Raw genomic sequence first — 143,490 nt, forward strand, 5'->3', positions numbered from 1 at the left:
ATTCCCTACACCCTTGACTACAACCTCTGCTGGACAAGGAGGCTTACTTGGAAGGATGATCCAGATCCTCACCTCTGAGGATTTTGAACACCTGGTCAACATGCCCTTTTCAGGATATAGCTGCTACATTTATCAACAAAATTGGGGAGAGAGACATCCCAAAGGATTACCTGAGTGCCAAATGTCTTCTCTGCCCTCACTGTAGAACAGAAACCCCACATCCTCTGGCACAGGACCACCTGTGCAGAAGCTAGGGTGAATTTTTTCCTCAGGTGCTGGTCTCATAGCAATCACAAGGCTCAATGGGACCCTTACTTTGCTGGGAAAAGTGTTCCCTCTCTGGAAACTAGGGCTTTTAGGTGATTTTTGTGCTTTCCTTCCAAGAGCCCACAACCCATCTTATATGAACACTTGTGAAGGCGACTGTTCTAGACGATAGGTGGGAGCATCAGTGCTTTGACAATGTCCAAGACAGTATGGTAGCTGACAGAATTCAGAGATAAGAACTTTCTGCCCAGATGACTGACAAAAGTAGACTGAGAAGCAGAAGGGGTGAACAGTTCTGGATAGCTTCCATTTGCCCCAATGGACCCACTTTCTCTACCTTGCTCAACCTAGTAACGTTAATCAATATGAGCTGCATCAATGGGCTTCCTCGCCTTAGGTCTCTGGCTGGGTTTGGTCAATGGGGAGCCTGGGCATGAAATCAGAAGGATGAAAGAAGGTGAAGTCACACAAGATCATGACTCACCTTCTCAACTCATTAGGGTCTCTGCTCAAGCGTCCTTTAACTAAGAGGTTTTCCCTTTCTATGCCTATACAATGGAAAGATCCCAATCCCCTTTAACTATTTTATAATGCTTTGTTTTTCTGCTCAACACTCAAAATAGCACGTTTTGATTTTTTCATAATCTGTCTTTCCCCCATTAGAATGTAAGTGCTTCAATAGCAAAACTTGAGTTTCACATATTGCTATGAACACCAGTGTCTTAAACAGTACCTGACATATACATTATACTCAATAGATAGACTAGTGGTTAAGAACATGGACTGTCTGGGTTCAAATCCAGGCTCTACCATTTACTAGCCAGGGAGCTCAGGCAAGTAACAGGCAAACTACCATGTTAGTTTTCTCTACTGTAAAATGAGGACAGTAACAGTACATATTTCCTTAAGCTTACATTGAGTACTCAGTAATATCCTCAGAAGAGTGCCTCATCTATAGGAAGGGCTATGTAAGTGTTCAGTCATTTATTAATGTACTGAAATAATCCAGTATAAAAAAATGATCCCAACATAAGGAACAATTCACAAGAAAAAACCTAATCCTGAATGTGCTTGTACATCAAAATACATTAAAAAAAATGACAGAAATGACAAAAAAGTGTTAATCCATACCCACAGCACAAGACTTTAATACATATCTATCACTAAATAAATTTGAGGACAGAAATCTCAAAGTACATACTATATCTGAAAACACAATTAGCTTGAGTTTATGGGTACATACTCTACACCTAAAACTTAAGAGAATAAACATTATTTTCAAAGAAACATGAAACACTAATAAAATGTGACCAACTAATAGGCTTACCAGTTAGATATTGCATTTAGCTGGACAGGAACAGAACATCACTTCAAAAACAAACTAAAAAAAGGACTTTGGCTTCAACCAGTTAGAGGTTACTTTTAATCATATAAGGACAAGTCTGGGAACAAGCAGTCCAGAGCAGATACTGCCAATCAGAAGTTCTGGAGATGCCCATATCATTGTAATTTTGTGCTGCACTGTGGTTTTTGTAATTATGATAAAAATATAGCTCTTCCAACTCTTGGCCTTGAGTCCATTTCCAAGAGAAAGAACGGGCAAGATGAACAGGATATAGATGAGGCAAACAAGCCAAATGATGTTCTCCCCAGTGACTTCTACCTACTTCTATATGGTCAGGAGAGTAAGGCAATACCCCTCTGGGCTTCAAAGAAGCCTTATAGATTATTTTCAATCCTGCTCATTGATAACTTGAACAACAATAAAAACATTTTTTAAAGTAAATAAGCAGGGGACAATGGACATTGGGAAAGAAGCTAAACAAAATGCCATACTAGGGTAAAAAGGTAAAAAAAGAATCAGCATCATCAACTCCACTTACTTACTTGACAATAATGCCTTTAAACTATGAAAAGTACACAGTAAATATAGTTTAATTTCCACTACGAGAAAAGAATTTACTCAGGAGATACCCAGAAATGCCTTTCTGGATATGCTCTGTACTAATATTTTTAAAGAGTAAATTATAGCAAACATATTACATACAAAACTATGGGACATAACTTAAGGTTTATTTTAGGGTACAGCTATAGATATATGTTTATACTAAAACAAAAGACTAAAAACTAATGAATTAGTGGCCCAGTCTTAGGATGAGACACTGATAGAGGCAATCCCATACTCACTATTCTTTCCATTCCCAGTTGATTTTGTGGCCCCTCAGTAAAGAGCTGAGGCATCCTCCTACTGATTACTTTTCTAGGGTTTGCCTCCAATGTAGGTTCTCACAAATCAACAAAGAATCACTAAAAGATTTTTCAAAATTAATACACTCACAACTTCTGCATCCAGAGAAAACTTGGTATTTTTCCTAATGTAGGAGGTATTAGTCAAGGCATTCCCTTGGTCTTTATATGCACAAGTGTCTGCAGGGAATTCTGAGCTTCCTAAGGAATGTGGAAAAATGACTTTGCAGGACTGATGACATTCAACAGGACTCTCTCTCCGGGATAAATCCTCATGCTTCTTAGAAACTGAGAGGACATTCAAGGCTTTCCCACAGTAACTGTGTTCAGAATCTCTCCCCATCTTTTGCTCGGTAATGCGAACACTTGTGCTGAAGGGTTTTCCACATTCTTTCTATGAATATTCCTCAGTAGTGATTTCTCACATGTGCTCTCAGTGATGGGAGTCCATGAAGGTTTCTGCATTCTGATGATATTCGTAAGGTTTTCTCCTTAGTCTGAACTGTTGCATGACTCCCTAGAAATAGCACGAAGGCTTTCCTACAGCTACGGTCTTCTTCAGGTTTCTCCCCGCAAGTAATCTTTTGTGGACGTTGGGGTGAGTCTGAGTTGCAAGCTTACCACAAAGATTGCACGCATGACGTTTCTCTCCAGAGTGAATTAACATGACTTATTAAAGGCTACTTCATATAGACTAGGTTAAAAGCACGAGAATCCGCTAAAGGCTTTTCCTCACTGATTTCATGGCAAGCTTCTCAGATGGTTCCTTATGATCTGTCTGCTACTATACATAACCTGTGTAGTTTCTTCCCACACTGTGTGAGCAATACAGTCTGGAAGAAGTGATAACAGATTCTTCGGAGGCTAGGTCGAAAAAGACAATGTGGCTTCTGCATTAGCACTCCCATAGATCAAATGCTTTGGGAGGAACCTGCTGCTGCATCATGAAGATACTTATAGCCCTGTGGAGAGTGAGGTAATGAAGGTTCCCTGCCAACAACTGGCATTAATGTGCCAGACATGTGAGCTAGCCATTTTGGAAGAAGATTCTTCAGCAGTAAAGACTCAGATGAGCATTGCTCCAGCTCACATCTTGGCCTCACCTCATGATAGATCCTGAGCCAGAACTACATAGCTAAGCCGTTTCCAAATCCCTGACCTACAGAAACTGAGATAATTAACGTACGTTGTCTGAAGCCACTGTGCTTCGGAGGGAAATTTGTTACGCAGCAACAGCTAACTCATACATCTAGTGAGTTCCCATCAGTTGTCTGAGAATTAAGAAATCAATGAATGCTTTCCTAGTTATTGTATTCATATCCACCTATTATGTATTCTCTTGTGCACGGAAAGGTAAGAGTTAGTGGTGAAAGATTTTCCACAATGATTACATTCGTAGGGTTTTTCTCCAGTGTGAGTTCTCACGTGTTTCTTAACAGCTGAGAGATTATTAAATGCTTTCCCACAGTTACTGCATTCATAGGGTTTCTCCCCAGTATGGATTCTCTTGTGCACAGTAAGAGAAAAGCTACTGCTGAAGGATTTTCCACACTGATTACACTCATAGGGTTTTTCTCCAGTATGAGTTCTCATATGCTGTGTCAGATATGAGCTCTTCCTAAAGGTCTTCCCACAATCGTGGCACTCATAAGGTTTCTCCCCTGTATGAATACTATTGTGTCCAGTAAGGGAGGACCTTGTGCTGAAGGCCTTGCCACACTGATTACATTCATGGTGATTCTCTCTTGTATGAATTCTCTTGTGGCTTTTGAGGTTGCAACTAGTGCGAAAAACATGAAAACACTGATTACATTCATAGGGTTTTTCTCCAGTGTGAATTCTCACGTGCAGTCTAAGGGAAGAGGGATCATTGAAGGCTTTCCCACAGTCATTGCATTCATAGGGTTTCTCTCCATTATGTATTCTCTTATGAATAGTAAGGTAAGATCTACTGCTGAAGGATTTGCCACACTGATTACAGTCATAGGGTTTTTCTCCAGTATGAATTCTCTTGTGCTGAGTGAGGTTAGATTTTGTGCTGAAGACTTTAAAGCACTGGTTACATTCGTTGAGTTTCACTCCAAGGTGATTTCTTTCCTGTTAATTGAGAGATGAATCATAACTGTAATTTATAGTATTTTTAATGTTCAATGAATTTTTATGCATATGAACTCTCTTTCCCAGGAATTCTGATATATTATTACAATTGATGTTTTGGCTATTTTTCATGCTTATATATGGCTTCTGCCTGGTCTGAGCTTTTAAAAATTACAAAAGATGGATGCTTTGCCACAATTCCTTATCATTATTCACAGAGCATCTTCTGATAAACTCTGATAAACCACTTTGTATTTCTTTTTTCTTTTTTAAAGATTTTATTTATTTATTTGACAGGCAGAGATCACAAGCAGGCAGAGAGACAGGCAAATAGAGAGAGAGGTGGAAGCAGGCTCCCTGCTGAGTAGAGAGCCCGATGCGGGGCTCGATCCCAGGACCCTGGGATCATGACCTGAGCCGAAGGCAGAGACTTTAACCCACTGAGCCACCCAGGCGCCTGAACCACTTTGTATTTCAACAGCCAATATTCTGGTCACATTTAAGAAAATATTTACTTGTAGAAACTCCCAGTGAAGAAACAAGTTTGGAGCTAACTTACAGTTTTCCCCAAATTCACAGCTTTTCACAGAAATCTCTCCCGAGACACAATTTCCCATGATGTAAATGACTTTCTTTTAATGACTCTGTTTACTTTGCGACTTTTCTAACTTACTCTCCTACTGTGCAAAAAAAAAAAAAACAACCCAGAAATCAGCCATATTAGTCTTACCGCTTTTATACCACTGGAATGTTCTTTTCTAAAATCATGTTTCTTGGGAGTTAACCATTTGGCTTTAAGTACTGTGTCCAAATCTGGGGGAAAAAAAATGAAAAGAAATTTAAGTTGATGGAGAAAAGAAATAGTAAAGTGCACATATGAGTAAATGCAGACTCTGAGGGATCAGCATTTTGCCATGAAAGGGCAAGGAGTATGAAAATTGTAGGTATTCAAAAAATGATTCTAAAAGGACTAAGACTGATCAGAGATTTAAGAAGAAGGGATTATCAGGAATGCAAAGTAGAAGGCATTGAAGAAAGTGCTCATATGCGATTTATTTAAAAAGGAAAAGGACTATTATAGCATTGTATGGTGACAGATGGTAGCTATACCTGTGGTAAGCATAGTACATCTTAAGAAACTTGTCAAATCATGACACTGTACATCTGAAACTAATGTAACATTGTATGTAATTACACTTTAATTAAAAAAAAAAATGAAAATGTGTCTTTTTTCCCCCCTCCGACTCCAAGGTAATAATGTATGGGATACTTAACAAAAGGCAAAAAGGAAAGAAAGAATGTATACAAGGAAGCTCATACCAAATGTTCTTGACCATCTTTGTCAGAGAAAAAGACATTGTATAAACTTCCCTGTTTGACATTTCCTAAATGTAATACTCCCATGCCCCAAATCACCGACCAGAGCTATTCCTCAAAATGACTCGTCTCCACCCTTCCACCTGATGCTCACCTGGACAGGAGCCTGGGAGGATTCCCCGCTCCTCCGTCACCACCTTGTCTTCTTGTTCCAACTGGGAGATCAGACTGGGTTTATCAACGTGATACCCTATTCACAGAGAAAAGACAGAAGATGTTGGGTGACTGTACAGGTGACAAGCAACCTCATGAAACTGGAGCCGACAATTCTGAAGATGATCAAGTATGGCTTTTGCAGCAGTGGAATAACTACACATAAATTGTAATGAATATAGTTACTCCCAAGAAACAAAAATTCAAGCACACCCAATACCCAAGTGACAGGACATACACTGTCCCAAAGTCCATGTCCAAGTTTACATACATACTTTAGAAGCTCTAAAGCTTTTAACCATGGAGAATGTAAAGTCAGGGTAAGGAACAGCTATTCAGTTCACAGGGAAGGCATCAGACAGAAAGTTCCATGAGGGTGGGGACCACATCTGTCTCATTCATCACTGTATTCCTAAACCCATCACAGACCCAGGGACACAGAAGTGCTTCAGAAAGACTGGTGAGAAGAGACAATAGTGAAAACTGAGGGATATTGAACCAAAAGCCCATAACTCTAAAAAAACAGTGAATAAACTGGGGAAAACCATCAGAATCAACTTTATCAGAACTTTGGAAACTTATCAAAAGTTCATAGCAACTTGGAAATTGTTTATTCAAGGACAACAACCAGCTGACATTTTCACTGACTCTTGTCTCATCCTCTATCCTCTGCTTTGGCTGTGACCTTGAAGATGAGAGCCCACATTCCTAGTACCAGAGTGAGCAGGATGGACCTTATTCTCAAAGTTCTGTGGTTGTTTTGATCTTTCTGAAGGTTTGGCTCCAAGGGCTTGCCTTTATTTATCTAATCTCAAATTCTCCAAGGGCTGAGCTGGGTACTCAGTGGGGATGTACTGAATACATTTCAAGGAAAATATATTAGCCACCACTGCCTGAGGCCTATGAAATATTACAGGAAAACAAAAGACTGCCCAAGAAACTTGGGAAGAAAAGTATGGAATAAGATGTTTGGGGGAATTTTTAAAAGTTGCCCCCCCACCCCAAAAAGTTGCCCTCCCATTTCTTTGAATCTAGAAGGCTAGGATTGGGCACATGCTCAGAAAAGACCTGAAATAGCACTAAGTCCTCAGCTTTGGCTGACCTTTAAGTTCTGCACAAGCAGAAAGTGAAGATTAATGGCAGAGTTGTAAAGTGCCTGCTGATTTGAAGGTATGTTCCTATACACACACACGGAACACATCTGCAGAGACAACAGGTTTTTACTTTTTGTTCCAAGCCTTTAAAAAAATCTTTAACCATGAAGTTTATGTAATAGTCTTCTGGGACCACACATGACAAGTACGGACATTACAAAATTAGTTCAGGAGTATCACTAAACATACATACAACAAGCAACAACAACAAATTTTAGTGATGGGGAAAAACCTGATTCCAGAATTGCCATACAATAATGTTCCAAATGTCCATTTTGCAACAACAATATTTTGAGGCAGGAAAAGAAATAAATATGTGGCCCATTACAGGAAAAAAAAAAAAAATTCCTCTCTGAGGAAGCCCGGCTGTTAGACTTAGTAGTCAAGGAATTTAAATCAACTATTTTAAAGTATGCTCAAAGACGAAAAGAAAACTGTGTACAAAGAATAAAGGAAACCATAAGGATGAATTCTCATGAAATAGAACACATGTTAAAAAAACAGAAATTACAAAAAGAACCTACATAGAAATTTTGGAGTTGGAAAGTACAAAAACCGAAATGAAAAAAAGTCAGAAGAGCTGTCGAATGGCAGATATTGGCAGGAAGAAGAAAGAATCAATAAGCATGAAGACAGGACAATTTCTACTACCTCACTGGAAGAAGAGAAAGAAAAAAAAATGAAAAACAAACAAACAAACAAAAAAACACACACACAAAAAAACCATGAACAGAGCCCTAAAGACCTGTGGGATACCATCAAACACACCAAGAGACACATCATGGGAGTTCCTTAAGTGGAGAAGAGAATGAGGTAGAAAGAATATTTGAAGAAATAATGGCCAAAAACTTCCAAAAAAACTGATGAAAAACACAAATGGACACAACCAAGAAGTTTAAGAAACCTCAAGTAGGCTAAACTGAGATACAGAGATCACTAGCACATCTATCCTACAAGAAATGCTAATGGGAGGCTTTCAGGCTGAAATGAAAGGATAATGGATATTAACTCAAATCACACAAAGAAACAGAGAATCAGATAAATGAAAATACATAAACCAAGAATAATTATATTTTTGGTTTGAAATTCTCTTCTTTTTCTTACATGACTTACAAGAGAAATGCCTAAGCCCATAATTATGAATCTATGTTAATGGGCACAGAAGGCACAAACATGCAATTTGTGACAAAGCAATATAAAGGGAGTGTGTGTGTGCACACACCCACACAAGTGCAAAAATTTTGTATGCTGTTGACACAAAGTTGATACTAAACTGAAACAGACTGCTATAAGTTAAAATGTTAATTGCAGTTCTCCAAGACAACCATGAAAAAAAATAACTAAAACACAAAAAGAAATGACAGGGAATCCAAATGGTCCCCTAGAAAACATCTAACACAAAAATAATAATGAAAGAACTAAGGAACAAAAATGGTATAAGACATGTAGAAAATAACAAAATGGCGTACGTGGGTCTTTATCAGTAATTACCTTAAATGTAGATGGATTAATCTGTCCAAATAAAAGGCAGATTTTGGCAGAATAGATAAGAAATATCCAATTATATGCTATCCATGAAAGACTCAATTTACATCCAAACACACTAAGAGGCTGAAAGTCAACAGATGGAAAGATATATTCCATGCAGAGAGCAACCAAAAGATAATGTAGCTACATTAATTTCAGGGAAAACAGACGTTAAGATAAAAACTGTTACGAGACACAAAGATATTCTTTAATGACAAAAAGGTAATTCATCCAGAAAATGTAACAATTACAGACCAATAAAAACAAAATTCTACAATACTAGATTTCAAACTGACAGAATTGAAGGGAGAAAGAAATGGAGAGTTCTGTAATAGTCGCAGACTTGAACATCCTACTTTGAACAATGCGTAGAACAACTAGTTAGAAGGTTAATAAGGAAAAGGAGGACTTAAATAATCCTACAAACTCACCAGACCTAACAGACATATAAAATACTCCGCTCCACCACAGAACACACATTCATCCATACACATATGGGACGTTCTCCAGATCAGACAGACCCTATGTTAGGCCGTAAAATGAGTTTGAATAAATTTAAAAGCAGTGAAATCATAGAAAGTATTTTCTCTGAATATAATAGAATCAAAAAAAAAATTAGTGACCGAAAGATGTGTCTTGGAAAACTTGATATTGTTAAGGTGACAATACTAACCAAAGTGATATACTGATTCAGCGCAATCAGCACCAAAACTCCAACAGCTCTTACTTGCATAAATGGACAAACTTGACCCTAAAATTCATGTGGATTTGCCAAGGATCTCAAACAGAGGAGTCTTGAAAAGGAATAAAATAGGAATTCTCACAATTCCTGACATCCAAACTTAGGTCAATCGGGCTCCTTGCTTGTCAGGGAGCCTGCTTCTCCCTCTGCCTCTGCCTGCCATTCTGTCTGCCTGTGCTCACTCTCTCCCTCTCTCTCTCTCTGACAGATAAATAAATAAAATATTTAAAAAACAAACACAAACAAACAAAAACTTAGGTCAAAGCTGGAGTACTAGATGCCGCAGCACCAGCACAAGAAGTGACACAGCGATCAATGGAACAGGACTGAGTGAGTGTAAACCCATACATCTGTGGTCAATTTCTGACAAGGGAATAAAAAACAATTCAATGGGGAAAGAACAGTCTCCTACAGAAGTGGACATTGCTGCTATCAGCACTGGGGTGCAGGTGTCCCTCTGAAGCAGAAATTTTGTAACCTCTGGATAAATACTGTTGAGTCATAGGGTAGAGGAATCTCCATCCTGTTTTCCAGAGTGGGTATACCAGTTTGCCTTCCCACCAACAGAGCAAGATGGTTCCCCTTTCTCCACGTCCTCACAAACACCTGATTCTTGTGTTGTTGATTTTAGCCCTTCTGACAGGTGTGTGGTCGTACCTCACTGTGGTTTTGATGTGTGTTTCCCTGATGATAAGTGATGCTGAGCACTTTTTCATGGGTCTGTTGGCCATCTGGATGTCTTCTTTGGAAAAATATGATTTCACTCATATGTGGAATTTAAGAAACAAAACAAACAAGCAAAGGCGGGGGTGGGGTGGGTGGGAAAGACACATAAATCCAGAAACAGACTTTTAACTATAAAGAACTCTGGTGTGTCAAAGGACACTATCAAGAAAATCAAAATATACCACCACATGGGAGAAATTATTTTTAAGTCATATTTTGGATAAAGAATCAGTGTTCACGATATATGACCAATCTTTATAGTCCAAGAACAAAAGATAAACAACCGAATTTCAAATGGGCTTGAACAGACACTTCTCCACAGAAGATTTACAAACCGCCGACTACTTCGTGAAAAAGTGCTCAACGTCATTAGTGATGAGGGAAATGCAAATCAAAACAACCACGGAATCCCCCTTCGTAACCATGGGGATGGCTACACCCAGAAAAACAAATGTTGGGGGGGATGCGGGGAAAAGAGAGCCCTCACACCTCCGTGCAGCTGCCGTGGAAAATGGTGCGCAGCTCCCCAAAAGGCTAAACGTGGTAACACGTGACTCAGCCTTCTCCTCCCAGACACATCCCCAGCAAAAGCAGAAACACGTGGAAAGGACAGCCTGGACACAAATACTCACAGCAGCACTGTTTGCAATAGCTGGTCAGTGCGAAACCACCAAATGTTTATCAACCAATGAATGAATTTTAAAAATGTGCATGTGATTCAGTCACGACGAGGAATAACGAGCTGGTAGAGGCCACGCCATAGCTGGACCTTTAACGACTGTGCTGCCCGAAAGCAAGAAGCCAGACAAAAGAGATCAGATCTTGGGGAACGCCGATGATGTGAACCGTTCTCAACAGGCACGGCCACAGAAACAGGAGGCAAACTAGTGGCTGCTGGCGGGGGGCAGGGAGAAAGGCACCGGGTACTGAGCACTTCCGGGGGCGGGGCTGAGAGGGGATGACACTGTTCCCCATTTGGACAGTGTTCTAGCTGCAGGGCAACGCCAATGTAGCAAAAGCTGCTGCGCTGTACGCTTTAGAATAGTTACAATGGCGAATTTTATGGTATGGGAATGTTATGACAATTAAAAAAAAAAAAAGGACAAAAGGAAGTCTTGTCACCTCAGTCATTTAATAAATGCAGGGCTGAGGCGGGGCTTACCCAGGGAGGCCAGGTTCCTGCAGGTCTCCCGCATCACGTCTCTGTACAGTGTTCTCTGAGAGGGGTCCAGCAGCTCCCACTCCTCCTGCGTGAACTCCACGGCCACATCCTCGAAGGTCACCAAGTCCTGAGCCGTCATAAGAATCAAGGCTTAGCCAAGGACTACCCCCACCAAGCGATAAGGCGACAGGAACAGAAACCGGGAACCCCAAGCTTAAGATAGACGGGCAGGGTTCCGAGCTGTGCTCTCCACTGCTTCTGGGCTCAGCCTGCAGTGCTCCTCCCCTGTCTACTGACGCCCACTGCCAAGGTGAAATGTACTTCTAATTCCCTTATTCCAGGGAGACTGTGAAATCCTGCAGTCTTATCTCCCTCTGTCTCGGGGTTGAGCACAGGCCCGGGACATGGCAGATACCAGAGAAATACCTGGTAAATGAATGAGTGATTTCCTCACAGCCCCCATCAATCACTTGAGTCTAGGACACTTGAGTTTACCTTCCCCTTAAAATTCTCAGTGGAACATGACGTAGCCAGTGACCCTGGAGGAAGCTTTGCTGCGTAGAAAATGTTGACAAACACGGCCGCTGGCTGGGCAGCCCCTCACCCCCATCAGATGCCCGGAGACCCTGCGCCGTCCGAGGCCTGGTTTGGCTGTGGGGCTCCAGGTCACTGAGAGATAATCCGACTGCTGATCAAGGGAATAGTGATTTGGAAAAAGGGGTGTCTGACTCACCGGTAACCAGCTTGTCGGGAAGCCATGCACCGACCCTTCCTCCTCTGTGCATCCTTTTTGAGGAGAGGCTGAGAACAGGGAAGGCTGAGCTGGAGAAGAAGAAGTGAGTCCGAGGAGGTAGGGATGGCTCTGTATTCTAGCACTCACCAGTGTGGGGGCTTCATACACCTACCTGTAACTGACCATACCCCAACGCGCGCGCACACGCACACACACACGTGCATACACAGCTTTCACAGGAGGCCAGAGCAGAGCCCTGTCTCACCAAGGCCAAGACTCTTACTGCACTGGAGGGAAAGGTGATAGTTCTCCTTTCACAGTGGAGGAAACTGAAGTTCAAGGGCTAGCACTATTGTTTTATCAAGTTTACAGAAAGAATTTGAGGCATAATTCAAAAACTCTCCCATATTCACCACACAGGTGACATCACCACAGTCGCCCAAACCAGTAACACCCCAAATCCCAAGAACCACATGGGGTCCCTGTGACTCCCGCTCTGTGGTGCAGGGGCCTTTAATGCTTCGACTCTGGGGACCCCCCAACTTACCGCAGGTGGGGGAGAGAACCATGGCTGCCATCCTGGGACTCAGACAGAGAACCCGGACGCTCCTCCTCCCGTCCCCACTGCGTACGCAGGCCAGGTTCTGGAAGAAACGGGGAAACAGGAGCATTCACAGCCTCTCTCCCTCCCCAGGCTACTGAGGACGGACCTGTCGCAGCCTGCCCACCGTGTCCTCCTTCGAAGCGCACGTGGGGTCTCTAGTCCTGGGTCTTTACTTTGCTCAGAAGGTGATGAATGAACGCAGGGCATGTGAAGGCAAAACTTGTCCTCTTCTGTCCTAACCGGTACGACCAGCACGGGCCTGCGCCGCCCCCACTGGAATCCTCAGGCTCACCGAGTCTCAGGGCACGTTCTCCCCATCCAAGTGCTTGTCACACACACAGTCCCAGCTACGACCCTTTACCAGCTGGACACGCTGGCACCTGCCTCCCATCAGTCCTTCCCCCGCCAGTCCCACCACTGTCAGATGATGTCAGAGGGCGTGCGGATGACCCTCACCGTGTTGCGAGTTTGCCTCCATCCACGTTGGCCGCACCTTCCATCGGCACCACCCTAGACCCTGTCTTCACCAACCCTGTTCCACCATCTAGAACAGCAGCTCAGAAATGTCTCTCTGAACCCAGCCTCCCAGACGGCGCCCTCGTGCACTCCGTGTCTCTCTACCACACAAAGGACTCGGTCCAGCCGCTCTCCTGCTTCCTCAGGCAAGCCCTGTCCTCACGTCCCGCTTCCCCAGCTTGGATTTCACGAGCCCTCGCTTTCGCACGTCCTCATCTCTCCACCCCCCCTCACGCCTGCCCAGCAGCGCTCCCACCAGGCGTGATTCCAAACCTCTGCCTGCGCCGTGATGCCGCCACCTCTAGGGCAACACGGTCACGAGCATGCAGAGCCCTTGACCCTGCGCGGCACCCTGCAGGTCAGTGCAGCTCCCCACCCGCCCACCTGCTCCCATCTCTTTACACCCCACACGCCCTCCTCTCTTTCCCTCCAGAGGAACCAGCTTCCTAGATGGTCCTCAGTGACCCAAGCCTCCTGGTGTCCATACCCACCTGCATCAGGCTGATCCACGTGACAAGAGTACCCTGGAGGTGACTCGGAGAGGAACTGAGGCCTCCGTCCAACAGCAGGACCCGCGTGCCGGCCTGGAAGCCAACCGCCTTGGCAGTGAACCCTCAGCGCCCAGCAAGACTTTGGATCGCTGCAGCCCCAGCGGACATCCCGCCGGCAACTCATCAAAGTCCCTGAGCTAGAACCTTCTAGTTGAGCTGCTCTGAGTTCCCCAACCACAAAAACCATGAAAGATGACACATGATCATTACTGTCTTCAGTCAATGAGGTTTGGGACAATCTGTCGGGGACAACAGGTAACAAACACACCCTCGCTTGCAGCAGCTGGTCCTGCCTCCTACTTCTCAGAGTAACCTTCACGGGAGGAACTCTACCTGCTCGCGTAGGCCCCCCTCCGCAGCGGCCGCATGCACCACAGTTCCTGCCCTCCCTCCTGTTACAGACTTGGAGCTGACCCCGTTCTGTATCAGGCCAGCATCTGCTGCTCTGTTCTGGGCTCTGTCCTGCCTGATGTTTGAGGAGCTGCGCACAACGGACTGTCTCATGCCTGCCCTGCCCTTCCAGCTCGACCACGCTATGGATGCTTTCTTACACTATGGAAACCCGATGCAGTGTTTTTCAGTAGTGAAACAAATCTATCTTCCGTTTTCTCTCTTTTACTACCCAGCCCCTCGCTCTCTGATCACAGGCACAGGGTCTCGCTCTGACTCATTTCCTCCTCAGCCCAGGACCCTCTGGTTTTCTCCACGACCATTTCAAGGACACAACCCTTGGTGGAACCTCCTGTGATCTTATATCTTATTCATAATAACAGAGATGCACCAGGCAACTACACAGATAACCTTTTTTTTTTTTTTTTTTTTAAACCTGTCAGATCAACAGACCTAGTGGACCACATCTCCTCTTGGCAAGCCTGTCTGGAAAGGCACGCTCATACACTGCTGGGACCTAATTCCTAAGGAAGGAAAATTGCCAGCTGCAGGCAAAATGCAGCAACATTTACACCCTCCCTGCCAACCACAATCTAGGAACCTATCTCCAGGATACACAAATACTAAAGGACAAGGACACAAATACTAAAGGTCAAGGGTGTGATGATTCACCCCAGCCTTACTTAGAATATCAAAGGACCATCAATAGGGAATCAGCTCAATGAACTAGGGACTACCCACAGAATGAAGAAACTCTCCCAGCCAAAAAAGAAACAGATGATCTCTAGGTATTGATAGACATTCTTATCGCCAATAAATTTAAGTGAAAAAAAAATTAAATTAAAATTAAGTGAATTAAAAAATTTTTTTTTTAAATTTTTATTTATTTATTTGACAGAGATCACAAGTAGGCAGAGAGGCAGGCAGAGAGAGGACGAAGCAGGCTCCCCGCTGAGCAGAGAGCCCGACACGGGGCTTGATCAGAGGAACCTAAGATCACTACCTGAGCCGAAGGCAGAGGCTTAACCCACTGAGCCACCCAGGTGCCCCAGTGAATTTAAAAATTTTAAACTTAATTAAAATTAAATTAAAATTAAGTGAAAAAAAAAGTTTCAAAGCAGTGTCATCCCTATAAAAAGGGATGTTTCCTTTTTATAAAAAGGGAACGAATGCCTCCTTTCCCTGGAGTTCGGGAATCAAATGTAACTACATACAACCCAGCTTCTTGAGGTCTCTCTGTGTGTCCTCCCTGCACCCAACAGATCAACGCAATAAAGGCTGTTGAGTGTGAGCAGGGAGGGGAACCTGGGACACTAAGAGTTTGGGCCGGGTGGAGAGAGAGTTCAGGGCCTCTTTGCCTCCTGGGCCTCTGTGCCAAAGGTGTCCAGACTCCACTCCTCAGAATCTGTGAAAGTGTGAGCTTCCATAGACAAGGGATTGTGGAGCTGTGATTAAGGTAAGGCTCCCGAGATGCGGACAGTATCCAGAATTATCCGGGTGAGCCCAAGGTCATCACAAGAGGTCTTACAAGAGGGAGGTAAGATGGTAAGGTCAGAGAAGGAGCTGGGATGATGGAAGTAGGAGTCAGAGAAAGAGACTGGAAGCTGCTACCTACCTCCCCCTGCCCCGCCCTGAAGACAGAGGCAGGAGCCCTGAGCCAAGGCCCGCAGGCGGCCTCTGTGAGAGTGTGAGGGCCTACTTAGCCAGAGCGATTCCATCCAGTTAATCAGTGATTTTGTTGTTGATGCAGAAAAACTTAAACTGACCCTGCTCCCCTCCTCCCCCAGGGGACTGACTTAAAAAGCAAGTCCGGGAAACCAGTCCCAGGTAACAACCCCCAAATACAAGGGCGGGTCAGGCCAGGTGGAGACATCCAACCAGTGGGGGGCGCATACTGTCTCCCTAGCTACCAAGGAGTGTGGGCCCCGCCTTTTGGGTGCCAATTCTGACCAAGGTGATAGGCTCATTCAAATATCTACTATAGGGTAAATTGTGATTCAACTGGTCACTTGTGTGTGACCTAGCATGACTATGCAGCTTTCTCTGTGTGTTAAAATCCCATCGGTCACCTGTGTGTGGCCAGGCTCAACCACATGACCCTTGCCCTTTAAAAGTTAGTAAGGCCAGGAGGGGTCGCCCTCTCTTTAAGAGGCGGCTCCGACCAGTTGCTTTGATTCTCCATGCTTGGCGCGAAATAAAGCTTTGCTTGAATTTCGCTTTGTATCAGTCTTGACCCTTTGATTACGGACCCATCAAGATGGAAAAGACACAGAAAAGGAGTCTCCCCTAGAGCCTCTGGAAGGAATGCAGCCCTGCTGACCACTGAGGATTTCTGCCTTCCAGAACGGGAGAAGAAATCCGTGTTGCTGTCCAAGTCTCCGGTCATTTGTTAGGGCAGCCACAGACAACTGCTGTGGAGCCTCCTTCCCTTCCGCAGGGGCAGGATGTCTCCTTTCTCCCCAACAGGGACCCAATCTGCACTTTGGAAGAGCCCCGTCACTGAGCTGAGCCATGAGAGGGCCGGGATCCTTCCCGGAGCCCCCAAGGAAAAGCAGGCTAAGCAGGTTACCTGGGGCACTTTCAGGCTCCGAGGACCCCATCAGGGTCTTCTGGCAGGTGACATGTCACAGGAGGGCAGAGGGGGTCTGTGCTCAGTTTAGAGATTCAGTGACGCCTGCAGATGGATGCATGTCTGTGCCAGAAGAAGGTCGGAGAGGGTGGGCCACCTGGAGCCAGTGCTGCCCAGCAGAACTTTCTGGGATGCCAGAGATGTCCTCTAACTCTGCTCTGTCCAGCTGGTAGCCACAGCCACATGTGGATACTGAGCCCTTGAAATGTGGCCAGGACAAATGAAAAAAAAAAAAAAAATGAAATTTTGATCGTGTTTCTCATTGGTTTCATTGAAATAGCTACAGGTGACTCATGGTTCCTGCAGTAGACAGGGCAGCTGTGGACTACTCAGGCCTGACTTCTTCCAGGATGCGGAGGGGGGTGCCTATGAGTGGCAAAGCAGGATGAAAGCATGGGCCTGGGTGAGGGGGGAGGCCTGCAGGTTCGCATGGACAGGAGCTGGGGGCAGAGGAAGGACCCGGTACCATCTAACAAACACAAGCACGAATGAAAGCATCGTTGCATTTTCTCAGTTCTGAACTCCCGGGTCTCCTCTTCCCACTTCTTTCCTACTCCACAACCACCACTGGGGCTTAGGGAACCATCACCTTGTCCCTTAACTTCCTCTTACCATGCCCGGTCTTGCCTCTGAAGTCTTCCTTCTGAATCCTGAAGTCCATTTTAATCCACATGCACTGACCAAAGGTGAATCACATCCTCCCGGTGCTCACATCGCTACCATCTCTCTCTACTGGTCCCAGAGCAGAGTCCAATCTAAGACCTGACCCAGTCCAGCCTGCCCTGCTCTGTGCTCCCCACTTTGCTGTCTCGGCTCAGCCATTCTGGTCTTCCCAGCTCATGGAGGACACAAGGCTCTCTCCTGCTTTGGGGTTGTCTTTATGCCACTCCCTTCGCCTGAAATGCTCTCTTGAAAATACTCCCTTGCTCCAAAAACTCTACAGCTAGCTAAATGTGACCCCAACCTCAGCTCTGAAGGTAAATGTCAGCCCTTCTCAAGGCCTCCCTGTTCCCTCGACTGAGTTCTCTGTGCCAAGCTCCCACATCACTCCTGTCATGAGTTGTTTAAAATCACAATTCCTGGGGCGCCTGGGTGGCTCAGTGGGTTAAAGCCTCTGCCTTCGGCTCAGGTCATGATGCCAGGGTCCTGGGATCGAGCCCCACATCAGGCTCTCTGCTCAGCAGGGAGCCTGCTTCCCTTCCTCTCTCTGCCTGCCTCTCTGCCTACCTATGATCTCTGTCTGTCAAATAAATAAATAAAAAATCTTAAAAAAAAAAAATCACAATTCCTGGGGGCCTGGGTGGCTCAGTAGGTTAAGGGTCCGCCTTCGGCTCAAGTCATGATCCTGGAGTTCCAGGATCGAGCCCCACACTGGGCTTCCTGCTCAGTGGGGAGTCTGCTTCTCCCTCTGCCTGTCACCCTGCTTGTGCTCTCTCTAATAAATAAATAAAATCTTAAAAAAAAACAAGTAAAATTAAAAAATGTGGACTTTTGGAACTCCATCAGGATCAAAAGCTTCTGCACAGCAAAAGAAACAGTTAAGAAAACAAAGAGGCAACCCACGGAATGGAAGAAGATATTTGCAAATGATACTACAGACAAAGGGCTGATTTCCAAGATCTATTAAGAACTCTTCAAACTCAACACCCCAAAACAAATAATCATGTAAAAAAAAACGGGCATAAGACATGAACAGACACTTCTCCAAAGACATACAAATGTCTAACACATGAAAAAATGTTCAGCATCATTAGCCATCAGAGAAATTCAAATCAAAACCACAGTGAAATATCACCTTACACCAGTTAGAAGGGCCAAAATCAACAAGCCAGTAAACAATAAGTGTTGGAGAGGATGTGGAGAAAGGGGACCCCTCTTACACTGTTGGTGGGAATGCAAGTTGGTGTAGCCACTTTGGAAAAGTGTGGAGATTCCTCAAAAAATTAAAAATAGAGCTATCCTCTGACCTGGCAATTGCACTACTGGGAATTTACCCCAAAGATACAGATGGAGTGAAAAGAAGGGCCATCTGGACCCCAATGTTCACAGCAGCAATGGCCACAATCGCCAAACTGTGGAAAGAACCAAGATGCCCTTCAACAGACAAATGGATAAAGAAGTTATGGTCCATATACACAACTGAGTATTATGCTTTGTTATCAACATGGACGGGACTGGAGGAGATTGTGCTGAGTGAAATAAGTCAAGCAGAGAGAGTTAATTATCCTATGGTTTCACTTACTCATGGAGCATAAGGAATAACATGAAGGACATTAGGAGAAGGAAAGGAAAAGTGAATTGGGGGAAATCGGAGGGGGAGATGAACCATGAGAGACTGTGGACTCTGAGAAACAAACTGATTGAGAGTTTTGGGGGGGTAAGGGGATGGGTGAGCCTGGTGGTGGGTATTAAGGAGGGCATGGATTGCATGGAGCACTGGGAGTGGTGCATAAACAATGAATCTTGGAATACTAAAAAAAACACAGAATTAAATTTAAAAAGTTAAGTAATTTTATTCCCTATTTAATTCTAATTCCCTATTAGAATCTAAGTTCCATGAAGGCAGAACAAGGTCAGTTTGGCTCTCCCAGGTCTCTGTTATTCGGCCCAGGGCCTGGCTCACAGAGAGCATGAGCCATGCTGGTTTGTCTAGAACTGTCCTGGTTTGAACACTAAAAGTCCTGTGTCCTGGTAAGCCTCGCAGTTTCAAATAAACAAGGAGGGTTGCTCGCCATAAACTGTGCTCTCAAAGAATATCTATTGCATGACAAATAAACACTCTCTTCCAAAACATTACAGGAAATCTAGAATGAAATTGGGACACACGTGCACCCATACATGGAATTAGTAAAAGCCAACAACAGAAGACTACTTAACAGGATCCTCTGTAACATGAATCACCAGACTGTTATTTCAGAAAAGTTTTTTTTCTTTTGAAGATTTCATTTATTTATTTGAGAGAGAGCACAAGTGAGAGAGATCACAGAGGGAAAGGGAGAAGCAGACTCCCACCTGAGCAGAGAGCCGATGTGGGGCTCAATCCCAGGACCCTGTGATCATGACCCGAGCCGAAGGCAGATGCTTAACCCACTGAGGCACCCAGGCGCCCCTATCTCAGAAAAGTTTTAAGAAATAAAGTTAATTCCTGCCAGAAGACAAGGTAGAGAGGACAGTCTTTGTGGAAACAAGTGCCCTACCTTCAACACACAAGTTGTTGGGTATTCCTCTAAATAATGTTAAATCTCATTATGAAAAAAAAAAAATCCACTGCTGGTCAATTCAATTTTAAATTTCTGTTACTAACAGAAAGAAGTTCAAAGAATTTTCCCCCCAGATGTCCATATATTTTTAATCCTTGTGGAGCATTGATAGGGCTTTAGATTTCAAACTGAATGGGTCTAGGGAACGCTGCTGAGAAGTCCTGCTAATCTTTAGTGGGATGACTTGTAATATCACATATACATGTAAAAGTTTTATGCATTTATCCTTACATATAAAATCCTGAAATTTTTAGTAGGACAGAATGCAAGAAAATCTGTATTTCTCTACCATTACACACATTTAGTGATTTACATATTTGTTTACTGTGTCCTTGTTTGCATATAAATGTATTTATTGCCTTATTTCCACACACATAACCACACTCACCTTAGTATCTTTCCTTTGAACATAATCCATCAAACATACAAATAATTTTTCTTAAGATACCCTCACTCGGGCGCCTGGTGGCTCAGCGGGTTAAAGCCCCTGCCTTCGGTTCAGGTCGGCTCAGGTCGTGATCCCAGGGTCCTGGGATCGAGCCCTGCATCTGCATCGGGCTCTCTGCTCAGCGGGGAGCCTGCTTCCCCCTCTCTCTCTCTGCCTGCCTCTCTGCCTACTTGTGATCTCCGTCTGGCAAATAAATAAATAAAATCTTTAAAGAAAAAAAAAAAAAACCCTCACTCTTGCTCATCTGCACAGTGGAGGCTTTTGGAACCTGTTACAAGTTCCTCATGGTCCTCACCTGGTCACAGAAATCCACAGATCAGTGAGGCTGGTGGACCTTGAAGCTGGTTTTAAACACAAACGAGTTCAAGAGATGCTTTTCTTCTCTGGGGGGAAAAAAAAAAGACACAAAGATCGTTTTTGAGGCCTTTTTATAGGGAGTAATTGTTCATGGATAAATGGACCACCCATCCGTCTTTTTATTTTCATTTATTTAGAGTGTAAATGTTGGCAGTGACTGGATTCACCTGATTCCCCACCAGCCATCTGCACCCCAAGTGGAAGAAAGCAGCATCATGCTGTGTGTGCATTTGACTTGCTCAACTCATCTGGCTGGATCAAGATTTTGTGGGGACTATATATACTTTATCTTTTTTTAATTTTTTAAAAAAGATTTTATTTATTTATTTATTTGAGAGAGAGGAGGGGAGGAGGAGAGGAAGGGGAGGGCGAGGGAGGGAGAAGGAATCTCAGGCAGATTCCACGCTGAGCAAGGAGCCCAGAGGGTTGCTGGATCCCAGGACCCTGAGATCCTGTGACCGAGTGAAAACCGGGAGTCTGATGCTTAACCGACTGAGCCACCCAGGCGCTCAATGATTCCGGACACTTTAAACCGGGCTTGTCACTTAGGGGGCGGTAAGTGACTCAGCTGACTTTGAAACAATTTCCACGGTTGACCCAGGACTTCAGAGATTTTGGGGCCCTACAGCACGAAGTCCCGAGCCCGGCACTACAGATTATGCATCGTTTTTTGGGGGAGGGGTGCTGTTCCGTGCACTGTAAGATGCTGAGCTGCATCCCCGGCCTCCACCCGCTAGAAGCTAGTTGCGCCTCCCCACACCCGCATTAGTACAACCAAAACAATGCCTCCAGACATTGCTCAAAGTCCCCTGCGGGGGCAAAACCACCCCTCAAAGGTGGGGGGGGGCGACGGTGCCCGGAGTTGGGAGGAACACCAGCTTGGGACCGACCTGAGGAAACAGCCCAGGGGAGGAAATGGGACTCTGGCTGGGGACAGAGGGACGCGGGGACGCCAGACCCCGTGCCTGGGAATGCGCGCGGCCCGTGCCCCTCCCTAGGCGCCTACCGGAAGCCCCGGACTGCCCGCCGCGCTCCGAGTCCGGACCCTCGCCCCGAGGCCAAACATACCACGTGAAGCTGGTCCCCCGGTGAAGAGCGCACACCCCACGCAGCAACCACCCGAGGCTCCTTCCACGGCACCGCCCCACGCTTCCGCTTCCGGTCTCGGGCGGGCCGCCTCGCGCCCCAGTTCCGGTCTCTGTGGAGCCGCCGCGGAGAAGGAAGTTTAGGGGCTCTGAGTTGGGTCGGGCGGGGTCGACCGCCGCGTATCGCAGCCTCCGGCCAGGATTTCTGTTCAATGAGGGAGGGACCCACCGCTTCGGGCAGGGTCAGCACCAGGAACGGAGACCAGCCCTAAGGGGCGGGGCTGTGGGCAGTGCCAGGCATCTTGGCGGAGACCAGGTCTGGGGGTGGGGCTGTGGGCGAGAACAGCGAGAGGGCGGGCGGGCAGGTGGGCGGTGACAAGCTCTGGGGCGTGGCAATGGGCGGGGTCGTAGTCGAGGGGAGGTATGGCGGGCGGAGACTAATTCCAGGGGCAAGAATGTGGCCCGAATAAGCTTGGCGGGCAGGACTGTGGGAGGAAATCAGCTCCGGGGGCGGGGCTGGAGGCGGGGCTTCAGTGTACTTCTGGACTGCACTAGCAACAGGATGCACAAGAAAATTTTCTGCAATCTTTTCTCCACGTTTACACAGCCTCACACAACCCTAAAGAAGGACGTGTACGTAGTTAGGGCTTTTAATTTTTTGTGCATGTTTGCTGTCTTAATTTCTTTAAAAATGGATTATATAATCATATAGCTCTACAACTTGCCTTAGAGATCTAATGCTCTTTTAAAAATTTTGGTGGGACAGAGAGGGTACTAGTTCATAGATACACATACAGGAAAACTTTAAAAAACGATAGAGAGGAGCGCCTGGGTGGTTCAGTCAGTTAAGTGTCTGCCTTCGGCTCAGGTCATGATCGAGGGTCCTGGGATGGAGCCCCAGGTTGAGTTCCCTGCTCAGCAGGGGGTCTGCTTCTCCCTCTCCCTCTGCCTGCCACTCCCCCTGCTTGTGCTCTCTCTCTCTGTCAAATAAATAAATAAAATCTTTTTTAAAAGATGCAAAGTCAGTAAAATATTCTCACTCCCAGTACTGTTTCCCAGTCCTTTGCCCAGAGATAAACATCCTTTCCTCCTCTATCCTTTTAGATATAGGTGTATATGTATGCGTATGTTTATGCTCAATCTCAAAAGGGATGTCGGCAAGCAAAAACTGGAGCTGATAAACTGTGCCATGCACCTGAATCTACAGAAAAGAGATTTAAATTTCTGGTGGAGAGGGATAAACCAGAGATGAACTGATAGAAAAAAAGAAAGAAAGAAAATTTCACCATTTAAAAGGTTAAGAGAAAAAATGAGAAAGAATGTTTTCATAATATCCTATCTGGCGTATCAACAGATAAGATTCATATGTCATAAGGTGCTAAATATTTATGTAATAAGACAATAGACATCAAATTTTGGTTTCTCCTAATTAATTATATTGGGTAAGGGAAATTATGTTTTAAGATATGAAAGAGAACTACATGCATTTTTTTTCAGAAAAGTTATTAGAAAAAGTCAAAAGCTGAAAAACGAAAACACTGTATAAGGGGCTGATTTAGAAATACAGAGTTACAATTTACAATGAAGAAGTTGTCTCTGAGAGTCAGAAGTGAGGAGGATAGCTTTTCATTATAAGGCTCTAAGTATTTTTTAAGATATAGTTATATAGACAGACAGACACACACGCATACATGCACAGAAGCCTGAATTTGTATTCCAAAGGGATCATCAAACTGTAAGAAGAATTTATAAAAGTGATTCACTTTGCAACAACAGAATATATTTTGAAAATTTTAGTCTTCAAGCATAAAAAAAGCTATAATCATCCTGTGGAAAAATGAATACAGCATTACTTTCCAATGCACATGATGATAAGCATTTTATGCATATCACTACAGAGTGTTTTCACAGGAAATCTATAAGGAAGATGCTATTATCTACCTACATTTTACAGATGAGGGAATTGATAGCAGCATATTGCTAAAATTTTCATATTTCATAGAAATCTAATAGATATTGTCTAATTTTAAAATTGTTTATTGAATTCTTTTTTCATTAATAAAACAATATGTGCTATTCTAACAAGCAAAGGGTATGTAAAAATGACAATAAAACTACAGTTTTCTTTGGATATAGCTAAATATAGCAATCACTTTATTATTTTTCTGCTCTCTGCCTCACATCTAGGAAGATACTTCCTATCCTAAAGATTTACTAGAAAACTACTAAATAAGAATTAGGAAGCCCTCATATCATATGCAAACTTCCTGAACCCCACAAAGAGCCATTATGGAAAAATATTTGATGAAAAAATCTTAAATTATTAATGAACTGATATTGACATAAATCACAATGAGGCAAGATTTATTTAGAGAGTAGCAAATATTTAAACTTTAGAAATTTAGAAAGGTAATTTGTTACATTAGCTGATGTATATAAGAATTTTTTTTTTTTCAATCTCACTGAGTGCCAGGAAAACATTTGAGAAAATGCACTGCAGCAGTATTTATAATATCCAAGAGATGGAAATGACCTAAATGTACATTGCTGGATGAAAGAATAAAGAAAATGTGATGTGTTCATACAATGGAATATTATTTGTCTTAAAAGAGAAGGAAATCCCGTCATATGCTACGACATGTGTGAACCTTGAGAGCACCATGCTAAATGAAATGAACCAGTTACAAAATGACAAAGACTACATGATTCCACTTATATGAGAACCCTAAAGTAGTCAAACTCATAGGAACAAAGATAAATGGTGGGGGTCAAGGCTGGGGGTAGGGATTGATGGGGAATTGTTTGGTGTGTATAGAAGCTTCAGTCATGTGGGCTGATTGGGGGTGATTCCAAGGCTCTGTTGCAGGACAACGTGCATGTGATTAATAATCTTGTAATATACACTTGGCAATTGTTGTCAGGATGAGTTTTATGTGATGGGTCTTTTTTTCCATGATAGAAATATTTTGAGAAACGCAATATCCATGTCTAATACAGAACTCACAGAATGGAAAGACCTTCCTTGATTTGGAAAACACTAAAAGGGCATTAAGACCTGTAGGAGTTTCCTGGGGCTGTCAAAGCAGTCTTGCAGACTGGGTGGCTTGAACAACAGAAATTTATTTTCTCACAGTTTGGAGGCTTGTATTCTGAGGTCAGTGTGTCACCAGAGTTGGTCCCTTTTCAGGATCATGAGGGAAAACTCTATTTCAGGCCTCTCTCCTCAGCTTGTAGATAGTTGTCTTCTCCCTCTGTCTTCACATGGCCTTCCTGCGGTCCACAACTTTGTCCAAATTTCCTCTTCTTGTAAAGATACCAGTCACTTGGATTGGGTCTGTTCTGTTGACCCTATTTTAACTTAATTAACTCTATAAAGACTTTATCTTCAAATGCATTCTGAGATAAGGGAGTTAGGGCTTCAACGTAGGAATTGTCGGGGGAGGGGATGGTGCACACTTTAGCCCAAAGCCATCACTAATGGTTAAGGAGTGGAACAACTCCCAATCTGTATGAGGCCAGGACAAGGATATCTGCAGCATCATTAATGTTCCTAATGACAAAATAATCTTCCCAGGAAAACCTGGAGGTTCTACTCACAATTTGGTTTCTATTTTATTTATTTTTTTAGAAAGAGTTCACAAGCCGGGGAGGGGCAGAGAGAGGGGGAGAGAGAATCTCAAGCAGACTCCCTGCTGAGCACTGAGTGCTACATAGGGCTCAATGTCACGACCCTGAGATCATGACCTAAGCCAAAATCAAGAATCAGACACTTAATGGACTAAGCTACCCAAGCATCCCGTCACAATTTGATTTATAATTGATAAGCTCATCACGGTGACTGCATACAAGACCAATACATAAATAGCTTTTTATACTCGAGGATAACATATTGTGTTCTAATAGAGAAAAACAACTCCTTTATTAGATCAACAAAAACATGAAAACTATGAAGCAAAAACTTAGGAAAAAAAAAAAGAAATACTCAAGTAGTAAAGAAAAAAATGTGGCTCCAGTTTTGGGACAAGATGATAGAGACTCACTTTCCCCTGTTTCTCTCCCTGCTAAACATAACCTAAAGCCTTGGAAAAAATTCAGCAAATAACTGTGTGAAGACCAAAAAATGGGAAGAGGAAGGTGGACTGGCTAAGGACCTCAGCACTTGAGGAATGACACAGTGACAAGTTCCTTACATTTTTTTAGAATTTTCCATTTACCCAATTCTGATCACCAGAGATGCCTGCATCTTGGAATCACCAACAGACCCAGGCAAAATAAAAGCCCTTAGACAAGCACGTTCTTTTTGACTACAGGGTCAGGTCATGGAAAACTCAGCAGAGCAGGAACACTTTTGTTACCATACCCACTACCCCACCAAGAGTCTGTGCTGTCAGCGGGAACTGAGTGGGGAGTATAGACACCTATCTCCTACCATCAGTATCAGGCAGTCCAGGCAGGTACTTTCTTAACCTGGTGACTTAGTCTCTACTGACTCCCTGATTCAGCAGCAACAAATGCCCCAGGAAGACACTTTTGCGCCACCAGCAGCAACAACAAAGAGCAAGTCAGACACTTGGACTCTTTTTTTTTTTTTTTAAAGATTTATTTATTTGACAGACAGAAATCACAAGGAGGCAGAGAGGCAGGCAGAGAGAGAGGAGGAAGCAGGCTCCCTGCTGATCAGAGAGCCCGATGCGGGGCTTGATCCCAGGACCCTGGGATCATGACCTGAGCTGAAGGCAGAGGCTTTAATCCACTGAGCCACCCAGGCGCCCCGACACTTGGACTCTTGCCACCCATTGGGCAACAGCAGGCATCCCAGGTGGGTGCTTTCCTATTCCACTGGCAACATCAGTGGACACAGAGTTGGGAGTCTTTTCTATTGTCTCCCACTGGTGCAGTAGAAGATAGCTTGCTGGATCAGTGTCAGGGGAAAATGAGTAGGAAGTCTGGTCACTCACTACCCATCCCCCCTAAGTGGCATCAGCAGGCAACCCAAGGTTTCACTCCCTTTCCCAGCTAGCATATTGTCAGTGGAGATGGAGTCTGAACTTCCATTCCCTTCCAGGGGTGGCACGTGGCATCCGTTATTCACTGAATTAAAGACAGAGAGAGGATCTTGGAGAGGAAGGAACTGGAGAAAGAACATGCCAACAGTTGATTTCAGATCAAAGAAAATTACTAGGGACAAGGGAATTACTTGAAGATAAAAGAATCAGTCCACCAAAAAGACAGTGACTACAACAGAGAATCAAAATATATGAATCAAAAACTGATATATCAACAGTTGTACACCATAAAAAAAGATACCACACTGTACAACGTAAATATATACAAATTTTGTTTGTCAATCATATCTTAATAAAGCTGGAAAGAAGAGAAAATGTATGGTTTTATTGATGATAGATGATGGCTATATGCTAAAACAAACAAGTATAGCAAAATATTATAACGGTAAAATCTGTGTGGTAAGTATACAGGCATTCACTGTAAAGTTCTTTCAATTGCTGTATTCTTGAAAATGTTCATAATAAAATCAAAATCTAAAATAAAGTATTAATATAACTGGAAGGAAAAAATAGAAGGATCCAAAATTATAACTGGGGACTTCAAAAGCCCCCTCAGAAATTTATGGCACTACTAGACAAGAAGTCAACAAAGATATAGAGGAACTGAACAATGTCATTAAATATCAGTATCCAATTAAGATTTGCAGAGCACTCAATTGAGATTTTATAAGACACTACATCCAACAACAGTCAATACACATCCTTATCAAGTCCCCATGGAACATTCACCAAGATAGAACACATACTGGGTCATAAAACAAATGTCAACAAATTGAAATAAGCTGAAATCATACAGAGTATATTCTCTGACCATAAGAGAACCATCCTTAAATCAACAACATAAAGGTAACAAGAGAGTCTCCAAAGTAACTGGAAATTAATCAGCTCACTTATAAATAATTTATAGTTCAATAAGCACTCTCAAATGAAATTCTAAAAAAAGGTGAAATTACATCAACATGGATGGAATAAGTCAATCAGAGAAACACAATTATATGGTTTCGCTCATATGTGGAACATAAGGAATAGTGCCGAGGACAATAGGGAAAGGGAGGGAAAACAGAATGGGAAGAATCATTGAGGGAGACAAACCATATGAGAGACTCTTGATTCTGGGAAACAAACTGAGGGTTGCGGAAAGGGAGGTGGGTGGGGGGCTGGGAAAACTGGGTGATGGGAATTAAAAAGGACATGTGATATAATGAGCACAGTGTGTTATATTTAACTAATGAATCATTGAATATTATGTCAAAAACTAAAATGTACTGTACCTTGGCTAATCAAATTTAAGTTAAAAAAGATGAAAATAATACAACATATCAAAATTTGTGACATGCAGATAATGCAGTGCCTAGAAGAGAAATTTATAAATGCTAAATGCTTACATTAGAAAAAGGGAAATGTCTGAAATTGTTAATCTAACCTCCTACCTCAAGAAGTTTTAAAAAGAGGAAAATACACTCAGCAATCAGAAGTAAGGTAATAATGACAAAAATAACATCAATAAATTCTAAAACAAATACAATAGATAATATGAAAAATGATAAAACTTTAAAAAGGAAATAAAATCCATGATTAAATGAAATAAGCTGTATTTATCAATGGTTTATAATAAAGAATTTATTTTCACCCCAAATATTTGATTCGATGTAATAAAGTTAGAATAGAACCATAATTTTTAAAAAGATTTTATTTATTTATTTGACAGACAGAGATCACAAGTAGGCAGAGAGGCAGGCAGAGAGAGAGGGAAGCAGGCTTCCTGCTGAACAGAGAGCCCCATGTGGGGCTTGATCCCAGGACCCCAAGATTATGACCTGAGCCAAAGGCAGAAGCTTTAACCCAATGAGCCACCCAGGCGCCCCAAACCATAATTTAAGATGAAGATGTTGATTCTCAAATTCACAAGGAAGTGAAGTTTTTCTTAAAGATTTATTTATTCATTTTTGAGACACAGAGAGAGAAGGTGCATGCACATGGGATGGGGAGGGGCAGAGGGAAAGAAGCTTCAAGAAGACTCCCCACTGAACTCGGAGTCCCACACAGGGTTTGGGTCAGAGCTCTATCTCAGGACCCCAAGATCATGACCTGAGCCAAAATCAAGAGTTGGATGCTTAACCGACTGAGCCAGGTGCCCTGGAAGTGAAATTTTTCAAAGGGAAATAAGAACTCTCTCTCTCTCTTTTTTTTTTTTTTTTGCAGGAAGAAATGAACAAGGGAAGATATGGAAAAAGTAATATACCACGACATTGTCTAAAGTTTGTTAAGGGAGGAAAAATCCAAACAAATTGAAGAGGGATATGGAGGTTCCAGAAGCAACCCCTTGTATATATGGAAGTTTAGTATTTGATAAATTTAGCATTTCAAGTAAGTTGGAAAGTGATTATTTAAAATTGAGGAGAATATATTGCATCTTTTAAAAATTGACTAATGTCTGCATTCAGAAAAAGTTTTATTTTATTTATTTTTATTTTTTAAAAAGATTTTATTTATTTATTTAATAGAGAGAGAGACAGCGAGAGAAGGAATACAAGCAGGGGGAATGGGAGAGGGAGAAGCAGTCTTCCGGTTGAGCCGGGAGCCTGATTGGGGGCTGGACCCCAGGACTCCGGGATCATGACCTGAGCTGAAGGCAGACGTTTAATGACTGAGCCACCCAGGCGCCCCCAGAAAAAGTTTTAAAACTAAAATTTAAATTTAACAACTTTACTAAAATAGTTCAAATACAACATGGAAAAATCATGTATAAGTTAGATTTTTTTCACCCAAATGTGAATCTTTATACTGTCAGTTGATCAGGCAAAACATAGAAGGTACATAAAGGGTGGTCTGAAAAGTTCTTAGTTAGGAAATGAGTTTTCCAGGGTAGAGGAGTGGCTGAAGCAATAGGGTACATACTTACTGTGTATTCAGTGGTGGAAGACATAGCTAGCTATAGCAGCAAATCCTCAAGGATAGCGTTAATAGGAGATGGAACAGCAACCATGAGTCTTGATCTTTGAGGGTAGGTGTAGACAGGGACTCTTAAAAAGGGAGGGGATAATCTGTTGATAGAGGCAAAATAGTTTTGATTGCTTCTTAATATCTGAATGAAAAAACATATAATGTTATATATCTGAGTGGTTTATTGTTCAAAAGCCTAAAAATGTGTTGGAGACTTAAGAGAGAAACCCTGAATGCCTATTTCCCCTGGGGCCCATTTTAATCCATAAAGCTCTTAAAGAGTAACTGGGGTGGAGGCTTCAGGGGCCTTCTTGGACAACACCACCAGAGGGAATGCGGACCCCCAGTTCTGCTCTCAAGATCCAGCACAGGGGAGCATCTGCATAGACCTTCAGCCAGGGAGGGAACAAGATGACACCTTGAGGGGTGGGATGTGGGTAGAGGTGCTTGGTACCAGGAACTCACCTTTCCATCCTGCCAGCCATGACCTGGGGTATGGACGTGACAGATTGCTAGGTTTCCTACACCTAACAACCTGTTCCTGCCCAGGAAGGTACCCCTCCTCGTTTCCTGCCTTCCCCCACCTTCTCCCCACCCCACATAGGAAGGGGTAAGGGGTGTGGGACTGCCCTGGTGGGATCACAGTTGTGGCTTGGCCTGGACTGACCTGTCCTGGGCTGGCCTGTGTTACCTTAGGGTACCCTGTGGTGAATGGCCAGAGGTGTTAGAAATAAGGGTTGAGCCAATGTTGACGGCGACTGATAAGGCTCTCACTCTTGGGTCTCCTGAGGCCAGAGCCTCGGAAAATAGGGATACAATAGGATCGAATATTGCTCTGTTGAGCATCTCTGGTCAAGTGAGTTGGATGAGGGGCTGTCTCTAGAATGTGGGTGCCTGATGATCAGAATTCTGTTGGATTCTGTCACCAATGAAGTTAGGTCACTTTTTCAAAGCTCCATTTCCTGAACCCCCTCTGTCATTGACACCACCCAAATTCTCCACTAGACTGTTGACTGTTCCCCCTCCTTGGCCATGTCATCTCCATAACTACACAAATGTCCACCCCACCACTGACTGGGAATGTAACCAGGGTCCCAGCTTGGAGGAGTCAGAGCTGAGTTCAGTCATCTTTTTTCTCTCTCAGTTCCCTGTTCTGGAAAAGCCTTTGTGCCACTGAGGTCTCTCCAGTCTCCCAACTTGCACAATGGGGTATGAACTTGTATGAACATACTTTGAACTAGTATGAACTAGTAACTACTTCCCTCTGACATCACCAGGTGATGAGATTATATCTGCAACACCGGTGGGGTGGTGACACATGTATCTGATGAAGAAACTAAGAGGTGAGAATTACAAGAAGGGGATATAGCACAGGATACCACTCAAAACAGGCTTGGGGTCCAGCTCTATCATTTACTAGGTGTTAGACTTTGGACAAATTACTTACCTTGTCTGTGCCTCAGTTTCTCTGTCTGTCATTGGCAATAACAAGTGTACCTACTTTGTAAGGTCATGGAGAGTTATTAAAGGAGTTAGTGTTTGAAAATGCTTGGAACATCTAACGTATTTCAAGTGTTGTATCTGTATATTATAAACAAAATTTACAAATTCTTCTGGCAGAAGCAGCTCCAGAGGGCAAGAACTAGTGCCTTGATGTAAATAGAAATTACTCCACAACAGAGGGTAGATATATGAATGAATAATGTTTATGAATGCATTACCTGTGTCACACATCCTCTTACTGATATTCCCAAGCAAAATCATATCCAAACATACCTGCTCTGTCTGGCATCCTTTTCTTTGATTCTATCCAGGAATCACTGGGGTTTCTTGGACCTTGTTAACCTTGCACACTATAGATTTTCTTCTCTGTGTCAGCAGATCCTAGTCCATGTCCAATCCCTGCAGCTCCCAGAGCCTGCACCCTGATCTTTCTCTTAATCTGGGAGAGAAGGGTCACCCCCAGAGCTTGGCACATGGAGCATGAACCTTGGAGAAAATGGTTCCTTACCCTGTAGCAGATAGGAGAATGTAGTGACGGGGTGGGTTGTTGGCAAAAATCCTCCAGCTGTTGTCAGAGGGATGGAGCCAGGGGATTTGCCAGCAACAGCTGGTCTGGTTGACGGGCCTTGGTGGTTAAATAGTTGGGAGGGCTGGCATGTTTCAGAAGGCCTAAGGTAATAGGATCAATATCATGGACATGCAATCAGAATCAGCCAATGAGGCCATGTTAATCCAATCTCTTCTGTTCCCTGACTGACTCACAAATCCCGTAGTGATTTGATAATAATGATATTTGTGTTCTATCCTCTTATTTTCATTTATTGGGCAGAGTGATTATTAGTTACATTTCCTGTGTATTTTTAAAATGACTTTCCCTGAAGTTGTTTCCAAAACAAATTGAATTTATAATAGAACCCAAGGATGGGCAACTCACAAAAAAAATCTTGATGCATAATCTCTGGTTTGGCTCTTTCTAACTGGTAAATTTTATGGACTTCCGAATTCTCTCTTGAGATCAAGTCTAGTTTGGACTCTGTGGGAGTGTGACCTCACGGCATTTGAGAAGTAATGGTGGTACTCTGGGATGACGTGTACTTGACTGTGTGTGTGTGCTGAATCTGCTGTGGTGTTGAAGTAGACTCTTGTCCTTGGGAGAATTTCCCCAGACATTTTGCTTTGGGCTTTATTTTTATACACGGCTTTATCAGTGCTGTCAATAGGACCACTAAATGCTCTATAACATGGATTTTTTTTTTTAATTTAGTAGCCACCTTTAAAGAGATTTTTAAAAGGTATAAAATGAATTTTAATAGTATATTTTAAAAAATTATAACCAAGATATTTTTACCGGTGCTTGCAATCAATGTAAAAATTAATAGAGATAGTTTATGTTTTTCATGTGTGCTGAATATCAGAAATTCAGCATTTTCCATTGATAACGCAGTCTCATTTTTTAAGTTGAATCTTGTCGGATGTATCTGCTTTGTATTTAGATTGTATAGAAGTTTTCAACTTAAAGATCTTGTCATGTGAATACTGAAAAGTTCCTCCTGGGTCTAGTAACAAAGGAGTCATTGTGACCTTAACAGGGAAGAACCCACAGAATGGTGACAGCAGATGGAAGAGTCGGGTCGTCTGAGGAGGTGCTTGAAGATGAGGCCCCAGAGGCACAGGATAGAGATGATCTTTTCTCCATGACTCACAATGAAAGGGAAGGAGTAGAAAGAGCCATTTCTCTGTGAAGTATCAGGCAAGTTAAGGGAACTTGGATAGGTATGAGGTAAAAAGAAAAGTAGGGAATGTTTGAAGCAAGTTTTGTGAAAAGCCAAGGAGTAAATATGCTGACACATAAAAAACAGAGTAAAATTCCAGGCATTATGGATGCTTTGCAGTGGAAGCGGTTGATTCTGGATTTATAGTGATTACCAAAGTATGTGTGCTCTCCTCACCAGTTATCCTAAGACTAGCAATAGCTATGGCATGGTGGATAACCAGGGTCTTCCAGATTTGAAATTTTACAAGGCAGATATGATACGTGTTAAGGAATTCTGGATTATTCCAAGGGAATTATTGAGATCATAGACTATGGAATCCAGAATTGATAGGAATAGGAGAGAAAGTAAGGTGAGGATATGGTGATCTGGCATCACTTCCAATCTTGAGGGACAGGTAACATTGTATAAGGTAATTATTGTAGAAGTATACAATATTGCATATTGTATTTTTTGAGTGAAAACTGAAAATCAGGAATTTGTAGTAGGTGAATATGTTTTCTGAATTATTTATTTTTGACCATGACATTGTTGGTTGATGTGAATGTCTGGGATATGGGAGTGAGTTGTTAAGAGTGGGGCAGATGATAATTACACTATTGGTTTAAGCTCTGAACACCAAGTGGTCAACAGGTAGACCAAATGAATAGTCACCTAACACAGACGGGTGGTGGGGCTGGAGATTTAGAAAAACACTGGGCACCATGGATCTAGGGGTAGGGGGGAAAAACAGGAATTGTATGGTTAAGAGTGACAAGGACAAGTGAGAATAAATCATAAAAGAGAGGATCTTGTGGCTCTGTGGGTTAAAGCCTCTGCCTTCAGCTCAGGTCATGATCTCAGGGTCCTGGGATCAAGCCCTGCATTAGGCTCTCTGCTCAGCAGGGAGCCTGCTTCCTCCCTCTTTCTGCTTGCCTCTCGGCCTACTTGTGATCTCCATCTGTCAAATAAATAAGTAAAATCTTTAACAACAACAACAACAACAAAAAGATGGTGAAGGGGAAATGATCTGGGGTAGGTCCTGAATTTTGATCTTGAACTTTCTGGTTTTCACCCAAATCTATTTGATGACATCCCCAGAAGTAGAGAAGGAAGGTAGAAGTAGAAGGTAACCAATACGGTGTTCCTAAGAAGGCAGCCTCTTAAAACATTTTAAACCAATCTCATGATTTATGTTTATAGGGTAAAAGGAAAAGAAGTATGATGGTCAAGACTCCACAGAGGAAGCAGCAGGATTGTGGAAACCAATCCAAACCAATGTCTTGCTTAAGTGTCTCAATCCCTTTGAGGATGTCCAGTCACATATTCAAGAGGCCAGTAACCAGAATCACATCCTATCCTGTAAATGAGGTCAGATGCCATCACTGGGAGGAAACCCTGAACAAGCCCCAGCAGATGTGCTGGCAGAAGAGGCTGCAAGGTCTCCAGGCTTATAGCAGTGCAGGGGAACTCTTAAGCACGTTGGATCTTGACAAAGCCTTGCAAAAACTTGTTCCTAGGTGCTCAAGTGAATATCTGCCAGGTGTTCTTGTAGGTGGTCTGAACCCCAGCCCCACGCCCACCCCTGCTGGGTCTTCAGATTTGGTAAAGGTGATTCCAGGAGCTGGTCTGGGTATCCCACAGCTTCTGTGCAAACAGTTTCTGGTGACTGAGGAAGATATCAGGAAACAGGAAAGGAAAGTGAAGATAGCGAGAGAAAGGTTGGCCATGGCACTGGCTGTAGACAGACTTGCTAGAGAGGCAGAGAAAATGAGGGGCCAAGAAGCACATCCCGAAAAACACCATGAGAAAAAAGAGAAGCTAGTGCAGGTGAAATGGAGCATGGGACTTTATTAAGGTCTCTTTGCAGTGCCCATGGTGCCTTCATATGCTCCTGAGCCCTCGAAACTTTAATATGTACTGGTACTTTGCTTATATTAAATTATTTTGTGTGACATAGACAATAGACACAGTGATCTTTTTGAGCTGCGAGATTGGGTTTCAGGTGAGGAAAGAAAGGAGGTCTTTCCTTTCCATGAGGTACTGTTATCTTCTCTTACTCTGTACGTTATTTGCATTTTAAAGTCAAAAGAGAGTGATCAAAGTCATGGCATTATTTAGTGTTCTGCCTTCACAGTCAGAGTAAAACATGCCTGGTTGAAATGGACTATTCTTTTTGTGTTAAGATTCCAACAGATTCCAACATAATTTTTTTTTATGTTCTCAAAGAAGATGTATGTTTGTAGGTCTCTATTTTTCTGTTCTTTGTTGCATGTTAATTCAGAATTCAGTACAAGGAAATACCAGACTTTTCACTTTTCAAAATATCTCTGTGTGTTGGAAATCTGATTCCCAAAAATGGATGTGCCATTTTGGGGATCCTGATGTCAAAAGAGACTGTTTTCAGTATTAATCTATCACTGAACCACACTGCTCATTGGGATTTAATTGTCAATTTGCTTGAGCAAACTGTGGTAATATTTAAAGCCTTTTCATCATTACTTAACTTTTGTCTCATGGGTTCATCAGTTTCTGAGAATGAGTTTTTAAAAAATAATATTTGTAGTATTTCTATCTTACCTAAAAATGAGTTATTTTATTTTATTGTTTTTTACTATGTTATGTTAGTCACCATACAGTATGTCATTAGTTTTTGATGTAGTATTCCAAGATTCATTGTTTACATATAACACCCAGTGCTCCATGCGATACGTGCTCTCCTTAATACCCATCACCAGGCCAACCCATCCCCCCACCCTCCTACTCTCTAAAACCCTCAGTTTGTTTCTCAGAGTCCACAGTCTCTCATGATTCATTTCCCCCTCTGATTTTTACCCCCCTTCATTTTCCCCTTCCTTCTCCTATTGTTCTCCATGCTATTCCTTATCTTCCAAAAGTAAGTGAAACCATATGATAATTGACTTCCTCTGCTTGACTTATTTCACTCAGCATAATCTCCTCCAGTCCCGTCCATACTGATGCAAAAGTTGGTTATTCATCCTTTCTGATGGCTCAGTAATATCCCATCCTCTCTTCTTCCATGAGGCACTCATCTGGAATTTTAGAATGTTCTTTAACACCTTGTTTGAAGACTAATTCTGATTTAGATACACTGAATTTTTTCTTTCCCTCATCACTCCTGTTACATTTTTCTGGGTTCACATTTCTGCTTCCTGATGTACATCCTTGACTGGTTCTTTCACTGAAGGCCTCTGGCAGGGCAATGTTGAGTCTGTCCGTATTTCAGAAAGTGTTTTTACCTTTTTCTTCAACAGATAGTGTGGTGAGGTGTTTAACTTAGGTTCTTAGTAAATTTTTTCCTTCCTGGTTATTTAGTATCTCTGAGCCTCTGTATCATTAGCTATAAAATGGGAATGCAGCTCTCAAGGATGGTGAGTGTTAGCTGAGACAATGCATGCAGAGGCTAGAGACTGAGAAGGCAGCTGGGAAAGGTTGCCACTCATGTTGCTTAGGAGATATTAAGGAATCAATAATGATATAGCTCTTGTTATCATTATTATGATTTCCAGAGAAGGCATTCTCAGAGAATGACTGCTTAAGACTGAGGATATGACTCTCACACCAAGTAAGTTTGAACAGGTGGCATTGCCGTGACTTCTCTGCCCTTGGGTGTCTTCAGCTGTGGTTGTCTGCAAAAGGTATAGAGCTCATGCCAACTAGTCCTGCAAATCCAAAGCAGGACAGCACAGCTTCCCTCATGCCTTGCTCATCTGGGGCTGCTTGCTGGAGCAACCCTGCTCTATCTAGTTGGAGTCAGCACAGAGAAAGATGAAGAAAGACTGTCTAGCCTTTTCCTCAGATTTTTTTCTTTCCCACTGAGTGTTATTTAACTTTATATCCAAAGCAGAAACCATGTCTCTCAAGCCTTGAGATTTCTCTGGGACTGAGGCTTCCCAGATACCTGGTCATTTCGGCTCCAAGTCCCAATGTTGATTGCACAGTCATTCCTGACTCACTCATTCCTTCTTGGACAATTTCCCATCTTGGAGGACTCATGAGGGGAGAGGAGCCCCTGAGGCAGACTGGTCTGGAAGTCCTGGTGAACCCGAGCTTCCGAGAATGAGACAGTGTCAGGAGAACATCAGGGGTGGGGAAATATGGAGGAATGGAGATGGGTGTGGTGGTTGGCACAGAGCCAAGGGGAGGTGTGCTCCAAGGTTTCTAGGAAGAGAAACCTCGAATTGAGGTGGAATGTTGATTTTACATGATACAATGTCTGGGTCTCTTGCCAGTTCTGATGCCTCTGAGGGAGGAAATGGTGTGAAGCCAAAAGACAGAACTGCAGCTGCCCCTCAGGGCTCAGTGAAAGGAAAAACCTTTCATCTCTGTCTCCTGTGAACCAGTCAGAGGCCAAGTCAAGAAGGGCCCAGAGACTGTGTCTGACCAATGTGGTTTATTCCTATTCCAATGTGGTTATTCCTGTTGGAGCCCCCAGGCAGAGCTCTCACTGCAGCTTCCTCAGGTCCAGATGAGGCAGGTAATAGCCCAGGCTGTGCTGCTGAACCTCGTAGCCTCCCTCCTTCTTCCGCCGGCAGACGGTGACCTGTGAGGGCAAGAAGAGGGTGTAAGAATGGCCTGGGACCTCAGGGATGAGGGTGGCCAAAGCCACAGATGCCTGGTGCCTTCTGTGTGTGTCTCAACCTTTTTCTACTTCATTTTCTCTCAGGCATGCCTCGTCCTTTTATCTATTTCTCTTCTCTCTTCCCTTCAACTCTGTTTTTCTACCCTTTTCTCTGATACCCCATTCATATCCTCTCCTTCCCTCCCTCCACACAGGCACCCTCTACTTAACTGAGGTTTAACTGGTGTACAATGAGCTGTATGCATGTAAAGCAAATGATTTGACAAGTTTTGATTATAACTTTGTGAACCATCACCACAATCAAGACAAGGAAAGCTCGTCATCCCCCAAAGTGTCCTCTTGCTCCTTTGTAATTCCTCCTTCCCTGCCATTTGCAAAAACTTTCTCATTCCCAGGGAGCCACTGATCTGATTGATATCCCTGTAGATTAGCTTGTCTTCTGTAATTTGTTTATAAACAGGATCATACACTATGTACTCATTGTTATCTAGCTTCTTTCACTCCACATTATTATTTTGAGATTTATGCATGTCAGTGCATGTATTTGTCATTCATTCCTTTTTATTCCTGAATTAGTATTCCATTATGGGGCTAGACCAGGGTTTGTTGATCCATTCATCTGTTGACGGACCTCTGGGTTGTTTTAAGTTTTTGGCTGGTAAAATAAAGTTATTATGAACATTTGTGTACAAGTCTTTGTATAGATTCTAGTCTATTCTAATTTTAATTTAATTTAACTATTTAATTTAATTTAATTTAATGTTATTTCTCTTGCATGAATTCTTAGGAGTGGAATGGCTGGGTAGGTATATGCAACCTTTAAAAATGCACCCAAGCTATTTCTCAACAGCATTCTCTGAGAGTTCTAGTAGTTCCTCATCTTTATCACCACTTGTCAGAGTCAATCTTTTCAATTTTAGCCATCCTCATGTGTCATAGTATCTCATTAGGACTTTCACTTATGTTTCCTTAAGACTTATGTTGTTTAAAAGAAGGAAAAAGCAAGGGGCACTGGGTGACTCAGTCAGTTAAGAGGCCGACTCTTGACTTCAGCTCAGATCATGATCTCAGGGTCCTGGGATGGAGCCCCCTGTCAGGCTCCATGCTTTTTGGGGAGTCTGCTTGAGGAGTCTCTCTCTCTCTCTCTCTCTGTCTCCCTCTTCCCCTCTGTCTGCTCATTCCCTCTCTCTCAAATAAATAAATCTTTAAAAAATTCTTTAAAAAAGGAAAAAGCAAAACACACACAAACTATGAGAGAAATTCACAAAACATATTCCCAGCAAAGGAAATATATTTATAAAGCATAAAGAACTCTTACAACCTAATAGTAAAAAGACAAGCAACCCTCCTTACTTACCAAGAAGCAGCAGATCAGGCATGTGATGACTACCAGGAGTCCTGCCAAGCAGATAAGGATGATGGCCCAGTAGGGGAGGTCTGGGGAGACAAGTGCTGGTGTGAGTCACCTCCTGTCATTCCCCTAGAAGCTCCTGCTTTCCCTGCGTTGTGCCTAACAGTCCCTGACATGGATTGTCCAGCTTTCACCATTATTAAGACTCTGGGCACATGGTTTTCATTAAGTACAGCATCAAGACATTCCTTCCCCATCCTGGGCTGGGACTTCTTTGAGACTTACCAGAATTCTCAGTCAAGACATCATTTCTGTTGTGTGAATACCCTGGAAATGAATGAAATGGAGAATGCATGTGAGTGTGTTTTGTGCTTTTTAAATTTTGTTTTTATGCTTTTTAAATAAGACTTTTCAAATACACAGAAAAACAGAATATCATAAACACACATCATCTAGATTTAACAATGCATATTTTACCCAATTAAAACAATATTTTATCCAATGTATAAATTGTTAGCACTTGCCACCCTTGCTTCATTCGTATTTTCCCTGAAATGTTGAAGTAGAAATCATAATGTTCACCCATTTTTCTCTAAAAAATGAGGACACTTTGCTACATAATCCAAGGAGCGTAATAAATTAATCAAATTCATACCTCTGGGCAAGGAGGGCTGAAATTGGGCTGGGCCATCTTATGATGGTTTTGGGGAGAATGGGTTATCATAGCTGGCAAGACCAAGAGATGTCTCTAAATTTGTAAATTCCCACTCAAAAGCTCTCTTCCCTGCCCAGAAACACATTCACCCCTTCTCCTTTACTAAGTTGTTTTATACTCATTTTCCAGGATTCACCTACAATGTAAGTTTTTTCCAGGAAGGCTTCTGTGATGACCACTTCCAAGTATGATTTATTTCACACCAAATAATTGATACTTTCCAATTGCCTATTCTTGTCATTGTAACTGCAGCATGAACCCCATGAAAGTAGGGACACATAGCACCCACTGGGCATGGGAGAGAGTTTCAGGTCACCCTACTGGACGGCCCCTCCCCAGACAACTTCTTATAGATGTGCTGTCCAATATGGAACAGCTACAAGTAGCTTCTTAAATTAAAAATAATTTTAATCAACTCAAATTTAAAAATCTGTTACCTTGGTAATATTAAAAATCAGTAACTACAAAAGCCAGTCACAATAGCCAGATTTTAAGTATACAATAGTCACATGCAGCCATTGTGCTGGACAGCACATATAGAGAACATTCCATTATAGCAGAAAGTTCTACTGCATGGTGCTGATCCAGAGCAGAACTTGGCAAACTACAACCTAGGGCCAAGTCAGGTCCATTCTTACACAGGTCCTCTTTTTATACAGCCTGTCTTGGAGAAAAGGCTAGTTCATACGCAGCTCAGAGCTAGAATCCCCCACTCACCACTGGCCAAGTGACTTTTAGTACAGGGATGAGAAACAGAATTCCAGAGAGGTGAAGTGACCCGCCTGAGGTCACAGAGCTATCTCTGAGAAGGCAAATGTCTCTAATATCCCACTGGGTATTCCTTCCTCTCCCTCAATGGTAGATAAAGCCTGGGGGGAATATGTCACCTCCCATAAGCCTAAAAAAGTTTAATGCTGACTCAACCCCAGGTCTCTAGATTCCCAGGAAAGAACCCACATGTGGAGGTTGGACCCCTAAACTCCTGCCCCAATGACCAAGAAGCCTTACCATCCACAAGGACACTGTTTCTGTCCAGGGTAAAGTTCTGCAGCTGGGTGCCATTATTGGTCAGCCTCAGGAACTCCAAATAAATGGCAACTCTGCCCAGTTTCCGAACCAATGGTGAAAAGTTACACAGTGAATCCACCCCAGTGTGGCTGCTGTGTGGGACAGACCTGGAAGGGCAAAAGGGATGAACAAGACTACCTTGAATTCTACCTTGCTTCAGGTTCCCTGCTTCTAGGTCCTGTCCAAAAGAACCTTCTGCAATTATACAAACATTGGTGTCTGCAATGTCAAAATACAGGAATTATTAGCCCCATTTTGTTGTTGAGCACTTAAAATATGCTAGTGTGGGTGAGGAAATGAATGTCTCATTTTGTTTAATTTAATTAGGTTATAAATAAAAAGCCATGGGGAGAACATTTTGAAATGTTTACTGTAAGGACTTCCAAAAATCCATAAAATCATTGAGAACACTGGCAAGAATGGTCAAAATCAACTTTTTCAGAGGTCTAGAAATTAACCAAAGGCTTGTAACAATCCGAGGATCGGTTAGTTAAGAAAAAAAGAGGATGTCAGAAAAAATGGCTGAAAACTCTGAAAGTGTGTCCTTCCAAAAAAATAAAAAATAAGGGGAAGTGGGTGGGTGGGGGGATCAGGTAAATGGATGATGGGCATTAAGGAGGACACTTGATATAATGAGCACTGGGTGTTATATGCAACTGATGAATCATTAAATACTACCCTTGAAAATCCATAAATAAACTCATGCAATCATGGACAACTGATTTTCAACAAGGGTGCCGAGATAACAGGGAAAGAATAGCCTAGCTAACAAATCAGTACTGATACAATTAAATATCCACAAACTAAAGAATGAAGTTGGACTCGCACCTCACAACACAGACAAAAATTAGCAAAATAAATCAAATGCCTAAATATAAGAGATAAAATTATAAAACTCTTAGGAAAAAAATGCTGGGTGTAAATCTTTGTGAATTTGGATTAGGCAATGGTTTCTTTGATTTGGGACTAAAATCACAAACAACCAAAGAAAAAATTGATAAACTGAGAGTCATCAAAATTAAAGATGAAATTAAAATTAAAGATGTGTTTCAAAGGGTAGTACCTAGAAGGTGAAAAGGCAACGTGACAAATAGAAGAACATATTTGCAAATCATATATCTGACAAAGATCTAGTATCCAGAACACACAAAAATGGTGATAACTCAACAATAAAAAAAATCAGTGTAAAACTGGGAAAAGGACTTAAAAATAGAAATTTCTGCAAAGAAGATAGGAAATGACCAATCGGTACTAAAAAAAAATGTTTACTGTCTTGTTAATTTTGGCCTTTCTAGCTGGTGTAAGGTGGTATCTCAATGTGGTTTTGATTTATGGCCAAAATTAACAAGACAGTAAACAATGTGTGTTGGAGAGGATGTGGAGAAAGGGAAACCCTCTTACACTGTTGGTGGGAATGCAAGCTGGTGCAGCCACTTTGGAGAACAGTGTGGAGATTCCTCAAGAAATTAAAAATAGAGCTTCCCTATGGCCCTGCAATTGCACTACTGGGTATTTACCCCCAAAATACAGATGTAGTAAAAAGAAGGGACATCTGTACCCCAATGTTCATAGCAGCAATGGCCATGGTCGCCAAACTGTGGAAAGAACCAAGATGCCCTTCAACGGATGAATGGATAAGGAAGATGTGGTCCATATACACTATGCAGTATTATGCCTCCATCAGAAAGGATGAATACCCAACTTTTGTATCAACATGGATGGGACTGGAAGAAATTATACTGAGTGAAATAAGTCAAGCAGAGAGAGTCAATTATCATATGGTTTCACTTATTTGTGGAGCATAGGAAATAACACGGAGGACATGGGGAGATGGAGAGGAGAAGGGAGTTGGGGGAAATTGGAGGGGGAGATGAACCATGAGAGACTATGGACTCTGAAAAACAATCTGAGGGTTTTGAAGGGGCAGGGGGTGGGAGGTTGGGTGAGCCTGGTGGTAGGTATTATGGAGGGCAGGTATTGCATGGAGCACTGGGTGTGGTGCATACAATGAATTCTGGTACACTGAAAAGAAATAAAAAAAATAAAAAATTTTTTAAAAAAGTTCAACATCACTAATTGTTAGGAAAATGCAAATTGGAACAACAGTGAGATACCATTTCACATCCACTGGGATGACTATAGTAAAAAAAGGGATAATAACAATTGTTGGTGAGGATCTGGATAGTTTGGAACTCATACATTGCTTATGAGAGTGGGAAATGGTAGAACCTCTGTGGCAAACAGTTCAGTAGTTCCTCAAAAGTTAGCCTGGAATTACCATATGACCATACAATACCAGTCCTATGTACATGCCCAAGAGAACTGAAAACACAAGCTGATGCAAAAACTTACATGAAAATGATCATAGCAACATTATTCATAATAGACAAAAAAGTGGAGATAACCCAAGGTTCATCAGTGAATGAATGGATAAATGCAAACTGGTTTACCTCCTTACGGTTTGCCTCTGTAAGAGACTCTTAACTCCAGGAGACAAACTGAGGGTTGCTGGGGCAGGGGATGGGGTAAATGGGGGATGGGTATGAAGGAGGGCATGTGATGCAATGAGCACTGGGTGTTACGTGCAACTCATGAATCACTAAATTCTACATCTTAAACTAGTAATACAGTGTATGTTAATTAAATTGAATTTAAATAAAAGTTTTTTAAAGTAGTAGAGCTATACAACAGATATTATTTAGTCATAAAAAAAGGAATGAAGTACTTATACGTATTACAACATGGATGGATCTTGAAAACATTATGCTCAGGGAAAGAAGTTGGTCACAAAAGGCCCCGTAGTATTTGAATTCATTAATATGGGATGTTCAGAATAGGCAAATCCAGACAGACAGAAAGTAGATTATTGTTTGCTAGGGGATGTGGATTAAGGGAAGACTAGGAAGCAACTGCTAATGGGTACAGGATTTTTTTAAAAGAACATTCCACACCCTACATCACATCTACATCAAAAACTAATGATGTACTAGTCGGTGGCTAACTGAACATAATTTTAAAAAATTCCACCATTAGATAGTGGGATGATTGTACTACTCTACAAATAAAGCACTAAATTGTGCACTTCAAAGGGGTCCATTTTCTATGTGATCCTATTTCAGTAGATATATGAGAAGTTTGGATTGGCTCTTTTGACTAGTGGCTACACTACTGAGCATCACAGTCCGACTGCTGGATTCTAAGTCATCTGGTTCTAGCCACCCCCATCTTCTATGGATCCTGACTTCAATGGCTAATTTCTTAAGGCATGGATGCTCTACTCGACATCCCATGGCCCAACATCAGGTGCCTCCAGGTCTGCTGAAGTCTACTCTGGCTTTCTTGAATTTCTGAGCCAGTTGGGTTCACTGGTTTAGGAATAAGTTGGTTTTTAGGTAACAGTTCAATACTCCCAGGGCTATCTTCCATAAGAGCTAGAACTGGGACCATGACAATGGGGACACTTTTACTTAAAGGACATCAGGAGTCTCCAGAGTGATTAGATCCTGAGCTGGAACTCACCTGAATGCTAAAACTTGACAGCCAGAGAAAAAACTCTTGATGCTGCTGTTTCGGAAGACCTGGTTGAGCTGAAAGATAGGACAATGTTCCCTTGATCACCATCCCAGGCCAAGTGGCAGGAGAATTTTTAGCCGCTGAGCATACTTCCCTTCTATTTTTTCCCATCTATTTTTTCTTATCTCAACAAACACTAGCCCAGATAAGTGTACCAAAGGACATCCCATTCCAGAGTATGACTTAGCTACAGGACCCTGGACTAGCTACTGAAATTCTCTGGGCCTGTTTCTTAATTTGTAAATGGGCATAAGAACCTATCTTCATGAATTGTTATGAAATTGTTATGAAAAATCACCCTCTGACTACCCAGTGTCCATAGGTCTGTCTCTACATGGGAATGGAGTGGATTCTCACCGCATTCTCAATACTTCTCTTGTTCTGCCGGTGTTTGGTGGTGCCTGGCTGGGCTATGTCCTGGGAATAGAGTAGGTTGGTGACAGTGAAATTCAGCTGGAAGTGCTCAGGGCTGGGACTGCTTGTTGGTATGTCTATTGGTAGATGAGCTGATGGCTCCACTTCTATAATAAAAAGAAGGTATAAAAGTCCCAATCAGGTGAAGATTTTAGCAAAAAAGTCATTCCAGCTAGTCTACTTATTCCTGGCAATGTGACCGGAGTTGGATTTTTAAAGATGTTTTGCATAAGGCCCTCTATCCACCCAACCACTTTATATCCATTGATCTCTCTATCCACCAACTCTCCCCCAAGCATTATGAGAGCTCACTAGTATGTGGGGATGAGGAGATTGGGCCCTTCTGGGGCACAGAAGGCAAGTGCAGGTACTGATCACCCTAGGGGACATCTGTCATACACCTTTGTTGACCTAAGTTCCTAATGTATCTCGCTGCCTCTGGTCTTCTCCCCTTCCCAATCCACTCTCTATACAACACTCAGAGGATGAGCTTTCTAAAGCAGAATTCTGTTACATTCCTCTGCAAACAATTCCAGTGCCCAAGAAAGTCCCTGCCTGCTTCTATAGCTTTACCCACCACTTCTTCCATGTCAAAGTGTTTGCTCCAGCCACACCAACTCCTTAGAGCCTCCCCAAATATTCTGTCTTCTAGGATATAAACACATGTAACTCGACTCCCTAACTCCTCCCATTGGCTAGGTCATGTTCACCATCACATCTCAGTTTGCTCATTACTTCCTCCAGAAAACTTTCCAAGATGGGCTGTGTGTCCCTCCTTGGGGTTCCCTCAGGTTCTTGAAATTCTCTGATTGTAGCAGTTTCCACAGTGCATCATCAGTGCCTATTTACTTTCATGACATACTTGTTGAATGAATGAATGTGTCCTTCAATCAATCAACGTATGAGTCATAGCCAGAGGGCCTAAGAAAGCAACTCAGGATACTACACATTTTGGGTTGGAAAGATTTGAGTAAAAATAATCATTTCCTTGGGTGCAATTGCTGCATGTTTTCTTCCTACTTCCTGTTGGATGATCCAATGTCATGAGTCATCAACATGGGCCTCCAGAAAGTCCCCCTTTCCCCTCCAGAGCCTCCATCCATTCTACTGCTCCTGAGAAGCCCCATCCTTCCTTCCTCATAACCCCATCTCTTCAAGCCATGAAATCAACCCCCAATCTTGCACCTGTCACATGCAGGTCCGTTAGCTGATAGGTGGCCCCTAGCCAGTGGGATGAGACATTCAGGGTCTTGTCCAGAAAGACTTTCTTCACCACGCTGGGGTCCACATTGGAAGAGAACAGTACCTGGACAGTGACCAACATGGAGCCCAACCTAGAGACAGAGATCATGGAACTCAGCCATCACTCAACACGAGCAGTGTCTCCTGAGTTCTTGTTTAATAGGCTCAAAGACCTAAAGGCAAGAGGTGAGAGATTATCTCCCAGGCTAGAGAAGACACCCTGACCAAAAATACAAGGTTTCCACGAGTTGGGAATAGAACAAATAACTATAAAAATAATGAACATCTACGGAGCACCTCTAGGAAGTGACTTAAACATTCCCTCACCATCACTCTGGTGGAGGGTATCATTATGATTATCCCCATCTTAAAGACGAAAGAACTGAAGTCTGGAAACACTCAAAGTTGGCACTGTGTCCCATGATCCTCCTGTTCCCCAGTGTTTCAGTTCTTCCACCCATTCTTCACAGACCTGGGTTCCAACCAAATTTGGGCAATTCTTGAGCTGTTTACTTTTCTTCTCCAAGCCTCAGCTTCCCCATCTGAACAATGGGGATGATCACAATAGTATCCATCTCACAGGGGCTGTATGAGAATCCCATGAGATGACCATGCATGAAAGTGCTCAGCAGGGGTACGGCCACGGGAAATGTTATTATTGAGCTGATCTTTGTTGAAAGTATCTCAAAGAGGAGAAGTTGGTGGATGCTAGTGTTGGTGGTCCCATGAGGTTAATCCTTCCCTTACCCCTCCCCAAAGTCCTATGGAAGGAGATGGTAGGAATGGCTGACAGGGACGTGGGGGAGCATGGAGAGCTTGTCAGTGACTTTCATCTCAAAGACTGTGCCAGGATGGAAGCTCAGAGCCGCAAGCTGCCAGCTCAGCCAGCGCTTCCAACCTCCTCAACTTACGTCAAATTGGTGACCAGGCAGGAGTGGAATATGTCTTGTAGCTGGCTGCTTCTGTAGAGTTTGGTGACCTAGAATAAAGGGTGGGGACAGTGGGTGAGATGGAGGCCTCCTGGGGCTGGAGGGGTCTACTGGAGCCAGTGAAAGAACACAGGCCTTAGAGCAAAGGAGCTCTGAGTTTGTATCCTGGCTGTGTGACCTTAGGCACACCACTCCCCCTTCTGAGCCTCAGTTTGCCCATCTGGAAAATGGGGAAGGCAGCCAGAGCACCACCTTTGGAAAATGAGAGAACTCAAAACACATAGGCAAAGGGCAAAATTGAAATAATCACTTAATATATGTGAATCAGAGGAATGACAGGGGCACCCAGGGCAAGGAGAGATAGGACAGGAGAGAGAGACACTACCTTGTCCTGGATGTCCCTCCACAGGTCTGTGTACTCCAATGAATGACAGGGGCACCCAGTTCAAGGAGAGACAGGACAGGAGAGAGAGACACTACCTTGTCCTGGATGTCCCTCCACAGGGCTGTGTACTCCAAGGATGTGGGGTCTGGGTTGCTGAGGTTCCAGTTGATGATGCGGAAATTTAGCTGATACTCCCTCTGGGTAGATAAACTCTGGGGTGCATAGCCTGGAGCCAACGAGAGGAGGAGAAGACCATTGGAGACTCTTAGCCATTAGCACAGAGAGAGGCATAGTGCCTACTGTCAGAGTCAGCCAAACTTAGGCCCACATGCTGGGGACTTCCAAATGGAAAGTCACCCCACAATGGGGAAAACTGGAATTTTACAGGGATTCTCCCAGGGTGAGTTTTTCTATTGCACTTATGCAATTCCCACTTCGTGGAATGTTCTTCAATCCTCTGCTTTTCCTGGAAAACTCCTACTCATGTTTCAGAACCCCAATGAGATGGAACTCCAGGAGAGCAGGGATCTCTCTGTCTTGTTCTTGCCATGTTCCAGGGCCTAGTATAGTACTGGGTACATAATATCTTCTTCTAGGAAGCCTTCCCTGAATTGTTCCCCCTCTGTGATTCCATGGCACCCTGTTAATAACAGTGTCTCTGCCTTTTTGGTGTGTCCCTAAGTAATATTCAGTCCTCTTGGTTATGAGATTTTTCAGGGAGAGAACTTGTGTGTTCTATCCCTGTACCCAGCACATGGCTTGGGACAGAATGGTAACGTAAATGTGTTTGTTGAAGGGGTGAATGTAAACTTCAGTAGATCCTCAAATATGGGGCTGAGATACTTTTCTCCCAATGGTTCACTCATTTACTCATTCACTGGGTATGAGAATATACTAACTAAAGAACTGAGGTTGTAGTGACACATTACAAGACCTTAATTTCATAAAGTTGGATAATTAAACAATTGTGGTGAAGTATGATTAGTTGGTCTGGTGCCCATCTAGGAACCATGGGACCATGGAGAGCAGGGTTTCTCATCCTCGGAACTACTGATATTTGGGGCTACCTAAGTCTTGGTGGCGAGGATCTCCTGTTCGTTGGAGGACATTAGCAACACCCTTGAGCTCTAGCCACTAGATGCCGGTAGCACTCTTCCCCAGTTGTGGCAACCAAAATGTCTCCAGTCATTGCCAAGTGTCTCCCGAAGGGCAGAACTGTCTCTAGGTTAGAACCACTGACAGAGAGGGGCCTCACATTGTAGAACTCCTGTCCCAAGTGATCCCATGAGTCAGACACTCGGGGTTCAAATTAGAATCCATTATATTAATTTGTCAAAGAATTTCATGCTATTTACCTAAAATAACAGGAGAGACTTTTTCCACGGAGAGTTTGGGGAGGATATTGTCTCATCAGAACTTGGGCTGACTTGTTAAAGAGGAAATAAAGTAGAATGGGGACCAATAATGATTGCTATAAATCACTCACCATTGACGAAGAGGCTGTCATGGACCAGGGTATAGAAGCCCATCTGGGTGACACCATGGGTCAGCTGGTACAGCTCCCAGTAAAGCTGCTCTCTGTCAAGTCCATGGCCCATGAAGTCATGGTGGTAGGTGCAGATGGCATCAACATGGGTGGTTGGCCCATCCTTCTCAGGTCTGGGGAGAGAGGGATGTGGGGACTCTAAAGGTAGGTCCTGAAACCTCACTATGGGGATCACAAGGAGGTGGGTAACAAATGGGAGATCAGCGGGAAGACTGGAAGGGTTGGTCACCAAAATGGTCACTACTAGCAAATGCTCAGAAAAAGAGTCCTACCTGAGGGAGATTAGTCTGCAATCTGAGTAGAAGGGGCCCAAACTGCTCTTCTGGAACAAGGATCCAAGCTGGGGAGGAAGGGAGAGGAGGATGAACAGGAGAGACAAAAGTGGGGCAAGGGCTGGGTGGAATTGATCCCACTAGGAACTTCTGGGACCAGGGTCTCACCAGGCGCTGCAGAGTCCTCTTGGTGGAGTTGAACATAGCTGAGCCATTGCTCATGTCCACTGAATACTGGAGGTTCGAGATGGTGAAGTTGAGTGTAAGGGTCTTCAAGTTGTATCCCATAGCTACAAGAAGAGAGGGGAGAGATGGCTACTACTGAGAGCTGGCCTGAGACCAAATCAGAGTCCTACATTCATTGTACTCTGTCATCTTCTCTTCCAGTGGCACCACCACCCACTATCTGGTCACCCAATTCAAAACCATCATGTCGCTCAGCTCCTCCTCCTTCCCCTCCAAGTAACCCCAATACCACTTGCAGAATGGTCCTCATATACATCCTCTCTATCCTCTCCCAGCTCAAGCCTTTTCTTCTCTCACTTGGACCAACACCCCAGCAGACTTATTGGATGCCCTCTCTAAAGAATGTTCTCTACACTGAAAACTAGAAGAAATTTCCTTAAGTAAAAAAATCTCAGTATAGTCACCACTACCCATGGCTTCCTTTGGCCTTCAGTGTCAAGTTCAAACTTCTTGAGCTGGCACTCAAGGTTCTTCCCAATATGGTTCTTGTGATCCTTTCAGCTTCAATATCCATCTACTCTAGGTTCAGCTTTATGCTTTATGCAAACCAAATCCCTCTCAATTCTCTCCATACACTATGCTGTTTCTGGCCACTGAGACTTTGCTCATCAAATCTCCTATATCAGGAAAACTCTTCATCCCCTATTTTCCTGGATGACACCTCCTCATTCTTAAACTCTCATTTTGGTTGAAACTTTCTCCAGAAAGACTTCCCCCCAAAATTATACTAGGTGCCTCTCCCCAAAATATCTCACATTGTTGTTATAATGGTTTGCTGATCTCACAAAGCTAGTGGCTCCATAAGGGTATGCATTAGACTGAATTGTCAGTATAATCTTTGCAATTGACATGACTGACCTACACCAGAATTTTACAACTGACTGGTAGAGCAGAGCTTTTCTTGGGAAGGAAAAGGGATCTCCCAGATACCTGTGGTGGCTTCTGGTTGTGTAGGTGATGATGAATGAGGCAGGAATGTGGTGGCTGCCTCAGGAGCTGTGGAAAGGGCAGTCATCAGGAAGGAACAGAGTCCCCACACAGTGGGAGAAACTCCCCAAAGCTTTCCTGGGCTCTAGCAGTGGTTGCCCCAGGACAAGCATTCACAGGTGTGTCACCAATGAGAGTAAGGGAAGGAGGAATTGTGTGAGCAGAGGGGTGAATGAGCCCACGAGTGAAATAAACTCAATAAAGTAAGGGTAGGCGAACAAGAGAGAGATTAAGCAAGAGGACAGGGAGATGAATGGGCAGAAGAGTGGACAGACAGGGGGTATACCTGGATGGACAGAGGAATAATGAACAAACGAAGGGTCAAAAAGAAAGAAAGAATAAACACAGGAAGAAAAGTTGGAGAGATGGATAGAAGGGAAAAAGGAGGAAAAGACAAGCAAGTGAATAGGCAGAGGCTGGATGGATGGACAGATGGATGGAAAGAAGTAAAGAATGAAAGATGGATGGATGGAAGGATGGACAAAGGAGAGAAGGAATGAAGCATGGATGGATGCAAGGAGAGATAGAAGGACGGATGGATGAATTGATGGATGGGTGGATGAAAGAAGAGAGAGAAGGAGGGAAGGAAGGATGGATGGATGAATTGAAGAAAGGAAGAATGGATGAAAGTTTGGATGGACAAAGGGAAAGAAGGAAGAAAAGATGGATAGAGGGAAGGAAGAATGGAGAAGTCTGAGAGAAGAGATAACTTGAGAATGGGAGAATGGATGGATTAAAAGATAGATGAAGGGACCATTGGACAACAAACAGGCAAATTTGGCCAAACCACTGAGTGGCCACCACAGTTGCATCTTGACATTGAGGCCCCTTCTGTGGCCCTTGTAAGAGATCTTGTTTTCAGGAGGCATGGACTCCTCATCTGACCCCAACCCTGCATCCCTGTAGGAAATATTTGTTCAAATTTCTTCCTCCAACCCAAAAGGGTGTGGAAAGTTTAGAAAGCCAATGCCATGGCTGCAGGCCCAGAAGAGACCAAGGACTCAGCATGCTTCTTCCCACTGATCCCTGGCCACACTCAGGAGAGCAGCCTGAGATTGGGGCAAGCTCCCTTTATTAGTGAGGAGAAAAGTTTGGCTCAAGATCGGGAGAGGCTGATATGGGTACTGGTTGCAAAGATACATACTTGTAGGAGGCTCATCTGGACCACGTTCATTATAACCTGGAAACATAAATGTCACACGTAAGGAGAGGTGGCAGCACAATCCCAGATAGTCCATGCCTTTGTCCATGTGGGGCTCCTGCTGGCCTTTCCTTCTGTGTACCAGGGAAGCATCTATGCATTTTCCAAGATCAGACTCAAATGTCATCTCCATCATTAAGGTTTTCCTGATCTTCCAGGTAGAGATGACCCTTCCCTATCCACCTCTCCAGCATGCCCCTAAGAGACCCTCATCACATTTATGTTCACATATTTATTCCCCCACATATATATCCATCCCAATATCTACCCTTCCGCCCTCCCTCCAATCTATCCCTCCAACCAACAACTATTTATTGAGAACCTACTATGTGCCAAGTTCTATTACATTTGGAGAATATATCACTGAGCAAAATATCTCTGTCCCTTTGGAGCTCACATTAGGACAGGTTGCCCATGTAGCCTGTGTCCCTGGTGCCAAGCACAAGGCCTGGCTTATAGCAGATTCTGGGGACTGCTGGCTGAGTGAACAAAATGAAGCATATTTTACAGGGGGGGGAAATATCCTAAACTTGCCCCTGCAAGGGCCAAGGTGAAGGGAAAAGATGTGAACGCACAACATCAAGACCCAGACTGACTAGTGGCATGGGTAGGTTGCTTTCCTTCTCTGTACATCTCCCTCTTTGCTCAAATGGGAGTCATAAAGGGCCAGGATGTCTCCCTGTCCACCTGATGTGGTAATGGGGATAAGAAAGTGTGATTTGCCAAATACCATTTCCAAGCTGGGGACAGAGAGAAGAGAAGCTGAATTATTCCAATAAACCTCACCACGTTCCATGCTCTGCCTCTCAGAACCCCAGAGGGGGTGGGTCACCTTCTTAAACACTGTCCCTTCCTGGCTTCTACAAAGATGCCCGGCATGTCCAAAGCTTGGACCCCACAGATGTCCAGAGTGCCTACCTCATTTCCTGGCACTAGGGCCCCACCCAGGAGAGAAGCCCATCCCCGGTCTAGGGTAAGAAGCTGGGAGAGAAGACAGATGTGGGATATTCTTTTCCCATGCCTCCCCTGGAATGATCTTTCAGGAGTTAAAAGCATAGGGTCAAGCACAGTGTTGGATGCTAACTGCTGGGGCTCAGGCCTAGCTCCGTCCTTCTCTAGCTGCACCCACTTGGGCAAATTACTTAACTTTTCAGAGCCTCCATGTCTTCATCTGTAGAACAGGTGTGATCAGGGACAGCCTTACAGAGTGACTGTTGGAGGGTAGGGGTCAGTATAGAGTTGAGATTCACACCTGAATTTGTCTCAAGGTTTCCCCTAGGTTTCCTGACCTGTGGGACGGGGGTATGGAAGCAGTGAGGGGGGGCTGAGAACTGCTCACCATTGAGGTAGAGGCTGTCCTTGTCCAGAGAATAGGGACCCAGCCGGGTAATGCCACGGGTCTGCCGGCTCAGCTCATGGAACACCTGCTTGGCAGGCAGATCCGGGCTGCTGGGGGGCTGCCGGTAGGTGCAGAGGATGTCCACCCTTGTTTTGGCACCATTCTTCACAGATCTGAGGAAGGAGAGATTGATGTGTAGGGAGTGCAGCCCACATGGTACCTCTTCACCTGTGGGCGCTGCACACCTCATGTCCTGTGTTCCAGCCTTACTGAACCATTCACAGTTTCTCCACCTGGCCACACTCTCTCACCCCAGGATCTTTGCACATGCAGTGCCTTCTGTCTGGAGGTCTCTCCCCTTCTCTCCTTACTCTCTGATAATTTCCCGGTCATCCTTCAGCTCTCTACTTAGACACCTCCTCGTTCTCCAAGAGCCCTCCCAGGCAGAGTCAGGAGAGGATCCTGGTTGCCACAGGACACCATGCTTCCCCCATCACAGCTCTGATGGCCCCCAGTGTGAACCTATATTATTTGTTCCTGTTCCCTCTATACAGTGGCCTCCATGAGGTCAAGTAATGGGACAGTTTAGCTCACCATTGTGCTGAACTCCCAGCACCTTGCCCATTGCCTGTTCCATGCAAAAACCAAAGTCCTGATGAATGGATGAACAAAATAGGATATATCCATACAATGGAATATGATTCAACTTTAAAAGTGAGGGAAATGCTGACACCGGCCACAATGTGGATGGACCTTGAGGACTTTATGTTTAGTGAAGTAAGACAGACACAAAAAGGCAAATACCATATGATTTCACTTGTGTGAGATACCCAGAGTGGTCAGATTCATGGAGACGGAAAGTAGAATGGTAATGGCTAACATCTGGGAGTAGAGGGAAATAGGGAGCCATTGTTTAATGAGTACAGACTTTCAGTTTTTGCAAGTTCTAGAGACCGGTTGCACAATAATGTGAACACACTTAACACTACTGAACCGGACACTTAAAAATGATTCAGATGGTAAATTTTCTGTTGTGTGTCTTTTATCACAATTAAAAAAGAATCCATTCTTGCCAAGATTCTACATGGTGTGGACCTTGCTGCTGTCTGGAAACACACCTTCTTTCTCTCTGTCCCTCTCTCTCTGTTCCAGACACACCGGCCTCCTTGCTGTTCATTGAATATGCCAAGCTCATTCCTACCTCAGGACCTTTGCCCATGCTGTTTCCTCCACATGGAACAGTTTTCACAGCCAGTTTTCAAGGCCAAATCCTTTTCCACCTGGGACACCACTCAGAAATCACCTCCATGAACTATCCTGTGCCTTAGGTAAAGCTGCTTTCCCATCTTTCTGCATTTCTGCTTCGCATCACCTTATTATATTTGAAACCATTTCAGATATTTTATTCTTCCACTTAGATTCTTCTTCCTCCACTAGATGAGTGCAGGGACAGTGCCTGTGCTGTCACCATGGTGCCCACCGCCTGCCTCAGGGGAGCTGCACCACTGATGACAGCAGACTGAGAACACAGCTGGAGAAATACTTTGTAAACCCCCACAGAACCCACACCAACCCAGAAAAGTGGAAGTAATGGCCCGATGAAAAGTTTCAGAATGAGTAGGATGATGGGTGCATAGCATCATGCCCATAACAGATGTCACTGAAATGTATGCTTGAAAATAGTGAAATGGCTAATTTTATGTCTATATGTATTTTGTCACAATTTTAACAATAATGTAACATGGAGACATGGATGCCAACAAGGACCCTCCAAGACAGTCTGCTACAACTGGCGGTGGCCCCCACAGTCAAGAAATCCTGTCCTGCCGCAGGGGGGCATGGTGGGTGGGGGGGTGGTTCTCACCTTAGTGAAGTGACTTTGCAGCCTGCATATCGGGCTCCTAGGCTGCTCCTCTGGAACAACGGGCCAAGCTGGAGAGGAAGGAGAGGGCCAGTGTGGTCAGATCCAGTGACAGCCCCGAGGAGGAGTCACGGGAAAGCTGGTCTCTTACCAGGTGCTGCATGAGGCTGTCTGTGATGTTGAACTTGAGGGACCCGGGGCGGCCCATATCCGCTGAGTAGCGCAGGTTGTCGATGGTAAAGTTCAGCGTGAATGGCTCCTCACTGACCTCCCCAGCTGTGACAGGGGCAGAGAGGGCCAAGGCTTATGGGGACGTTGGGGCGCCCAACATCCACCCATGATGGGGCTTTCAAGGGCCTCTTGTCCTCCGTCCACAAACCCGAGGGTCGCTTGTTAATGGGGACAACTCCAGAAGCAAGTAAGGACAGGTGTAATGATTTGGGGGCTGGAGATGGTATTCCCACCCAGGTGCAGGAGTGGAGGGGCTCTGTGGAAACACTAGCAGCTTTGTTCTTCCCAGAAAGGCAAGGCTCCAACTTACCATACTGATGTAGAACCGGGGAAAACCCCACATATTGTCCTCCATATGCTCTCTGCTCCCCCATCTCTAACTCTTTATCTCTCTGTGCCTCTGTCTCTCTTTTCTTCTCTCTCTCTTACACCCAGATATGCCAAACTTCTATGCATTGCATTAAAAAAAAATCCAACTAGGAGCTATAACCAATCTCTCTGTACCTTGATTTACTCAACTGTAAGATAATGATTCCTAATTCAAAAGCTGAAATGAGGTTTGAACAAGTCAAATTCTGTAAAGTGCCTAAGCACAGTGCTGGGCACAGGGTAAACACTAAATAAATATTCATTATATAAAACAAATAAGCAAATATTTTCTGATCACTCACTACATATGGAACTTTAAACCTGGGTAAGTAGCTGGGAGCTAGAATCACCCACACGAAACACAGTACAGAAATGGTCCTCTGCCCAGGGTTACATGACTGGAGAGGGAGAGTCTGGTTCTGGACCCAGGTTCTCCAATCCCAGAGTCCTTGCTCATGACCTCCCCTGTGAAGACACACGCTCCTGCTGAGACACATGCAGCTGGCTCAGTGTTCAATAGTTGGGGTGACCTGAGTAGACCCCAGGGGAAGTGTAATAAGTGAACATATGATACAAGAGAGACCAGAGGCCCAATGGCCTGGCTCTAGAATGGATAATCAGGACAAACCTTTGGAAGAAAAACTTACCTCTCCCCTCCCTCTCTTCTGTTCACTACTCCTTCCAAGCTCCCTTCTGTCTATCCTTCCTTCCATTCTTCCTTCTTTCTTTCCATCTTTCTTTCTATTCATCCACGCATTCATTCTTTCTTCCTTCCATCTATTCATCTTTTCTTCTCCCTCCCTCCATCCCTTCTTCCTTTCTTCTATCATCTGTCTACCCAGCATCCTGTCCAACCAACCATCCTTCTATCCATCCATCCTCCATGTCTCCATCCATCAACCCACCCTCCCATCCACCCATCCATGTACCCATGACATCCATCCATCCATCCATCCACCCACCATCCTTGCACACATCATTCCTTCCTGCCTCATTCCTTCTTTTCCTTCCTCTTTCTCCATTCACACCTCTTTCTACGCATCCTTTTGTCTGCCCTTCCTTCTATCCCCACCTTCGTCCATCTATCCACCTTTCCTTGCTTCCTTCCTCCACGCTTTCTTTTCTTCCATCTATCCATCCATCTTTCCTTTCTCTCATATCTATTCCTTCCATCTATTTAGACATTTTCCCTTCCTCCTTTTCCCCCTCCAYTCATCTTTTCTTCCTTCCATCTGCCCATCCATCTTCTGTCCCCACCTCCCATTCATCACTTCTTCCTCCCTCCCTCCCATCCATCCATCCATCCATCCATGTCTTTCCTCCATGTACATTGAATTGATCCTATAATGCTTCAGGAACTATTCCGAGGAGTGGATACTGAGCAACAAAACACAGTCAATCCAACTGACTTTAACTTATTTTTCCTTTTATCATTTGGGAAAAGATGGTTGTCATTGTACCTGAGGAGCCCAGACCCCCAGTGATGTTGGAAGGAGCGAGGGAGGATGCTGTGGTGTAACAGACCAGAGATGGACCCAAGAAGAGAGTTTGAGAGGGCTCCAAAAACACACCTCTGATGCAGGGGCAATTAATTCTTGAAAAAGCTACAAGGTCCTCATTCCAGGGTTTGCTAGGGATGAACTTGAACATAACAGGTGTACACCAAAAATCAGCATGTCCTTTTAAAGAAATTAACTGATGGAGGAGTGAGACTGTGAGTTTTTGGAGTCACAGGAACTCTTGGTTCTATTATGTATTTGCTGTATGGCTTGGCAGCCTCTCCCAGCCCGAGTTTACTCATCTGTAAAATGGAGCTGAGTCACATGGTTGTAGCAAGAACTAAAGGATAAAGAGCATGTGTTTTTGGATGAATTGTGTCTCCTGCCCTTCCTGTATACACACACACACCCAAATTCAAGAAGCTCTAATCCCTAGTACTTCAGTAGGTGACTGTATTTGGAGACAGGGCCTTTAGAGAGGTAGCTGGGTTAAAATGAGGCTTTTGGGGTGGGCCCTAGTCCAGTCTGGCTGCTATCGGTATAAGAAAAGGAGATTAGGACACAGAGGGACACCGGGAATGTGTGTGCAAAGGAATGACATGCCAAGAGGCAGTAAGCAGATGCCACCTGCTCGCCAAGGAGAGAGGTTTCAGAGCAACCAACCCTGTTGGCACCTTGATCTGGACTTCCAGCCTCCAGCACTGTGAGAATATATGTGTTGGTCATCTGAGCCCCCTGGCCTGGGTATTTTGCTTTGGCAGCCAGAGCTGATCAAGACAGTACGTAATGTATGTAGCACGGTGCCCGGAAGGCACCAAGTTCAATACGTGTTCACCAAAAACCTAACAAATGGTGTAACACTGATGTTGAGACACTCTCAGAACAATAGACAGAGAGGTGAGTGGAATGGTAAGAGAAGAGTGCCAGGGCAGGGTTTTAGAAGAATCCAAGGGATAACCATGAAGGTCAGAATGGTGGGAGGACAGGCCTGTGTGTGAGATGCTCTTGCCCTGGGCTGGGACTCTCCACCAGAACCCAGAGGGAGAAGTGGGGAGTGAGGGGCCCTCCCAGGTCTTTCCCTCACTGAAGACAGGAGGTAAAAGGAGAACAGAGTGGGGATGGGACCCAGGAAACCAGGGCCAGGAATACTCACTAGTGGTAGTCGGTATTATGGTTCCATAGGTGTAACCTGCAGAGAGAAAGCCAGAGGAGCTGAGCCAGAGTCAGGGTGAACATAAAGGATTAAGGGAAAGGCAGGATTTAGGGGGACTTTGTAGGAAAAGCAGAGGGGATGAGGCAGTGGAGGGATGTTTGGGGAGGAGGCATCCAGGCAAGGAGACTGTAGATGGCTAGAGCCCATGGTTATGTCATTGGAATGAAGACTGAACCAAGACCAGAGAAGAAGGAGATATACCACAGCTCCTTTTAGAGAAACACAAAACTCTCCCAGGAGAGAGACCCTGCCTGGAGCACAGTCCCTCACCATTGACGTAGAGGCTGTCCCTGTCCAGGGTGAAGGGCCCCAGCTGGGTGATGCCATAGGTCTCACGGCTCAGCTCCCAGTACAGCTGCTCCCTGTCCAGCCTGGGGTCTGCAGAATCAGAGTGGATGGCGCAGGAGATGTCCACTCCGGTGGCTGCTCCGCCCTTCTCAAGCCTGGGGAAGGAAGGACATGGGAATGTGGAGTACTGAGGAGGGGTCCTTCTAGATGGGGAAAGCAAGAGAGCTGAAGGCAGGATGCTGAGAGGGGATGGAAAGGGCTGGCTCAAGCCCAGAGGGGCTCTCCAAAGGGTCGCTCATCTGAGACAACCCCCTTGCAACTAAGAACAAAACACACTTTAAGAGAAGACACGTTAAGACTTTAACACTTGAAGACAAGAGATAGTGCTTCTTCCAAGAGGAAAGCTTTCATCTAAAACAAATGATCATCTCTGGAATCCGTAAGGACAAACACGACACCTCATTTCTAAGACCTGGACATTCCCACCACGTGGGCGTGAAGAACACAGGAAGGTGTTACGGCAGGTGCTGGAGGCCAGTGATACCAAAGGCATTCCCAAGAACTGAGCCCCGCTGGCCAGTACATGAGGGTCCACTGGACCCAATGCATCCCTCCATCTGGGGGTCTCACCTGAGCGAGGCCAGTCTGCAGCCAGCGTAGAGGGGCCCGATAGTGGTCTTACTGAACAAAAGCCTGAGCTGGTGGGGAAAGAAAGGGGCATGAGCAGAAAGGCTGAAGGACAACCCAAGCAGGCATGTGGCGGGGCTGATGGTGGTCGTCGGGGGCCTCTCACCCGGTGCTGGAGGATCCTCTCCGTGGAGTTGAACTTGGAAGAAGCTGGGTGCCCCATGTCTTGAGTATAGTGCAGGTTGGTGATGGTGAAGTTCAGGGTGAAGGACACCAGTGTGGGGCCAGTGGCTGCAGTGGGGGAAGAAGAGAAAAATGTCCAGTTTGGACCATAGTAAGGACCAAGGGTGCCTGGAATTCCAACAGTGGAGCACCAGCAAGGGACCTAAGTATAGCCACGGACTGCAGAAGCTGAAGGAGAGAATGTTACAGGAGTTTTGAGACATTGGGGATTTTCACTCATTCATTCAGCCAGTGTGTATTGGGTATCTAATGTGTGTGAAGCCCTGTGCTGGGCTCTGGGGGTCCAAGGGTGAATAGGGCACAGTCTCCTAATATTGTGGTCAGGAGCGTGGCCAGACCATTATGCTTCAGGGGAGCCAGGAAGGTTTTCAGTCCCAGAGAGGCACCCAACCAAAGACCGAGGACAGCTTCCAGGAGGAAGCATCTTTTCAGGTGTGACTGAAAGCACGAGTAAGAGGTAGGTGAACAGGGTCTGAGCAAGTGGCAGAGTGCTCAAGCAAAAGAATCAGTCTGGGTATGAGCCTGACAGGAGACTGTGCAGTTGCCCTCAAGGGACTCGAATGTTTTCATTATGTCCTTGCGGAAGTATGCAGTGACTATACAGCTCAGGGATTTGGACATGACTTGTAGATAAGGTGGAGTCATCCCAAGATTGTCAATAAGACAGGAATTACGTGGACAGAAGTACATTGGGAGGGCCGTTGGCAGCTACTGTGCAGAGGACTGTAGGAGGGCAGAGTAGAGGCTACTGTACCAGTCCTAGCGAAAAATGCCAGTGGCCTGAATAAAGGCCAAATGACACAGATGCAGTGAAAAGACATGGCGGGATATTATGAAGGGAGAAGAGATGATTTAGTGATGGATAGATGGGAGGTGAGTGGGAAGGAGGGTGAAGGTTGGCACGTGTGTCCCTGCCTTTGGTGATAAGGAAAAGGAGCAAGTTTGGGAGAAGATGGTGACTTTAGGGTCAGAGACTGAGGGGTCAGGTGATGTCCAGGAGGTGGGTGGACCAAGGGTGAGGAGCTGCTGTGTAGAGTGCGCTGGACTCAGGATTAAGATTCTGAGCAGCTAGACCTTGAGCTGTTACGTGGTCCCTGAAACCCACAGAAATGGATGAGTTTCCTCAGGGAAACTAAGTAAGCAATAATGAGGGAAGAAGTGATCTTGAATGGATGATTTTGTAGAAATGATTTGGGTACCAGTAGGACCTTCCTACTTGCGAACTTGAGGGATAGGGCAGAGAGGACGGGGGAAGGTTGCAGAGGTCACAGCAACAGAGAGAAAAGAACACAGGGGATGAAATCAAAGGTGGGTTACACCTATAAAGGAATGATGGCCATGGTGGCAGCTCACGTCACAAACTGTGTGCCTGGCCCTATGCCCCATTCAGCCTGGAGTCAGGGCATCATCCTCTGGTGTGTTGTGCGGGCAGGGAGGGGTGGGTCCTGTGACCTCCAGTTCAGCCCGCACTTCCATTAACATCCTCTGTACTCCTTCCCACCCAGAAGCGGGGGATTAGGAGGCAAGACCTTCCTGGTTCAGCAGCTCCTATCTTTAGGGAAAGGGTGGTGGTCCTAGGCACACAGAAGTCTGAAATACTCACTGTTGGGGGTGGTGGCTGAAGCTGGATGGGTGTAACCTGCGAAGAGAGGGAGTGACAGTGAGGAGGGGAAGGGAGAGGTCCAGAATGAAGAGGCAACTTGGGCTGCTGGAAAGATGGCCACTACATCATCACAGCTGAAATTCTTTAAAAGGAATATGATTATGCACTGGAAGGGGATCCAGGTCTGCTCCACTCCCATCTCCAGACAGACAAAGGACCTGCTTACAGAACTTGGAAATGTGAACCCCCCACTGGAGATCCAAACTCATGCAGAATCCTGCTGCAGTAGAAGCCCTCTCAGCACAGGGGAGGCCCACAGCCCAACACGGCCCCCACCAATGATGTACACTCTGTCACCGTAGAAGCTGGCAGCAAACCAGTGCTTGGGGTGGGGACCTCGTCATCCTGTAGATGCCAGGGACCCGCGCCTATGTCTGGGGCTTTAATGGGTTCACCCGAGGCTGGGGGTGGAGCAGGGTGCGGAGGGCAGGCAGCTGGCTCCTGGCCGCTTCTGTTCTAGGGTTGCAGAGGGACCCACAGGGTTGCAGAGACTTCAGAAGCCTGTGGACACTCACCGCTGGGGGTGGTGGCCTGGGTCTGGCGGGTGTAACCTGCACAGGTAGAGGGAGAAAGGGTGAGGAGGGCGAGTAATGAGCGAAACAATAGAGGGGAGGATGTGGGGACTGTTGAAAGGTGGACACAGATGGCAATCCCTCACCATTGATGTAGAGACTGTCTGGGTCCAGGGTGTAGGGACCCAGCCTGGTGACGCCGTGGGTCAGCTGGCTCAGCTCCTCGTACAGCCGCTCTCTGTCCAGCCCAGGGCCCACGGGGTCAGGGCGATGGGTACAGATGGCATCCACTCCAGTGGCCGCCCCATCCTTCTTGGACCTGGGGGTGGGTAGGGGTAACAATAGATGGAGTCCCCAAGCAGGGCGCCTGGCCCCTCTGGGGCAGGACAGGAAGGGGCCAGAGCAAGCGAGAAGGCTGGCACCCACCTCTGGCCAGCCTGGGGATGTGCACACAGTCAGTGGGTGGGAGGATTTTTATTAAATTGCAGGTCTGAAACCTGCAAGCTGGGGGACAGGAGAGCTCCTACTTGAGACAGGTGAAGAGCTGGAATTTGGGATTAAAGCAGGTGGAAAAGGCATGCTTGTCTTGAGAGGAATCCTGGGGATGGAACTGAAAACCTAAAGGAAATGCCCTCTTTGGTCAAAGGGAGGCAGGAGGGAATTTGGAAGGATGACTAGCCTAGGGTCATATCCTGCTGAGGGGCTCCCTAGAACGTGAGGACAGTTGGTGGGGTTGGGGGTGGTTGCAATCAGAAGAGGCCTTGGTCCTGGAGCCAGTGCTTCCTGAATTCCACCTCTTCTGAGCACATGGACAGAGAAGGCAGGAAGGAAGCAGAGGGAACTCGTGGGGTCTGGGAGCCCTTGAGGTGGTCCTGGCCTGGGATTGCAAGGACTCACCTGAGCAAGGTCAGCCTGCAGCCTGAGTAGAGGGGGCCCACACTGGTGTTCTTGAACAAGGGTCCGAGCTGTGGGTGAAAACAAGGGAAGTAAATAAGTGAATTGAGACGCAGGGGCTGGACGGGCATCGGTGGGTGGGGCAAGAGCGAGGTGGGAGGGGCTAGCTCCCAAGGTCTGGGCTGGAATAGGGGTGGCCTCGCATCAGTAGGCAGGATGAGGCTAGGGGGCGGGGCTGGCAGGGGGAGGTGGGCGGGGCTCTCGCCTGGAGCTCCAGGGACTTCTCTGTACTGTTAAATTTCCAGGAGCCTGGAGGCTGCATGTCCTCCGTATAGTGCAGGTTGGTGACAGTGAAGTTGAGAGTGAATGGCACCAGCGGTCGTCCGGTGGCTGCAGCAGAGGAGGGAGAGGAGATGAGTCAGGCCTGGGATGGGTACGGGGGCAGGGCCTGGGACCCGCAGCTATCTCACCGGAGACCATAGCAAGTGTTGAGGGTCCTTGGGGACCTAGTGCCAGAACCACCCGTGAGGACAACCTGAGACCGTCAAATGCAGCAGGTGAAGGTGGGCAGGATCCGCAGGAGACAGTCTACCAACTAACATTCTTATTTATTCAAGCCTGCCTTCTGGTACTTTCTTCCATCCCTCGACCCCCACGTGGTGGCCATTTCTCCGTGTTCAGCCAACAGCACCGAGGTGATGCATAGCTGAATCGTACTGCAGTGAGCTCCCAGTCTGCATCCCCGACCCCTGCCCTCCCCGACAGCTGGAGGTGTGGGCGGGGGTCTGCTGCTTCTTTCCCTGGTTGGGGGGGGCAGTCTGAAGACCCGCAGTGTACTCACCACTGGGGGCCGTTACTGGTGTCTGGTGGGTGTAGCCTGCGGAGAGAGGACAGGAGAGAGGGGAGGTGCTGAGGTGGAGAAGGGAAAAAAGAAGACAGGGTGGGGGTGGATGGAGGGGTGGACCTTGGGCTTGACAGCTCAGCAGAGCGCACGGGCCGCTGCTCACCACTGACACAGAGACTGTCCTCCTCCAGGGTGTAGTGGCCCAGCCTGGTGACACCATGGGTCAGCCGGCTCAGCTCCCAGTACAGCCGCTCTCTGTCCAGCGCGAGGCCCGTGGGGTCGGGGCGGCGGAAGCAGACGGTGTTCACGCGGGTGGCTGCTCCAGCCTTCTGGGGCCTGGGGAGGGCAGGACCCAGCGGGGCGGATAATTGAGATCCATCTGCAGAGCGTTCTTGAGGGGCACCATTCGGGGGGTACCCTGGGGAAAGCTAGGACGTAGTGGGGCCCCTATGGACGGGTCCCGGAGGCCCGCCACCCACCGTTGAGGGAATTTGCTCCACATTCTGAAAACGGGGCTGATCCCGGGCCTCCCCGCGCTTCACGATCCACTGTCATCACAGCACCGAGTCTCACTTAAAATGGGAATGTTCCCTTGTGAGGAATTTGCTGAAATCCTCTGGCCCCCTACTGCCTGTGGGGGAACCTGGGCTGTGCCCCTCACAACACCCACTTCCCCGCACCCACCGCCCGCCCTGCGCATCCCTCTGCCTCCCTCCTCGCGGGTGAGCGTTTCTGCTCTGTGTGTTCGCTACCCCGAGGCTCTCCACCTGGGCTTCCCTCTCCCCAATCAGTCCTCCTGGCCCAGAGCTGTGTCTCCAGGCCACAGCGTCCTCCTCTCTAGGTATGAGCTGCCACTTCAGTTCCTCCTAGACCCCCTACACTACATATCCCAACCCTTTAACAGTCTCTCTGGGCCTCAGTTTCTCACCTCAAAAATGGGTATAATCATGGCACCCAAGTGTGAGGTTTAAGGTTTAAGTCTGTTGATATTAATATAATGCTTACAATAGTATCTGGTGCATCCCTAAGGGCTAGGGGAGTGTCTGTCACTATTTTATAAATAAAATAGTATAGCATTAATTATACATTTACATATAATTATATAATTAACATATAATTAATGTGTACAAATGTGTTTGCACATGTTTACATATAATTAATATAAGGCACTCTTCTTGATGGCAGAGTCTATGCTCTTGACCTCCATGGAGATTTTGGAGCTCAGCACAAAGCTTGGATACAGTAGGTGCTCAAGCAATATTTGTGGATGGAAAGGAAATTTGTGGAAATCCAGGCAAGGGGAGTGAAGAGACTACTTCTACTGTGGGTGCATCAGCAACCTGGGCTAGGTCCTAAGAAAGAGGGCTTCATTCCATCCATCTCTATTCTAGCATCACAGGGAGGGAATCCTTTCTCTGATTCTATTTTTGGAGGCATGGAAATGTCCTAGGGAGATGCCCGATGAGGCTAAACCCTCCAGAGGACCTCGGAATGGAGAAGCCCATGCATGCTGAGAAGCCCTATCACTAGGTAAAGGGGGGCCGAGTAGCGTGTGTCTGCACTGAAGGGAGCAGGGATTTGAAGGCTGGGGTAATGGGGGAGGGGAGAGATCCTATGGTTCTTCCCGGAGAAAAGAAGCAAAGCAGCTTAGTGGGAAAAGGCATGGACTCTAAGGAGACCGGGCTTGAATCCTGGCTCCACCATTTGGCAATCATCTGCTCTGGGAAAGTTCCTTAACCTGTTTGTGCCTTAACTACTCTGCAAAATAGGGATAATAGTAGTGGTGGTAAGTGAGTCTAGGGAGATGATGGACAGGACGCATTTCACCCAGTGAATCTAACCTGGGGTGCTTTGCATCTCAGGAGACATTTGGCAATGCCTGGTGATAGATTTTGTTGTCAGAACTTTGGGGGCTGGGATGCTATAGGATTCGATCTAGTGGCTAAGATATGGCTAAATATTATATTGTGCAGGGAATGACCGCCCATGACAGTAACTATCTGGCCCAGAATGTCAATAGTGACCATACATCAAGAACCCTGATGTCTGACACATGCTAAGTACTTGCTGTGTGTTCACCTTTAGAAATATTTATATGCGGTGTGGGGTTGGAGGTACACTAGACTGGGGATTGCATCCTTTGTGGAGGTTCAGGGATGCAATCTTTATAAAGGGCTTTGATGCATACTTTCCATTTTCTATGTTCTGTCGTTTTATTCCTACGAAATATTGCATGGGAGATCTGAGGCTCAGGACGATGGGAAGGTCCAGAGCAGGGCCTGGGGGCCCATAACCCAAAGGACAGTGACTACGCCAGGCTGGGAGCTGGAAAGGGCTGAGGCCAAAGGGAGGACCCAGCCCTAAAGGACAATGGTAAGAATATCCACTGTGCCTCACAGGGCCATCTCCTGTGGGTCCCACCTGAGCGAGGTCAGTCTGCAGCCAGAGTAGAGCGGGCCAACACTGGTTTTCTTGAATAAGGGTCTGAGCTGTTGAAGGAGAGGAAGGTGAGTAGAAGGACTGATCTGGACAAGGGCAGGGTTGGGGTGAACTGGGCGGGGCTGGCATCTGTCCGGGGGCAGGGAGAGGTGGACGGGGCATGCAGGAGGTGGGCGGGGCATGGGAGAGGCAGGTAGGGCTGGCATCAGTGGCTAGGTGGACATCAGTGGGTGGTGGAGGGATGGGGTGGGTGGTGGAGGAATGGGGTGGGTGGTGGAGGGATGAAGTGGGTGGTGGAGGGATGAGGTGGGTGGTGGAGGGATGAGGTGGGTGGGGCTCTCACCAGGCTCTGCAAGATCATCTCTGTTTCATTGAACTTGGCAGAGCCCATAAGCTGCATGTCCTCCGTGTAGCGCAGGTTGGTGATGGTGAAGTTAAGGGTGAATGGAACCAGGTCAGGGCCAGAGACTGCAGTGAGGTTGGGAGAGAAGCCATGCCCTGAGTCACTGCCTCAGCTGGATTTAGGGATGGTGGGGTAGAGTCTGGATCCACATCCCTGGTGCCCAGTGTATTCACCTCTGGTGCAAGAGCTCAGAATATCTCTGCCCCAAAGGGAAACTTTGTTATTCTGCTAACAGTAATGATATTAATAATGACACTAAAAATAGCAGTAATAGTAAGACCTGATTTTTGGTAAGAGCCTATTCTGTGCTAAGAACTTTCCATCTAGGGACACGTGGGTGGCTCAGTTCGTTAAGCTGCTGCCTTCAGCTCAGGTCATGATCCTGGGGTCCTGGGATCGAGTCCTGCATGGGGCTCCTTGCTCAGCGGGGAGCCTGCTTCTCTCTGTCTCTGCCTGCTGCTCTGCCTACTTGTGCTCCCACACACCTCTCTCCCTCTCTGACAGATAAATAAACAAAATCTTAAAAAAAAAAGAATTTTCCATATAGTATCTCATATCCTTAAACAAACCCTGGAAGTGAATCCTTTTACTCCAAATGACAGAGGCTGAAAATAAGTTTCAGAGAAGTCAAGTCACTTCCCCAAAGCCACACAGCTATTTTGGGGCGGAAGTTCAGATTCTAGAGTTTGAATCACTTAAACTTAAGTCCTGCCCATCCAGTGGCTGTGTGACCTTAGAAAAACACCCAGCCCCACATGGACCGGTCTTATGTCTCTCCTAAACAGAGAAAGAGCAGTGTCCATCTGCTGGGGTCGAAGACCATACGTGTGAAGCAGAGTGTCTGTGAGGTGACACATGGTCAGTCAATACTGCTCTCACTGCTCCTTACACCTGCTTCCTCTGCTTTAGTCTCTGCCCTTGGGGAATTAGTCCTGGATTTGCCTTTGACTATATCCATTCCATTCGAGCAGAAGTTAAAGCTTTGAAAATTGTTCCAGAATGTATCACTGCATCTAATCTCACTAACTGACCCCATGGGTCCCTAAAGCCAAAAGGGTCACAATCTGGTCCCTGGCAGGCCACCCAGGGTAGCCTATAAATGTGACCACAAATTCTTTACCTCTGTGGACCTGCACCCTTGGTGTGGTCTTATAGCCCCTTCCACGAGTCTATTTCTCTACCTCCTGACTCTGGCTTGGCCCTGACTTGCTTTGGCCCATGCAACAAGAGAAATGTGATGCAAGCAGAAACTTGGGAAGTGCCTATGTACCGAGGCTTGCCCTATCCTGCATCTAGGAAGCCCATGACCAGCAAATGAAGGAGCCAGAGCTAGTCTGCAGGATGGGGAGAGGCCACCTGAAGGAGATGGAGGCACCCTAGCCATCAGTCAGGCCTCCTCCAGCGCAGAGTCAACTAGCTAAGCTTCAGGTGACTGCAGACACATAAGGGAGGCTGGTTCAGACCAGAGGAACCGCCCCGCTGACCTATATACTAGTGAGCAGCAGTAGACGATTGTCTTAATGTGAGGGTCGTCTGTTACATGGTAAACCTAGCTGATACAAAACCTTCACAGAAAGCAAAGGGGGCATTAAAAGGAGTCACTGCTTCAGCCTGGAATGGAAAAGCTAGTCACGGAGCTCCCCAAACCTAGGGATGGAGCTAGACTGGTCAGTGGCGAGGGCCTGATCGGAGGATCCCCTCCTCCACGCCGTCCCCTTGCTTTGAGCTGTGTGTGCGTACTCTCTTTCCCTTCTCACTGCAAAGCACAGAGGTCTGTGTGTGGGGGAAGGAGGGAGCCACGGAGAGAAGGCTCTTACCTGTGGAGCTGGAGAAGGAGATTGGAGCTGCCGAGGTCCCTGAGGATGTGGAAGTCACAGAAACTGAGGAGGAAGCAGCAGAAGAGATGAGGGAGAGAAGGAAGGAAGAGAGGAAGAGGAAGAGAGATGGGGCCCTGTCTCCTTGGAGATGCCAGAGGCAGGGGTGCTTGATGCCCAGCCAGAGTCACAGAAGGCAGAGGTGGGGGAAGGCAGGTGACCAGGCAGCTAAGTCTCCCTTCCTCCCGGAAGTCCTGGGCTTAGGGCAGAGGGAGCAGCTGTTCCCACGAGGTACAGGGGGCATGGAGCCATCCAGGATTTGAGCACTTACCACTGGGGATGGAGGTCGGTGGTGTTCTGGTGTAACCTACAGGGAGTGGATAAAAGGGAGGTGGGATGTTTGAGAAACTTAAGCAGGGGATGAAGGGGCTGGGCCATTGGTGGAACAACAGTTGCCATCAGGAGGTCCTCTCCCTGCCCGACAGTGGGTGGTGCCTCCTATAACATTTCTCTGACCTCCCACCTCCCTGTGAGTGATGTAGCCTTTGGTAGGGAAGGGGGATCTCACAAGGAAAGGAAGAATGAGGAGAGAAAAGTCTAGAGGCAGACATGGATGTATCCCTCTGGCCAGAGAATCAAGAGAATAGAGCATCAAGAGAATAATCCATCTGGGGTGCAGGACAAGACCCCTGTCACCACCAGATGCTCACCGTTGACATAGAGACTGTCCCTGTCCAGGATGTAGGAACCAAGCTGAGTGACACCATGGGTCTGGTGGCTCAGCTCCCAGTAGAGCCGCTCCCTGTCCAGCTGGAGACCGGAGGGGTCAGGTTGGTAGGTGCAGACAGCGTCCACTCCAGTGGCTGTTCCACTCTTTTCAGGCCTGAGGGGAGAAGGACATGGGTATGGGAACAGGACTGAGGGACATCCCTGCCAGGACATCCTTTCATCAGCCCACTTGCATGTGAATGCCTGCTTATCTGCTCTCCTGGTCCAGACATGCGCTGCTCCTAAGAGAAGGGGCATCCTTGTGCAACAAAGGACCAGAGTGGGTATTCCAAAGTCAGATGACCACCAGTTCAAACCTTCGCTCTGTCACTTACCGAATAATCCACGTAAGTGTGCCTGACTCGGTTCTCCCACCTTTGCAGCGTGGATAGTGGTCTAACCCTATTGCTGGAATGTCTTGAGGTTCAGAAATGACTGACATAACACACCTAGCTCTGGTGCCAAATACCCATTAATTAACTGTTTAATAAAACAAATATTCACAGAGCCAAACACTGACAGTCCCTAGCACTGGGGAACAGCTCTGCAGATTCATCAGCTCTTGAAAAGCTGATCCAACCCAATTTTTGGACCTGAGCACCTGAGCATGAGATGCTACATAGCAAAGACCCCCACCCACAGCCCACCTGCTTCCTGTATTCCCAGGTATCTGGGGGAAGGAGGCAGGAAAAATTAATCCTGAAGGGAAAACCTGGGGGATCCTGCAGGTAGCACAGCCAAGGGTATTACTGGGGAGAAACAGAGTATCCCTTGCACGATCAGCAGTGACCTTGAGCCAAGCGCTTCCAGCTCTGGTCTCCTAGAAACTTGATAAAGGTGCAATGTCAGTTGTGTTGACTGGTGATGTTGCTTATGGTGAAAATGACCCCTTGTTGATGACTGTGTCTTTTCTGGGAGGGCGGAAAATGGACAAGAATACCTTGCAGGAGGTTCTAGCTTTGGGCTTCCTTAGGTATGGTAAACCTCTTAACTGCTCAGGACGCTTACAAGAGATATTGGTTACCTTTTGGGACCTAAGACATGTAAGGCGTCTATCCACTGAGGTCACTTTTTCCCTTTTTAAAAATTTAATTTAATTGTTTAAATTTAAGTTAAAGTTAACATATAGCATATTATTCGGTTCAGGGTAGAATTCAGTGATTCATCAGTTGCATGTAACACCCAGTGCTCATCCCATCCTGGGTCCTCCTTAATGCCCATCCCCCAGTGAGCCCATTTGCCCACCCCACCTCCCCTCCAGCAACCTCCACTGAGGTTGTATTTCTTTGCACATTAACTGTCACCCGGATGCCAAAAGAATAGTCCTTAGACTGCCAAGAAGGCTCTTACAAAAAAAAAGAATGCCCTGTGCTACCCGCTGACATGTCCTTTCCTGTCTGTGTATGGCCCTATTCAGGTCACATAAGCCTGATTCTCTGATTGGGCTTAAGATAACCTAGAGAGGGGAGCACAGGGGACTGGCACCAGAGCTGGGAACTGTGTGAGACCAGCAAGGTGCCTGGATACGGTATCTAAGGGAGTGCTTACTCTCGGGGCTGTGCAGAGGCAGGGCTAACCCTGAGGGTGAACAGTTCCTTCAAGTCTCTGCCCTAGGCATCTTGCTTGCTTCCCTAGTCTGGGCCCCTGGCCAGTCCAACCCAACGAGCCCACACCTGCCTGCACCTCCTAACACCAGACAAAGAGGAGGTCTCACCTTAGCGTGGTCACTCTGCAGCCAGTGTAGAGTGGCCCAATGCTGCTGTTGGCAAACAAGGGCTTGAGCTGAGGAGGAAGAAGCAGGTGAATGAAAAAGAAGTGGAAAAGCAACCGCCATTTTAAAACACAAGATTTTCAGATAAAACAGCAGTTCTCCAATCATCTCAGTACGACACTGAATTCTCAGAAGAACCCTTTGTGTTCAAGGCTTCTCTTGTCTCAGTGTACAGAGGAGGAAATGGTACCGAAAAGGCAAGATCATGACTCCAAAGGGACGTCACTGGCCTGTGGCAGTTCCAAGTTTTGAACCCAGAAATAGTCTGCTCTTTAAGCCCTCTGTATCCTCCAAAAGGGTAGTAAGGAAACTCAGAGAGGGTGGGGAGGGAGTCTGAGAAGAGGGATGGGTAGAAGAGGGCCCTCACCAGGCCTTGTAGGACTGACTCTGTAGAGTTGAACTTCGCAGAGCCCGGCCGCATGGCCTTCGTGTAATGCAGGTTGATGATGGTGAAGTTGAGGGTGAAGGGCACCGGGGCAGGGCCAGCAGCTGCAGTAGGGCAGGAGGAAAAAGAGGCCATGCCCTGAGTCAGGCCTGGACCAGAAGTGGGGTAAAGGCCCCTGGGACACAAGCCCAGCCTGCTCAGAGGACCCCATCATCTCGGCGATACCAAGGAGAGGCTGTCCTCTCCTGGGACTCCCTTGAGTCCCATCTGGGCCTGGAGATAGGGGGTGGGGGGTGGGGAATGGAGGTAGTGGTTTATTCTGTCTTTGGTCATGGTCTTGTCATGGTCTCTGGCTTTGGCCACATAGGGAAAGGGAAGATGCTGGTGTCTGGGTGTTACATAAAGAGCCAGACATGGTGTCCGCCTATGGGTTCATGGGGTATTTAATTCTTCACAGTGGGCTGGGACCCGTGAGCTCAAAAGCCTGCCAGGACAGGCTTTTTTTTTTTTCCCCCCCAGCTGCCATATATCTTTTTATTTTTTTAATTTATTTTTTAAATTTTATTTTCTGTTTCCAGTGTTCCAAGATTCATTGTTCATGCACCACACCCAGTGCTCCATGCAATACGTGCCCTCCTTAATACCTATCACCAGGCTCACCCATCCCCCCATCCCCTACCCTCCCAAACCCTCAGTTTGTTTCTCAGAGTCCACAAACTCAAATTTTTATATCCAGATGTGTGTGTGTCTGTGTTTTTTAAAGATTTTATTTACTTATTTAAGAGAGAGTGAGCAAGCAAGAGAACGCACAAGAGGAAGAGGGGGGAGGGACAGAGGGAGAAGCAGGCTCCCCACTGAGCAGGGAGCCCCCATTGCTCCTAGACAGGAGGATATCTTCTCTGACCACTCCCTTCCCCTGGAGTCCCCTTGCCCTTCTCCCCTTTTGAGTAGGGATCCCTCCTCCCAGAAATCCCTCAAAACCCCTACTTGGGGTTGGACTGGAAGAATAGGTGAGAAACCCATAGCTCAGGACCATAAGACTATCTTGGCTTGACCAGTTTCTCCCGCCTACCAGGGCCTCTTTGAAGACCACCCCCTACCCCCCAGACAGGTTCAGCCTTCAATGCCGAGTTTGAAAATTTGCCTCAGGAACAATTTGCCCACTAACAATTTTCCCCCAATGTATTCATTTAATAAGAGTTACGTTGTGAATAATTCCTTTCAAGAATATTCTTATACAAGACAAAATCAGAGAGGGAGACAAACCATAAGGGACTCTTAACTCTAGGAAACAAACTGAGGGCTGCTGGAGGGGAAGTGGGGAAGAGGGTTGGGGGGATGGGGTCACTGGGCGACAGGCATTAAGGAGGGTACAAGACTTAGTGAGCACTGGGTGTTGCATGTAACTGAGGAGTCACTGAATTTTACCTCGGAAACTAGTAATACACTATAGGTTAATTAGTTGAATTAAAATAAAATAAAAGTAGAAATAAAAAAAGAATATTCTTACTCAAAAGTATATTTAAAGTAAGCAGGCAAAACCGGCTTCTGTCTTTAAAAATCAATGTCCTAGCTATATGCAGAAGAATGAAACTTGACCATTCTCTTACACCGTACACAAAGATAAACTGAAAATGGATAAAAGACCTCAACGTGAGACAGGAATCCATCAGAATCCTAGAGGAGAACATAAGCAGTAACCTCTTCGATAACAGCCACAGCAACTTCTTTCAAGATATGTCTCCAAAGGCAAAGGAAACAAAAGCGAAGATGAACTTTTGGGACTTCATCAAGATCAAAAGCTTCTGCACAGCAAAGGAAACAGTCAACAAAACAAAGAGAGAATGGGAGAAGATATTTGCAAATGACAGAACAAAGAGAGAATGGGAGAAGATATTTGCAAATGACAGTACAGACAAAAGGTTGATATCCAGGATCTATAAAGAACTCCTGAAACTCAACACACACAAAACAGACAATCATATAAAAAAGGGCAGAAGATATGAACAGACACTTCTCCAATGAAGACATACAAATGGCTATCAGACACATGAAAAAATGTTCATCATCACTAGCCATCAGGGAGATTCAAATTAAAACCACATTGAGATACCACCTTACAACACTTAGAATGGACAAAATTAGCAAGACAGGAAACAACATGTGTTGGCGAGGGTGTGGAGAAAGGGGAACCCACTTACACTATTGGTGGGAATGCAAGTTGGTGCAGCCACTTTGGAGAACAGTATGGAGATTCCTCAAGAAACTAAAAATAGAGCTTCCCTATGATCCTGCCATTGCACTACTGGGTATTTACCCCAAAGATACAGATGGGAGTGAAAAGAAGGGTCATCTGTACTCCAATGTTCATAGCAGCAATGGCCACGGTCGTCAAACTGTGGAAAGAACCAAGATGCCCTTCAACGGACGAATGGAGAAGGAAGATGTGGTCCATATACTCTATGCAGTATTATGCCTCCATCAGAAAGGATGAATACCCAACTTTTGTAGCAAGATGGACAGGACTGGAAGAGATTATGCTGAGTGAAATAAGTCAAGCAGAGAGAGTCAATTATCATATGGTTTCACTTATTTGTGGAGCATAACAAATAGCATGGAGGACAAGGGGAGATGGAGAGGAGAAGGGAGTTGAGGGAAATTGGAAGGGGAGGTGAACCATGAGAGACTATGGACTCTGAAAAACAATCTGAGGGTTTTGAAGGGGCGGGGGGTGGGAGGTTGGGGGAACCAGGTGGTGGGTATTAGAGAGAGCACAGATTGCATGGAGCACTGGGTGTGGTGCAAAAACAATGAATACTGTTACGCTGAAAAGAAATAAAAATAGGGGCCCCTGGGTGGCTCAGTGGGTTAAAGCCTCTGCTTTCGGCTCAGGTCATGATCCCAGGGTCCTGGGATCGAGCCCCGTATCGGGCTCTCTGCTCAGCAAGGAGCCTGCTTTCCTTCCTCTCTCTCTGCCTGCCTCTCTGCCTACCTGTGATCTCTGTCAAATAAATTAAAAAAAAAAAGAAAGAAAAAGAAATTAAAAAAAATGTCCCAATAAAAACAGGGTGGTATGTGGCATTATTCTAAATTTAGACACTAAAAAGACAACCACCTAATCAATATGGAAAGCTTGACTAAATCCTGGTTTGAAAAAAGCCACCTACACAAGGGAGACATAGGGAAAATGTGAATATGAACTGCATGCTAGATGACACCAAATTATTCTTATTTTTTGAAGCATGGTAATGCTACTACAGTTACATTAGGCAATGTCCTGATTTTGTGACAGTTCTTGCTGAAATCCTTAATAGTGAAGCATTGTGATATTTGCAAGTTTCCTATGGTTCAGGAAAAAAAATTATGTCTACCGCTTTCTAGAGTCAGTTCTGCCATAATGCTTGTTTTGAAAACGCAATTCTTCAGGGTCATTGAGACATTAGGGAACAAAGTGAGCATTATGTAAATTTCCCATTTGGGCATGTGTAATTCTGTCTGCAAGACACACAAAAGGAACACCAGTTAAACCCAGAACCCAGCTGAACCTAGCTCTGTGGACATACACAAAACGCACACACACAGCTCAACCCTCTAGGGGGGTTACGCTTACCCACCTTGGGTTCCCAGTTTCTGTAGGATTTCGGGCAACCCTCCTGAACTTCACAATTACTCACCAGCTTCAATCTTGTTTGCTGACATGACTACTTGTACAACAAATGTCAGATCTCTTTCTGGGAAAAGTGCTATATTTACTGCAGTAATTTATGTTGTATTTCTTAACCATTTAACATAAGTAAAACTGTGCTGTTTTATTAGAGGTCTGGTTTTTTTTTTTTAATGTCACTGACAAGGTTTTTGGGTGTTGAGCCCCAACCTCAGCACTGTGCTCTTCTCCAGTGTGTGATTTTGCATAGCATAGTTTGGGGACATCCATGCCGTATCATAACAGAACTATGTACAAGAAGCAAGAAAGACAGAAGGTCAACCACTGTGGTGGACAGATGGATGTTCCTCGCACTATTTTTTCAATGTTTCTGCTACTTTTGACAGTTTTCATAATAAAAAGGGGTGGGGGGGGACAAACATACACAAAATATTCATGAAAAGTGGAAATAACCCCATGGTCCCTAGACTTTGACAGATAAATAATGAATCTTGGAACACTGAAAAATAAAATTAAATTTAAAAAATTTCTTAAAGTGCCACTAAAATGAAATGATTACATGCATTGACTCTGGTCAGGGAGACAATGTATATTCATAAGGAACAAAGTCATAAAGATGTTATAAAAAGAATAAAGTCATATCTATTGAATATATTCACAGAGACTCTTCCTTAAAACAAGCGGTTGGTAAATCAGTTAACTGGGGACACTGAAGAAGAATCAATCCTTTACTGAGTTGGCTTTGGCAAACCGGCCACTGGACAAATCTATTATCAGTGAACCAATCTGTACTCTACTTTCCATGGGATGCAGGATGATTGGGAAGTCAGGGGTCACCTATAGGTTTCAGACAGGTTACGGAGAATGGCTCAGGACTCCCAGTGCTGGGAGTGGGATTGGTGTTCAAGAAATCCCCAGGACCTGGGTAGTGCCCAGCAGATTCTCAAGAGTTGGCCTTGGGCTCCCCCAAGAGATGCCACCCATTCTACTTCTCCTCCCATGTCCTGGGATTAGGGCCCAGCAGGAATAGTTGGGAGCCTCTTCAGAGGAGAGAATGCCTACCTGTGGGACTGGAGAAGGAGGCTGGCACCCCTGCAGAAACTGTGGCCACCATAGAAGCTGGAGAGAAAAAACCCAAGAGCTTAGGGGTGGGGATTCCTCACCCTGGGGATACCAGCGAGGGGGTGGTCATGCCAGGCAAATTCTTGGGCATAGGTTCACCCGAGGCTGGGGGTGGAGCAGGGGTATGGAGGGCAGGCAGCTGGCTCCTGGCCGCTTCCATTCTAGGGTTACAGAGGGAACCACAGGGTTGCAGAGACTTCGGAAGCCTCTGGACACTCACCACTGGGGGTGGTAGCCTGGGTCTGGTGGGTGTAACCTGCACAGGTAGAGGGAGAAAGGGTGAGGAGGGCGAGTAATGAGCGAAACAATAGAGGGGAGGATGTGGGGACTGTTGAAATGTGGACACAGATGGCAATCCCTCACCATTGATGTAGAGACTGTCTGGGTCCAGGGTGTAGGGACCCAGCCTGGTGACGCCGTGGGTCAGCTGGCTCAGCTCCTCGTACAGCCGCTCTCTGTCCAGCCCAGGGCCCACGGGGTCAGGGCGATGGGTACAGATGGCATCCACTCCAGTGGCCTCCCCATCCTTCTCGGGCCTGGGGGGTAGGTGGGTAGGGGTAACAGTAGATGGAGTCCCCAGGCAGGGCGCCTGGCCCCTCTGGGGCAGGACAGGAAGGGGCCAGAGCAAGCGAGAAGGCTGACACCCACCTCTGGCCAGCCTGGGGATGTGCACACAGTCAGTGGGTGGGAGGATTTTTATTAAATTGCAGGTCTGAAACCTGCAAGCTGGGGACAGGAGAGCTCCTACTTGAGACAGGTAAAGAGCTGGAATTTGGGATTAAAGCAGGTGGAAAAGGCATGCTTGTCTTGAGAGGAATCCTGGGGATGGAACTGAAAACCTAAAGGAAATGCCCTCTTTGGTCAAAGGGAGGCAGGAGGGAATTTGGAAGGATGACTAGCCTAGGGTCATATCCTGCTGAGGGGCTCCCTAGAACGTGGGGACAGTTGGTGGGGTTGGGGGTGGTTGCAATCAGAAGAGGCCTTGGTCCTGGAGCCAGTGCTTCCTGAATTCCACCTCTTCTGAGCACATGGACAGAGAAGGAAGGAAGCAGAGGGAACTCTTGGGGTGTGGGAGCCCTTGAGGTGGTCCTGGCCTGGGATTGCAAGGACTCACCTGAGCAAGGTCAGCCTGCAGCCTGAGTAGAGGGGGCCCACACTGGTGTTCTTGAACAAGGGTCCAAGCTGTGAAGGAGAGGGGAATGAGTAGAAAGTCTGAGGGGTGGAGAGCGGGGTGGACATGAGATGGGTGGGGCTGGTGCCAGTGGGTGGGGCTTGAATGAAGCAGCACAGGTGAGGTAGGTGGGGTCTTTGTGGGTATGGCAGAGAGCCGGGAGGTGGTGCTTCAGCGGACAAGAGAGGAGTGCTACGGGCGGGGCACTCACCAGCCGCTGCAGGTTTCTCTGGGTGCTGTTGAACCTCCAGGAACCAGGGCGACTCATACCTTCCTGGTGCTGCAGGTTAGTGATGGTGAAGTTGAGAGTAAACGGCACCAGGGCAAGACCAGTGGCTGCAGTGGGAGCAGGAGGAAGACACCAGAGAGCCTAAGTATGGGTCATCCCACATCTGTCTCTTCAAGCACTGGCGAGGGGTTTCCTTCCAGATGGGCAGTTTCCATAGGAAGGAAATCCCAGACATTAGCATTACGTGAGGGGCTCTGGGGATGAGTGTGGAAAATTACAGAATGGAGGTAAATGCACCCTTACACAGAAAGCAGTTGGCTAAAATTCTTGATAGATATCCCGTTTTTCTGAGGGTTTTTTAACCCAAATTTTTTCTGTGAGATCCAATTATTTACTGATTTTTAAAGATTTATTTGAAGAAATATATTGCAGTTTGTTTGGGTCAGGCCCTGTTTTAAGTGCTTCACTTAAATTTTAACCCATTTAAACCTTGAGGTAAACCCTTCAGAGGGAGATAGTATTCTTATCCCCATTTCACAGAAGTAAATACTGAGCCCAAGGATAGTTAAAGAATCTGCCTGCAGTCACACAATCTCTAAAGGGCAGAGCACAGTTCAAACCTGGGTGTTGTGGTCACAGAGTCTGTGCTCCTAACCCATCCACCCAAGCACTAAGGGCGGGTCCACACAGTGACCTGCTCACTCTGGCCTGAGTGGTCAGTGGTCAGAACACCTTCAAGAGGCCTTTGCTGCTGAGTAACTAGAGACTCAAGTAAGACAGCATTAGTAATGATGGGTCACCCAGGACCCTCAGTAGGGTCAGCGGGTGATATCAAAATCTACCTTGGGCCACTGAGATGCCAAGAATGGGAAGTTATCCCTTGGCCCAATCAGAGTCTGCCCAATTGGAGTCTCTAACAGGGACTTGTAAGAGGGCATTTTCAGGTACACATGTAGCTCACTCTGCTCCCTTCTTTCTTGGAAATGAAAAACAAGTACTCAGGAGAGAGGACGCCCCCGCCACACCTGCAGAACTCACCCCACAATCATGCTGATTGTAATTCAATTCTTATTTGTATACTCAAGTCCTTATTCTCTTTCTTGCCGGAAACCCATCAAAGACTAGGGTCCTTTCTATTCTGTTCACTGCTGCCTTACCAGGGCCCTTCACCTGGTAAATGAATGGGCTAAATGAATGCTTCTTGAGTGAAAGAATGAATGAATGAATGGGCATGGTACTCCATGTGATACCTCCCATTGGCCAAGTGTAGGAGACCTTTGCAAGAGAGGAAAGACAGAGAGGAAGCTCCTACCTGTGGGGGCAGGGATGGGGGTCATTGAGGTTGCTGGGGATATGGTAGAGGCTGGTGAAAAAAAAAACACAGTGAGGCAAATATGGCAGGAGGGAGGGCCTCCCCAATGACACAGGGCCCATCGTGGGTCCATGAGACTCTCCTCAGGCCTGTGCCAGGCTTGTCTTTTCTGATCCTGGGAGTGAAGATGGGGGGAACCCTGGAGCTTTCCAGGCTCTTTGTGTCCCTGGGGACATGGGGTAGGTATAGCGAGCAGGAGAGACGGGCTCCAAGGCAGAGCAATGCTAGGGCCCAAATTACTACTCACTGCTGGGGGTGGAGGTCAGGACCTGATGGGTATAACCTGCAGAACGACAGGAAGAGAAAGTATGAAGAGTTGTAAGGATGGGGTAAGGAAGGGAGTGGCAAAAATCTGGGGTTCCTTGGGTGTCTATGAATCTATTTATGTAAGCTGCATTTGGAGAGCACCCTCAAATTGCAGACCCAGTAGACAAAGTCCAGAAAATTCCACCGAGACCTAGGGAGGAATTCTCTACCAGGTCATCCACAGACTATCTCTCTGCCACCTGCGACCCTCCTCTTCTTCGAGTGTTTGATCCCTCAGTGAATCCCCAGAAGAGCTGTGAATGTACACTTCCTCTGCAGGCCAAACTCACTACTGACTTTTCCTGGACACTGGTCAGGAGGAGATGTGAACAGGCTTGACCAAGCTGAGCTTGAGTCATGACCCAGCTGAGCTTGAGCAGTCTCCCAACTCATGAATGCCTTCCAGGAAAACCAGAGAGCTTTCCACCCATCAAGGAACCTAATTTCCTTGAATTCTGTCCCACAATCCCACGGCAACTTCAACTGAATTGGTAGCAACTGCCTAGGGTATTTCGTTGGTAAGGATTCTCAAGCTGCTTTGAACTCGGAAAGAATGGAGGCTATTACCATTTAGTGATGTCTGTCATGGACGAGGGATTGGGAAGTGATGGCACAGATGTCAGATATTTGTCCTGGACATAATCTGAGAGTCATTAAAGATTTGAACAAGGACAAGGAGGGAATATTTCCACATATTACAAGGAAGTGTATTTCATTCCTTCTAATCCTGAGAAAATCCACATACTTCCTGTGGACTTACCAAGCACAAATAACCTAACGACACCTTCATTATCATCACCATCACTATTATCATCACCATCACCATTATCATCACCATCACCATCATCACCACTATCATCATCACCATCATCATCATCACCACCACCATCATCATCAACACCACCACTACCATCATCACCACCATCACCACTATCACCACCACCATCACCATCACCATCACCACTACTACCATCACCATCACCACCACTACCATCACCATTACCACCACTACCATCATCATTACCACCACTACCATCATCATCACCACCACTACCATTATCATCACCATCATCATCATCATCATCACCACCACTACCATCACCACCATCACCAACATCACCATTATCATCATGATCACCACTACGATCATTATCATTATCACCATCACCACCATTACCACCATCATCAACATCACCATAGTCATCATTATATATAGCTTTATGAAGGCAATGACTTTTTTCTGTTTTGTGTTCCCTGCTGTATTCCCCAGGGCCAGGCACAGAGGAGATGCTCAATGAAGGTTGTTGACTGATTCATTATCACTAGATTTATTACGACTTTCCATCTTTATTTGAATGAATAATGTCGAATGTGTTTACACTCCTCAGGTCTCCTCTAACAGATGTGCCATTGACTGGTACTTACCCATGGGGCTGGAGCTGGGAAAGGAGGATGGAGTCCCAGAGGTTCCCAGGTGCACTGTGGAGGTCCCTGGAGCTGAGGAAAAGCTCTCATCAGTGAAAGGAGAAAGGCAACCACATGGCAGAAATGCCAACAAGAGAGACTACTTATTAGGCTTTCATGTGGGGCTTGAACTGAGATTCCCTTTGGAACTGGGGCAGAGAGGATAGTAAATAACTTGTGGCTTCCCAGGAGCTCTGTCCCTCCTGGAGGTGACATAAGCAGGCATAAGGAGGCATCAAGGCTTTGCCTACTCTGTGTGTTGAGGGGCCCTGGGTCATAGTTGAATACTCACTGTTGGTGATGGGTGCAGAGCTCTGATGGGTGAAACCTGCAGGGAGAGGGAGAGGGTATTGTAGGTAAGGGTTAAGGAAGAGGTGGAGGACCAAACAAGAGGCAGAGCTACCCTGGAGCAGTGGAGGGGGTTCTAGCAGAGGGTGCTATCATCTTTCTCCATCAGCACCTCTTGGGAAGGAAGGCTCTGAGGGTGAAGTCAGTCCAAGACGAAGAGGAAACCATGAATGAGCACACAGGGTGCGCGGGGCCAAGCCCTGAAGGGCCCCACAGGGGATGCCTTCTCAAGCCAAAGGACAGAGGCTGCCCAAGGAGGGAGAAGAGACTCTGACCACATCACGGTGCTCACCATTGACATAGAGACTGTTCCTGTCCAGGGTGTAGTGGCCCAGCAGGGCAATGCCATGGGTCAGCTGGCTCAGCTCCCAGTATAGCTGCTCTCTGTCGAGTCCCAGGCCTTCAGGGTCAGGGCGATGCATACACATGGCATCCACTCTGGTGGCTGCCCCATCCTTCTCAGGCCTGGGTAAGAATCATCACATAGTTGGTCTATCTCTCTCTCTCTCTCTATTGGTCCTTCCCTCTCTCTCCTTGCCAGCCCCTAAGGCCGAAACTTGGGAAACCCTAGGTAACAGAAGCTGCCGCCATGAGGGAGACGCCCTCCATAAACAGCTAGCTTCCTGCATGACTGGGAGAGGAGTCTCTGAAAGCCCTGGTGCGTGGCAGAACACAGAGGGTATGTTGATCGGGTGAGCAATCCTGGAAGGTGCCACCTGCAGCCGCAACAGCTACATCCCGTCACAGGTCTTGATGGGCACAACAAGGTGCCTGGGGGTCATGCTGCAATGGGTGTTGGTGGCCCCAGGACAGGGACTGCAGCATGGTTTGGTGACATTTTCCTGTAGAGAGCTGGGGTTTTCAAATAGTGAGATTGAAAAGCTAAAGTCACTGAGTCTGGATGCAGGGCTGGGGCATTTCTAAAGACTCAACAGACTAAATGGCTGGAGAGACACACAGGCCCTTTGGGTGGGTCTGTCTGAAAGCGTGACCTGTCCATGTCTCAGCACCAGCTCTGCCACAGGACACTGACCCACCTACATGCCCACCCAGCCACACACTCCTGAGAGATATGGAGAGAAAGGTGCTCCCACACTCCAGGGCCATGGATAGAATGTCTCTTATAATAACAACCACCCCTTGTTAAATTCTGAGCACGCAGCTGGCCCAGAACTTTGTACTCAAGATCGCAGAACCTAACCCTCAGAGCGTCCCTGTGGGCTGTATTGCTCAACTCCCACAGTTGTCACTATACCCATCACACTATATATCATACACAATGCAATTAGACATAATATAATATAATGATCTATTTAACATGTAAGTATATGACATAGATTTGTTATATATTTATTTTGTTTAATAAATTAAACAAAAATATTAAAAAATATTAAAAAATTTAAAAAAAATTAAACAAAAAAATAAATTAATTTATTATTGTACTAGATGTTATACCTTTTGTACCTATTCCTAATATATAGAATGGATAATATATATTAGGGTTCATATCTATACATATCATATATAAAAGATATTATACCTATACATAATATACCTATATATAACATATATAACATAAGCCTGTATATAAAGTATAGGTATAATTATATATTATACCTGTTTATCATATTATCTATACTTAGGTAATATATATATGATATATAATATACATTAGGAATTATACCTATATATGTCATATATATTAGATATTATACCTACATATAACATATTATACCTATTATGTCTATATATAATATGTATAATATATACCTATGTATTAAGTATAGATATAATTATATATTATACTTATTATACCTATATACATAATATATATTATATATAGGCCTATATATTATAGTTATATATATTATATATAGGTATAATGTATATATATAGTTGTATATATTTTATATATATATGGTATAGATATAAGATATACTATAGAATTGTACCTATTCTTTCTCTCTCTCTCTGTTTGTGTGTGTATGTGTGTGTGTATACAGTTAACTTTTGAACAACATGGAGGTGAGGAGTACCAACACCCAACACAGTTGAAAATCTGCATATAATTTTTGACTTCCCCAAAACTTAACTACTAATAGAATGCTGCTGACCAGAAGCCTTACTGGTAACACAATTAACATATTTTTTATGGTATAAGTATTATATACTATTTTCCTACAATAAAGTAAGCTAGACAAAAAACGTTAAGAGAATCATGAGGGAAAATACATTCATAGCACTACAGTATATTTACCAAAACAAAATCCATGTATACGTGGACCCATGCCATTCAAAACCACGCAACCCAAGGGTCAAATCTTTCTCTCCATATACACACATATGTTCATGTGCATATGTTATGTATGGGCCTAATATATCATAGACATAACACACAGAGTCATGGGGCACAGCAAGGTTCAGGCACCTGCCCAGGATCTCAGCAAATGGCAGAGCTGGAGTTTGAGCTCTGCTCTGGCTTCCCCAAGGCTCTTGGCCACTAGGCTCTTCTGCCCGCTCTTCCCCCAGGAAGGAAGGAGAGCTGGAGGTAGATGCCTGTGATCAAACGGGAGTGTGAGGAGAGCCAGACCTAGAAATTCTAGAGAGATATGGGAGGTGAGAATGCCAGGTATGGAATGGTGTCAACCACCCGCCTCCCCCACTCCCAGCTGCCCCCAAGGGATGGCGTCCTCCACAAGCCTGATCCATTCTAGGGCAGGTCAGACCTCCCATGAGTCTGAGCCATCTAGGAGCCCATGTTCGCTCTGCAACAGTGTGCTTGCTTTCCTTCCTTCTTTGATTCTTCCCTCTTAGAGGTTGCCAGATAGGTGATTTCCACATGCTGCCAGGTCATAATGAGGCAGAGGAAGGCAGCGCTGCTTAGGAGCTAGGACTTGGGCTCTAGAACCTGCAGGGCAGGTTCAATCCCTCTGAGCCTGTCGCACCTTTGATTCCTGCTCCACAAGGCTGTCCTGAGGGCTGGCAGGGTGAAATGGAAGGTACTAGCCCAGTGCCTTGGATCTTAGGAATTGCTAGAGGCTGGGGTTGTTACTGTTGATGATGGTGTGTGGTACCCATTGGCAGTAGTTGTCCCAAGTATGGATGAAGTCAGGGAGCCCATAGATGAAGGTCCCATACATCTGCTGGGCTGTGTTCTTGGGGAGAGAGACTCACCTCAGGGAAGCCAATCTACAGCCTGAATAGAGGAGTCCCAGACTGCTATTCCTGAACAGGAGTTTGAGCTATGAGAAAGGAGAGGGGAGGTGAGAAGGAACCCTTGAAGGAGGCCATGGGGAGCTGGGGTATTGGTGAAGTGAATGGGACAGAAATGATATGGGCATGGGTAGGGGCAGAAGTGAGGTGCAGGGCTGGCGCCGGTGGGCGGGGTGGGGTCATGTGGGGCGGGGCTGGCACCGGTGGGCGGGGCTCTTACTAGACCCTGCAGGATCTTCTCCGTGGAGTTGAATTTCCAAGAGCCTGGACGCCGCATGCTCTCTTCGTAGTGCAGGTTGGTTATGGTGAAGTTGAGGGTGAACGGCACCAGGAAGGGAACAGCTGCTGTATCAGGGGAAGGGAAAAGGAGGCCATGCCTGAGTCAGGCCGGGGCTGGTCTCTAAGACAACTTCTGGGGACAGGGATGGAGGACCCAGATATTGGGAAGCAGGGGGTCAGAGTAGGCACATAGGCCAGCTGCCTTAGGACCAAAGACAGATATCAGATAAAGAGCAAAGCCAGATGCTATTAAATGCAGTACATTTAATTAAAATACAGCACATCTACTGGGATATTAGGTTATTACAGAAAGAGAAAGAGAAAGAATGAAGGCAGGCAGGCAGGCAGGCAAAAATAAATATTGGCAAAGATGTGCAGAAATTGGAATCCTCGTGCATTGTTGGTGGGAATGCTGGTAGAGCGGCTATAGAAGACAATCTGGTTGTTCCTCAAAAAGCTAAATATGGGATTATCATATACCTAGCAATTTTGTTCCTAGGTATAGACTCAAAAGAACTGAAAACAGGGACTCAGATCCTTGAATAAAAAATGTTCACAACAGCATCCTTCACAATAGCCAAAAGGTGGAAACAACCTGAGCCCATCAGCAGAGGAATGGATAAACAAAAGACGGCATATACATGCAGTAGAATAATAGTCAGCCATAAACATGAGGGAAACTCTGACACCTGCTACATCACGGATGAACCGTGAAAATACTACACTAAGTGAAATAAAACAAACATGGAAGGACAACTATCGTATGGTTCCACTTCCAGGGGGCACTTAAAATAGGCAAATTCGTGGAAAAAGAAAATAGACTAGAGGTAACCAGGGGTAGGGGTTATAGGGAATTAGTGTTCGATGGGAACAGAGTTTCTGTTTGGGGTAATGAAGAATTCCTGAGAATGGATAGTGGTGAGTGGCATGACATTGGGACTGTCACTAAATTGTACACTTAACAGTGGTTAAAATGGTAAATTCTATGTTATGCATAAAATTGTTTAATTCAGCAATTGGGTCAAAATGCAGGTCATGGGGCTCTTGAGTCTGGATGTGGGCCAGGGTAGGTGGCAGGGGTTGAGGTCTTGGGCCCTGGTGAGGCTCTAGACTGGCCCTTGATAGCCTTTACTTGAGAAGTTAAAAGTAACAGGATTGGAGCTATCTCATGGATTAGGGGGGAAAGAAAAGGAAAAAAAAAATCAGTTAAGTCCCATCCAACACAGAAGAAACATTCTCTTTTTAATATGAGTCAAACAACAATTCTTTTTTTTTAAAGATTTTATTTATTTCACAGAGAGAGATCACAAGTAGGCAGAGAGGCAGGCAGAGAGAGAGATAGAGGAGGAAGCAGGTTCTCCGCTGAGCAGAGAGCCCGATGCGGGACTCGATCCCAGGACCCTGAGATCATGACCTGAGCCGAAGGCAGAGGCTTAACCCACTGAGCCACCCAGGTGCCCCTCAAACAGCAATTCTTAAAGGAGGTCTCCTGTCTTCTGCTCAACCTCCCTACCCCGCCCACCCCATAACTCTCAGGACTTGACCTTTCATAGAGACCATGCATAGAGCTGTGGTTACTATGATTACCAACCACCACACTATAGTGAGTTGGACTTGGTTTCAAATTCGCTCTGTCCTCTCCCCAGGAGACGTGACCATGAACACTAAACCTGTCTGTATGGTAGTCCCCTTTAACTGCAGCTTCATTTTCCATGGTTTCAATTATCTGGGGTCAACCACAGCCTTGAAGCAGATGGTCCTCCTTCTGAGGCATCATCAGGAGATCAGTAGCAGCCTAACACTACATCATTCATCTCACCACATCTCATATCCTAGGCATTTCATCATCTCACGTCATCACAAGAAGAAGGGTGAGTACGGCACAATTAGGTATTTTGAGAGAGACCACATTCGCATAACCTTTATGACAGTATATTGTTATAATTGTTCTAGTTTTTTAAAGATATTATTTATTTATTTGACAGACAGAGATCACACGTAGGTAGAGAGGCAGGCAGAGAGAGAGGGAAGCAGGCTTCCCACTGAGCAGGGAGCCCCATGTGGGACTCGATCCCAGGACCTTGAGATCATGACCTAAGCGAAGGCAGAGGCTTAACCCACTGAGCCACCCAAGCACTCAACTGTTCTGTTTTATTATTAGTTATTGCTTTAATCCCTTCCTGTGCCTAGTTTATAAATTAAACTTTATCATAGGCATGTATGCATAGGAAAACACATGTACATATAGGGGCCCGTACTTTCCATGGTTTCGGGTATCCACTGGGGGTCTGGGAACAAATCCCCCATGGATAAGAGGGGACCACTCTTCATTTCCTCATACCTTCATTTCCTCTACTATAAAATGGGGGAATAGCTTACTTTGTAGAGAAATTCTAAAGATTAACTGGCTGCTTGTTAAAAGAGTTAGTATGTTTTAAGGGCACTGTGCTGAGTGAAAAAAGCCAGTCCCCAAAGGTCACAGGCTATACGATGCCATTGACACAACATTCCCAAAATAAAAGATTAGTGGTTGCCAGGGTGAGGCTGGGTGGGTGTGATGGTAAAAGATCTTTGCAGTGATAGAACTGCTCTGTACCTTGACTGCAGTGATGCTTACAAAAATCTGCCTATGTAATAAAATGCCGCAGACCCACACACGTGCATGCGGACACGTGCACATGCGCAAGTGCACGCCCACTCGTGTCCACGTAAAACCAGTAACTTCTGAAATCTGAGGTCTGTGGGTTTTCACATTTAATTTCCGGGTTTTTATATGATACTATAGTTATGTAAGATGTTAACCATTGAGGAGAAATTGGGTGAAGCCTACAGGGAACTCAGTACTATATTTTGCAGTTTCCAATGAATCTATATTTATCACAAAAATGAAATGAAAAATTAAAATAAAAAAATTAAAAAGAATACTACGTAGTGTGGCATGTCTAGGTGCTGAATAACATGGTTATCTTTTATCATTAATTGTAACTGCATATTCAGTTCCAGTCTCTCAATACACTGGAACTCGGTGAGGGGAGGGACCTCACCTGACAGAGCACCTTCCCCCCTCTGCCTGGCCCAGGTCACATGCCCTGTCATGTGCCCAGTATGACAGTATCCGTCATACTGTATTCCCTGCTAGCTCCAGGGATGTGTGCTTGCATACGTTTTCATTCAACCTTCACAGAGACCTTGTGAAGTATGATTATTCCACTTGGCAAGTAAAGACACTGAGACACTGAGAGGGTCAGGCAATTGTCCAAGGTCAACACAGTTGGACAGATGAGGAGGACACAGTCTCTGCTTTTGAGGAGTTCAGACCAGGGGAGCCCACGGCAGCTCCAGATTCCCTCACTGCAGCTTTTCTCTATAACTTCCAGATCTAGCTTTGAGCTTCCCTACAAGGAGCTGGAGAGACAAGTTGCCTACCTGTGTAGCTGGAGAAGTGGGTTGGCACCACCGAGGTCCTTGGAAAGAGCATGGGGGTCACGGCAGCTAAGGATAAACAGTCTGGAGTAAGAATGGCGATTCTGAGTGGGGTGTCCTTCTTACCCATCTATAGCCACTGAATGTAGGAGGAACTGGGTAAGACTGCCAGGTCTCCTGGCTTCTTCTCTGCCCCAGGCCCTGGAGTAGGGGATCAGTGGTTGTTCACCAGGAGCTCAGATCATATGGTCATTAGGGCTGTGGGTACTCACCACTGGGTGTGGGGGCCGAGGTCCAGTGGTTGTAACCTGAAATGAGAAAAGGAGACAGAACTGGAATGCAGGCATGGGAGGGAGGTCCAAGATGTAGCCCAAATCCCACCAGCCCCTACCCCCAACAAAGACTTCAAGTCTACACAGATCAACAATTGTGATTCAGGGGTAACTCTTATCTTCTTCCTAAAAGGCTGAGAAATCAAAGATCCAGTCCCCTGTCTTCATGAGCTTACAATTTATTTGGGAAGATAAATATACCAGTGCTTCTAGAAATGGATTTGCCAACTGTGCTTTTCAGGGTCCCGAAGGGATTTTGAGATATTGACAGGAAGAAAGATGGCCAGATGCTTGAATTGTCATTGACTTCAGCCAAAGGGATATCCTCTTTCATCAGTCTAGATAAAGACTTTGTGGCCCAGACAAGTATATAAATCACAGCCCTGAAATGCCGGGATACAAAGGGAAGGAGGGGGTTTGCAAACTGGAGGGCCTATGGAGGTCCTTGACCCATCAGGGGACATTGCTCAGGTGGGAAATGATACATACGACAGCCCTGTGGCCAAGTGGAGAGTCCACATCCCTTCCTGGGGGCAGATTCTCTGCTTCAACCTATGGTTACAAAAAGTTTGCTCACCATTGACATAGAGGTTGTTCTTGTCCAGGGTAAAGGAGCCCAGCTGGCTGACACCATGGGTCTGCTGGCTCAGCTCCCAGTACAGCTTCTCTCTGTCTAGCTTAGGGCCCGCAGGGTCAGGATGGTAAGTACAAACAGCATCAACTCCGGTAGCTGTTCCCTTTTTCTCAGGCCTGGGCGGGGAATGACATGGGAAAGAGAAGGTGGGGATTCCAGACAAGGGCCTGAAAAGCCTCCCTGAGAGAGGGGAAAGTGAAAGCTGGAGGACTGGTGGGCAACCTGGAATGGCCTTGGTACTGGAGGGGGATTGGAAATGAATAGGACGACCAAGGTCCCAGAGCACAGAGGATGCAGCATCTCCAAATGCTGATGTTTGTGCTGAGATCTGAGATGAAAATCACAAAAAGTCAACATATCCACTAAAAGGTGCATGATGGAGGAGACTCAGACAAGGTGAAGAAAAAAAAAAAAAAGCAATGTCAAGTTGCTTAAATCCCAGCTCTGCTGTTCAGTTGCTGGGTGACTCTGAGTAAGTCTCTCATCCTCTCTGGGTCTCATTTTTTTCATCTATCAAATGAGCAGGACAGACCTCATAGCACTAGTGAGTGCTCAAGAAAAGATAGCTATTTTTATTAGGCATTAATAGGTCCAAAATTTTGGTGTGAATGGACTTTGCAGTGAGAGAGACTGAGCCTTTTGAAAGAGACAGTGAGGCCAAGCAGCCAGCTTAGGGTGGAGATGGGCATGAGCCTAAGCGGCATCCCAGAGCCAGAGAGATCTCAAGACCAGTGGAAAGGGAAGGCACAGCATCATGGTGGAGAATAGTGGCATCTTTGGAGCTGAGGGCATTCCATCCTCAGACAAAAGGCCAGTGACTAGGAGATCTCACACAAGAGCTAAGGTGACCCGAGTGTACACGTGGGGGGTATTCTCAGCACTTTGGTCTAGGAAAGGTCATGAATAATTCACTACATGTTCTCTGTATGTTAGTTCCTTTGCTAAGCACCTTCCATTTTGATCCTCATTACGCTCACACAACTGGCCACAAATTCTTCAATCAGAAGTGGAGTCTGTTTCTCCATCTCTTGAATCTGGACTTGGCCACAAGACTGGCACTGGCCAATGGACATTCACAAAACTGATGCAAGCAGAGGCTTAGAAAGCATGTACACAAAAGGGCTTGTCATTTCTTGCTGTTCTGGGAACTCTGAGCATGTGAATGAGCCCAAGCTAGCCTGCTGGAGGATGAGACAACATGGGGAAGAATCAAGGTATCCCAGCCAGCAGCTGACAGCAGGTGCAGGAATGAGCCTTGTTTGAGATCAGGTGAGCCAGCTTAGGCAGGAGAATCTCCCAGTAGAATCCAGAACAAATCACTATCCAGAAGAATCACCGACTAAATTTGTTGTGCAAAGAAGCAAACTGAGACACTCCAACTGATAGGTGAGGAGGCTAGGCACAGAGATGTTAAGTAACTTGGAGAGGTCACACAGCCTTGAAGTAGGGGAGCTAGGCTTGTCAGACTCTAGCTAAAACTATATAACCACTGTACATACTACTCAGTGATCCCAAGTCTACCTCTGAGAGGTCAGAAAGCAGGACTTGGTCATTGCCAGGGGACAGTACAAGGGAGGGCTGGCTAGGTATTCAGGGCAAGTCAATCGTTAGCTAAAATGTGACATAAGCAGGAGAGAGAATCATGCATCCCCTAGAGCAAGGTTTCTCAACCTTGGCATTGTACATATTTTGGGTCAGATCAATCTTGGCCCTGGGAGACTGTCCTCTGCCTTGTAGAATCTTAAGCAGCATCCCTGACCCCACTCGGTAGATGTCAGTAGCAACTTCCACCCTTGAGGTGTGACAACAGATAATGTCTCCAGACATCGTTGCCCTGGGAGGGAAATCACTCCTGGCTGAAAACTAGGGCTCTCTTGTGGTAAAGCCAGCATGACTGACTAGTTGTTTTCTTGATGGGTCCCAGAAGGATGATCTTTCTGAAAAGTTCAACCTTGTCACCTGGGAAGGAGAGTCTGAGAGGATCCTGCATTTTCTGGTTAGAAACACAATGTGACACAGACGGGTCAAGCTGTCCCTGGGATGGTGGCCCAGCTCATGGTGCCCCCCAACCCCCTGCACACTGCCTGCATGTGGACCCTGGAGTTCTCACCTGAGCAAGGTCAACCTGCAGCCATAATAGAGAGGCCCAATACTGCTGTTCTGGAACAAGGGTTTGAGCTGGGGATGAAAGATGTGCGAGTCAGTAGACAGGCCAAGGGGCTGGGCAGGACAAAAGTGGGCACTGGAGGGTAGGCATTGGTGGGACTTTCACCAGACGATTCAAGGTCCTCTCTGTGGAATTGAATAGCTGAGATCCTGGGGATCCCATGTCCTCTGTGTAGCGCAGGCTGGTGATGGTGAAGTTGAGGGTGAAGGGCACCAGAGACAGGCTCACACCTGCAGCCAGAAAGGGAGAGAGAGGGTTCACTATGACCTCTAGCTGGGATGGCTGTAAGCGGCAGATCCAGGGTTATCACCCCGTCTGTGTCAGCTTTATATCCAGCCAGACTTACAGATGGGAAGGGGCCTCTCTACGGGATAGATGCTTTCCACCTGATGTTTCTAAAGGCAAACCTTTGGTAGACATTTTGGGTGGGGGGTGGGGAGGAAAGGAGCAAAGTCACTCTGCTGCCCCCTGGGGGTGGAGATCTTGCACAGTCTTCTTTTTTTTTTAAACTTTTATTTTTTTAAAATTTTCAGTGTTCCAGAATTCATTGTTTATGCTCCACACCCAGTGCTCCATGCAATATGTGCCCTCCATAATACCCACCACCAGGCTCACCCAACCTCCCACCCCCCGCCCCTTAAAACCCTCAGACTGTTTCTCAGAGTCCACAGTCTCTCATGGTTCATCTCCCCCTCCGATTTCCCTCAACTCCCTTCTCCTCTCCATCTCTTCTGATTTTGCCATGAGAGAATGTGCGGCTGCCGGAGTGGTCAAGCCTGTTCCCTGTGTGAGTGACTTCTGCCTTAGTTTCATTAAGCCATCTTTGGAGACTGAAGTATAGGTGGACTGATCACATCTCCTGGTGTCCCCTGGATAGTCATGTGGCTCTCATATAAATATTAATTTCAACCTTTCCTTTCTTTGTCAAAAGTGTCCCCCAAACCAATGAAACAAACAAAAAACCAACTATATGGTCATCCTGGGGTTAGGGTATGAAGAATCAAAAGGCCACAGGTCTGAGTGACTATACCCTTTACAAATTTCATCTGAAGAACACTAATTGTGTGCTAGCCTTTGTACCAGGCACTTTATCTCAGTTTACCCTCACCACAATCCTGAGAGTGATCCCCAGGAAGGGCTAGTAGAAAGTCCACACAGAGTTTAGGACACTAGAAGAACAGACAAGTGTCTGATGTGGCCAAAGCTTCGAGATTGAGAGAGACAGTGAGTAGAACAGGCTGAGGCCAGGTGGCTGAGGGCAACCAGACCATGTAGAATTGAAGTTTCACAGGTCCCAGAGAGCAGACTCCTACCTGTAGAGCTGAGGATGGGGGACAGAGTTGTGGAAGATTCAGGAGAGAATGTGGAAGTCACTGGAGCTGAGAAAAAAGAACATGGGAAAAATTATTAAGTCTCATCCTGAAGGAATGTGGACAGAAGCTGTTCATTAGAATTTGGGCTTCTGTTTGGACTCAGAGCAAAACCCTGGGTGGGTTGGGGGCTCCTCTGAGTCTGTGGGTGGACACTTAGGGAGGGAGCATTGGCAGCTTCTTTCCAGAATAATGTGCTTTGGGGAATAAGGGTCCACTGGGCACTGAAATTTCACAGTCTTGAATACTCACTGCTGGTGGTAGGGGTCCAGTACCGATGGTTATAACCTGCAGAAAGGCGTAAAGGGCTGTTATAATGGATAAGAGTTAAGAAGGGTGTAGAAGGTAGACCTAAAGACAAAATTCATTAACAAACTTGCTGAGATTTATAAATGAACAATAATGGCTACATTTTATTCCATGCCCTTATGTGCTTTGTCCTTTGCAAATAATGATGAACATCATCACTGTTATTATTGCCAAAAGAAAAATACAATAGTAGAGCTGTCCCTATTTATTGGCAATGTACTATGCACCAGAAATAACACTAAACAACACACAACAAGGAAATGGGGCAAATTTACAAACAAGCGTGTTCATGTCCAAGTCTTATCCATGTCCTCTCAATCCACAAAAATAACTTAATCCTTGCTCTCTCAGCTTCCCGCCTTTCACAAAATTTTATAATAATATGACTTTGTCTTCAGCTTAGTTTCTGGGTTTTCTTTTGTGTGTGTGATGTAGAAGTGATAAAGTTGTGGCAGGTTGAGAGGGTGGTCTGTGGAGGGGAACAAGATGGAGGAGGGGGAATGTATGTGTGATTTGCAATATTAGAGGAACTTTGGAAATGGACTAGGAGAATGAACATGAGAAGAGAATTGGAGGTCAGATGGATGGTATAAAAATTGGAGTCTGAAAAGAATTGGGGAAAAGAGAATTTTTCATGAGTGTTTCTCTGAGTCATGGTCATCTTCTTTGATGCTCTGTGAGTGGTGGGAGTAAAGACTGGACCCAGAGGGACCCTGTGATTTACTTGGATTATTCCTGAACTCTCTCGTTTGGCCACCAGGACAATCCTGCATGATATGTGTATTTGTTCCATTCTGAAAATGTGATATTAAAGCCTTGAGAGGTTGCAAAGCATGTCCAGCATCACATAAAACAGAGATCTGTCACTCACCAATCCTCACACTGTTAACCATTGCTTTAAGGAAATCTCCAAGTTGATACAGAGGAGAAATAGCTAATCAAGCATTAGGTTAGATTGTTAGGCTAGAGGTCATTCATGTCCTTTACTGTCCTGAGTTTGGAGGCTTTCTCTATCTGCATGGTCTGCAGTGTTGCCTTGTGGCTAGGAACTTGGGGTATAGAATCAATCCTGGGGCTGTTTGAATCTTGACTCTGTCATGCATGATGGCTAAATTATCTAAGGCAAATGACTTCCTGTCTGAATGCAAGATGGCTCTCTCAGCAAAAATGGCTATAAAAACTCACAGGGTTTTGGGTAAGATTAATAGGAGATAATACAAATGAAGATTTTATCACAATTCATGGCACATAAGAATGTTCTGGTAAGAATTAGCCACAACTGGGGCATGTGGGTGGCTCAATGGGTTAAGCCTCTGCTTTCAGCTCAGGTCATGATCTCAGGGTCCTGGAATCGAGCCCCACTTCTGGATCCCTGCTTTTCCTTCTCACTCTGCCTGCTGCTCTCCTGCTTGTGTTCTCTCTCTCTCTGTGTCAAATAAATAAATAAATAAATCTTAAAAAAAAAAAAAGAATTGGCCACAATTATAGTTACTATTCTCACTGTTAGCATTGCTCTTAGGAGCATTGTGGCCAATGATGTTGCGTACATGGTTATTACTCATGGAGTATGTGCTCAGTATGACGTTATCTCATGAAGTGTGTATAACTCTGACTGGCCTGTGGGAACTCAGAATATTGGTTGTCAAGATGGAGAGAATGACATGGGGTGAGGGCCGGCATGGTCCCCTGCTGCCCATTTAGAAACCTTAGCCACAGAGTTCTGCATCATCCACTTTTTTTTTTAATTTTTAAAATTTCTTTTCAGTGTACCAGAATTCATTGTTTATGCACCACACCCAGTGCTCCATGCAAAATTGCCCTCCATAATACCCACTACCAGGCCCACCCAACTTCCCACCCCCTGCCCCTTCAAAACCCTCAGATTGTTTTTCAGAGTCCATGGTCTCTCATGGTTCATCTCCCCCTCCAATTTCCCTCCACTCCCTTCTCCTCTCCATCTCCCCATGCATCACCCACTTCTTTCCTTGGAGTCTGCACACTCCAGTTAGGCTCCTCTGGGAAGCAGTGGAAATAAGGAGGAAGAAAGATGTCATCCAGGAGGTGAAAAGAGAAAGGAAATCAGCTTCTCATGGTGTGTTAAGCACTAAAAAATGAGTCCCCAAGGAAAGGCTAGGTTGTTGGGGCACCTGAGTGGCTCAGTGGGTTAAGCCTCTGCCTTCAGCTCAGGTCATGATCCCAGGGTCTTGGGATCGAGCCCCGCATTGGGCTCTCTGCTCAGCAGGGAGCCTGCTTCCTTTCCTCTCTCTCTGCCTACTTGTGATCTGTCTGTCAAATAAATAAATGAAATATTAAAAAAAAGAAAGGCTAGGTTTGCATCAGAACTATATATACATTTGTACCCAGCAATTTCTCAAACTCAGCATTATGGACAATTTGGCTTCGTTAATTCTTCATGGTGGAGGGCTGTGTTATGTATTGTGGGATGTTTCGCAGCACCCCTGGTCTCTACCCACCAGATGTCCCGGGTACCACTCCAATTATGACATGCCAATATCAATATCTCCAGACATCGCCAATATCCCCCGGGGAGCAGAATCAGCCCAGTATATGGTGTACCGATATAAGGAAGCATGGGACTGGAGACCCCAGCTGCAGCACAGACACTCACCATTGACATAGAGACTGTCTCTGTCCAGGATGTAGGTGCCCAGCTGCGTGACACTATGGGTCAACTGACTCAGCTCCTGGTACAATTCTTCTCTGTTCAGCCTGGGGCCCGTGGGGTCAGGACGGTAGGTGCAGATGGCATCCACTCCAGTTGCTGCTCCATCCTTCTCAGTCCTAGGGTGATGGGACATGGGAATAGAGGCCTCCTGAGATGTGGGAGACTTATGTGCTTCATTCATCTCTCACCTTCAGCTTGCTGCCCCCGGCCCCAGCCTTGGTTTGATGATTTTTTTTTTTTTAACTGGATCTTGTCTGGTTCCTCATATGTATTCTTTTCTGGGACCTTTTCATCTAGGATGAGCCAAACATGTGGAGCCAAACATGTGGAAGCATCCTGGACCTTCCCCTTTCTTTGGTCACCCCCCCACCCCGCATCCAAGCAACATCCAGGTCCAGCTCAACATCTCACTGGTTTCCCCACCTCTTGTCCCATCCTCACATCAAATTTTCTCATCCCTGTACCTACCAATGCACTACTTAAAATAAATGACATCACATCAAAGCTCTGCTCACAACTCCATGGTTGACCACAGATCTGAGAGAGATGCCACCCCTTGAAATACCTTTGCCAAAGTTTCTTCTGGCAAATGCTCATTCAGCTCAGGCATTACCTTCTTAAGACTGTCTCCACTCAGCTCCCTCACAATGAGCTAAAAGTCCATCCTGCAAGTTCCTATGACCTCCACATAGTGCTTTATCATTGTACTAATCCTGTTCCTATTATGGTTTTAAGTCCATATGGCTGCTGTCCTCCCTATACTGTGGGTACCTTGAAGGAGGGCCTGCGACATTGGTGCCCTTAGCACCTGTCATAGGGCATGGCCTCAGGTAACTCATTTCATGTCTGCCCAATGAGTCAGGGCTGCCCTTTCTGGCCAATGAGTATGAATGTTCCATGGCTCTGCTTCTCCAAGTAATTTAAGACCTTTATTTGACAGCCACCTCTTTTAGGAAGCCCTCTCTGATACACTCAGGCAGAGGGCATGCCACCCATCTGAATTCCTGGAAGGCCCCAGTCATTTATGATTCTTCTAGTTGCTATGTTCAGGTCTTTTCCTTGAGGTGAACTTGTCTGTGACAGTGCAAGCCTTCATGTTGTAAGGGAGGGAAGTCTCACCTGAGCAAGGTCAGTCTGCAACCAGAGTACAGTGGGCCGATACTGGTGTTCTTGAACAAGGGACCAAGCTGGGGAGGAAGAAGAGAGAGGTGAGCAGGAGGGCCTGAGATGACTGGGCGGGGGGGCAGGGTAAGGACAAGGCAGGCCGGGGAAGGCACTGTCGGGCTCTTACCAGGCGATTCAGGGCCCTCTCAGTGGAGTTGAACTTAATGGAGCCTGGGCGCCTCATATCTGGGGTGCAGAGTAGGTTGGTGATGGTGAAGTTGAGGGTGAATGGCACCAGGTCAGGACCCACACCTGCAGCTGGAGGGAGAGAGAGGGGAGACCCATCACAGTCTTAGCCCTGACCTGTACATTAGAAGGAGGAGACTAGTGCTGTCTCTCTGTCCATAGTATCTAGTAGGTGAAGCCTGAGATATCCTATCTGGGATACCTTCCCTCCTCAGCTAGCCAAGGGAGGAGAACTCCATGTTAGCTGTGTCATGTCAGCTCAAAAGGAAACCTCAATCTGCTCATCTCAGAGTGTCCAAAGGCTGACCTGTCATCGACATTTTGGTGGGAAGAAGGGGGGCCAAGACTTTTGTGCTCAGACCTTGGGCCACAAACCCTTGAGCAGTCAAGAAATCCAAACAGTAGTTATTTCCATGAAGGAAGTGATCATAGAGATAGAATAGAGATTAGATCCCATCTATGTGTGGAATTTCCCCATCTATGTGGGGAAATGCTACTCTATAGGAAGAGGTTTGAGCAAAAGTCTGGCTGACCTGAATCTGAAGGACAAAGAGAAATCAGGAACAGAGCTGAGTTGCCATTACAATGAGAGCAAAGGCCCTGGGGATGGAAGGATGCTTGGTCCCTGGAAGAACAGAAATGAGGCTGGTGCGGCCAGAGATGAGGGAGCAAGGGAGACAGTGGGACAGGCTGGGGCTGCATGGGCAGAAGGGTCCAGATGACACAGGCATTCCCTAACCAGAACAGGAGTTGAAGCTTCCTGGGACTCAGAGGTTAGACTCCTACCTGTAGAACTGGGAGTGGGAGGTAGAGAAGTAGGAAGTCCTAGAGAGAATGTAGAAGTCATCGGAGCTGAGGGAATGAAAGAATACAGCATGAATATACATTATTGGGCCCAATCATGAAGGAGTGAGATGATGAGAGGACAGTGCTGTTGACAGGAGCTGGCATCTCTAGTGGGTGGTCTGGAGCTGCTCTGGGGCTGAGAACCTGGGGGATGGTGGGTACTTCCGCCCCAGTCCCTGGGATCCGTTGTAGGGAGGAAGTGTCCTAGGGGTTCACGGACATCTGGGCCCTCATGACTTACGGCTGGTGGTGGGGATCCAGTACTGAGGGTTATAACCTGTGGAGAGAGCCAGAGAGGACGAGTAAGCTGATGGGAGGGGGCTAAGAAAAGTGTGAGGGGTATGACTTGAAACACACAACACAAATCTTCTCGAGTGCTTTCTCTGGGACTCATCAACTCATTATGAGTTAACTATCTCATACTTCAGTGCTCACATCCGTGTTGTCCTCAAGATCATCAACTGCAAAGACGATGATGAAAATACCCCTCATCTTATAGGGGTTCACTAGGGGCCTGGGACAATATCAACCTCACCAAATGAGTATAGCAACAAAAACTTTATGAGAGTGTTTCCAGCCTTATTTGTGTTTTCTCTGCCAATTAAATATAACTTTTTCCTTGGTCTCTGAGTTTTTCCTACTACCCCACTCTTCAGAGACAGCATGATCTTTGACGTAGTTCCTGGACTTCTGTAATGTTGAACTGAGATCATGAGTGTGAGAGAGTGAGGCAGACAGGCAGAGGTAGGAGTCAACCAGAGAGTATAAAGTTGTAGAGGGAAAGGGAATTGGGGAAAAGAGGGTTTGAATAAGTATGGCTCTGGATCATGGACTAGCTCCTCTCTGATGCTCTGTTAGGAATGCAAGTAAAACTTAGACCTATTTTATATTTGGTGGTATGACAGTGTTTCTTCAAATGAAACTGTTCTTTGAGACTGAACCTGGTAGAAAGAGTCCTGTGGTTTACTTAGATAATTCCAGTTTTTATCTCATTTGACCTTTACAATAATCTTAAATGATGTTTTTTAAAAATTCCATTCTAAAAATAGACAATTGAAGCCTAGAGAGGTTGTGTGGCTTGCCCAGGGCCACAGGATGAGCAAAAAAACAGGACCAAGGCTTAAAGAAAGACCTATAAATCACCCAAACCCACACTGTCAGCTACAGCTCTAAGTTATTCTCGAGGACTATTGAAATATAATACAGGTTTTAATCCAGATAGAAAGACAATGTCAAAGGCACTACAGTGGAGACATATTTAATTGAGCATTAGTTTAAATTGTTGTATTAGGGGCTCCTTGATATGCCTTTCCATCCTGAGATTGGAGGCTTGTTCTAGCTGGGTTCATCTGCAGTGTAGCCTAGTAGTGAAGGGGTCTCTTGGGGGCCTTAGAGCCAAATTAGGGTTTGAGTTCTGTTGCTAACACTCCTATTAACTATCTGATCTTGGGAAAATAGATTTCCCTGCTTAAGCCTTGCTTGCTCCTCTGTAAAATACACAAAATATACATAATACATCACAGAGTGTTGGACAGGATTTGCATAACAAAATATACACAACGTTCGGGATCACAGGCATCCCTCAACAAATATTAGCCTTTAGTATAGGTGTTACTGTGGGTTTGTTGCTAAGAGCATTGTTGAGGGATTTATTGCTAAAAACATTGCTAACAGATCTGTTGTTTGATTCTTAGGTGGGATACAGTCTGGCTGGCCTCTGGAGGATGAGTGAAGGGCCACAGGCTATCATAACAGAGAGACAGAAGCAAATCAGTCACCACCTTGGGAACTCATAGCCTATTGGGGAGGAGTGAAACTCCAACAGCCACTGTAGGCTTGCTTTACTCTCTTCCTTCCCTGATGGCTTCATGCTCTAGTTAGGTTTCTGTGAAAGGTCACTGCAATGAAGAAGACTATGCAGGGAGCCTCTATTTTCAGACCTTGGAAGTTGTCCTGTGAGCACTAGGTGTTGTATGAAAGTGTTGAATCACTATCCTGTACACCTGAAACTAATAAAACACTGTCTGTTAACTAACTGGATTTAAAAAAAAAACTTAAATAAGATAAAAATTAATACTAGTAGGGAGTTGGAGGAAATTGGAGGGGAAGATGAACCATAAGAGACTATGGACTCTGAAAAACAATCTGAGGGTTTTGAAGGGTGGGGGGGTGGGAAATTGGGTGAGCCTGGTGGTGGGTATTATGGAGGACACATATTGCATGGAGCACTGGGTGTGGTGCATAAACAATGAATTCTGGTACACTGAAAAGAAATTTAAAAAAATAAACAATTAAAAAAAATACTAGTAGGACTTAGAGACAAATTAACTGACCATGGAATGTAGTGAAGACAAATTTATCAGCATTCATGAGAAGGGTTGTAACAGAAAAGGTGAGGATAGGCAAAGGAAGTGACATCAGCAAATAAAACTTCACATTAATGAAATTTTCAGAGATATATTACCATACTGAAAGCACACAGGGTAAAATGCTAGAATCAGATCGAAACTTAGAAAGTAATATGACAATTCACCCTGGCATAGAAAAAGGTATGCTCTGTATTGTAAATCATGTGAAAGAAGAAGGTTCCTAAGAATTTCCACCCCCCAAACCTTTTCATTCTCAAAGTTTCTAATATTTAAAATGACAGGGTACAGAATAAATATTAGTTTTATTAGAAAGGAAGAAAGAAAAAGAAAAGGAAAGGGGAGGAGGAGGAGAAGGGAAGGGGAAGGAGAGGAAAAGAAAGAGGAAGAGGAAGAAGAAGGAGGAGGAGGGGAGGAAGGAGAGGAAGAAGAAGGGGAAGAAGAAGAAGGGGAAGGGGAAGAGGATGAGGAAGGAGAAGAATGAGGGAAGGAAGGAAGGAAGGAAGGAAGGAAGGAAGGAAGGAAGGAAGGAAGGAAGGAAGGAAGGAAGGAAGGAAGACAGGCTGCTTTGTCAGTGTTCTGATGGAAGAGAATTTCCCTATGAAAATTCTAGGTTGGCCCAAAACTATGAACACAGGTCCTGAGAAATTTCACTTCAAGGAGATCCCATCTGGGGCTCAGGAGGAGACTCCAATAGCAATGGAGGTACTCACCATTGACACAGAGACTGTCCCTGTCCAGGGTGTAAGGGCCCAGCCAAGCGACACCATGGGTCTGCTGACTTAGCTCCCAGTACAGCCGCTCTCTGTCCAGCCTAAAGCCTGTGGGATCTGGGTGGTAGGTGCAGACCGCATCCATTCTGGTGCTTGTTCCATCCTTTTCAGCCCTGGGAAAGGAAGGACACGGGAATAGGGATGTTCCGAGACACTTGAGGTCCGGTCACTCTTGACGAATGTACCCCTTGGTTTTTACGTTAGCGGTCTTCTTGGGGTTTCATCTGCTGTCTCAAACATATCTTTTTCTATTTTATTTGGGGATCCAGACCTCCCAACCTTAAGTGTTCTCCAGGGCTACTCTGCACCTAAGTTTCTTCTTTCATTTCCCAAACTTTTTATTAATTGGTTCATGCTCATTGTTTCAAGTACCAGCACCTAGTACAGTCCCTGTGCACACAAGAATGTAAGTACAGATAGCGTCCTCTCCAGGAGTTGAGTCCTGCTTGGGCCATAAGATTGGGGGTGTGTAGCTCCCAGGGAGAAAATGAGAATCCTGAGCCCCAGGATTCCCGGCATGTGGAAGGGAACAGCAAAGGACAGAAGACTTTGGAGGAGGTGAGTGAGGCACTTGTGACATTGGGCAAGAACCATCATGGAGCCTGAAGGGAAGACTTTGTTTCAAGTTGGTGGATCCCAAGGCTGAGGTCAGCCCCTTAAGAGCACCTTTGGAGTAGGCAACCAAGTTTAGAGAAAAACAGAAAATGAATTAAGAGGTGAGAAGGGACAATGTGGTTCAAAAATACTTAATTTTTTTATTTTTTAAAAGATTTTATTTATTTGACAGAGAGAGAGAGAGAGATCTCAAATAGGCAGAGAGGCAGGCAGGGGAGGGGGGAGCAGAGAGCCTGCTGAGCAGAGAGCCCAATACAGGGCTCGATCCCAGGACCCTGAGATCATGACCTAGGCCAAAGGCAGAGGCTCAACCCACTGAGCCACCCAGGAGCCCCTCAAAAATACTGTTCTCCTGAATTTAAGCTGAACCTACAGTGATTGACCCAAAGCAGGGACCTTACAGGAAGAAAGACCCTCTTTTTCCTTTGCCTGGGAATTCTTGCTATTGTCCATGCTATTTAAAGCACGGTTCTCAAAGTGTGGCCCAGGGACATTATTGTAATTTTTATTCTCTCAGGAGTATACTGTGAAATGTTCTCCAGAGGCCACAAAGTGAAATACTATAAATATTAAATGCAGAAGTAGATATCCTACTGTCTTTTCCTAAACCAGACATTAAAAAGATCTGCAAAAAATGTAAACAGTGGCTCTCTTCTTTTTGTGCTTTTTTGTGGGGGGGTGGATATTGCTATTGTTCATAAAAACTATGTTATTTGTGTTAACATGTGATAGATTCATTACTTTGAATAAATTAATGAGTACATATTTATAACATTTGTTTTAATTTCTAATTCAGTAAATACGAGCAAATATAACCCTCAAGTACAAAGGCTCATTGGAGTTCTGAGTCCTTTTAAGGATGTAAGTAACATGTTGAGCCCAGTGACTTTGAGCACCACTGTACTGTGGTTAACAGGAGAGACTAAAAAACTAGAACCTCGGGGTTCAAATCCCAGCTCTTCCCAAGGAAACTACTCTGAGCCCCAGTGTTCTGTTTTTACAATGTGAGATAATACTCATGTTGTTGTAAAGAAGAAATGGATGAAAACACGTACATCACTTAGAATGGGGGGGGTCGTTATCACATGGGTAATATTATCTTATTGGTTCCCCCGTCTCATGGGGAGATGGGGGCAGGTGTGGTGGGTGGAGCTCATTTAGGATGGGTTTGGTCTACAACATTCCAGGAACCTTTTCTCGTGAAGCCATGAGTAGAGGACCCACCTCTCCGGCAGGATGACCGGCACTAGCTAGATGCAGTATCCCAAGGAGAGGTCATAGGTTGTGACATGTAAGGAAAGAATTCTGAGCCCACTGACCTCAGAGGACACCAAATGGGAACAGGCAGAGAGGAGAAAACAGGCCATTTCTGTAGGGTTCAGGTCTATTTAGGGCTTTTAAAATTGCAATATATCCTAAAAAACAACACTTGGTTTGTTTTCCCCTTTGGTTCTACGGAACATCCTCTGGGAAGGTCCCTATCTCTTTTCAAGGAATATACTGCAGAATTGCAGTGTCCAGAGTTTATCCCCAATAGGGTAGATAGGAGCTAGGGCAGGGAGAGTGTCAGGGATTCTGGGGACATTGTTGGCAAAGATACTACACTGGCTAATACTATGAGATCCCACTGAGTGTTCACAATTGGCCAGGCATTGTGATGAATGATTAATAACCCCAAAAGTAAGGTACTAGTATTACCACTACTTTGTAGATAAAGTGATTGAAGAACAGAGAGGTTATGCAACTTGCCCAAGATCTCAGACCTAGCAAATGGGAGAGCAAGGGTTCAAACCCAAACACTTTGGATTCACCTTGATATGCTGCGTCTTGGCAAAGGCCCAAGGCTGTGATTGACTGGGATGTGAGGGAGCAAGAAGAGAGAGAATTGGGTTTCTGTAGGTGCTTTGGAGGATGCCTTACCTGAGCAAGGTCAGCCTGCAGCCAGCATAGAGGGAACCAATGCTGCTGTTTTTGAACAAAGTCCTGAGCTGGGAACAAAGGAGAGGGTGATGAGCTGGAAGGGCCAAGACTTTGGGGTGTGGCAGGCTTGGGACAAGGTAAGCATTGGCAGGGGGCTCTCACCAGGTGCTGCAGGTTTCTCTCAGTGGCATTGAATATCTCAGAGCCTGAGTTTTCCATATCCTCTGTGTAGTACAGGTTGGTGACAGTGAAGTTGACAGTAAAAGGCATCAAGAAAGGAACTGCAGCTGTGGTGGTGGGAAGAGAAAATGAGCCCAGTCCTAAGTCAGGCCTGGGCTGGAGGTGGAAGGGAAGGCTCCAAGGGCACATATTAACTCCAGCACAGAGCTGGGGTTTGGCCTAGACTGGCCTGCTGTTCAAGACCCTCCCACATAGGGTGAGCAACCATCCCATTTTTCCCAGTATGACGTGAGTTCCTGGGATGCCAACGTCCAGGTGGAAAAGTGACACAGTCTTGGGAAAACCAGGATGAGTTGGTCACCCTACTCCCACTTCTCCTTCACTCTTACCATTTCAGTACACAGTAGCATCTGCCTCTCTTCAACTTGGGGGAATGAACAGGCCCAGGGAGTACCCCCACTAGCAATGATTGATGGGAGTTGGTGGGTAAACACCCCAGCTCCCTTATTCGGCCCCCTCCCCCCGCAGAGAGGATGACTCCAGAGTTCCTGTTCTACACATTCTCCCAGGGGCCCCTCCAGCCTCCAGAACTGTTAAATTTCTATTGTTCAAGGTACCCAGTGTTTGGAAGTTCATTACTGTTGCCCTAATGAACTAGTACATCACATGACTGAGCAGTTCTTTCTCTAGGTATGCATCCCAAAGAACTGGAAATGGGCTCAGATATGTGCACACCCACATTCATAGCAGCATTATCTGCAGTAGCCAAAAGGTGGAAACAGTCTGAGTGTCCATCAACAGATGAACAGACAGATAAAATGTGGTCCATCCTTACAATGGAATATCATTCATCTGTAAACAGAAATGAAGTTCTGATTTCTGATACACACTATGACATAATGACATTGTACTCAGTGAAATAAGCCACACACACACACAGACACACACACACACACACTGTGTGATTCCACATATACGAGATATCTAAAATAGGCAAACTGACAATAGAAGTGAATTAGAGTTACCAAGGGCTGAGAGGAGTGGGGAAGGAAAGCTAAAATCTAATGGGTACACAGATCCTGTCTGGGGTGAAAAAACGTTTTGGAGAAAGATAAGATAATATTTATACAACACTGTGAATGTAATTAATGCCACTGAACTGTACATTTAGAATAGCTAATTTTATAGTGTGTGTGTGTGTGTGTGTGTGTGTGTGTGTGTGTGTGTATATATATATATATATAAAATATTTTACCACAGTAAAAAAAAAAGTCATTCTTACCTGTTTCTGAAGTCATACTCAGAGAGGTCATGGTGGATGTCCCAGGTGAGGTCTCAGGGACAAAGGGACTTCCTGCTGATGTACTGAAGGTGGTTGTGTTCTCTGCCATGATGGGGCCTGAACCTGTAGCAGCTACATTGGTGATCTCAAGAGTTGTGGTTTTCAGGACAGTGGTTGAACTCAGTCCTTCTCTGTGACCAGTTTTCGGTGGTGTTGGGGTCTCTGATGCTATCAGAGTCACAGTTTTGGACAATTCAGGGAGTCCAACTGAAGTCACAGGTGGTGAGGGTTCACCAGTGGTTGCAGGGGTACTGACAGGCCCAAGAACACCAGGAGTCAAAGTTGGGATACTGGTGCTGGCATTTGATGGAGGGCTGGGGGCCAGTAAGCCTGTGGTTTCCAGTAAAATGGGGGAAAGAGTTGAGGTTGAAACAGCTGTGCTGACGTCTGTGCCAGGATGGGTGGAAAGTGAGGCTGTTTCTGCAGGAACACCAAGTGAGATAGTTGGACCTAGATCACCTTCACTGGTCTTGGTCACAGGTGTGGTGAAGGATGTTATTTCTGCTGGACTGGGGGAAACAGTCTGAGTTGGAAGAGCTGCACTAATCTCCAGCTGAGGCCGGATGGATAGTGAGGCTATGGTCTCTGGTAAGTGAGGAAAAGCAGTTGAACTAGGAAAATTCGTGATTGTTTTTGTACTGGATTGGGTGACCAATAAGGCTGTGGTTGCTGGTTCACTAGGAGAAAGAGTCAGACTTGGAATAGTCATATCAGCATCTGTCTCAGAACTAGGGGCCTGGGAGGTCCCCATATCTGGTACACCAGGGGAGATGGTTGGACTTGGAACAACTGAACTGACTTCTGCCCCAAGACTGGTGGCTATTGAGTGTGTGGTACCTGGTTCACTTTCGGAAAAAACCAGAGGTGTTGTCGGGACAGAGGTGTTTGGGCTGGTCTCTGCAGAATGGGTGACCAATGAGACTGTTATATCTGGCTTATGTGTAAAATCAGTCTGAGTTGGAACAGCTGAACTGGCTTCTGTCCCAGAATGGGTGACCCATGAAGCCGTGGTCTCCAGTTGACCTGGAGAAACAGTCAGAGTTGTAAAACTTGTACTGACTTCTTCCCCAGTACTGGTGACCATTGAGGTCACCAGCTCTGGCACAGTAGAGGGGACAGTTGGAGCTGGAATGGCTGAACTGGTCTGTGCCCCAGAATGAGTAACCATCATGGCTGTGGTCACTGACTCCACAGGAGAAAGATTCAGAGTCGAGATAGCCATACTGGCCTCTTTCTCAGCACTAGTGACCTGTGAGGTCACCATATCTGGTATACCAGGGGAAACAGTTGGAGTTGGAACAACAGAACTGACTTCTGCCCCATGGCTGGTGGCCACTAAGGGTGTGGTATATGATTCACTATGGGAAACACTGGGTATTGTCCTTGGAACTGTAGGACTGGTCTCTGCAGGATGGGTGATCAATGAGACTGCTGTTTCTGGCTCCCCAGGGGAAACAGAAAGAGGTGGAGAAGCTGAACTGGCTTTTTTCTCAGAATCGGTGACCCATGAGGCTGTGGTCTCCAGTTCATGCAGTGACTCAGTCAGAGTTGAGAGAGTTGTATTGGCTTCCGCCTCAGAACTGGTAGCCAATAAAGTCACCAGTCCTGGCACAGTGGGTGAGACAGTTGTAGCTGAAGGTGAACTGATCTCTGCTCCTGGAGTGGTAGCTGTTGAGAACGAGATGTCTGATTCACCGTGCGGAGTTATTCTGGAAACAGATGTGCCGGTCTTTGCAGAATGGGTGACCCATAAGGCTGTTGTCTCTGAATCATGCGAGGAATCAGTAAGAGTTAGAAAAGTTGCACCGGTCTCTGCCCCAGAACTAGTGACCAGTGAGGTCCCCACCTCTGATACACCAGGGGAGACAGTTGGAGTTGAGATGGAAAAACTGGTCTGTGCTCCATTATGATTAATCCATGAGACTGTGCTTACTGGTTCACCAGCAGAAAGAGTCAGAGGTGAAAGAACCGTACTGGCACCTGTCCCAGAACTAGTGGCCTGTGAAGTCACCATGTCTGGTACACCAAGGGAGATAGGTGTAGTTGGAGCAGCTGAACTGGCTTCTGTCTCAAGGCTGGTGGCTGTTGAGGGCATGCTGTCTGATTCCCTATGGGAAACATGGGGGGTTGTCCCGGGAACTGTTGGGCTGGATGTTGCAGGATAAGTGACTAAGGAGACTGTTGTATCTGATTCATGCAGGGATTCAGTCAGAGTCAAAGAGGTTGTACTGGCATCTGTCCCAGAACTAGTGACTTGTGAGGTCACCATATCTGGTACACCAGGTGAGACAGTGATTGTTGGAGTGGCTGAACTAGCTTCTGCCCCAGGAGTGGTGGCCATTGAGAGTGTGGTGTCTAGTTCACTTTGAGAAAAACCCAGAGTTATTCTGGAAACAGGTGTGCTGTTCTCTGTGGAATGAGCCCATGAGGTTCTTGTATTTGGCTCACCAGGGGAAACAGTCAAAGCTGCAACAGTGGAAATGGCTTCTGTTCCAGCATGGGTGACCTGTGAGGCTGTTGCCTCTAGTTCGTCAGTCAGAGTTATAAATGCTGTACTGGATTCTGCCTCAGAATTGGTGACTGGTGAGATTTCTACCCCTATTATACTAGGGGAGATGGTTGGAGTTGGAATGGCTGAACCAGTCTGTGACTCAGGGTGTGTAATCAATGAGACTGTTGTATCTGGCTTACCAAGAGAAATAGTCAGAGTTTGACCATCTGGGCTGGTCTCTGCTGCAAAACTAGCATCCAGTGAGGTCACCAGCCCTGGCTCACTAGGGAAGACATTTGGAGTTGGAGTGGATGAACTGCTCTGCACCACAGGATGGGTGACCCATGAGGCAGAGGTCTCTGGTTCATCTTGGGAATCAGTTAGAGTTGAAATGACCATACTTGTCTCTGCCCCAGGACTTGTTACCAGCGAGGTCACCATTTCTGGTACACCAGGGAAGACAGTCAGAGTTGGAACAGCGGGACTGTTCTTTGCCCCAGAACTAGGGACCAGTGAGGGTGTGGTTTCTGACCCTCTATTGAAAACAGATGAGGTTGTCCTGGGAAGCTCTGTGTTGGTATCTGCTCCAGGTCTGGTGGCCAGTGAGGCTGTCATCTCTAGAACATCAGGGGAAACATCTGGGGTTGTAAAGATCGTTCCTCTTGTGCTTGTGCTGGCCATTTTACCTGATGTCCTGAGGAGAGTCAGCATTCCGGAAGTGGGAGTAGAGACTGTAGTGGTCAAAGTTGCTGTAGAGGTGGTCTTCAGAGCTGTGATTTCTGCGATTTCTGTCCACTCTGTTGGTGGTCCTGTGAATTGGGGGATGGACACACAGTTTGGACAAAATGATTGCCACTTATCAGACTGGCAAGGGCTTATTTTTTTCTCCAAATGAGGAAAGGGAGAGAAATGTCTCTGCCTGAGATATGCATGTAATGCTTCTGAGATGGGGAGAGGAATTGTCATTGACCTTCTCGCACCTTTCCCTTCTCCTCTTGTGCAGTAACTCTGTGAATTCTTAACCACTCCTTATTCCCAAACATTGTCTGTACTCTACAGCCCCTAAGCCTTTGTTCAGGCTGTTTTCTCTGTCTGCCTTGTCCATCTTTCATCAGATTCCTTACATTCCGCCCTTCTAGAAACCCTAACTCAAAACTTTCACAAATCCATGTCAGAATTCATCTCTCCCTTCTCAATATTTCCTTACCCTACTGTCTGAATCTGCACCATAGCATGCCTCACAGTCTGCTTGGTAACAGCTATTACTAGCCAGAAGACTGCTTGGCATATAGTAGGTGGTCACAAATATTTGTTGAGTGATTATGTGAATGAATGGTTACATGGATGGATGTATACAGAGACAGGTCTCTGCGGGCTTAAGAGAGATCATGTGTCATTGTGCTTAAGAGCTTGGGCTCTGAAGAAGAAGGTAGACCTGCACTTAGCTTCTGGCTCCTATGCTAACTGGATGTGTTACCAAACATTGCTAGATTTCCATATTCTCATCTGTGAAATAGGTATAAGCACAGTGGCTATCTCAGAATGCTGATAATAATGCACCAAACCCAATGCCTGCTGGCTTGCAATATACTACCACCGCTACTTCTATTACCTGCTGTTACTGCCATTACTACTGTCACTGCTAATACCTACCATTACTTCTGTTACTGCTCTTCCCACCCAGGACCATTGTTACTACTGCTACTTTTACCTACTGTCACTGGAGTTATTACTACTGTTTCTACTACTACTACTATGACTCCCTTTTTGTATTTCCACTACAAAATAAGTGTTTGCTGAGTCATATTTGCCAGGAACCATGCTAGACCAGTATTAAAGCTGGCCAAGGTGCCTGGAATTCAGACTCTGAAAATGAGTAAACTTACATTGGCTGAGAAGCAACTACTGACTGGAGGTTCAAGTAATGGTAAATAAAACACATTACCCTTTAAAATATATTTTAAAAAATGGTCCCCAGAAAGGAGGGAGAACCACCAGGAGGATTCTCTATAAAGACCCCAAAGCCCACTGGCACTTGATCCAGGGATAAAATAAAGAGGATTTAGACTCTGATGGGGGAGTGATTCCCTCTTTTGCTAAGACTATCCTGAACTCTCACATTTCCAAGAGTGGACATACTGAAATGCTTTATATGTATCTGGCAATGAGGAGTGGAAGAGAGAGGAGGGGGAGGAGGGACATCTACAAGCACCTAGCATGATTTATCTCTTTGATCATCACCAGAACATTGAATGTACATTATATTATTCTTGTGGTTTCATAGAAGAGAAAGACAGATGCTCAGAGATCTTTATCTGCCAAGGGCACACACTACTGACTGCTTGTGTGGAAATCTGAACATCATTCTGTCTTGCTAAACCAATCCTCTCCAGCACTGTAATATATCACTCCCTAACTGAATCTCAGGATTTTGTGGGGGCCAGGATAAAAAGAGAATGATGTAAGGAGAAAATATTCATCTGGAGAGAAGTTCAAACAAAAATTTCCTAGTTCAGGTTCTCAACCTGGGGTGATTTTGCTCCCAGGAGATACCTGGAAATGTTGGGAGACATTTTTGTTCATTGCAACTGTGTGTGTGTATATGTGAGGTGCTATTGGCATCTGGTGGGTAGAGGCCAAGATACTGCTAAGCATCCTATAGTACACAGGACAGTCCACAAGAAATTATTTGCCTGATAGGGCTGAGGCTGAGAAACCCTGCTCTGTGTAGAAAGGAGTCAATGAGGACTGTTAGCCATCTAGATATTGGTCACCACCTGAAACCCAGTGACTCATTTCTTGGTGAACTGATGTAGCCAACCCTATCTATGCCCTACTTATATCCCATATCGTGACCCTAGTGGGGTCCTGATGTGGCCTCTGTGACCCCACACCTAAGAGCTTGGGGAAGGGGGTAGGCTGGAAGTGTTGAGGGTTATTACCCTAGGATCAAGCGTCCTACAGCCAACAATAGAAGAGAGTTGGATTAAAAAAAAAAAAGTGCCATCTACTTTACTCCTCAGATAGAACAACACTAAAAGATTTTATTTATTTGAGACAGAGCACAGAGGGAGAGGGAGAAGCAGACTCCCCACTGAGCAGAGAGCTCAATGCAAGCCTCCATCCCAGTACCCTGAGATTATGACCTGAGCCAAAAGCAGATGCTTAACCAACTGAGCCACCCAGGTGCCCAACACTGACATGTTCTATGCTGTCTCCCAGAGCTTCCCAGTGGGACTGACGCTGTTGCCCATAAACACAATTTGCATTGACTTCCTTTCCTTGTCTTCTCCAGTGCTTCCTGGGACCATCCCCCACCTGAGACAAACCATTTGCCCCATACCCTTAACTCAAGTCTGCTTCTGGGGGATTGAACCAAAGATGGCTGGGTCACAGGATAAGACTAATCATCTGACTGTGGTGTAGGGGTTAACTGTCTAAAACCTGCATGTTGCAGAAAACTCCCAAAATGTATAATAGTCTGAGCTCCAAAAATCTTGGGAATAAATTAATGGGTATGGGGAGCTTTACCTGTTAACCCCACAGTGAGGAGAACCCCTTGCTATCTATACCTGTACCTCTTAAACTCTCAGGCAGAACAATCACACTGAGAAATGTTAGCAGATGCCTTTTAGAGAGAAAGATTATGGCAGCCAAACAATTGTATAAAACTCTGGGTTGGAATAAAGTTAAGCAAATCGTTTTACAGTAGGTTTTCTCAGAGTCTTTAATATGCTTATGCATATTACGGTTCTTTAGGAAGGAGCAACACGTCTGCCAAATCTATTTATTTATTGATTGATTGATTGATTTATGTTTTGCCTCAAAATTCTTTGTCCTTTTGCTAAAGGATATCCAAGCATTACCAAGCCTTAGGTTTCCTGAATGCTGTTTTCTGCCCGTGTCTCCAGTATCATTTCCTACCACCCCATCCTTCTCCCTCATACTTTAGCAAAGGCAAGTTATTTGTATCTCCCAAATGTTTTCAGTATTACCCCCTCTCTGTGCCTTTGTACGTGGCTGTTCTCTCTCTCCAGAATGTCTTCATCAACTCCCTTTGTCTTTCTGGTAAATCCCTAGTCCTCCTTTCAAACCCGATTCAGATATCATCTTCCTCATTAAGCCTTCCTTCTATAGTTCAAATACATCTTCATTGCATATGTTTAAAGTTGCATCATAGTTATTCTGTTCCTTTGTTGCTTCCCTGCTGGTCTGAGAGCTTCATGGATATAGTGCCCAAGTATTTTCATCTGTTCATCCTCTGCTTATAACAGTCTCTAACACAGAGAAAGCGATTAATAAGCATTTTCAGAGTTAAGTTAAACTGGGTCCCATTTGTGGAACTGACATAGCCAACCCTGAACTAAACTCACTCTGCATGTTATGAGGAAAAGAAAAGTGGTCATGTCCACTTGGTAACCATTAGACAAAGATCCAGCTAAGACAGGAAGCCCACGGACACCGCACATGGTTCTTCCTCTAAAGAAACAAACAGTTCCTCTTCCTGGAAGAGGAAGTAAGACCTCAAGTGAGACTACTGGGAAGTAAGCGAAGTTGAACCTACCTTTTGGACTAGCAGATGATGTGAGTGCCACAGAGACATGGGCTGGTCCTGTGGCTCCTCCATGGGCTGCCTCATCGGGTTTCTTTGTGATTTGCTCCACAATGCCATCAGTCCCTACAGGTGAGGGTGGAAAAGAAACCTGGGTTAATTCATCTCACCCAGAAGAGTACTGTCCAAATGGATCCACTTAATTGACTATACAACTCAATTCTTTTCAAGTCCAGCTGTATGGGATGGAGCCAGGGCTCTGCGCCACAAATGGCCACCTGTGTCCATTGACCCACTCGTCCACCTATAGATTTGTTCATCTTTCCTTCCATCCATCCCTATATCTACCCATCCATCCTTCCTTCTTTCCTCCTTTCTCTAAATCCATCCTCCCTTCTACACATTTGCTCTCTCTTCTTTCATTTATCTGTCTTTCCATTCTTTCTTTATCCCATCCAACCACTCTTCTACCTTCTTACCCTCTTGCACATCACTTGTTTATGGAACACCCATGACTCAACTACTGAGCCACAGGTTAAGACTTGGATCAATACCTATTAATGTGTCTAATTTTATTGTGAATTGAGAGGTAACCAAGTCATCTTCCTATAGATACTGGCTAGCAAAGCAGGTACTAAATGAGTTAGAGGACTTCCCTGCACTTGTCTCCCAAACAAAAGTTGGGGGCAAATTCAACTTTTCAGAGGAATGAAAACCTCAAGAGGTTCCCTTCCTCATCTATGGATCTCTTGGAGGTGATGTGCCTCCCTCTAGGCCCCCAGCCCTTCCCACATCCCACAGGTACTTTGTGCCATCATTTTTCTTTGCTCATCTTTTTCTTTTGCTTTTGACTCTGCTTTTGACTCTGCTTTTTTCCCTTGCTTTTGACTCTGTCCTCAATATAAAAACACACTCAGTTCAAAGTGGGTATCTCCCCTGTATCTATGTGTAATTAGGCTGTAGTTTTAGTTCTTTTCAATGTATACTCCCTCCCTTCCTGAGGGCCCACATGTCAAAAGTCTCACCCTACTTCAATTTGACTATCAGTATCATTTGATGGAACTGACCATTTTCTTTCCTAAAGCTCTCTCCTCCTACAGCTTCTGCAATGCCAGAATCTCTTGCTTTTTCTCCTTCCTCTCTGACCACTCCTACTTAGCCTAACTAAGAGCACAGATTTCTAGTGCCACATAGTGGAATTCTTACCACATATTAACTCTATTATCTTGAGTAAATTACTTAACCCTCTGTGTCTCAGCTTACTAATCTGTAAAATGGGCTTATAATCATCCCTTCTTCAAATTGTGTTTCAATGAGGATTAAATAACTTAATAGAATACCTCTTAACAGAGAATAAGTGCACTAGAAAAAGTGTGTTGTCATTAGCATTATCACTGGCATAATCATAGTAACGTTAGAACATCTATCATGGTACTGGAATCATCTACTTGCTTATTTATCTTTGTTTCCCTAATGCCTAGTCCAATGCCTAGAACTGAGGCTAGAGCAACAAACATCTGCTAAAAGAATTTCTGTGCAATTATAAACTTCTAATTAACTCCTTTATGTCTCTCAGGAAAAGAGTCATTTCCTATGAGCCACTAATAATGGGAGTACAGGAGCTGCGGGACCTTACTTGTCAACTGTGTTGCCTGTGAAGGAAGTTGAGAGGCATGTGTCACTGTTCCCAAGTGAATATGCTCTGTCATTCTGGTACCCATAATGGATGATAAAGATGTCCTGACTGGCTCAGTCCATGTCTCCAAAGTACTGGCCACAACCAAGGGTCCTTTGGCAGTGCTCCTCTCTGCCGCAGTGTTGGTGCCCACCATACGTTGGGTAACGAGTGAGGAAGTAATCCCATGGGGGGCTGGGTTGGTTGAAGAGTAAGCAGTAGTGAAGGTTGAAGAGGGGAATGCTATTGAAGCTGATGAAGGCAGGTTCTCTGCAATGGTGGGCATAGCATCTCCAGGGTCTGGTTCTGTCCTCCAATATGGACTGGTTGAGAAGGTGGCTGCGCTGGCTCCTGGAACTCCAGATGAAGCTGTAGACAAAGAAGGCACCCATGTGTCAGTTGAAATGGTCTCAGCTGAGGACAGCATTACTGTACTCAGGTGAGAAGTCTTTTCTGATACAGACATGGAAAGCCTGGGTTTTGGGAAGGAGGTTCTGCCAGCAGACCCTGCAAAAGAGAGAAGCACAACAGGAAGAGAGAGGTTTCCATTGAAATTTCAGCACACTGCTAAGACAAACGCTGGTCTGAAACTCATATTTTCAGAGAAGAGGTGACATCAGTCTTGGAATATTTGAAAACATGAATGGGCAGAAGAGATAAAAGTGTGCTTATGGGAGTGACTGGATGAGAGTCCAGGGATGTGAATGACTCTAGTCCTCTAGAAGAGAGATGGGAAAGTGGCCCTGCCACAAAGTTTTAGGGTCAAAGAAGATAGGTACTGAAGTGAAAATAGGGGTCACCTCCATGGAATAGATAGTATCCATTGGCTAAGAGGCTCTGCATGGGTCACAGTGAATGGGGACAGAGGATGGTGCCTCATACGTACAAGAGCTATTCTGTGCATTACTTACAAATACATACATGAAAAATTTCACACTCTTTTTATCTGCACTAACATCAAAGGACGCCACTGTTAGAAAAGTAGAGGAAAAACAATTGTGGTTTCAAAGACTATATAACAAAGAAAAAACTGAGCTTTATAGGGACAGAGATGAGAAATGAGGTCAGGAATGGGAAAGGTGTTTAATAACTTATGCTGAGAAGGAATCAAAAGAGAGTAAGTTGGTGGAAGGCATCACTGCCAGAAAAATGAAGGGCAGAGAGATCCTGAATTGCTAAGGAAATGTTGAAAAAGGAAAACAAAACTGGAGGCATCACGTTGCCTGATTTCAAGCTTTACTACAAAGCTATGATCACCAAGACAGCATGGTACTGGCACAAAAACAGACACATAAGACCAGTGGAACAGAGTAGAGAGCCCAGATATGGACTCACAACTTTATGGTCAAATAATCTTTAACAAAGAAGAAAAAATTATCCAGTAGAAAAGACAGTCTCTTCAATAAATTGTGCTGGGAAAATTGGACAGCTATGTATAGTTGAATGAAACTTGACCATTCTCTTACACCATACACAAAGATAAAAACTCGAAATGGATAAAAGACCTCAATGTGAGGGAGGAATCTATCAAAATCCTAGAGGAGAACATAGACAGTAACGTCTTTGACATCAGCCACAGCAACTTTTTTCAAGACATGTCTCCAAAGGCAAAGGATATAAAAGCGAAAATGAGCTTTTAGGACTTCATCAAGATCAAAAGCTTCTGCACATCAAAGGAAGCAGTCAACAAAACAAAGAGGCAATCCACAGAATGGGAGAAGATATTCACAAATGGCAGTATAGACAAAGGGCTGATATCCAAGATCTATAAAGAACTCCTCAAACTCAACACTCAAAAAACAGATAATCACATCAAAAAAATGGGCAGAAGACATTAACAGACACTTCTCCAAAGAAGACATACAAATGGCTAACAGACACATGAAAAAATGTTCATCAGTATTAGCCATCAGGGAGACTCAAATCAAAACCACATTGAGATACCACCTTACACCAGTTACAATAGCCAAAATCAACAAGACAGGAAACTAGTGTTGGAGAGGATGTGGAGAAAGGGGAACCCTCTTACACTGTTGGTGGGAATGCAAGTTGGTGCAGCCACTTTGGAAAACAGTGTGGAGAGTTCTCAAAAATTTAAAAATAGAGCAACCCTATGACCTGGCAATTTCACTACTGGGTATTTACCCCCAAAGATATGTATGAGTGAAAAGAAGGCCCTATGCACCTCAATGTTCATAGCAGCAATGGCCATAATCGCCAAACTGTGGAAAGAGCCAAGATGCCCTTCAATGGATGAGTCGATAAAGAAGATATGGTCCATGTATACAATGGAGTATTATGCTTCCATCAGAAAGGATGAATACCCAACTTTTGTATCAACATAGACAGGACTGGAGGAGATTATGCTGAGTGAAATAAGTCAAGCAGAGAGAGTCAATTATCCGATGGTTTCACTTACTTGTGGACCATAAGAGATAACACAGAGGACATTAGGAAAAGGAGAGGAAAACTGAATTGGGAGAAACTTGAGGGGGAGATGAATGATGAGAGATTGTGGACTCTGAGAAACAAACTGAGGTTTTGGAGGGGAGGGGGATGGGGGGTTAGGTGACCCTGGTGGTGGGTACTAAGGAGGGCATGTACTGCATGGAGCACTGAGTGTGGTGTATAAACAATGAATCTTGGAGTACTGAAAAAATAAAATAAAATTTTAAAAAATAATAAAAATACAAAAAATAAATAAGGAAATTAAAAAATAAAAAAAAGAGAAAAGTTCGCAGAAAGAATAAAAAAACTAGCACATGTTAACTCTTTGCAAACATTTATGATACTAGTGGTCATGAACCCTGTGATAAACCTAATGGCTCTATTCAGAACACTGGTTAATGCACCCAAGATAAGAATATTCTATGACATAGACCAAAGGGTACCTTTCGGGGTAATGAAGCTGATTGTCCCAGGTTCAACACCTAGGGCAGAGGTAGAAAGCCTAGTGTTGATTCCTGTGGGGATGTCTGGTGACATGGTGGACTGAGAAGGGCCAGGGATGGATGTCCTGCTGGAGGAGATGACGCTGGTCCTGGAGGCCTCCATGGTAGTGTCAGTGACCACTATAGAAGGGACAGTCATTTTCCCCGAGGCCATGATGGTGTGCCAGGAGGTGCTGGTGTCCCGTGGTTGTGGGCCAAAGAAAGACGTTGACTGTGTCCTAAACTCTGTGGTTTCAGAAAGGTCAGATATTGGAGTGGAAAATGAGGTGTCCCCACTGAGAAGAGAGGTAACAACTGCAGTGGTGCTTTTCGGTGTCTCTGAGCCCGCTGGGGTAGAAGACTGGGACTCCTGTGCAGACATGATTGCGCCCATGTTTGTTACTGTTGTGTTCCCAGAAAGGTAGAGTCCCTCTGTAGTGGCAGACACTTCTGAGATTACCTGGGTGTCAACTGAGGTCCTGCTCAAACCTGAAGGTGGACTCGTCATAGGTCCCAAACCTGTGCTCAATGTGCCAGGGATCCCCAGAGAACCAGGTGTGCCTGGTGAGGTGGCAGGTGGAGAAAGGTCCCTGGCTTGTGATGTGGGGGAAAGTCGAGAAGATGACGTCATGGCACTCGAGGGCTCTAGAGGGGATGGCGATGTGGTATTTTGGTCAGAGGAAAGGCTTGTCTGTGACACAACCTCAGAACCCGTGTCCTCACTAATGATCACAATTGGGCGGGTAAAACCCTGAGTCTCAGTGGAGTGACTCTCGGCCCAGGAGGCCATGGCTGATGCATCTGTGGTACTGATGTCCTGTGATGTACCCACGGGGAGAACCGTTTTGGTGACCATGGCTATACCTATGGACTCGGTCATGTCAGGGTAGGTAGAAAGCTTGGTGTAGATTCCGATGTACGGTGACATTGTGGACTGAGCAGGGACAGGGATGGGGGTCCTGCTAGAGAAGATGGTGTTGGACCTGGAGGCTTCCATGATAGACTCAGTGGACACTAGAGAAGGGACAGTAATTTTCTCCGAATTCACGGCGGTGTGCGGGGACGTGCTGGCTTCCCGTGGTTCCAGGCCAGGGGATGACGCTGACTGTGTCTCAGACTCTGTGGTTTCAGAAAGGCCAGCCTCCGGTGTGGAAAATGAGGCGTCCCCACTGAGCGAAGAGGGGACCACTGCGGTGGTGCCTTTGGGTGTCTCTGATCCCGCTGGGGCAGAGGACTGGGACTCCTGTGTAGACGGGCTGGTCCCCAAGCTGGTCACTGCTGTGTTCCCGGAAAGGTGGAGTCCGTCTGTAGCAGTGGATGCTTCTGAAATTACCTGGGTGTCACCTGAGGTGCTGCTCACACCTGAGGGTGGACTTGTCATAAGTCCCAAGCTTGTGCTCAACGCGCCGCTGGTCCCCAGTTTGGCTGGTGATGTGGCAGGGACAGGTGGAAAAATGTCCCTGGCTTGTGATGTGGGGGAAATTAGAGAAGGTGATATCGTGGAATGTGAGGCCACCAGAGGGGAAGGAGATATGGTATCATTGTCAGAGGAAAGGCTTGTCTGTGACGCATCCTCAGAACCTGTGTCCATGCTAATCTTCTCAAGTGAGCGTGTAAAACCCTGAGTCCCAGCTGAGTGAGTCTCGGACCAAGATGCTCTTGATGCATCCGTGGTACCTGTGCCCTGTGATGTAACTCCAGGGATTAGCATTTGGGTTTCCCTGGTTATAGCTTTTGTGGTAGGAAACTGGTAAGAACTGTGTTCTACTTCTTTGCTGATGAGATCTGTCCTCCCTAATAAAGTGACTCTGGAAGGACTTACCATGTCAGTAGGTGTGAACCCACTTTCAATTTCTGGTGTCGCGACTGGCAGCTGTGAGGTAGTTGGGGTGACTTTTTTCTCCCCAGGTAATACTTGTGTTGCGCCCCCTTGAGGAAGTGAGGTAGTAGCTGTGGATGATGACACTGATTTCCCAGTAGCCCAGTCCAGAGTGGGCCGAAAATCCGATGGAGAAATAGGAGGGGGGATTTTGGGGTCAGTCTTTGTATTTGGATGGTCATTGGTCCCACTTGTGCTTACATAATGAGGATATGAGTGGCTCATCTTCCCGATCCCAGAAGTGGTTGAGATGGGCGTAGATGGCGTTGTGTCTGAAGGACGCCATGTTCTCATATTTGTGGACTTTGTGTCTTCAGCTGAAGCATGAGGAGATGGAATGGCTAGGCTGGTTCCAAGGACGGTCCCAAGGCCATGGAAAGTAGATAAAGAGCCTGATTCAGTGCTAGATGCTAAGGATAATGTGCCCATTACAGAAGTTGTTTCAGCGGAACCTGTGGCTTCCAACATTGAAGCTGTGTCTGTTACGGCCCAGGAGCTTGATGTTGGGACAGAAGCAGTTGTAGTTGACCAGCTGAAAGGACGCTCTTGGGTAGACATGCTGGTCTCTGTGACCAGGGTGCTCACTCTCCGTTCCGGGTTGGATGTGGTAGTCAGGACTGAGTTGTTTCCCATGGTGGTGATGGTGGTGGCGACATCTGGAGTAGGGGCTACGGTGACACCCGTGATGTTCGCTTCTGCAGGAGATGAGGTTTGTGATCGTTGTCCAGTTGTAGAGGCAGCATCACCGGCCACTACATTTGTGATGGCCACCAGCGCCTCAGACCCCATTGAAGGAAATGTGATAGACGGGGAAGAGCTCAGTATTAGTCCCGAGCCATAGGTGAGGCCAGTAGTGGCTTGGCTTTTAAAGGTCACTGATGGTGATGTGGTTCGTTGTCTGGTGGTTAGATGCCATGTGTCTGTGGCCTCTGGAGATGCACCATGAATCGGATCACTCCCAGTTGTCTTCTCTGACCATGTGACAGCAGCTGAATAAGCCTCACCCACAGACATACTTGCCTGTTGTTCAGCTGTTGCAATGGCCACTGCCGAGGAAGCCAGTGTTGTCCCTGTAGAACTGGCTCCGGGCAAACCAGTGACATAGAAGTAGGCTGCTGTGTCTGTGACAGTCCATGGAGAGGTCCCTGGTGCTTGGGTGCTGTCTGAGGTCCTGGACTTCCTCTCTGGGCTAGGCATTACAGTTGAAACTGACCTTGTTCCCCTGGGGCTGGAGGTGATGACTTCCACAGCGAGGGCCCCACCCTTGCCTGTTAGTTCTGTAAGAGATGATGTCACAGAAAGGGCCGCAGGTGGAGGTGAGATTTCAGGGGTCTCCAATCCTGTGATGGACTCAGACTTGGGCCCCATGAAAGGGGAGGTAGCCAATGCAGAGGAGTGAGCTTTCTCTCTTGCCACACTGATGAGGCTGATAGTGGCTGAGCCTTCTGACCTATCAGAATGGGGGGTGATAATAGCTGTGTCTGGGTCTGCAGGGGAGGCACTCAGTGTTGGGTCCCACCCAGCTGTCCGCTCTGACCATGGGCTAGTGAATGAATGAGCCTCCCCCACAGATCCACCGGTCTGTGGTTCAGCCGTCACTGCCTTCTTACTGAAGGCAATGGAAGGAGTGACCATGGTGCTGATGCTTGTCATGATTTCAAGTTCAGATTTCTCTGTCACTGAGCTCATGGCTACTTTGGGGGTTACAAATAAACTTGTTGCAGAGTGCTGAAGGCCAGTGGAAGTTGTGCTGGAAGGGAAATTCATGCCCACTGTGGTCCCCTCCATGGAGCCAAGCCATGTGGACAAGTCCATTTCAGTTGTTTTAGAAGTCAGGACTGAGCTCACTTGCTGGACGGTCCCTGTGGAAGTTGACTCTGGGTGGAGGAAAGACATTGTTCCTCTTGACTGGCTTGTCCCTTCTGGTGTCCCAGAGTATACAGTGGCCTGAGCTTCAGCTGGATATGGGGAGTATGAGGTGTTATTTGTAACTACCGCTGTTTCTGTAGATGACTCTGCTGGCACCACAGTTCGTGTGGGCAAGTGAAGGAGTCTGGTGCTGCCACTTCCTGTGGTCAGGGATTGAAGGGTGGCAGGTCCCACCACGACATCTGTGGAGGCAGTCTCTTTTGTAGTCTCCCTAAAGGAAGTTCCCACAGTGGTTCTGGTCTTGTGGCTGCTGCTGGGCTCCCTGGAGCTTGGGTTTATGAAATCTTCAGATGTTCCTGGGCTTCTGGTGGACAGGCCTGTGACTGAAACAGCTCTTTAGTTAGGAAGTTTACAAGGAAGTAAAAAAGCGGTTCTTCTTTTGATTCTCCTTCCTTTCTCCTTACAAATCTGCACATATTCTGCTCCTCTGGGTGGCAGGAATCCTATTGTCCATCCTTTGTGTCTAATGTTTGTATATGATTTTGGTCTACTGGCTCGCAGAGCTCCCTCTGGCATCCTATGTTTCTATATCAGTGTGGCCTCCATGCGGACCTATATACCATATCTCATGTCTTAATGGCAGGTAAAGATTCTACCCGGGAATGGGGGAAAACTCTTCCACCTTTTGCTCTGCTTTTCCTCCTTGGTCCAGCCTTCAATCATTCTATTTCAGTCTAATATCTGCCTTTATCCCCCAGACTTCAAAATTGTGATTCTAATTAAAAGCTCTGTGGCTTGGGTTTAACAGGTTAAGGGAAGAGGTAGATCAAGGCACATTAATTCCTATGTATTTGCATATTCTTTCACCTCTCATCAGGAAAAGGCAGAACATTTTTACCTTCTACCATAGAAGGTAAAATGATTGTCAATGTCAAATTGACATTGAATGTCATTGAATGTCAAATGACACTGAATGTCAAATGATGCTTTCAGGCATCAGGACAGCTGTATTCATCCTCTTAAACACCTTAAATAGAACACCTTTCACCTGAGGGCCATGTACTGAATATTGTAACTGTGGATAGTATTAGAATCATCTTGTAACTATGAATTGTCCCATAGAGTAAACCAATGGCATCTCAAGTGTGTCTTTCCCTGTCCATGGCAATCCCTGACTTTAATGATGGTGTCTGAGTTAGGAAGGCTCTTCACAATTGCTCAACTCGTTTGTGGAGACACTGTATCTCTTCCTAAGGCTGAAGAGATTGGCTCTTCAACTTACAAATTACTAAGGAGAAGCAATTCATATGAGAAATCAATAAATCTAAGGGCACCTGGGTGGCTCAGGTGGTTAAGCATCCAACTTTTTATTTCTGCTCAGGTTGCAATCTCATGGTCCTGGGATGGAGCCCCGCATCAGGCTCTGTGCTCAGTGGGGAGCCTGCTTGAGGATTCTCTCCCTCTCTCTCCCTCTGCCCTTCCCCCTACACCCTCTGTCTCTAAAACAAAAACAAAAAGTATTTTAAAAAAGAAAGAAATCAATAAGTGCTCCATAAAAAATATTGGTTGATGGAGAGGAGGTGGGTAGGGGAATGGGGTAAGAGGATGATGGGCATTGAGGAGGGCACATAACTTTTGTATCAACATGGATGGGACTGGAGGAGATTATGCTGAGTGAAATAAGTCAAGCAGAGAGAGTCAATTATCATATGGTTTCACTTACTTGTGGAGCATAAGGAATAACATGGAGGACATTGGGAGGAGAGGAGAAGGGAGTTGGGGGAAATCGGAGGGGAGACGAATGATGAGAGACTGTGGACTCTGAGAAACAAACGAGGGTCTTGGAGGGGAGGAGGTAGAGGGATGGGTAAGCCTGGTGGTGGGTATTAAGGAGGGCATGGATTGCATGGAGCCCTGGGTGTGGTGCATAAACAATGAATCTTGGAACACTGAAAAAGTAAAATAAAATAAAATTAAAAAAAATAATGAGCACTGGGTGTCATGAGCAATGGACAAATCACTGAACTCTACATCTGAAACTGATGAAACACTATATATTAATTAATTGAATTTAAATTAACAAAGTCAAAATTTTAAAAAAATATTATCAGTAGCCTCTGGATACCACAGCAGAAAGTTCTGATTATGTACCAGTGCACAGGATTCAGGCAATCAATTATTTTACTCCAGAGACCAGTGGTAAGCTTAGTACACAAAGATGATCATACATACCCAGGCTGATGATCGTCACCAGAGATGTAGGGTCACCCGGTGACCACGTGGTGGCTCCATTTGTTCCCTCACTCAGCTCCCCAGTGGGGGTTGTCACAGAGTCCTGAGTCCCTGAAGGATAAGAGGATTGAGGTGTCAGCCTAGCATTCCCTCAAATGTCTATACACAAGAAATGCTTTTCCTGTCTTCTTCCACAGCAGTGCTCAGGGACCAGAAGGAATCTTCTGGAAAGCCAGTGCCTGGGGAAGCTGTGGTATTCTGGGATTGAATGTTTATGGTTGATGTGGATAGTGTCAGTCCTGAGGCAGGTGGAGGAGAATTAGGGGTTCTGGATCTCTCTGCTTTGGAGGAAACAGAAGAAACTGAGGTTGAACTTAGGGCAGGCACCAGGGAGCACAGAGATTTGGTCTGTTCTCCAAAAGAAGGTCTTGCCTATGAAGGATCCTCTAATTCTCTGTAGAGGTGGTCATCTCGGAGAGTGAAAAACCCCGAGTCTCAGCAGAAGGGACCCTTCCCAGGAGGTTGCAGTTGTGGTATTCAGAGTAAGAGAGCTGTTTGCTAGATGGACTTGTTGGTGTGTTGAAGGTCATGTGTAAAGAATCTGCCATGGGAGGGGAGATAGAATGATTGATGTTGGTTCTGCCAGGGAATGTCAGTGTTACTGACTGAGTAAATCTGGGCTAGGGACTCTGTCACAGGAAGTGAACTCAGCCCCAGTGATTTCAGTAGTAGCATCACAGAACATTTGGGAGAAGACCATGCTGAGTCTGTGCCCGTGCAGGAATCCTGAGAAGTACTCGTCTCCCTCCATCCAAGAGATTGTGAGGAACCAGATTCTGCCCCAGTCCTTGCAGACTTAGGAAGAATGGAGGCTGAAATGTAAAGGCTGGTGGCCTCCACAGTGAAGGCTGTAACCGTTGGTGGTGTGACCTTGTGAGATTCTGAGTGGGTAGGAGCAGAAGAAAGTGGTCATCCCCAGAAGTGGCCACCACCACATGTGTGAAAGGATGAGTTCCCTCTGTGTCTGTGGTGGTCTCAGATGCAGCTGCTATCTCCACTGAGGTACTGATCCAAACTGGAGAACTGCTCCCAGCTTCTGTGCTCTCAGGTGAGTGAGTGACCCGACAGTTGGCCAAGAGCCCCTACCCCATCATCTCAGTGGTCACTGGTACCTCACTACTGAAAATGGGTGACATTTTCATCTCTAGGAAAGGAAACTTCAAGCTCTGTCCCTTGGAACTTGTCCTCAGAGTGCAATTTCCTTCAGGAGTCACTGTTACTGGGAACTTGTACCCTGACATTGTAAATGCCACCGTGAGAGTTGAGGGACAACTCTGCTTGCCCGCCATGCTGGTAAGGACTGATGTTCCTGTGATGGCTGTTCCTATGTTCCTGACCATTCCAAGGATGCTTGACCCCATCTGTCCTGGACCCTGGAAAGAAGGCCTATATTGAGATGGACAGGCTGGTTTCAGGTTCTCAGAATGAGTTCCTGGGAACTTGTGTCTCTCTGAGCAGTTGAACTGAACATAGGTGCTGATGATGGCTATTCACTAGTTGTCAAGATCAAGGTAGATGCAGGGTCAGGCAGAGAATTGAGAAAGGGATTCTTTACATAAGGCAGTGTGCTTGGCTTCTCAGAAGTAATGGAAATGTATGGTGTTGTCAGTCTCATCTACTCCTGAAGTCTCAGCACACACGGTGGTCTTCTGCTGGCCATCAGGAGAAGCTGTGATGTGATACAGTGTAGTCATTCCCTCAGCCCTCCGTTGCTAAAAAGTGTCCTCATGTATTAGGAGGTTTGTGGTGATCGTGGTGATTGTGGTGAGGTTTCCCATGATTATTAGATTAATCCCTTTTGAGTTTGTCCTGAGAGAACATTTAACAAGTCCCGTTTCTGACCATGTGGGGGAGAGTCTGTCCCTCCTTTCCTACAGATACTGCTCCTTTCCCATATCTGGCCTTATTTAGCCCACCCATGGTCCCTGTTCCCTCATCTAAAACCCTTGACCACTGAATATTACTTCTAAAGAATTAGGCCATAATTCCATATCCATCCTCTCTTATTATTTCCCATTTTGGGAAGTCCTCTATGGCCTTTAAATAGAAGCTAAGTGCAGGGAAAATTAGATTATAAAATAGGTCAGTGTCCAAACCTCTGTCACTTCTTCCTGACAATAGAGAACCATTTCCTTTTCAGATGAGCCTCTGGGACACAGAGCTGACTTGTTCATGGCATCACATCTTCCAAGATGGTGGCTTTTTCCCATGTAAGGATCATTCCAGGAGCCGTCAACCATCCCTGATCAATTCTTATCATGATAGTTTTGGACTTCTTTCAGTAAAAGCCATACACTACTGAACACGTCCTGAACACAGAATGATCTCTTATGTTCCTAGAGATAATTAAGATCCATATTGAAGAAATATGGCCAAAAGACCTACATTCTTAGGAGAAATCCAGGTGGTACCTCTCAGACTAGTTCTAGCAAAACACAGTTTACCAGAGAAGAGAAAACATGTTGCCTAGAAAGATAAAGTTAAGCAGCAGCTATCATATCATACCTGCAGGGTCATCCACAGTCATGGATGTTGAAGGATCACTATTCAGCCATGAGGAACTTTCATATGTGGGGAAGTTAGTAATGGACACCACAGTCCCATCAGTGCCTACAGGAGAGACAGGTGGGTTGGATGGATATTGGTCAATTTAGAAGGAATACGCTTGAGAAAAATCAACATGTGAAAACACTGGAAACAAAGATTATTTACAAGTAAGTGTTGCTCAAAGAGTAGAGACAGGAGAACATAGGTTTGGGGTGGTCAGAATGCCAACTCTGCCCAAAAGTTGTGCCATGAACAAGCACCATGGTATAAGGTATTGACGGGCAGTAACTGGTTCTCCTCTGTCTTTAGTTCCAGCTTCAACAGAATCCACAGAAGGTGTGGAGGTCATGGGCATCAAAGTGCTGGTCTATTCTATAAAGAATGGGCTGGTCATGAGGTATATGAGTGAGGCAGATGGCTGCCCAGGTGACTTTGACTTAGGTATTCTAATAGGACATAGCGGAGGGCATATACTAGATAGTGTCAGGAAAGATTCCCATCAGATTCCTGATGGGAAGCGGGTTGTTATATAGATAATGACAACTAAGATGATGTGATCAGTCATCTCAGGGAGATGACACAGACATAGAAGCCACATAGTTCTAGTCCCACCACTCTTACTGAGAAGGATCACCCATCAGGGATGCATAGGAAAGGTTAGTCACAATGGGCTGATTCTCATCTGGGTGAGAACAGGTGACCCCGAGAAGAAGTTTCAAAACCCAAACACAGAAACGTGGTATTCTACCATATTGTGTATCAATTCCACTACTAGGTATTTGCTCCAAAGCGCAAAAAGGACTCAAATAGATATTTGTACACTAATGCTCATAGCAGCACGATTGGCGATAGACGAAAAGTAGAGCCAACCCAGATGTCCATCGTGTATGAATAAACAAAAGGTGATGTATATCCACAATGGGATATTAGTCAGCCTTAAAAAGGAAGGGAACTCTGACACCTGCTACAGCATGGGTGAACCTTGAAAGCATGATTCTGAGTGAAAGAAGCCAGACACAAAAGGGCAAATATTACATGATTCCGCTTGTATGAGGTCCCTAGAATAGTCAAACTCATAGAGACAGAAGTAGAATGGTGACTTCAGAGGCTAGGAGAAGGGGGAAATGAGGAGTTAGTGATTAATGGGAACAGAGTTTCCGCTCAGGAAGATAAAAACGTTCTGGAGACGGATGGTGGGGACAGTTGCGCACATCGTGGGTGTGCTTAATGTCATTGAACTATACATTTTACCTCCATGAAAAAGAAGTTTTTATAAAAGATGTGATATGCATGGGCACCTGGATGGTGTGGTCAGTTTAGCGTCTGATTCTTGGTTTCAGCTCAGGTCATGATCTCAGGGTCGTGAGATCAAGCCCTGTGTCAGGCTCTACAATGACTGCACAGTCTGCTTGTTCCTCTTCCTCCCCCTCGGCCCCTCTCCCTGCCCCATGCTCCTGCTCTCTCTCTCTCAAATAAATACATCTTTTTTTTTTTTAATGTGATATGCATCAGGAATGGCTACAAAGCAAATTACGGAGGAGCAATCCCACAGTCTGGGTCTATGCAGGCGAGTTCTACAGTGCACTAGAAAACTAGATAAAGATATAGACTGGACATTTCCCTGCAGCCAGAATCCTGAAGCAATACAAGTAAAATACGCTGTCAGAAAAGGGGAAGGGATTTCTTACCATCTTCATTGACCAACCAAAGAAAACAAACCCATTTCCAAGAAGGCAGAGGCAGCCGGTCCTTACTCATAAATGGGACAAGCCGTCAGGATCAGGAACAGGTGCTTCCTGACCCAGAAGTCTCACCTCTGTGGAGTGGGGCCCCTGACAGTACAGAGGCGGATGTCCGGAGGGGCTCTGTCTCGGCTTCAGAAGAGGTTAAGAGTCCTGATGAGGTTCTGGCCAGGTCAGTCTCCACTCCCAGGCTGCTGTCCTCTAGCCCTGGGTTTCTAGTCTTGGCAGAGGGGTGGCTGGTCTGTGCCAGAATGTTAGTAAATGCTGAAGAAGAGACCCAAGTTGAGGCCGTGGGGTCTAAGGGTGAGGCCTGGGTCACTGCTGTGGGGGACAGATCAGAAGAATCAGGGCTGTTGCTAATGGGGAGGGATGTGTAAGAGGAATTGATCCCCTGTCCAGAGGATGAGCTGGACTGTGACATGGTAGAGCTTGTCCCCGCGTCCTCCCCAGTGTCCACGGAAGATGTGGCCCCTGGGGGAGACGAGGAAGATCTCGTGCCCTGCAGTACAGAGACCAAGGAGGAAGCGGTTTCCCCCATTGTGGGGGAAATGCCCAATTCAGTGGTCACCTCAGGGGACACAGCAGAGGCTGAAGAAGAAGATCCTGGCCCCAATCTGCTTATGGTCACTGAAGATTCTGACCACGGGCCGCTTTGCCTTCGAGGAGTGCTTGGAGGTAAAGACAGAGATGAATTCCCTTTGACAGCTAAACTTGTTTCCAGTTCGACTGTGGCTTTTCCGTGGCCAGATCTGCTGGTTTCCGCAGAGCGGGCAGTGAGACGCTGAGCCTCGGTAGACCACCGTGGGGGTGAGCTTGTCTCAGCTCGAGACACGGAGCTGACTGGTCTTGCTGCCTCTGAAGCTGTGGATCCTTTCTCAGATGTCAAAGCGGTGAGTGCCACTGGGGAGGTGGGCTCTGTCGTTGGAGGAGTAGCGGCAAGGGGTGGCGATGCGCTCTGCCCAGCTCCTGTGCCGGTGGGGCCTGCAGGTCTGGATTTAGGCACACCGGTGCTGCCTCTTGTCCCCCAGGTTGTGACACCTCTGGTTGTGGTATCAGGGAATGGATAGATCAATGAAGTCGGTGCACTTGGTTCTGGGCCCACGGTAAGCTGCTGGGAGGCCGTGTCTGTACCCCATCCCAGGGGCTGGCCCACAGAGGTCAAATCCTTTCCTGGGAGAGCACTGCTGTCTACCCCCACACTTGAAAGTTCATAGGAAGGTACAGGTGTAGACATAGCAAACGTCTCGGGTGAACTTGGACTTGAGATTTCACGGGCAGTCGAGGCCATGTCCTCCGTGGAGCTCGTGCTTAGCCACGTGGCCACAGGGAGAGACGTAGTGAGAGCCCACAGCCAAGAAGTGACTGTATTCTCCTTACTGGTCGTCGGGGTCAAGGACGCCCCTGTGGCATCAGAGGTCAGTTCCCAGATGCTGCTTCTGGAGGTAGGGGAGGCAGTGGCCACTCCAGACGCTGGTCCTGGGGTTGACTGTGTCCCAAATCCAGGGGACTTTTCTGCCAGATCTGGGCCCTGGGGTCCAGTGGAGTGTTCAGCTGTGTCTGTGCTGGTCCCTGCTATTGTGGCTGGGCTGGTGGGACCAGGTGGCCTTGGGGTTTTCGGGTTTTCAAGGTGAGTCGCTGGGCTGGTGGACTCTGTTTTTGCATAAGTGTCCACAGTTCTGAGCTCCTTCATTGGGCGGGAGGAGGTGACCTGTGCTGTTTGTGTCGCTCTGGGACCCAGAGGGGTGACGTAGGAGGTACCACGGGGGCTGGTCTTTCCGGGAACGGACATGTTGGGGGGTGATCCAGAAGAGTCAGACGTTTCCTTTGTGTCCATTTTTGCTATTGATACAGCCGTGGTGGTCTTCCTGGAGGCGGAGGTGAGGGGTGGGTCAGAGCCAGTTTCCACCACTGCGCTGGGATGCTCTGAAGGGGTGTGTGCTCCGAGGCTGAAGCTGGATGAGTCTGCTGATGCTGGCGGGGGGCTGGATGGAGAGACTGTCTCATCTTTTGACCCCACTGATGGGGCTGACGTACCTGGGGCAATGGTGGGGCTCTTCCCCGTATTGGTACTGGCTGGGGTCTTCCTAGGTGAGGAGGACATGGATGTTTCAGATGGGGATGGGGTTCCAGGGAGAAGCTGGGTAGTTCCCAACCTTTGGTCGCTGCCATCTCCCCTCATGGGTTGCACCCTGCTGGAAGCTGCGGCACCAACGGTAGCTGGGCCTCTCGTGTTCTGTGTTGGGAACATGGCCGTTGAAGGTTCCTTCGGAGACATTCCTCCCATGGAGCCTGTGTTTAGGACACTTGATCTTGGAGCCACACCCGTTGCAGCAGGAGGAGTGGCAGTGGCTGGAACTGCACTTGGTACCAAAGGGGACTTTGTCTCAAGGCTGGGACTGGTCTCCAGCCAGGCGCTGTCGCGAAGGGCAGTGGGATAATCAAGTGTGCTCATGTGGGTCTGCAACGTCGCTGCCACGGAGGTAAAGGGGGAGGTCTGAGATGACCGAGAAGTTGTAGGAAACTCAGGGCCCGCTGAGTCTGTGTGGGTCTCTGAGGCAGAGGAGGGCGATGGAGAAAGGGAAGGTTTCACTCTGGAGACGCTGGTGATGCTGAGGGCTGTGGGGCCACCCGACAGCTCCAAAGCCAGAGTCCTGGCTGTGTCTGGGGCTTCCGGGGAGGTGCTGAGGGCGGACAGCGTCCCCGCAGTCCCTTCCCCCGAGGGAGAGGGATGGGCCAGGGTAGAGGTCGGACTTGCAACTTTTCCAGCACTTGCTGTATTTCTTGGTGTCATGAGGAAAGGGGTCCCTGTGATCAGGGGAGCAGTAAGTCTCTGCGTTGAGAATGTGCTGGAGCCTGACCCTTGATCATGCAGATCTGAAGCAGGTGACAGCAGAGGCACACGGGAGGTCAGCGTGGTGTCTCCCTCAGAACCAGGCTCAGGGGAGGCCAAGGGACGTCCAGTGTGGGACAGAGTCTGTCCTAGGCTCGCCGGCTCCCTGGAGTCTGGGGTCTCCCTAGATGAGGTCTCGGGATAAGTAGGAGAAAGCATCTCAGGTGACAAGTGTGTACCTCCTGGAGTACGTGAATTAGTGTCTGTCTCCATCTCAGCTGCAGAGGTGACGGGGGCACTTTTCACTGTCGGACTCACACCTGTGGGTGTCTCAGAGGAGGCTGGGCTGTCTGGGGAGGGGCTGGTCCTGGCCCAGCTGCTGCCCGCACTGCCGCTTCCTGTCACCGTGACACTGGTGGGGACAGTCCGCCGATGGGTGATGGGGTCACGTCTCACTTCTGTGGTTTCTCCGGGTGAAGTTCCTTTGGGGGAGCTGCTCTTCAGAGTGGGGAGCCCAGGGACATCCACAGCAGGAGAAGGGCTGACAGCAGTTTCCGTGACGTTTGATGCCACTCCAGGATTTGTCTCTACCCGCTGCATGTGCCGGGCTTCACTGGTGCACTGAACTGAGCCTGCCTGGGTCTGTGCCATGGCTGTTGGGGTGCCGGGAAGGGATGCCCTGAGGAGCTCGGAGCCCCCAGGGGCAGTCGTGCTGGTGCTGTGTCCTGGGTGGGGTAAGGACATCTGAGCATCCGCTGTCACCCTGCTGTCAGGGCTGGAGGCCGAGGTGACAGTCAGGTTGTTCTCTCTTCCAGGAGCAGAGGTTCTGGTCGTGGTGTCAGCTGGGGAAGTAAAAGACAGGGCACTTTTGTTTGCTGAGGTCACGCCTGCAGGAACCTTATATCACAAACGGGTGCCTATGTGTGTCCGTGTGCACTCAGTGTCGCGGGCCCCTGTGGGGATGGGGTAGGAGCACTGGACCCAAGGGGGCAGGACGGGTTAGCATTTGCCTTCCGGGGGCAGGTCTAAGACTCGTTTCCTGAGAGCAGGCTGCCGGCTGCCCGTGGGCTTCCTGCAGTTTTTTCTGACGGGCGATCCGACTGGGATCTCTTTCCTTCTGCCGGACAAACCTACATCTAGAAGACCTGCTGTGTACAGGGAAGTTGGGGGGGAACTGGGCAACCTTTCCGACTGAGAAGAAACAAATCTGCACAAGAGAAAGGACAGGGCAACCACAGAATTTTCCTAAAATAAAAACCTGACTGTATCAGTCCCCTCCTTCAAACCTCATCCGTTAGTGTATTGTGTCCCTAATGACCCATCTTGCGTCTCCCTCTTACAACCCGGTCTGACACCCGCCCACCGAGGAAGATTGGGTAAAGGTGCTACCTTTTGGGGGTTTTACAACAAATGGTGCTCTGCTGCCACCTAGTGGCAGAGGCCAGGGATGCCGCCGCGAGCCCCAGAGGCTTAGCCAGCCCGCCCTGCAGAGAATAGTGAATGACAAAGGTTGAGAAGGCTGAGGTCCAGAAAACCGGCCCCACCTGTACCTCCCACAGCATCCTTCCCATCGCCTTCGATAACCACAGATACATTCTCGCACTTCCCCAGCCAAACAAATCATAATTCTGCACTCCCCTCTCCCTTCTGTCCATATTTATCACTCTCGTCTTTCACAAATTAATATCTACTCATCACTCAAGATTCGGTTCAAGCTAGTATATTCCATTATCCTTACTGAATTTCCTATGTGTTCTACAATATGCACATATTCCTTCCACTGGAATTTGCAGGAAAGTCTGAGAAGGAAAATAAATATTGATGTGGGGACACAGAGGTAAAAGAAAAACAATAAATTTCCTTACAACTTATAAGTCAATCAGAGAAAGACCAAGATAAATACCACATGATCTCACTCATATGTGGAATTTAAGAAACAAAACAGATGAACATAGGGGAAGGGAAGGAAAAATAAAATAAGATGAAAACAGAGAGAGGCAAACCATAACAGCCTCTTAACTCTAGGAAACACTGAGGGTGTGAGGGGATGGGGTCACTGGGGAATGGGCGTGAAGGAGGATATGTGATGTGATGAGCTCTGGGTGTTATATGCAAGTGGTGAGTCACTAAATTCTATCTCTGAAACTAGTAATACACTGTTAATTAAATCAAATTTAAATTAAAAATTAAAAAAATTAAAAAGGTATTATGATAATTTTTTTAAAAGGTCATTATTCAATATAATTATGTCCTTTAGGGGATGTATACTAGAAATTGCTACTCCTGTGCAAACGAGGATTAAGGTTCTGTTTTGGGGCAAAATCCTGGAGTTTCTATAAAGATTTTTATTTATTTATTTGACAGAGAGAGATCACAAGTAGGCAGAGAGACAGGCAGAGAGAGAGGAAGGGAAGCAGGCTTCCTGCTGAGCAGAGAGCCTGATGCGGGACTTGTTCCCAGGACCCTGAGATCATAACCTGAGCCGAAGGCAGCGGCTTAACCCACTGAGCCACCCAGGCGCCCCTGGAGTTTCTAATTTATAACTGTATTGTGAAAGATACATGTCGGTAATTCAACTTTTGATTTTTCTTAGTTCATTTAAAAATCATTTGAGTGTCTTAGGGAATGTTTTCATTAGTCTGCTTTTTTTTGTTGTTGATTAGTATATTACTTTATTTTTAAATGGTGACTAAGTTCGATTATCTTTATCGTTAACTTTGTAAGAGAGAAGCTGTAAACATTAAATATGGACACAAATGTAAGCATTAAAAAAGTTTTTCTTTACAACTTACAGCCCCTTGACAAGTCCTTGAAACAGGTGAGTGACCTTCCTCTAGGATCCCAGCTGCCTCCATGTTAATACTCAGCTACGGGCAAAAGGCAATCTTAGCCTAACATTAGCCCCACCTCCAGGACCTGTAAGTCTCCTTGAACATATCAAAGTCCCTTTGGGAAATTCCTCTATCTCTACCCCTCACCAAGATATATGTTAGCAATCACCTTTCGAGCATACAGCCCACTAATGGACATCTGAAGGATCTCATGACTAAGATTTTACTTAGTCTAGTAAATGACTTCCTCAAAGTCCTGGAAACCTTGGGGACTGACTCTATCCCTAAGCCCCTCCCAACTTGAAAGTATGTAATCAGCCAAGCGCCACCACCCCTGGGTAGCTCCTTCTGCCCACAAGTCCTGTCTCTGTGCTTAAAAAAAATCACCTTTTAGCACCGAAGACATCTCTAGAATAATTTCTTGACCATTTGCTCTAAACTCCAACATTTCTACATCAACTGTCACTGCTTATTTTTTTTCCCTCTGTAATGTAAATTTTAAAAAATACACAGCTTAATTATCTCCTTTGCTAGAAGGTCTTCTTTGAAGTTGTGATAACATGCTTTATAATAAGAAATGCATATATTTGGTATTTGTTCCGGTTTCTGGCAAAGAACTGCTAAAACCCTTGGAAATTTCCTAAGAGAGTTAGAAAGGTGGCTTTTGTTATGTTAATGAGGTGGCTTTGGGGAAACCACCTAAGGATGGGGGCTTACAGGAGGGTGGGGAGGACGGATACCAAGGAGTGGGAGAAAGGGTTAGAGGTAGAGCTCAATTACCAGTGGCTGATGATTTCATCATTCCTGTGTCATGGAGCCTCTATAGAAACCCAGAAGGACAGGCTGGGAGAGCTTCTGGGTTGGGAGCATGTGCAGATGGGAGTGTGGTACCATGCAGAGGGCATGAAGGTCTGAGCCCTCCCCATGCCTTGCCCTCTGTATCTCCTCCATCTGGCTGTTCCTGAGTTATATCCTTACATAAGAAACCAGTAACCTGGGGCATGTGGATTGCTCAGTTGGTTCGCCTCAGGTCATGATCTCAGGGTTCTAAGATCAAGCCCCACATGGGGGGGGGGCCTGCTCAGAGGGGAGTCTGCTTTTCCCTGTCTCCCTGTCTCCCCTGTCTCTCCCACCCTATCCCAACACCGCCCCCCCGACTTGTGCAATCTCTCCAAAATAAATAAAATCAAAGGAAGGAAGGAAGGAAAAAAAGAAAGAAAGAAAGAAAGAAAGAAAGAAAAAGAAAGAAAGAAAGAAAGAAAGAAAGAAAGAAAGAAAGAAAGAAACCAGTAACCTAGTATTCTGAATTCTGTGAGCTGTTCTAGCAACCCCCAAGGAGGGGTTGTGGGAACCTCTAATTTATAGTCAGTTACCTAGTCTTGCATTTGGCATCCTGAGCTGGAGGGGTTGTTGGAAACTCCCATTTGTAGCAGATTGTTCAGAAGCACAGCTAACAGTCCCGGCTTACAACTGGTATCTGGTGTCGGGGGAAGGGGCAGTCTGGTAGGACGGAGCCTTCAACCCAAGGAATCTTGATGCTACCTCCAGATAGACAGAGAGTGTCAGAATTGAACTGAATTCTCAGACACCCTCCTGGTGTCACCGTGGAAACTGGATCCAAGAACCAAAAAGGAGCCCTTCCTGAGTGGGAGGATCCTCTTGTCTGTGCTCTTGTCTGGTGCTCTCAGCACCAAACTGTAACTCTTCAGCCTCACTGCTACTGTATCGCAGTTATGTGGTGACATACTGCAATAGACCAGAAGCTTCTGAAGGGTAGAAGCTGCCTTCGGAATCTGCATCTCTCCTGCACATCAGTAACTTGCATTCATTTGTTGCACGAATGACTTCAACTCATGAGGGTGCGACCTGAGCATATGTATCGTAGGAATGGGATGAGAGTAAAAATTCCCTGGTCCATTCATACATTAAGTCTCTGCTGTTCACAGAAATCTTGTGCGGAGCTAAAGACGACACCAGCTTCCTTATACCTCTACAGATAATCTGTCCTGCAGAAAGCGGCCACGTCCATCAGAGGGGGCAGAAGATGATGGAGATAGAGATGATCATGATGAAATCAAAAAATTATTCAAGATCTCTGTGCCGGGCCCTTTCTTTGCATATGTTGTCCTACTGACTCTCCAACACCCTGTGAAGTTCTTACTATGGAATGAATGAATTAATATATGCAAACGGTGTTTGACCCATAGAAAGGCACCCAACCATGGCTCCCTGGCATCATAGGATTCTACCTTCTCAGGACAACCGAATGCAGAGGTAATATAAAAAAAAATATTATTTTTTTCTCATATCCAAGGTACAGACGCCTCTCTCCAGTACCTGAGTGTCACCAGCTACCCCTCCTCCCCCTCTCCATTGAGCTTGGCAGGATGGTCTTTGTACGGGGCAATGGAAGATACAAGGAGCCATGGGACATACATCAGCTCACTCTTTCTTTGAAAAGAGAATTCTTTCTGAGAAGGTTCTGGTACAGAGTCCAAAGCCGAGGTTACACACTGGCTTTCTGTCCTCCAACTGGTAAGGACTGAAACCTCAAAACAGAGTAAAGGTCAGGATCATGGATGCTTGCTAGATCTAGAATGCAAGGAACCTTTAGGACTGAGTAGATCAGGTTACCATATCATAAGCAATTAAAGAGATGAATGCACTTTTGGGGAATGGAGCTCAGAGGGGTCTCGATGGCATGTCTCAGGGGCCAGAGACTGGTGTAAATGTTTAAATGTTCCCAGAGACCCTGACAGAGATAAGACCAGTATTCCCAAGAAGACAAAGCCCCCAGGGCAAGAATCCCAGCACAGAGGACAGCAGGCACTGAGCAGTCTTCTTGCAAAAAGGATGCCCTGGGAGAAGCAAGGACGGGATGTCTGGCAGTATCCCTGGCCTTTACCTGCCAAATGTCAGCAACCCCTGCCCTCCCAGTTGTGACAACCAAGAATCTCTCAGGACACCGCCATTGTCCTCCAGAGGGCAAAAATCACACCCAGTTGAGAACCACTATTTTGGAGACATTTCCTAATTTAATAGAGATTTTTGCAACTACTCAATCACATTTATTCTTATATTATCTAGATAAGACCCTGGAGGCTTAAAGAGGTTACGTCGCTTGTCCAGGAAGTGGCAGAGGTGGATTTGAACTCAGGCTCTCTGGCCAGGCACCAGTGTCAGTACTGTTAGCCACTCCGGTGTGTTACATCTTTGTCATCCAAATATAGGGAACGACTTAGACTCCGGGATGAGGAAGATCCATCCCCCAGGGGCAAGGAGCGGAGGGCAGCGTGAAGAACCCAGATAGGACTCTGGCCTCCAACTCCCTCTTCTTGTCTGCCTTGGTTCCCACCAAGGGGACATCTGAGTGACAGGAAACTGGCCTGTGCATGTGCCAGGGCTGAAGGCGAGGGCCAGGCTGAGACCCATCACCACCATTTGCCTCTAGGACATCGTGCAGATGTGGAGAGAGAACGTGGAAGGGCAGCCAGGAGTCTATGTCAAGAGTGGGGGGGTCCGTAGAGGCCACTGGGTCTGGCCTTGACTCTCCCAGAAGGTGGGAAGAGCTCACTCACCTGCTCAAACCACCCACCTGGGGGCAGCCCTGGGAATGTCAAGTGACAAATTGGACTCGTAGAAGCCCAGGGCGGTCCCACCCGCCTGGACCCGTCACCTTCCTTTTGGGGGGAAGTCACCCAGTAACTGGGAAGAAAGGGGACTGTTTCTGAGGCTCAGCGGAAACATGAACAAATCTTTCCTCTTTTCCAGAAGAGGAGTCCCCGGCATATAAGATGTGCACAGTACAAGATGAGGGTTACTAAGGTCCTTCGGGATCTTGGAGAGTCTCAGCCCCCAGGGCAAGGAGGGAAACAGCATGGGATACAGAAAGAGGAAAAGGTTGGATGGGGTCCAAGGTGGAGGGAGAGGTGAGTGAGGAATGGATTTCCTCCAGCTCTGGAATTTAAAAAAAAATGACTCGTGGGGGAGATGGAAACTCAGAGAGGTTAAGTGTCCAGCCCAAGAACACACAGTCTGTCAGGGCTAGATTAAGATTTCTTCTCATCTCTGCCCAAGGATTAAGGGAGTCTTTTCCAGCATTTAAGTCAAAAGTCCTGGAGGGTGTCTGGTTGGATACCAGGGGAATCCTGGCCCTGAGAGGTGTCCCAGGTACTATAGAAATGATGGGACCATGGGGAGGGGTGTCAACCCACAGTCCAGGTGGCCAGCACTCCTGGGGACACAGCTCGAACAGCACCCTGGCATCAGATTTGGGAGTGAGCCTGGGGGACAAAAGCTGTTAAGCAGCCTCTGTTTGTGGCTGCGTGCTTTGGGGACAGCTCAGGGGGACACGCCCTATCGGATTGGAGGTGGTGGGGTTGCCGGGTACAAACCCGCCCACCATTCAGGTCATTGTGTGGATGTCTTACAATGACATCTAACCACAAAGCTCTTCCCTGGGGCCAGAGAACGGGGCCTCAGTGACTCAGGGCTGGGGGGCTGGGGAGCCGCCCCCACCTGCTCTGGGAGCTGCAGCCTGGCAGGGCGGCTCCCAGCCAGCCACTGTCCAGGGTCTCATGACCTTCCAGGGTGGGGAAGCCCCTCTCGACTGCCCTTCATGGCCTGGTGGCCTCCGTTTCCCAGCGAAACATCGAGGACAGTCCTTTCTCCTGGAATAAGTTCACGAACAGGTACTTATGTACCTGGCAGAGGGCAGATGTCCCTCTCTACAGGCCCTCTAATGTCTTGCACGTCCAAGAGGTTTGGCTCTTCTGCCCAAGGAAGCAGCTAGAGTAAAGCAATCCAGAGGGCTGGGCAGCCCAGAGGCCACAGGTGGGGAACTGTGGAACTTCTCTCTGTACAGAGAGGGCCTGGTCTCTCCCCACAGTGGGCAAACACACCACGCTGGACCCCTGCCTCTCCTTGAAGCCGGTGGGCTTCCTCGAGGGGATAAGGCCCAAGCTAATCCCCCTCAAATGACCAACAGGCCCACAAAGTTCCCTGTGGGATCGAAGAACCCATCTCCCCTTAACCTCACAGCCTGCCTTTCGCTTTCCGCCCCTGCCCTGCTCATTCCCCTATCGCGCAGCCCAAATACGCTCACATCACACCCACCTAACCCAAACACACTCCCAGCCTCTGTGCACACAGCTCTCCCAGCCAGGATGGTCCTTCCCTCTCTTCCACTGAGCGTGCCCTTAGAAACCCTTGCTGAGCCCAGTGCTGCCCACCGTGTGGGCAGACTCCCCGCTGTCAGTGCTCCTGCTCAGCCTCGCAACCCTCGTGACCGTGACCGGGCAGCCGCATGCCTGGCCCGCCAGCACCCTGGAGCTTCTGGAACTCGGTGCTGGGATGGGATCATTTGCCACCTGAGTGCTAGGCACCAAGGAGCCAAGGCATCAAGGGAAAGCAGTCCTGTGGGGGGAAGAGAAGGCAGGCACAGGAAGGAACAAACGCCTGGCCGTGTCCATGGCAATCCTGGACGCAGTGGTTTTGTGACTTGGTCTGGCGGGGGGAGGATCCCCTGCCTCATCTGGCCAGCTGTGACCTCGGATTTCGCCAGAAAGCAGATGACCTCCCAAGTGGCCGTGGGGGCGGGGGAAGCCGGAGGCACCTGTCCCGCCTGCCAGTCTCCTCTCCTGTCCGGGCCCCAGCCCACCCCGCTTACCTGGCCCGCAGACGAGGAGGAGGAAGCTCACAGCCAGAGGCAGCAGGTGCCCGCGCGGGTGGCCCGGGTGCCCGGGGCCCTCCCAGCCCATGCTCCCGCCTGGCCTCCGGGCCTGTGCTCCTCACCGCCTGAAGGAGTCCCAGTGACTGAACTCAGCCCGGCTGCCAGCTCCTGGGAGGGTGGTGAGGACACGCCCTGCTGGACTTCCCTGGGGAGGCAGGGCCCGCCCCGGGGCAGCGGTGGTTCTCGGCCGCAAAGCTCAGCTGGCATTTCCCAGTGCCCATGTAGCCAGTGACTAACACCTGCAGACTGACACCCTCAGGGTGGGGGCAGGAGGGCACAGCCACCCACCAGCCCGGCCTGGCTCCTGGGGCTGCTCCCAAACCGCTCCCCACCCCCCCCACTGTGGGTCCCTCTGGGCTGAAGAGAGGACAGGGACCCAGGGCAGGGACCCGTCCCGTTCTTTGAAGGCCCTGACGGGTACCAGACACCTTCCTGCTCAGGGGGCTGGTACCACCAGACTGGAGCCGGGTGGACCCTCCCTGGAGGAGGCATGTCTGGCTCGGGGCGCTTTGGAATGTGCGGGAGTGGACAGGAGACTGCATTCCCATGCGGGAACGGCCCGCTGCCAGGGGAGTGGAGGGCTGGGCCTCTTGTACCTTTCCACCCCACCCCTCAACGCCCCTACCCTCTGCCCCCTCCCGCCTCTGCCCCACATGGCCCTCCTGGGGTCTGCAGTCCCTCACGCCCAAGCAGAGCCCTTCATCTGTCCCTGCCAGGGGCCGGGAGGAGCATGAGGGGCTGGCAAGGGCTCCAGCAAGGGGATTGGGGATCCTGCCTCCTCCTTGAAAACTCTGTAGTCTCCGCAGGCCTCTACCCGCCGGGCTCAGGCTATACAACCGAAAGTGCGTCCCCGCACCACCTGCCCAGTGCAGACGACCAGAGCAATGCTCCTTAGGCGCCATGCTCCTCAGTGACCACTCCCCGCCCCCCGTACTCCTCCTTCGTCTTGCCCTGCGGAGACCCCCCACGCACCCCGCCCTCAAGCCTCTAACAGCCTGACAGATGGGGTTTATCCTCACCTCCAGGGGAAGGCACGTGCAGGTGGCCGGTGTGAAGCGGGGAGGGGGGTAGCGGACACCCTACACGGCCTCACACGCCTCCTGCATCTCTCTTTTTTTTTTTTTTTGAGACTTTTATTTATTCATTTTAGAGAGAGAGCACAAGCAGGGGGAGAGGTAGGGGGAGGGGGAGAAGCAGACTCCCCACTGAGCTGGGAGTCTATATGGGGCTTGATCCCAGGACCTGGAGATCGTGACCTGAGCCGAAGGCAGACACTTAACCGACTGAGCCACCCAGGTGCCCCTCTCCTGTGTCATATACCCAGAGCCAAGCTCCACGATCCTGGGGTCAAGGCAAGCTTGTCAGAAACCCCCAGGTCCTCCCACGCTTGGTGTAACTTCCTGCTAACCTACTCTCCTGTTGCCTCGCCCTTCTCCCATTCACACTCCTAGGACAGATGAGCCCCGAGCCCCAGCTCTGCTCTGGGCACTCGCCTGGCTGAGATGGACAACAAACAGGCACAGGTGATCCGGCTGAAGCAGCGGCAGGAGGGTCGAGGTTGACGGGAACACCTGTCTCAGACTCTCAGACTGGGAGGGGGCAGGCAATCAGGGAAGTCTTCCTGAAGGAAGGGCCACGTACACTAAGCCCTGAAGGATAGGCGGATCGGCTGGGCCAGGCAAGGTCCCGAGAGGGGAAGGGAGTGGTCGGCAGAAAAGACACAGGGTTAGCAAAGACTGGAGGCGGCAGGAAGGGGGAATTGGGGTATGGCCTTTGTCCTGACCCCCACTCAGGGTTCTCTATGCTAAGACGCACCCTCCCTTCTTTAAGAAAACTATCCTGGAGAAGCAAAGGCCAATCAGGTGGGTCTTGTTAGAGGGTGATCACTGTGTGCGCTCCCCCCACCTCATAGAGGGGGGAACAGCGCTCCCCAAAGCATCAGATCCATGACACAGCTGGGACCACATCCCAGACCCCTGGATTCCCCAAGCCCTTCTCCTTTAAGCAATTCAAATTTTGGGGGTGCCTGAGTGCCTCAGCCTCTTAAGTGTCTGCCTTCGGCTCAGGTCAGGATCCCAGGTCCTGGGATGGAGCCCTGCACTGGGCTCCCTGCTCAGCGTGGAGCCTGCTTCTCCCTCTGCTTGTGCACGCGCACTCTCTCTCTCTCTGGCAAATAAATAAATAAAATGTTTTTCAAAAAGCGATTCAAACTCTTTTGCTCTAGAATGTGACAACAAGCACCCATGAGCATCATCAAGGTCCAGGAGCTGCCCTGCTCTCCAGGGGGCACACGGGGGCTAACGAGTTCAGGTTCACACTGCATGATCACAGCTACTGTTTACTGTTTACTGGACACCCAGTATGACTGGACACCAGTGACTGGAAGAGGGCATGGCTTCACCAGGAGGCTGAAGCCAGGTCTCACCCTCGCCGCCGTTCTGTAAGGGGACCGCTGTTCAATGTTCCATGGCGCCATGAGAACACCAAGCCTTCGGAATTTGCCCAAAGTCCCTCAGCTCCCACAGAGCTGAGCTAGGATTTGAACTCAGCTTTGATCTAGAACAGTGCTTCTCACCCAAGGCTGGTTTCTTCCCCCAGAGGACAGCGGACAATGTCGGGAGTCCTCGTTGGTCGTCATGACAGGAAAGGGGGGCGGCTACTGGTGTCAAGCAGGCAGAGGGCAGGGATGTTGGTGGACACCCTACAGTGCCCAGTCCCTCAACAGGGAGTTACCCGGCCCCAAGTGTCAGCAGTGCCACGGTCTGAAATCCTGGTGGGAAGCCAGACTGTCGTCCAGCAGAACCTTCTGTGATAATGTTCAGGTCCCGTGGCTGTACCACCCGATCGGGCCTCCCGCAGAGAACCACATGTGGCTCTGGGGCGCTCGAGAGGTGGCTGGTGCAACTGAGGACCTGAATTTCTAATTCCGTTTCATCTCAGTTTCCGTGGAAATTTTGCCAGTGGGCTTGCAACAGCTTGGGCACGTACACGTCCTCTTTCGACCGGGATTTTACGAAATGTCAACGCAGATCAAGTATTTCAGGGGAAAAAACCCAGCGTCTGAAATGAGATGTGCTGTTGTTGGAAACGCACTCTGGATTCCGGAGACAGAGTGTGGGGAAAAGAACGTAAGCCGTCTCCTTGGTCATTTTCACACTGGTTACTTACTAAAATGATACATATTTGGATATATTGGGATAAATAAAATAGCTGATGGAAATTACTTGCACCTGATGTCTCTTTACTCTCTTAACCTGACTACTGGGAAGCCTAAAATTACATATGTGACTTGAGGTCCCTTTCTATTGGATGATGCCATCTGGGATCTGACCATCCCCCACGACAAACAGTCTTAATTGCTTAGGATGATTATATTAGTATTGTTTAATTGTGGAACCGTAATCATCTTAACTATAAATACCTTCACTTCTCTTTGTTCTGTCTCTCCCCCTCCCCCCATCCCCCCCACTCCCATCTTGGTGGTTCCTGTGCTAATGACAGGGATGGGGTGGGATCCAAGGTCCCCCTCCCTGTGGTGAGGGTGTTTAAGGTATGTCCGTCAGTGGGACCTCCTGAGAATTAGGGATGATGGCGCAGGCCTCCAGACCTCCAGGTCTGCCTGTCCTTCTGCGGGTGTGTGGCGAGAACCATGGGATCAGAGCCCAAGCAAAACAGCCTCTGGCTCCTCCAGATCAACGGGGCAGAGAGAGGGAAGGGAGCTAAAGGCAGAGGTGGGTCACGATCAGAAAATTGGGAGAAGAAACCCCATAGTGTCGTCATGGCACCAGCAGGGGGAGTGGGTTTCCAGGACAAGAGAGAACCAACCACCACCACCACCACCCCGCCGCCCCGGCCACCGCCCCACACACAAATGTCATAAAAAAGGCGGAGGTAGAGAAAGCTCAAGAAGGAACCAGTAGGTGATGCCTGAGAAGGGAGTTTCCGTGCAGGAGAATGCCAGCTTGTCTACTCTGAAGGCTGTGACAACAACCATGATAATATTTACTGACCCCCCCTCACCGTATGCCAGGCATCGGGGAACCAGGACGAAGGGTGCCAGGGGCTAAGAGTGTTAACAGGAAACCACAGCATTTATGCAATGTTTTCTCTGGGCCCCACCCTTCACGACCGGATGGGTTCACTGGGTTCTCATGGTGTCTCTGTGAGGTGCGGCAGTTATCAACCCATTGCGCAGAGGAGGAACTGAGTTACAGAGACCATGCAGGGGGAGGTGCTGTATATTTCCATTCACAACAGGTTCCCAAATATGCAGTACTCATGGACGGATAAGGATGGAAATCAGACTGATGCTCTGGCAATGGGAATCATGTCTGGAGAAGAGACAGGAGGGAAACTTCTAGAGCAGTGGTTCTCAATGGGGGGCTGTTATGCCTCTGGAGACCTTTGGCTATCAAACCAGAAGTATTCTCACAGAGGACATCCTAATGGCTGACAGACACAGGACAACGTGTTCAAAGTCATTCACTGTCAGGGAAATGCAAATCAAAACCACGATGAGATACTGCTTCACACCTGCTGGGATGGCCATTACCACAAAGACAGGAGATAACAACTGTTGGTGAGGATGTAGGGAAAAGTGAGCCTTGGTGCGCTGTTGGCGGGAATGTGCCTTGGGGCAGCCGCTATGGAGAGTGGGGTAATTTGTACCCCTGCTTCAAAGGGATAATTTGTACCCTTCTGTTCACTGCAGCATTATTTACAAGAGCCAAGAGATGGCAGCACCCCAGTCCATCGACCTGTGAACAGATAAAGAAGATGGGGTACACACACACTCACACAGACACACACTCACACACACAGGAATATTACTCAGCCATCAAAAAGAATGAAATCTTGCCATTTGTAATGATACAGTTGGATCTAGAGAGTATAATACGAAGTGAGAGAAGTCAGTCAGAGAAAGACAGATACCCTATGATCTCACTCCTCTGTGGAATTTAAGAAACAAAACAAACAAAGGGGAGAAAGGAGAGAAAGAGACAAATCAAGAAGCAGAGTCTTGGGGCGCCTGGGTGGCTCAGTGGGTTAAGCCTCTACCTTCAGCTCAGGTCATGATCTCAGGGTCCTGGGATCAAGCCCCACATCGGGCTTTCTGCCCAGCAGGGAGCCTGCTCCCCCCTCTCTGCCTGCCTCTCTGACTACTTGTGATCTCTCTCTCTGTGTCAAATAAATAAAATCTTAAAAAAAAAAAAGCAAAAAAAAAAAAAGCAGAATCTTAACTGCAGAGAAGGAACTGCTAGGTAGGGCGGGGGGGGGGGGAAGGGTCGGGGAAAGCAGATGACGGGGACGAGGGAGAGCACTTGTGATGAGCACAGGGAGATGTGCGAAAGTGGTGAATCACCATACGGTATGCTGAGAGCTGGAATTAAAATAGACATTTCAAGAAAGAACAGTATGGCAGTTCCTCAAAACATTTAAACTAGAGCTGTCATTGATCCAGCAATCAATCCCACTTCTGGGTACACATTCAAAGGAAATGAAAACAGGATCTCAAGGAGACGTCCACAGTCCCATACTCACTGCGGCATTATTTACGATCACCAAGACCTGGAAAGAACCTAAGTGCCCCCGGTCGAATGAATGGAAAAAGAAAATGTGGTATAGATAAACAATGGAGCAGCATTTTGCTGTGAAAA

General features: G+C 46.5%; 3 protein-coding genes and 1 pseudogene across 3 annotated transcripts; 1 reads left to right on the forward strand and 3 right to left on the reverse strand.

Moving 5' to 3' along the window:
- Nucleotides 1–17,978, reverse strand: part of LOC116883038 — a 101,724-nt pseudogene extending 83,746 nt beyond the window's left edge.
- Nucleotides 2,155–12,969, reverse strand: LOC116883037 (zinc finger protein 558). The gene is made up of 6 exons (XM_032883904.1): nucleotides 12,733–12,969; nucleotides 12,186–12,274; nucleotides 11,453–11,579; nucleotides 6,083–6,178; nucleotides 5,342–5,424; nucleotides 2,155–4,611 (listed from the first exon to the last, which is right to left on the reverse strand). The coding sequence occupies exons 1-6, from the start codon at nucleotides 12,854–12,856 to the stop codon at nucleotides 3,829–3,831; spliced, it is 1,302 nt and encodes a 433-aa protein (XP_032739795.1). The 5' UTR covers nucleotides 12,857–12,969; the 3' UTR covers nucleotides 2,155–3,828.
- Nucleotides 17,979–33,162: 15,184 nt separating the features above from the next.
- Nucleotides 33,163–35,846, forward strand: LOC116883047 (methyl-CpG-binding domain protein 3-like 1). The gene is made up of 2 exons (XM_032883916.1): nucleotides 33,163–33,287; nucleotides 34,492–35,846. Exon 2 carries the CDS (start codon nucleotides 34,510–34,512, stop codon nucleotides 35,143–35,145), a length of 636 nt encoding a protein of 211 aa, XP_032739807.1. The 5' UTR covers nucleotides 33,163–33,287; nucleotides 34,492–34,509; the 3' UTR covers nucleotides 35,146–35,846.
- Nucleotides 35,847–36,270: 424 nt separating this feature from the next.
- On the reverse strand, nucleotides 36,271–110,975 carry MUC16 (mucin 16, cell surface associated). The gene is made up of 64 exons (XM_032883876.1): nucleotides 110,951–110,975; nucleotides 104,405–107,764; nucleotides 103,105–103,229; nucleotides 102,943–103,010; nucleotides 100,348–100,520; nucleotides 97,510–97,545; nucleotides 97,209–97,274; nucleotides 96,364–96,494; nucleotides 96,192–96,259; nucleotides 95,016–95,188; nucleotides 92,330–92,365; nucleotides 92,021–92,086; nucleotides 90,813–90,937; nucleotides 90,651–90,718; nucleotides 88,484–88,656; nucleotides 87,847–87,882; nucleotides 87,578–87,643; nucleotides 84,093–84,217; nucleotides 83,834–83,901; nucleotides 80,952–81,124; nucleotides 80,604–80,639; nucleotides 80,273–80,344; nucleotides 78,789–78,824; nucleotides 78,482–78,532; nucleotides 77,152–77,276; nucleotides 76,884–76,951; nucleotides 76,133–76,305; nucleotides 75,990–76,025; nucleotides 75,710–75,766; nucleotides 70,966–71,087; nucleotides 70,542–70,609; nucleotides 68,770–68,942; nucleotides 68,391–68,426; nucleotides 68,063–68,125; nucleotides 66,186–66,310; nucleotides 65,825–65,892; nucleotides 63,567–63,739; nucleotides 63,401–63,436; nucleotides 62,825–62,949; nucleotides 62,563–62,630; nucleotides 61,812–61,984; nucleotides 61,669–61,704; nucleotides 61,094–61,129; nucleotides 59,414–59,538; nucleotides 59,251–59,318; nucleotides 58,603–58,775; nucleotides 58,273–58,308; nucleotides 55,172–55,296; nucleotides 55,024–55,091; nucleotides 53,160–53,332; nucleotides 51,764–51,799; nucleotides 50,563–50,628; nucleotides 49,555–49,676; nucleotides 49,387–49,454; nucleotides 49,055–49,227; nucleotides 47,664–47,794; nucleotides 47,166–47,233; nucleotides 46,198–46,346; nucleotides 44,956–45,119; nucleotides 44,545–44,612; nucleotides 40,966–41,132; nucleotides 39,528–39,569; nucleotides 39,249–39,328; nucleotides 36,271–37,852 (listed from the first exon to the last, which is right to left on the reverse strand). Exons 2-64 carry the CDS (start codon nucleotides 107,664–107,666, stop codon nucleotides 37,754–37,756), a joined length of 9,195 nt encoding a protein of 3,064 aa, XP_032739767.1. The 5' UTR covers nucleotides 107,667–107,764; nucleotides 110,951–110,975; the 3' UTR covers nucleotides 36,271–37,753.
- Between the last annotated feature and the right edge of the window lie 32,515 nt (nucleotides 110,976–143,490).

This window comes from Lontra canadensis, unplaced genomic scaffold (genome assembly GCF_010015895.1).
Source record: "Lontra canadensis isolate GAN:19392208 unplaced genomic scaffold, GSC_riverotter_1.0 scaffold88, whole genome shotgun sequence".
NCBI classification, from domain to species: domain Eukaryota; kingdom Metazoa; phylum Chordata; class Mammalia; order Carnivora; family Mustelidae; genus Lontra; species Lontra canadensis.

Coding starts and splice junctions, on each gene's coding strand:
- LOC116883037 (XM_032883904.1), bottom strand. CDS start 12,856: ATGCTCCTGTTTCCCCGTTTCTTCCAGAACCTGGCCTGCGTACGCAGT. Junction 12,275..12,732: donor GGTTCTCTCCCCCACCTGCG/GTAAGTTGGGGG, acceptor CTTCTTCTCCAG/CTCAGCCTTCCCTGTTCTCA. Junction 4,612..5,341: donor ATTCCAGTGGTATAAAAGCG/GTAAGACTAATA, acceptor CTCAATTAACAG/GAAAGAAATCACCTTGGAGT.
- LOC116883047 (XM_032883916.1), top strand. CDS start 34,510: ATGATGGTCAAGACTCCACAGAGGAAGCAGCAGGATTGTGGAAACCAA.
- MUC16 (XM_032883876.1), bottom strand. CDS start 107,666: ATGCTGACTCTCCTCAGGACATCAGGTAAAATGGCCAGCACAAGCACA. Junction 103,011..103,104: donor AGAGAAACCTGCAGCACCTG/GTGAGAGCCCCC, acceptor CTTTGTTCCCAG/CTCAGGACTTTGTTCAAAAA. Junction 62,950..63,400: donor ACCAGTAACGGCCCCCAGTG/GTGAGTACACTG, acceptor CCTCTGCTGCAG/CCACCGGACGACCGCTGGTG.